Genomic DNA, 112613 nt, shown 5'->3' with positions numbered 1-112613 from the left:
CCCGAGGGGTCCCAGATTGCAAGAGGGCACAGGCCTGCCGAGGGACCCCACCGGTGCATGATCTGGGCTGGGGAAAGACTCGAGAGGTTGGCCAGCCGGGGAGGGACCTCGGGAGTACTCCAGGGTGTGTCTGCCCATCTCACTCAGTCCCGATTGGTTGGACCCTAGCAGCAAGGTAACCTACCGGTTGGAGCGTCTGCCCCCTGGTGGTCAATGCTCATCATAGCAGTTGAGCTGCCTTAGCATATCATTAGCATATTAGGCTTTTATTATGTAGGATTCTCTCAGAACAGTTCCTTCTCAATCACCATTCTGTCCCCCTTTTTGGCACATGAACCTTTGGATTTCAAACTAGATAGCACCACTTCTTGGCAGCTTTCTGTCTCCCCAAGAGATGGCATTCCTATGGCTTTCCTGTGTGCACCCACAGCACCTGTGCTTTCTCCACATACCAGAGAAGATACAGAGAACAAAACATAAATTAGCAGGCAACACATAAAAAAGTACAGATTGTGAGAGGGATTATAACAAAAATAAACAGAGCATTATCATAGAGAATAATGGAAGAACCTCCATTTCATAGGATGTTCAGTAGAAGAAGGAAAGAGTCATGTAAAGAGCTCATGGAAGAGCATTTCAGGATGTGGGAAGAGCAAGGGCAAAGGCCCCAAAGGGAAGAATTTGGCTTCTTTGAGGAAAAAAAACACACAAAACAACACAAAAAACAAATGAGTGGTGAACACACAATACAATATACAGATGTTGTATTATAGACTTGTACACCTGAAACTTATACAATTTTATTAACTAACTAGAGGTCTAGTGCACAAAATCCGTGCACTGGGGGTTGGTGGAGGTCCCTCAGTCCGGCCTGTGTCCTCTCACAATCTGGGACCCCTCGCTCCTTACCGCCCGCCTGCTTGTTACTCCCTACTGCTCTGCTCGCTGCTCCTTAGTGCTGCCACAGAGGTTCCCGCCACCTCCGTTGCACTCGCCAGCCATGAGCCCAGCTTCTGGCTGAGCAGCGCTCCCCCTATGGGAGTGCACTGACCAACAGGGGGCAACTCTTACGTTGAGCATCTGCCCCCTGATGGTCAGTTCATAGTGGCCAGTCATTCCACTGTTCGGTCGATTTGCATATTAGGGTTTTATTATATAGGATAGGATATTGAATGTGAACTGTAAATGAAAAATAAAATTTAAAAAAGAACCAAATAAAATTTTAGAGCTGAAAATTTTTTAATATATATATATATTTTTAATTCTCACTGAGGATGTTTTTAAAATTGATTTTTAGAGAGAAACATCCATGTGACAGAAATACCAGTAGACTGCCTCTGCACCTGCTGACCCAGCGGGATCTAACCTAAACCTAAGTATGTACCCTAACCTAGAATCCAACAGGAAATCCTTTGGTGTACAGGTTGAGACTCCAACCAATTGAGCCACCTGGCCAGGGCAGATCTGAAAAAAATTTTTTTAATGTACCTCCAGGCCCTGGTCAGTGTGGATCAGTAGTTAGAGTGTCCTCCCATGCACCAAAGGGTCATGGGTTCGATTCCAGGTGAGGGCACATACACAGCTTGTGGGTTCTATCCCTGTCGGATTGCTTGGGCAACTGATCAATGTTTCTCTTTCTCTTTCCCTCTCCCTTCCTCTCTTTCTAGAATCAATGAAAAGAACATATCCTTAGAGGAGGACTTAAAAAGAAAAAAAATGCTGGTTTGGTTCAGTGGATAGTGCTTCTGCAGGCGGACTGAAGGGTACCAGGTTGGATTCTGATCAAGGGCACGTACCTGGGTTGCTGGCTTAATCCAGGGCCCTGGTCGGGGATTCTGTAAGAGGAAACCAATTGATGTCTCTCACATTAGTTTCTGTCTTTCTCCCTCCCTCCCACTCTTTCTAAAAGAAAAAAAAATCAATGGAAAAATGTCCTCAGGTGAGGATTAACCAAAACAAACAAACAAACAAACAAACACCCATTCCCAGTGTGATTATTGAAGGAGCATATGAAGTATTTGTTGAATGAACGGGAAGGGATGGGACTTTGCTTTCTAACTGTTTTTAGCAACTCTGCAAGCCAGAGGGTTTATTTTTATTTTTTAAAATATATTTTATTGATTTTTTACAGAGAGGAAGGGAGAGGGTTAGAGAGTTAGAAACATCGATGAGAGAGAAACATCGATCAGCTGCCTCCTGCACACCTCCCACTGGGGATGTGCCCGCAACCAAGGTACATGCCCTTGACCGGAATTGAACCCAGGACCCCTCAGTCCACAGGCCGAAGCTCTATCCACTGAGCCAAACCGGTTAGGGCCAGAGGGTTTATTTTTTATTTTAATTTTTATTGATTGATTATTTCAGAGAGAGGAAGGGAGCGAGAGAAACACCAGTGTGCTGTTCCACTTATTATGCTCTCTTTGGTTGCTCTTGTCTGTGCCCTGACCAGGGATCCAACCCGCAACCTTGCTGTATCGGGAGGAGGTTCTAACCCACTGCCCTGTGCGCTGATTGCCTGTCAGGGCCCCTCAACAAAACCCCTCTGGGTGCCCTGGCCCCTGCTGTGGGCCGGAGCTCCTCTGCCACAGCAAAGGTTTGGGTTCCATTCTGTCAGGGCACCTACTTAGGTTTCGGGTTTGATCCCCGGTCCGGGCTGCTCAGGAAGTGACTGAAGGCTGTTGAAGTCCGTGTGCTTTAGTCATTTGGCGGGGAGCTGGGGTTCCATTGCTGACATGGCCGACTCGGATCCCCACTACCCCGTCCTCCATCCAGGACGACTTCAACTATGGCAGCTGCGTGGCCTCCGGGTAGGTGGCCCTCTCGCAGCTCACCAGGCCTGGCTGCTGCGCAGTCGCCCCGGAGCGCCGGACTCCCAGGGAGAGGGGGTCCCGGAGGGAAAGCACTTCGCTCCGCCTCCCCTCGGAGCTCCTGGCTGGAGCAGAGCGCCAGGGAGTCCTCCCAGCTGGGTGTGAGAAACGAAACTCGAGCCCTTCCTCCTTGAACCCGGTCGTCTTCGGGCATGTGAACGCATTTTATTTTATTTGACGCAGCCTCACGTGCCCGGCCTCAATTAAAACATAAATAAAAATCAGGTATAGCTGGAGAGGAGGAAGCTACTGGAAGAGGGGCAGGTAAGATTTAAGAAACAGGCAGAGGCGAGATAGTTTAGGCCTGGCAGGCCAGGTGAAGAGTTTGGATATTATTCTAAGTACCATCAGGAGCCATTGATGGTTTCATATATGCGAGTGACATGTTTTGATTTACCTTTTAGGAAGCGGAGAATCTATCTTGTAGCAAGAGGGCATTCAGCGAGAGACGATGGTGGCTTGAATCAGAACGGTAGCAGTGGAAAGAGAGGACTGAAGGAATGAGATTGATGGAAGAAGAGCCAGGAGAGCCCTGGCTGGTGTGGCTCAATTGAATGGAATGTCATCCCTGCACTGCAAGGTTGAAGGTTTGATTCCTGGTCGGGGCACACACCCAGGTTCCAGGTCCTATCCCAGATGGGAGGCAACTGATCAATGTTTCTCTCTCTCTCTCTCTCTCTCTCTCTCTCTCTCCTTCCCCCCCTCCCTCTTCCTCACTCCCTGCCTCTCTTTCTAAAATCAACAAAAACATATCCTCAGATGAGAATTTTTTTAAAAAAAAATAGAAGAGCCAGGAGAATCTGTAGGTTGATTGAATGTGGTGGAAAGGAAAGAAATAATGGAAGTTCCCAGATTTCTGTCCTGAGTAACTGAATGGGTGCTGGGAGCTTAAAAAAGGTGGTGGACATAAAAAGAAGTGGATGAATTTGAAGGATATTTAGGAGGAAGAATTTGGAAAGGATATTATTGGGTGTGGGGAAGGGGTGATGGAACTGAGGTTGGGAAGAAATGAACATGAGGACATTATGCTAAGTGAAATAAGCCAGACACACACACACACACACACACACACACACACACACACACAAATACTTATGATTCCACATATATGAAGAACCCAGAGTAGTCATGTTCATAGGGACAAAAAGTGAAATGGATATTGTGAGGGGCTGAGGAAGGTGGAATATGGGAGTTGTTTAATAGGTAAACAGTTTCAGTTTTGTAAAATAAAAGAAGATTGGTTGCATAACAGTGTGAATGTACTTAATAGTACTGAACTGTATGGTTAAAAATGGTTAAGACAGTAAATTTTTTGTTATGTGTGTTTTACCACAATTTTTTTTTAATTCTCACCAGAGGATATTTTCCCCATTGTTTTTCAGAGAGAGTGGAGGGGAGGGAGGGAAAGAGGAACAGAGAGAGAGAGAGAGAGAGAGAGAGAGAGAGAGAGAAACATCAATGTGAGAAAGACACATCAAATGGTTGCCTCCCACATGCATCCCAACCAGGGAACGGGGAGTGAACCGGAAACGCAGGCATGTGCACTTGAGTGGGAATCGAATCAAGGACTCTTCTGGCTTATGCACTAACCACTTAGAAACTCCGGCTAGAGCACACAATTTTTTTTTAAAGGAACAACTAGGCATGCTCAAAATAAACTTGGAATGATCACCTCTGAGATATCCTGGTGTATTTGCTATCTATGGTTGTGTAACAAATTAGCCCCAAATTTAGCAGCTTAAAATAGCAAACAATTATCTCCGTTTCTGTGGGTCAGGAATCCAGGAGCAGCTTTGCTGGGTGCCTCTGCCTAAGGTTTTCTCATGAAGCTGCAATTAAGTTGTCAGCGCTGGGTCCCACCTCAAGGCTCAACTAAGGCAGAAACTCACATGGTTTGGGGCGGGCTAAAGGTTCTGTTGGTGAGCGATATAGTTCCTCACCAAATGGGCTCCACATAGGTCAGCTCACAACATGACACCTGGATTCCATCGGCATGTATGAGAGGGTGAGGAAGATGGAAGCCAGAGTCTTTTTGTGACCTAATCTTAGAAGTGACATCTCATCATTTTTGTCATATTCTATTTGTTAGAAGGAAATCACTGTTCCAACCTACACTTGAGGGTGGGGGATCAAACCAAGTCATGAATATCAGGAGGGGACCTAGTAACATGAGACTTTAAAGATAAAGAAGAGCCCTGACCGGTTTGGCCCAGCGGATAGAGCGTCAGCCTGCGGACTTAAGGGTCCCAGGTTCGATTCCGGTGAAGTGCATGTACCTTGGTTGCGGGCACATCCCCAGTAGGGGGCGTGCAAGAGGCAGCTGATCGATGTTTCTCTCTCATCGATATTTCTAACTCTCTATCTCTCTCCCTTCCTCTCTGTAAAAAATCAATAAAATATATTTTTAAAAAAATAAAGATAAAGAAGAAATCTTCAGGACCTCCAGGCAAAAAGGTGAAATAATTTCAGTGGCAACAGTAGGACAGTAATCTCAAGAAATTTAAGGAAAGAAAATATGAACCAGGAAAATTACTCAGCCAAGTTATCCTTCGAGTATCAAGCCTATGGATAAATAACCCCAAGTGTGCAAGAACTCCAAGTATGGACTAGCATACACAGGTGCTTTTCCTATGGAATCTATTAAAGCAGGTGTATTGGTCAGGATATTCCAGAGAAACAGAACCAATAGGATAGATATAGAGAAGAGATTTATTGTAAGAAATTGGCTCACACAATTATGAAGGTTGAGAAGTCCCATTACCTGCTGTTTGCAAGCTGGAAACCCAGTGGTGTGGTTCATTCTGAGGTCAAAGGACTGAGAACCAAGAGTGCCTAGGGCAGGAGAAGAACAATGTCCCTGCTCAAGCAATCAGGCAGCAAGGGCTGAATTCTTCCTTTTTTTTTTTTTGTCTTTTTGTTCTGATCAGAGCCTCAATAGATTGGATTGGATAGTGCTCACCTACATTGGAGAGGACAAGTTCCTTTACTGAGTACGCTGATTCAAATACTAATTGCATCCAGAAACACCCTCACAGACACACCTAAAAATAATGGTTAGCTAAATATCTGGGTACCCCGTGATATAGTCAAGTTGACTTCCCCAACCCAGGAGATCACACACACTGGCCAGATTTATGATGCTAATGACTATAGGAAAATTCGGATTGTACGTCATCCGAAGTAGGGGAGTGAAAACTTTGCCTTTGATCTGACAGTGGAGTAACCCGGGAGTGAAGCTGAGAGTTGAGTGGTAGCATGTGCAGGCGGTGGGGTCTCTTGCCCATGTGCAAGTGTATACAAACTTGAACAAAGAAACAAAAACTGGGGAGTGCAGTTATTGTGGATCCCAGTTCACTCAGTAGGCGCCATCACTAGAGTGAATGGTGCAACCTCGTTCCTAGGCTCCTCTGATATCTAAGGGTGGGCAAAAGTTGGTTTACAGTTGTGAGGACGCGAAACACAGAGTTTATTCTTGTGTTATTACTTATTAATTATTGTATTATTTGTATTATAACCACAAATCTACTTTTGCCTGGCCCTGTATATCAAACCCTGCTCCCTGATAATATAGAATACACCTTCGTTTTAATTACATATGAACATTCCAGAAAAGTGATCATATATTAGGACACAAAGAAAATATTGATAGGTTTCATAAAAGTGAATTTTACCAACAGTTTCTACACACAATACAATAAAGCTAGAAATTAAAAAGAAAACTAAAAACAAAAAGGCACTCCCACCTAGAAATTTTAAAAAACAAAAATAGCTCTTGGGTTAAAAGGGACATATAAATAAAAATTAGAGAATTTTTGAAAAATGATAATGAAAAGGCTATAAATTAAGAAGATATTGCCTGGCTGGTGTGGTTCAGTGGCTGAGCATCAAACCCATGAACCAAGAGGTCCCCAATTTGATTCCTGGTGAGCACATGCCCAGGTTGCAGGCTCAATCCCCAGTGAGGGGCATGCAGGAGAGATGTCTCTCTCTCACAGATGTTTCTATCTCTCTATTCCTCTCCCTTCCTCTTTCTCTAATATAAATAAAAAACATATTAAAAAAGAGCATATTACTTCTATGTATAAGAAGCAATGATCAGAAAAAAAAATCATGGCCCTACACACTTTTATTAAGTAAAATTATAAAGAAGCATAAATGAATTAGATTCCCAATTCAATCTAGAAAAAATAATAATAAAATATACCCAAAGGAAAGCACACAAATATAACAAAGATAAATGTGGAGCTTAATAAAATTGAAAACAGAAAAATGGTAGATCAAATCCATTAATCAAAATTCTGGTTCTCTAGAAAAAAATGTACAAAATAGACAGACCACTAGCTAATTTAATCAAGGAGAGGAGCAGAGTCAGAGAGAAGGAGAGAGATATTTGAAGATGGAAGACTCTGGCTTTGAGGATGAAACAAGCCAAAAGCTCACAATTAAGGCACCTCCAAACTCTGGGAAAGGCAGGAAATGGATTCTCCTCGGGCTTCCAGGAATGCAGCTGAGTCATGGTAACCTATGTGTAACCCTTTGAGGAACCGCCAGACTATTTTCCAATGTGACTGCACCATATTACATTTCCACCAACAGTGTTTGAGGGTCTTAATTCCTCCACATCTTCACCAACATTTGCTATTGTATGTCTTTTGTACTATATCTATCCTAATGGGTGTGCTAATTTAAAACTCCTAGAAAGGCCATGTGCAGTGGTGCTGGGGACCTTCTGAGTCCACTGATGTAAGAACTCCAGAGTTTAACTCCATGTTCAACCTCTTGGCCTTGCCTTTACTTCACTGTCTTACTTTATTCTATACATTTAGACATTATGTACATTTCTACTTCATTATATATAGTTCCCAATCTCTTGCATTTAACCCTTAACCACTATTTCCAAAAGTGTTGTATTAAAGATTAATGCTTTAGACCAACTTTCATCTTTCTATAAATTAGCAGTAACCAATTTTCTGAGACTAATGTGAATCCAGGAAATTAAATAACCAAAATGAAAATGAATGTCTACGTTCCTACTGCCCACAAAGAAAACCGAATTAAAGTCACTGATGACTACAGTCGGCTCTGCTGTAATGAGACATATATGTTCCTAAAAACCACACAATAAAAACCAGAGCTTATGGGAATAACAGCACTAGAGGCACAACACCCCAACACTATCAGTGATACTTTAAAAAAATAGGAACATAAAAACAGTAGCAGTTATAAACATGTTAAATTGTCAGGAGATACATAGATACCACAATAAATGTGACAGGTTATCTTAAAGAAAAGACCTGAGGGTTCCTGTGGTAGTGGGAGTCAGAAGGACTGCGGCCCTTTGTTATTGTGCAGTGGAGGCGGGAGAGTGACTTGCTGTCAGATGGAAAGCTGTAACTCCAGATATGGACCAGAGTGACTTCTAGCTTGTGTTGGGCTGAGGTAGCTGGTAAATGTTTGAGGGGTGGGTGTCTTTCTATGCAGCACAGTGCAGGTGGGTACAGCCTTCTGTGTTCATCTCATATTCCTTGTGGACCAAAATGCACACCAGTAAATGGGAAAAGTGTTTATGCTCAAACCATTCCCTCATAGACGAATTGCATTGGAATATATGCACATTTTCAAACAAGTGCTACAGCTCAACTGTGTGCTAGCCTGTCACCAGTGGCAATGTGAAGCTATTTTTAAAAAGCCTTCATACATCAATAGTGTCCCAATGAAGTTTCAAAAAATGCTGACACAGAACTATGATTGGTAAAAATTAAAAATAAAATAATGTACTTCATAGGGTATTCATTGAAGAGATTTCTTTTCTATGCTTGTCCAACTTGTAGCAAGTCAATTTTGTCCTGGAAATTTCTATTATCCTATCTAATAATAGACAAACATGGTAATTAACCGTACCTCTGACACGCTTCCCATTGGCTAATCAGGACGATATGCAAATTAACTGCCAACCAAGATGGTGGCCGGCAGCCAGGCAGCTGAAGTGAACAGGAGGCTTGCTTGCTCCAGTGATGGAGGAAGCCAAGGTTCTCCGCCTGCCGCTGCCGGCCTCTGAGCTGCACTCTAAGAAACAATGTTGCAATTATAGAAGCTAAACAAACCCCAGAAACCTGCTTTCAGCCAGCCGGGCCTCAGAGCTGGAGCTGCAACAGTGTTTCAATTATAGAAGCCAAACAAACCCAGATACCTGCTTTCAGCAGCCGAGGTCTCAGAGCTGGAGCTGAGCCTCAGAGCTAAAGCCGGCTCTCAGTTCCAGTGACAGCCATAGAAGGTAAATAAATCCCAGAATAAAAAAAAAAAAAGAAAAAAAGGAGAGGTTGGGAGCTTCAGTCATCCGCCAGCCTGAAAACAGCCCTCAGCCCCTCACCCAGACTGGCCAGGCACCCCAGTGGGGACCCCCACCCTGGAGGGGGTGTGACCAGCTGCAAACAGCTATCAGCCCCTCATCCAGGCTGGCCAGGCACCCAAACGGGACCCCCACCCTGATCCGGGACACCCTGCAGGGCAAACCAGCCGGCCCCCACCCGTGCACCAGGCCTCTATCCTATATAGTAAAAGGGTAATATGCAAACTGACCCTAACAGCAGAAGGACTGGGAATGACTGGTCACTATGACACACACTGATCACCAGGCGGCAGACGCTTAATGCAGGAGCTGCCCTCTGGTGGTCAGGGCACTCTCACATGGGAGGAGCTCTGCTCAGCCACAAGCCAGGCTGATGGCTGCCAGAACAGCGGTGGTGGTGGGAGCCTCTCCTGCCTCCTCAGCAGTGCTAAGGATGTCCGACTGCAGTTTAGGCCTGCTCCCCGCTGGCAAGTGGACATCCCCCGAGGGCTGCCGGGCTGCCAGAGGGATGTCTGACTGCCATCTTAGGCCCAATCCCCCGGGGAGCGGGCCTAAGCCAGCAGGTGGTCATCCCCTGAGGGGTCCCAGACTGCGAGAGGGCACAGGCCGGGCTGAGGAACGCCCCCCTCCCCCCCCCCCCGAGTGCACAAATTTTTGTGCACTGGGCCTCTAGTCCTATCTAATAAAGAGGGAATATGCTAATTGACCCTCATGTCATCACAAAGATGGCAGCACCCACAGCCAATAAGGAGTGAATATGCTAATTGACTGCCCTGCCTTCAAAGATGGCAGCATCCACAGCCAATAAAGAGGGAATATGTTAATTGACTGCCATGCCCTCAAAGATAGCAATGCCCACAGCCACAAGATGGCCGGCAGGGGAGGGCAGTTGTGGGTGATCAGGCCACAGGGGAGGGTAGTTGGGGGGGACCAGGCCTGCAGGAGAGGGTAGTTAGGGGCAACTGGGATGGCAGAGGAGGGTAGTTAGGGGTGACCGTGCCAGCAGGGGAGGGCAGTTGGGGGCGACCAGGCTGGCAGGGGAGGGCAGTTGGGGGCAATCGGGCCGGCACGGGAGCAGTTAGGCATCAATTGGGCTGGCAGGGGAACAGTTAGGGGCAATCAGGCAGGCAGGCAGGCGAGTGGTTGGGAGCCAGCAGTCCCAGATTGTGAGAGGGATATCCCAGATTGGAGAGGGTGCAGGCTGGGTTGAGGGACACCCCCACCCTCCCCAGTGCACAAATTTCATGTACTGGGCCTCTAGTCTATATAATAAAAGCCCAGCGACCATTACGGCGGAACAACCAGAATGACTGGTCGACCAGTCGCTACGATGCACACTGACCACCATGGGCCAGATGCTCAATGCAGGAGGAGGGGGAGGGGGGCACAGTGAGGCCTGGAGGCACGTGCTATGGCCCAGGAATCCCAGGAACCACAAGCCCAGAGCTTGCTTTCCAATAAAAAAAAATAAAGAAAAAGGGGGCCCAACACCGCCACCCTGGGAAGAATGGCTCCAGGAAGGAAAGGCCTCCTCAGGCCCCGCCCAGCCCAGCTGTCGCGCCACGGGCTCATGGGGACTCACCCGTGACGTGCAGGAAGCACAGCTCCCCCGACTCCAAAGCCAGTTGCGACAGCTGCTCCCCATCCAGCTCCATGGAGGGTGCAGTGCTGCCAGGCCGCCTCAGCTCCGACTTCCACCTTCTGGCTTCCTGCCCGCCCCTTCGACTACTACATGTGCTTGGGGGTGTGTCTTTGGCCTCCCTAGCCAATAGCACCACAGCACAGCCAGAGAGTGGCAGGACACAGCTACCAGGGCTGGCTGGGCATTGCTTTGGCCGCTGACTGACGTCCATGTGCAGTTACACTGTGTGTTTACATTTATAGGAAAGCAGGGCAGCCCACTTTTGCTGCCTGCCTCACCTTCTAGGCTAAGAAAGGCCTGCTGATCTCCGTGTTTCTCCTCCTGTCCAGAATCAAAACCTCTTGGGGATGAATGATCCCAGCGATGGCCCCAACACATGCTTGGTGTCACTGTCACAGACATTCCCAGTCATTACAGCCCGTTCCTCAGCCCGCAGTGCCCTGCTCCACCCACTGTCACTCCTCACCTGTCACCCCCTGAGGACCACCTTATGCTATCCTATCTGAAATGTGAGCAAGATCTCAAATGCCCCCCTGTCAATAGCTCCCTTGCCCTACCTTTCTTCCTCTAAAAACCTTGCATTTTAAAAATATATATTTGATTGATTTCGGAGAGGGAACTACAGATAGAAACATCAATAATGATAGAGAATCATTGATCGGCTGCCTTCTGCACGTTCCAAACTGGGGATTGAAACCTCCCCTGGCCCTTCCCTCCCCCCCATCCCTCCCTCAGCTAGCAGGCCCCTGGTGGCGGCACTCACTGAGGGAAGGAGGAGTGGGGGAGGCGGGGAACCGTGGGGTGGTGGGGCGCCAAAGGCAGCGTCAGCATCTGGTGTCTGTTTCTTCCATGTCCGGCCCGGCAACAGTCACCTCCTCTCCCAACCCTGCTGGGGCCTTTGGGCCTGATCGGCCTAGCCCTGATCACCCATCAGGCCTAGGGACCCCACCCATGCATGTATTCGTGCACCGGGCCTCTAGTTTACTAATAAAATAGTATACCAGTAGAAGGCAAAAGTCTAGTTAGTGAGACAATTCAATTTCACCTTTATTTCTTCCAGGACCAGCTAAAGATAATCTTAGTACTCAGTATTTAAAATTTGTTTGCAAGGGAGAGAAACACAATCAAGAAAGAGGAACAAAGGATCCACCTTGTAAGTCATCAAAGTGCTTTATTCTGTAAAGCCCGGCTCATGACGAGTGTATTGTTAGCACTAGGAGATACAAGGCAAACTTTCTCACTCAGTCCAAATAGTTTATCAACAGAAATGAATGACAGAGACAGTTACAGACAAAAATAAAGCATTTGGTAAACTTCTAAAAGCATACACAGATTGGCCACAAAGGAAATAGTTACTCAAATATAATGTGTGTGTACCTTATCCTTACTTCAGGGTCTCACTTTTGTAGTTTTGGGTCAAAGAAACTACAGCATAACTTCAGAACACTGAAAGTGACTAGACTCCAGAATGAAAAGTGTGGGGGTGGGATAGGGGAGAGAGGGGAGGGTTTGGGGACCAGGTCACAGCCTCAATTAATTTAAATGCATGGAATACAGATTTAGACAACCACGTCACAGCAGTGTTAATATCATCTGCTGAGGATAATAATCTACATGAAGTCAGTAGGTAGCAGCAGGATGGTGCTGCCGTGGGTTCCAGAGACACTGATTTGCTACCACCTGTGTTTTCTGAAGTAAACCCAATACACTGGGCGCAGTTACCATCCTGATAAGCCCTGAAGTAAAGTTACTGGAAGAGGCAGTATGAAAGGGGGTGTTTGTTGAGTTATAAGTAATTCTTGAAGGGTGGATTTTTTCCTTTTCTGAAACTGCCTACAAAAATCATTTCATGTTTCAAACAAAGAATTTCAAAGGCACAGCTTTAGCACAGTGTATAAGTTGATAACCTATTCTAAGCAAGGCCAGTATTTTAGCTTGACGCCTTTCAGAAAATGCTGGAAAGTTGGTATATACATGATCAATGTTGGGAATGTATAACTTGATTAAACACAATCAGCACAGTTTAGGGCAATGAACTTACATGACCAGATTTGGATTAAGCATTAAAAAAAATCATTAGGTTGATAAATGTACATCTGGAAGAAACAAAACAACCCTTTTCCTTTCATTGTAAAAGACTGCCTACCATATACTTTGAATAAAACATTCACCCCAAAATATGACAGCAGGATACACTTCAAAATATGACAAACATTATTTCACCAACACTGTAAAATGACTTTACATGTAAACTTCAAAAATCACATGCTGTACATTAAATTTTTAGATTCAAAAATATCCCTGTTTTCCTAATAATGTAAACAGTAATATTGAGGGTTTCAGTTAAAGGGATAATTCATAACAAAATACCATTGTATAAACAATGGCCAAACATAAATATCTTATAATTCAGATTTGTAATCAGAAAAGGAGAATTGAGAGTTCTAATGTTTTGCTCACTGTCCCACCATGGTAGATGTAGATACCATTGCCCCAAACTATGCACTTTTCAGGTAAGCTTTATTTTTATTTTGTAGCATTAATTTCTATGTTGCAACATAAGTGTAACAGTGAGAAGCTCCAGGCAAAAAAAAAAAAGTAAGCTGTTTTCCTGGATGTATTTACTGAGTGAAAATGTACAGATAGAATCACTAGAGGCATCAGCTTCTTGCTGGAGGAGGGGTGCTTGTCCCGGGACGTCGGAAGTCCTGACACCGTGCGGAGCAGAGCCCTGATCCAGGACACGCAGGAGATGCCAGCACTCCTCTGTCCGGGGTCAGGGGCTTGGGGTCAACTGTTAAGGAGTGTCAGCGTGCGTGGTAGGAGTGTAACATTTGCGGTTAAGTTTTTTTTCTTTAATCACCATCATTATTATTATCATTATTATTATCTTCATTATTATTATGAATACTGTCTCACATATTTCAACTCCGAAAAGTAAACTGATCCACAGTTTATCGTGTGATGCCAACATGGTTGGTCTGACATGCATTTCCTTTTCCCCTCCCCCCGAATAAGCTCATTCATTCATTCATTCATTCATTCATCTACAGCTGGAATCAGAAGGTTGTTGCCCAAACACACTCTGACTGAAGCTGATCTGGTTTTCATTAATTCATTAATTAATTCTGAAGATGCACACGCACACACACATACACACACACGCGCGCACGCACACACACAAGTCAGAAATAGCTAGAATGATGCTGGGAAATATCAGGTAGCTGTTAAAGCAAGTAGCTCCCAAATCAGTCATCTTGGCCTGAAGATGTAAACGAGGAGGTGTGCTTCACTGAGTTTGGTTTTCATTTTTCCTACACCAGAGCCACCTCTGTCCTTCCCACGCGCGTGTCCGTCTGAGACCGTGCAGGAGGTTACGTCAAGATGTGGCCAATAAAGTCCAAAAAGCGCTTGGAATACTGTTCTGGGTTCACGGTTGAGATCTCCGCACCAGCCTGGGCAGTTTTAGAGGAGAGGAATATTGATATAATTACTACTCAGTAGCTACGGAAATTTCCGATTGCAGCTGAATATAAAGCTAATAATTTTCGAACCTGTGCAGGCTCTTAGGAGTCTGTGTGTGAAAATGAGGCAGAGTGGCAGGAACAACAGAAGCTATTATCACATACACCGTGATTGCTGACTTAAAAAAAAACACACAACTAGCCACATTTGGGATGTTTCTGCCCAACACTGGAATCTATTTGGCCCACATCAGAAGTCATGAGGACAGTATTTTTGGCTTTTGAGATAGCAAACTGTAGATACATTGAGAATGACAGAAACATCAACATTTGGCTAAAGAAAAACTCCAATGACCATGATGTAAGCATTGCGTTCATTTTTCTGGATCATGTAAGCAGCTGAGTGCTTGAAAACAAGAGTGGCAGCAGCCCTTGCTCTTTCCTCGAACCCTAACCGGGAAAGACAGCACGGCCGACTGGTGTCCCCTAGAGGGCGGGCTGGCTGCCCTCAGCACATGGCACAGAGTGCCATCGCTCCCCTTCAGAGACCTGCTTGGAGCAAGGATGCTGGGCCCTTGCAGCACCTGGGCGGGGGGTTTCCTATTTCAGAGGCAGCAGACCCAAGGTAGTCACTGGCCAGTTTCCTGAGCTGCAAAGGGGAAAACCGGAGTTTCACTGAGTCCCCAGGTGCTGTTTTTAGACATCCAAGCACAGTGGGGAGTGTTATTTCCATTTCTGGCCTGGGCCATGGAATCGCCACAGAGGAGCCCAGGCATCAAAGGCAGAGAATCGTTCCCAGCCGCAGCTCAACCCAACGTTCCTTTACTAAGAGTGATGTCTTGTTTCTGCAAACTGCACACGATTTTAGGCCATGTGGTCTATTATGGGGCTGAGCTGGTGACTTACAGGGAAGATGAATGGAGCCATGTTTGCTGTGGTACATTTCCAATTCCACCTGGAATAGCATAGTAGAGCAAATCTGGGGAGGGATGGGCGCACAAGCACAGAGAATCTCCCCAGTGTTCAGCCTGCTCATCTCCTATATCCCCCCTCCCCCAACAAAATCCAATCAGCAAGGCGTTAGGACCCCTTTATCCATTGGGGGAACTAAAGCTCCAAAGTGTGTCCTCAAGGTCACAACAGGGAAAGGTGAACTAGGGATTCAACCCAGGCCTATGACTTACTTAGTGCACCGTGGATCCGTAGCATAATGGATACCGACGACTTTTGAACTTCAGCCAGGCAGATGGGGTTCACTGGTGGGATAGGGGGATGGGGCTACCACAGAGCAGGGGGCTGGGCCAGGTCCTGGGAGCAGTCCCATCTCTGCCACTCTCTAGTGATGTGAGCCTGGCAAGTTACCATTTCAGTTCTCTCCCTCAGTTTCTCCAAATGCTAAGCAAGGTACACCAGTCCCCTCCTAGGCTTGTCATGGGGATTAACAAGTTAACACATGCCCGGAATAGTGATAATTCTGAGCAAGCACAACAAAGGTAAGGAATTCAGAAAATTAAACATTGACCTTGCGCTAGAAAGATTTCTGTAATAGAAAAAAATACAATTCACTGTGGGGGAAAAATATATACTTCCTATTCTGGAAACGTCTAAAGCAGAGAATAGTGCTTCAGTTCTGAATATTTCATATTAAAACACGTAACTATCTTCAGCACTTTTATCTTTGAAACATCTTTCAAACAAAAAAGAATTTGTATAGCATCCTAGAGATGCATGTGTCTATTGAGATCCCCCGTATGTAAGAGTTACACTAAGTTCAAGTGACCTGCCCCAAGCCTGACGGTGAGGAAACAGCTTTAGCATGGTGGTGCACTCAGACCCTCTTCAGTAAACAAGAACCACCGAAGGACTTTGAGCATCACAGTGAATAGGAGCAGCCTGGCCTGGCTGGCATGGCTCAGTGGTTGAGTGTCAACCTATGAATCAGGAGGTCAGGGTTCGATTCCTGATCAGGGCACCTGCCTGGGTTGCAGGCTCTATCCCCAGTAGGGGGGTGTGCAGGAGGCAGCTGATCAATGATTCTCTCTCATCATTGATGTTTCTATCCCTCTCTCCCTCTTCCTTCCTCTCTGAAATCAATAATAATATATTTTAAAACAAACCAACAAAACGAGCAGCCTGGAGGACTCAAGGGCCCAGGAGCAGGGAAAGAAACAAAACGAGATACTTACGCCATGTTTAACTGTTTTCGCAGCGTGGGCAGCTTTCTTTTTTGCGTCATAATGGGTCAGAATGTCAATAATTGCCATAAAGTACACCTCTTTCCTAGGTGAGTCTGTAAAGGATGAGAGCAGAGTTGGGTACAAATGGTAACATGGGGAAAGGCACAAGCTGCAGATGAAGGGTGACGGGTTCAGGGGCAGGGAGTGGGGAGTCCAGGCACAAAGGCAACAGAGGCTTTTAAAGAGTCCCTGTAACTCCTGCATGTCCCCATTAAACAGCTAACTCTCCACACCCTCTTCCCTCTCAGCTCACAAAGTAAAAACACAACAAAACATAACCCCAGGATATTAACAGTGGAGGGCCAAAGGCAAGAGTAAGTGTTCTTATTTTTTGTTAATCTGCATTTTCCTTAATGATTGTGCATTGCTCTGGTGTAAAGAAGCATTCTATTTTTAAAATACTCTATAAAACAAGTAGAAGCAATTATGCTATTTAACCCTTTTCTGCCATTATATGCTAATTCCTAATTAGATGCTAATTACTAATTCTCATTGGATTTAATATCAGAACTGGATAAAGTTATATATCATGTACAATACCTATTTTCTGCATATGTCCACAAATAAGATAGTTTCAATTATGAAGAATAAGAAAAGTACATTTGACTGTACTTAATTTTGGTGAGCAAAATAAAAATACAACTCAAACTCACTTGGCTGATGTACTATATGAGATTTTTTTAAAAACAATGATGAATCATAATTTTTATTACTCAAAAAAGGCCTGCTTTTATTATTTCTCTAAAATATTGTTGTTTTTCTCCATGTATATGTAGCTATGATAGAATGCAATATTCCTTCAAATATCCAATTACTCAGATATTGAGCATTAAGATTGATTCCACTCTAGAAAAGAGGGCCATGGACTCCTAAATGGGAGAGAGGGGAGCAGAGTACAGACACAGCACCAAATCGGAGATGTTCATCCCATATCCTGGGCTGGCTCTTCACACCTAAGAAGGGAAAAAATGGCCAGAGAGGAGACATCTGCCCTTCAGGATGTCCCTGTGAGGTTCAGAGTGGACCATGTATGTTCCAACTCAGGATAGATTCGTGACACCTTAGACTCACATAAAAGAGAAACAGTTCAGAATAAAAATATTTTAAATCATTTCTTATATATGCAATCTGTATTTATTTAAGTATGTGTGTTGTATATTTAACACTAGAGGCCCAGTGCATGAAAACCGTGCACTCGGGGGTGTCCCTTAGCCCAGCTTGTGCACTCTTGCAGTCCAGGAGCCCTTGGGGGATGTCCGACTGACGGCTTAGGCCTGGCAGTTGGACATCCTTAGTGCTGCCGAAGAGGCGGGAGAGGCCTCCTGCCACTGCTGCTGCGCTAACCAGCCATAAGCCCGGCTTCTGGCTAAGAGCACCCCCCCTGTGGGAGTGCACTGATCACCAGGGTGCAGCTCCTGCGTTGAGCGTCTGCCCCTTGGTGGTCAGTGCACATCATAGCGACTGGTCGTTCTGCTGTTTGGTCAATTTGCATATTAGCCTTTTATTATATAGGATAGTTTGTGATTTTACTCTATTTCCTCAATATCACGAAACTCAAGGACCTCATCACATTACACTTTTCAAAACTAGAGATTACAGTTACCTTTAACCTATTCTTGTGCTCCAATCAATGGGTTGGGCCTCTGGAGAACAAAGCTTGCAGGGCAGCATGATTTTAACTGGGTTGTAATTACCGGCAAATAATACACAAATCAAACCACTTCACATGTAAAGAAGAGTTGATAGTACTGAGCTTACTTTCATGGCATTTAATTCCATAAACATCAATGTTTGGATCAAACTCCCCTGGAGCCAAGGGCGGGGAGCTGTTGAGGGTGTTTCCAGGACTGTCCGGAGGGGTTCCAATGGGGTGGGTGCCATCGCTTTCCCCCTCCTCGTCCCCGTCGTTCTCTTCACACTCCACCTCCTCCTGTTCGGCTCTCTCCACATCGTGGATTCCCACCAGCAGGCTGTAGTCCATGAGCTTTAACTGGGCAAGAAACTGGAGGGTGAGAGGAGACAGGGTCAGTTAGGCCTTAAACAAAACCCTGGGCTTAAAGACAACAAGCTCAGAAAAATGCATATGGGGGAGCCGGGTGAAGGATGGTGAGGAGGGTCTCCCCAGGGGTGGCCAGGAGCCTCCTTATGTGTTCTGAGTCCCAGGCCGTTTCTCTGGGCAAAAATGTAGCCTCGCACTTCAGGCTGGCTCAGTGCTGGTACTATTCCCCCAGAAATGCCAAGTGGAATGCTGAGCGGAATGCACTTATCACATCTAGACTGGATTATGCCAAAGAGCAGAGAGCATGAATGGCAGAAAAAGACACCGACGAAGTGAAGAGAACGTTTCTCTCAGCAATTAGCACAGCTAATGGGGAAAATCCCGGACCTCCCAAGTGGCTCCCAGCAGTCTCTCAGAACAGTTTGGGAGAGCACTTGGAATTCAGCACACTCCCTGAGGAGGTTGTTATGCTGTCCATCACAAATAACTGAAAGCCCAAATGTCCCAATCAGCCGCAAAGCCGTGTCAACACCCTGTGACTGAGGCAGCCCCTCCTGCTCTGCTCGTCTCCTTCTGATGGAAGCAGGGAGGCCGGAGATGCCGAGGTGGTTCGCTCTCCGTGAGGCAGCATAAGCCCAGGTTCCCGGTCCCTCCCTCTCCCTTTCTCTCTCTGAAACCAATAAAAACATATTAAAAAAAAAAAAAGAAAATATCCTCTAATTCCCAGGAAGTATGAAGGGCAGAATGCTCACTCGTGGCCCCGGGAACCTGGCTAGTTTGGCCCCATCACCTCTCAGGTTGACCTGAACCCTGTCCTTGTCTGCCCCCAGTTGCCTCCCACTAAACCTTCGGGTCTCAGCTGCAGGGTCAGGGCACTGGCTCAGGAAGCCTTTCCTGATCCCGCCCAGGCCACATCCCAAAGCCTGGGCATGCACAGAGCATTGCACACGTTCCCCTGATGACGTGGCTCAGCTGCACATTCGTCTGGTCAGATGACTTGAGTAACTTCTGTCTTTCTCAAACACGCAGCCCACGAGGCAGGGGCTCCGGCTGCTCCTGCCCTCACTGCGTTCCTGCCTCCCAGGGAGGGATGGTAAGTGCTCAGGACCCGTTGAACAAGTGAGTGAGATGCCAGCTTCTTCTTTCCCTGTCCTTAACTCTCCCGAACCTCTCCTAACCCTTCTCCACAAAATAATCACCCAACCAAATAAAAGAGAACAAAGCAACAACAGAAACCTTTGCTCGAGACTCTAAGAGGTAGCACCTCTCAGAAGCAAAAGGAGACCATTTACAATTTATTTTTGCAGAACAGAATCTCTGTTTAACATGTGGGTCTACTGTTTGATCTTCAGACAGTTGACTTTCAAATACACTTTCAAGTGTGCTTTATGCACAAAAGTAAGGGGCTGCTGTAATTAACATGCTAAGGTTCGGACAGGGAGGGGTGCCACCTGGGGCTGGACTCCTGCACCAGGTGGGGGGTCTCCAAGCCTCGCCTTCCCCTTGCATCTGTGCTGCTCAGCAGGTCCTGCGCTCCTTTCCTGGGCCGCCCGTCTGTGGTCAGACCACTGTGGAGGCTCCTCGTCCAGGAAGGAAACAGCTGTATTTAACAGTGAAGTTAGCTCCCAGCACCAGCCACTAAACCACCAGTGAAGTGAAAAATGCATCTCTAGATGAGAAGCTGTTCTCACATTCCCAGGAGGATCAAGGAAACCAACTGCAGACCTAAATGGATATGAGGTACGTTTTCAAGTCTGTGAGCTGAGGCAGAAAGGGCAAAGACCAGGAACAGCACAGGGCTTAGGAGTATAGGTTTCTCTGATAAGGGACACTCACTGATTCTTCTTTAATTACAGTATCAGATATTCTTAAAAATAAAAACTAAGAGAGTATAGATTTTGGAGTCAGATAGGAGATTAGATCTTATTTCTCTCACTTACTATCTCAGTGCCTTGATAATGAGTGCACCTCTCTGAGCCTCAGTTATTCTAACTATAAAAAGGGACAATACCACTCAACTTACAGGGTGTGGAAAGGATCACCAAGAGATAAAGTAGCTGAGGCAATGAAACATGTAACCATGGAAGTTGTTATTATAATTGTCCATGTTGTTATCATTATGGTGAAAGGCCTTTTTTTTCATCAAGTATGCACAATTTAAACCACAAGTTAGGTGGGCCAGCAGGAGAAATGTGGAAACGCCTGTTGATTCACTAGCTCTTATCATCACAAATTTTATTTTAAATGTGTTCTGAAGTAGAGTGAAGTGAAATGTGGAAATAAATACGAGACTCTTATTAGGAAGGCATTCCTGTGGGGCATTACAGAACTCCTGTGGACTGGAAGGGAGCAGGTTGAGAGGATAGAAAAGGGGTCAAGGGCTCCACTGCTGGGGTTTGCCTTCAACTAACATAAGGAACTTAACACATATTTGCTCAGTTTCTGTTCCTCCCTTTATGCTTTGCCCCAAATTTATTGATTTTTTAAAAGTACATAAGATTTCAAAGCATGAAGATTTTTAAATCTTTATAATCGTTAGATCCCCTGCTTTTCCTCCTTTCTAATCCTATATAATAATAATAAAAGGCTAATATGCACATTGACTGAACGGCAGAATGACCGGTTGCTATGATGTGCACTGGCCACCAGGGGGCAGACACTCAATGCAGGAGCTGCCCCCTGGTGGTCAGTGCACTTCCATATGGGGAGTGCCACTCAGCCAGAAGCTGGCTCATGGCTGGCCAGCGCAGTGGTGGTGGTAGGAGCCTCTCCCACCTCCGTGGCAGCACTAAGAATGTCCAACAAATGGTTTAGACCCGATCCCTTGGGGGCCTAAGCCTTTAGTTGGACATCCCCCGAGGGCTCCCTGGCTGCCAGAAGGATGTCTGACTGCAAGCTTAGGCCTGATCCCCCGGGGAGTGGGCCTAAGTCGACAGGTGGACATCCCCCAAGGGGTCCTTGACTGTGAATGGGCGCAGGCCGGGCTGAGGGACCCTCCCCCCCCCCCAGTGCACAAATTTTTGTGCACCAGGCCTCTAGTTTCTTAATAATTACCTGAAGATCTTTGATCCTCCTCCTTTCCCCTCAGAATATCCCATCTAATCTGATTTCTTCATAATTATTTCCCCATATGCCTCATCTTTGAACTAGTATCTTCCTCAGATCTTTACTAGCCCAATCACAAACTCTCTTAAAAACCCACGTGGCAAAGAGCCATTACTAAACTTCCCTTCACAGCGGATTTAAATTCACTTAATTTGTTAAATTCATGAACACATTTGCTTTACTGAATTACCTGTGCACATCTATGAAATAGAATTCAAGTTCCAACCAGCTGTATTTAAGAGTTATATTTTATTACTTGTTAAAAGTTATAATAATCCTCCTTTGGAGCATTTATCAGAAAACAAAGTCTCAACTGTGCTCACAAACATTTTTAATTTGCATTTTATATCAGAGCAGTTTAGGAGTGTGGCCTCTGTCAGCCTCAAATCCCAGACTGGATTTAGTAGCTGCCTGTGCTTGAGCAAATATACAGTGTTTCTGGACTCAGATTTCTCATCCATAAACTGGGATAATAGCAGCACTCGCCCTCAAGTTGTTGTTATAAGAGTGAAAAGAGATAATGACCTCATTCGAAAGACTTAGGATCTCCACGCTCCATAAACAGTTGGCTGCCACCTCTCCCTCCCACCACTGCAAGATTGAGAGGTCCTGTGATAGGCCTTCCCAGACCCCATGGGGAGAGCACAGTTTTGCACTGTGTGACATTTGGATCCCAGTGTGAGCCAATGAGAGGAGAGACCAGCTCTGGCTCTTCACCGGCATGATCGGAGTTGGCCACAAGCCGGTCAGAAGGCAAAAGTGATTTTCACTCTCTGTAGAGCAAATTTTTTTCTTTTTTTGAGCAAAAGGCTCACATACATTTAATTATGTGCAAAGCTATCTGACCTAAAGTACTTTTCAGGGCATATGAATAAACAGGATTTCAAGTGGAAAAAAAAAAAAAGCAGTGAGAGTCTTAAATGACAATTCTTTACTTTTTTCAACAACACTAGATTATTGAGCTATAATATATTCATCTTTTACTTTAAGCAATTAGGTAAAACCAAAAACACCCCATTTGCTGGCCTCTAAAAAACTGAACTCAAACTAACAGGGCAGTCAGCTCAATTAGAAAGCATGGAACTGATGAAAAAAATAAGCCAGATTAAATTCTAGCCTCATTGTCAAGATCAGATGTCAAGCTACTTCACCATAATTACCTGCTTAAAAATTTAATGATGCTTCAGCATGAATTTGAAAACGAAAGACACTGTTATCAACCATTGAGAATTTTTTTAAATGAAAGAACGCTTTATGCCTTGCCTCCATTTCAACAAAACAGCTAAGTGTGAGAGCCATGTAAACTATCTAAATCCTCTAATCAGCGACATTATTAGAGACAACAAAAGGACTAAGAGGATCCTTATGTAATTCAACTCGAAATCTGAACTGCTTCAGTTACATTATTTCTGGAATCTATCATATAGTGATATACAGCCAACAGAACAAAAGAAGACAATTTTTTTTTGGCAGATCACAGATAACCCTAAGGGCAATTTACCATACATAATTGCTAGAACAATATTATTCTCAAGATCAAAGATTTGCTGATTAATGAATAAAAACCCAAGAGTGTATGTCTACCTAAGGTACTTAGTTATCAATTAGATCAAGTTGACCCCAAAGGAAGGGGGAAATGCTTAACTAATATGCATTTTAATAATAACCACTGACAACTGAAGAAAAAATAAATGCTTACTCTTTGACATTTTATTTATTTATTTTTAAATTTATTACAGATGCCCCTTTTCCTCAACCCTGCTCAATAAATGCTTATTAATGAAAGACTGGAGGAAAAAATGATATATGAGATGAAAACAAACACTTTCATCTACTTTTTAAAAGTAGACACTTGTATCTTTCACAAATCACCAATATTTAGGTTCTAAAAGAAGCATATACACCATGTAGGTTAAAATAATGTAAATTTTTAAATTAAAATATATATGACCTAAAAATAATTATACACTAACTTGGTCAGTCTGAGTGTCTTGCAATGGGAGAGATGTTAGAAGATGAAAAGGAAACTGTAATACTGCTCCTGCCTTCATGGGGAATGTGATCTTACGCATGACATTCATTCTGTGGCTCATTTCAATTGTTTTTGTTTAATGACATGAAAAAGGAAATCTTTCCACAAAACCTTTGAGTAGCAAATTTGTCCTGGTATGAGGGGAACTGTATTTCAAAGTAGAAAAAAAAAAGCATATACACATGCATCTGGACAAAAGGAACAGATCAGAAAAACTTAGTAACTGTCTTATAACCTAACCCATTTCAAGGAAATAACTTTTTTCCTGAATTTATTTCTAAAAAAATTAATAAGAAAGTCCAATTGGGGAACTGCAATGCCTTTACAATAAACAGAAGGAAAGGAAAGGATATAGTATTTTTAATTCTTAAGACAATAATGAAAAAGAAAACTCCATCATAGACTTAAAGCCCATTTCCCCATCACATTTTATTTTTCACAACCATCCCCCATGACCTGGTGTCCAAACTGCCTTTGAGCTGTTCCTGGAATGTGTACAGCTGGCTTCATGGGCCTAATGGCACTGGTTCCAGAAAGGCTGGTGAAAATATTAAGGCATCAAGGGACCGAGGCTATGTTTACTAATACTGAGATGTGGTTTTAATGAAGAAAACCCCAAATTCAAATGGTTATTAAACATTTGTTTTTGAAATGCTCTGCTGCTTGATAGAATGCAGTCATTCCCCTCCCCCCAACTCAGTGTCCATGGGCAGTCACAATCTGAATGGGCTCTAACTACACCAGGCTATTCCCGCTTGCACAGGCTACCCCTACCCACACAGGCTACCCCCACCCACTCAGGCCACCCCCACCCACACAGGCTACCCCCACCCACATAGGCTACCCCCACCCACATAGGCTACCCCTACCCACATGGGCTACCCCCACCAATACAGGCTACCCCTACCCACATGGGCTACCCCCACCAATACAGGCTATCCCCACCCACACAGGCTACCCCCACCCACACAGGCTACCCCCACCCACACAGGCCACCCCCACCAACAAAGAGCATGGGAACCAGAGGGTGGAGATATCAGCAGAAGACAGCAGGTACTTTCTTTTGTTTGTCACCTAAAAGAGGGAGTTGCTGAACCAGCACACTTCTTTTTAAACCATATCACATATGAAATAAACTTGTTTATATCTGATTTTGATAATGTACAATATATATTTTTGCCTTGGTTGTGGATTTAGATAGATGGTTTAAAAAGCTCCTAAAAACCCAACAATGTTGACATGTAGACAATGGGACTGTCCACTATATTGATTTTCCTTACCTCAACATCCTTTTTCAGTTTCTCCAGGAACACCTTTTTGTTGTCGTCATCAATATAAATCTTTTGGCCCTCATTAATGAAATCATTATCCTTTAAAGTTGGCAGTTCTTTGGCCTAAAACAAATGAACAAAAGAATGAGAAAGAAGCTTGAGTGAAATCTATTCTAGAGAACACCTACACCTTCTAATCCTGGAGGTTAAGTTTCTGCCCCTGGAAATAGAGTGTGCCCTGTTACTACAGGGGTCTTACCCAAGGCACAAATGTGAGGTGGCTTGTGTACCGCAAGGGGGCACTAGTGAGCTGTGGCTGCTGGAAACATTCCCACTAGGAATGGAGGGTGAGATATACACCATATTATAAAGCTTTTGTAACGGATCTCACAGTTTTCTTAGGAATGAACCTGACTGCTTTCTTAGATTCACTTTCTTACAGGAAGTCTTCTAAGTATAGAATTTGTATTCTTGGAGTTGTCAGGAACCCTCAATTTTCTTACTGGTACAACCCAACTGTACATCCCCCACACTTTCTGGGTAGCCTTAGCTGGGGTCAGGTTACAAATAACATGTTATCTTGTCTCAGAAAAACACCATCCATAATCGTATCTAATTTTTGAGTTGGGGAAAATATGCAGCCAGAGATTAGCCATCTGCCCTCCCAAGCCTGCCTACTCCCATGTAGAAGGAAATTCTGTTTTCATTTGTACAATGTCAAAGAAAAATGTATTATTTTAGCATAAAACATTCAGATATGAAGTTCTACTCTTTACAAATAAACAAGAGGGTGGTGAGCTGGCAACTAAACTGGACTTAGGTTATACAACACAAAATAATGGCGGCTATCAAAACATGGGTCACAAGCAGGAAGAAAATGCTAGCTTGTGCTATAGGATACTACAGGCATATAAATTTAAAATAGTGTGGGTAATTCTATTTAACTTTGTGCAACCTGCATTTTGTGAGAGTTTAAGACCATTCAAAACTCCTCCCCACTCCTTTTTAGCTAACCTAGCTTACTTCCAGTTGAAATGAATCCAACATAATATATTCTTTAATATACTAATGAATGCCTGAATGGTTCACTTTTCCATAAGTGTGAACTATATGAAAAAAAATCCAAGAAAATAACATATTCTCCTTTCTGGTCCCCATCCCTTCACCCCCCTTATTCAGAACAATAAAAGAAAACTCACTGGGCATTACTACCATCTTTCAAACGCCTGCTCTGCTCACGTCCCCCCTATTTTATAAGGTATACACGCGTGTATAAACTACTCACATCTATGTGTACACACACATATATGCACATATAGTGTGTAAATCCAAATTGGTAGTTTTGCTAACGTTGAGAAAATTTGAACAGTTTTGTGATTTTGAATTTGATATAGCTACTGCCAAAATAATTACTCTTACAAAACAGGCATAGCAAAGCTCAGAAATCCAAAGATCCAATTCAATAAGAGGTTACTGAATGACTGTCATGTATAAGAATGCAAAGATGAGCAGGTCAATATTTCTAGTCTAAAGGCACTAAAGCAAGTGGGCTGAAGACTGGGCAGCATAAGTACATAAAATGTACAGGGAAATGGGGAGAGTGGGGCGGAGACTTGCAAATACTTTTATGGCGAGACACAGAGTCTCAAGGAAATGAAAACACAGCACCATTCTCCACAAAAACACGAGAGGGGCTAAATCCCCTAAATTCGTCACTAATAATTAAGAAATAAAGTAATAAATGTAAAAGAAAACCCTAAACTCAAAGAGAGCACATGCATGTTAAATGTTTGATGCCATCATGTTGGATCCTTCGTTCTTCTTCCATTAGAACTATAAACACAATGAAGTTACACCACGAAGAAAAATGCAGGATTCGAAGTTTAACAAGCTCATTCAGGGGGCAGTGAGGCCTGCCACAAATACAAAACTGGAAGGGCCTTAGGAAAAGGGGTTGAAGACAGAGTGATGCACAAAAACTGAGATGGAGAATGATTGTGATTCTCCAAGTAGACAACCTGGGCATTACTATGTTTTGGGGTGTGTACGTGGTGGGGGGGGGTGTTAAACATCAGACACCTGCCTTAACTCCACAACTCATTTCATATGTGTAACAAAGAAGGGGAGAGGGCCTTTGTTGTATGAGAGAGAAACCGAAGGCAATACACGGCACCTCGGTAGGTGCTGCAATAGCAGGCGCATTCATGCAGGTAACGCATCCCAGCTTCACCCCAGCAGCATGGCCTCCTGTGACCAGCAAGGCCAAACTCTGGATGCCCAGGACCATCCTGCTAAGTGAACTTGTGGCACTACGGACGTACTTCATTGGATCAAGTTTAAAAAGGGCAACCAGACTGATGGAAGGACGTAAGGGCTGATATGATTGAAAGGCTCAAGAGGCAAAGGTAGGTCCTCAGAATCCAACACTGGCCTAAAAACACCCAGCCCATGTGTCTGTGGGATGACAGAGCACTTAGCAGCACCAGGGATTTGGAGACCTAAATCCTGAGGTTCCAATCCTGGTTCCACCCCTTACTTTCCAGGAACCAGGGCTGGGTTTTTGGATCTTCTTTAGACAGTTGCCCTATATGCAGAATGGGGACAGCAGCAGCAGCAGCAGCAGCAACCTTAGGCCCGTGCTAATGAGCACCTAACATGCATCAGTTTACTTAAGGTGCTTCATCTCATTTACTCTCTGCAACCACCTTAACTATCATTCTGAAGCTCATTGTACAAGACGAGGAAGCTGAGCTTAGATAGATGACGCAACTTAACAAGGTCTCACAGCCCAGAAGGTGAGCCTGGTCAGCCAGGTATGCTGAGAGGGAACCCAGGCTGTCTGACGCTTAGTCACTGGGCTAAAGTGGAGTTGTTCTGAAAACTCAACCAAAACCCGAGTGACAAATGTAAATAGTGAGTGGCACTTATTATCACCATCAGCGTCATCACCATCTCTATAAGCATTCAATAAATCGTATGGATTTAAAACTGGTATTGCCCTGGCCAATGTGACTCAGTTGGTTGGAGCGCTGTCCTGCACACTATTCCTGGTCAGGGCACATACCCCGGTTTCAGGTTCAATCTCCAGTTAGGGCAGGTGTGGGAGGCAACTGATCGATGTTTCTCTCTTACATTGATGTTTCTCTCTCCCTCTTCACCATCCTCTCTCTAAAATCAATAAAAAACCCCAAAACAAAACAAAACAAAACAAAAATAAAACTGGCATTTAAGATTGATAGTGCATACATTTTCTCTTAAAAAGAACTTTAAATCGGCCATTCTTTTCTACTAAGAACTAGATGACACAGATAAAAGAAAACCTTACTGCTTACCTTTTCAAAAATTTCAAGCTCTCTGATAGTGAGCAACATTTATATTAAAAACTCTAAACACACACCATTTAAAAAAAGAGATGATAATTATTATGCTGTGAATTAATAGACTTAAATCTTTGGTGTCACACTGCCCACAAAGGTGGCAAAGGCGATGCCTGCAAAGCAGCCCAGAAACCACTGTGGGCAGCCCTGGCGTCTGCCCTTTGCTTTGCAGCACCGCATTATTTGCACTTAGGAGTGTTTTGAAAGCCTCAAAGTCACTGGGTCTGGTTATTTAATGGGCGTCTTTCATACTCTTTCTAGTTCAAAGCAGAGCCAGCCGGAAGGTGGAAGAAAGCACTGGAGCTAAAGACATCAGGTCAGAAACACTTCTTAACTGTGGACTCCCCAAGGCTGGCGTCCAGCCAGCAGTCAGCAACCTTTCTAAAGTAATAGCAGGTTAAGTCTTTATTTACTAGTATTCACTCTGAATTAAGTTCTTCTGCCAGTTCCATGTAGACTGGGAGCCTCCAAGTGTGAGGGGGGACTTGCGGAGTACCATGCACGGCACATGCCAAGGAGGACGAGGCATGGCGGGACCTGCTGTGCCACCTCGGCAGCCCTGGGCTGCAGCTACGCCTGGGGCCCCGGGAGCTGCTCCCAGGCCTGGCTGGCAGAATGAGGCTGTGGAGTTCAGCACAGCCCAAGGTTCACGAGGCAAAGTGACTCTCCCTTTTGCATGAGGTCATTCTACCGGGGTCGGGTGGGCCTCAAATGGCATCCATCTCTATCAATGTGACGTGAAAATGCACGAACACAGCTACAAGCATAAGCAGAGAGACACCGTTCCTCCTGCCACTTAGCAATCCTGCTCCCACTGTTTGGGTAACGTTAGCAGATGAATATCCCTCAAACTTTCCTGCTGGGTGATGCCAGACCACGGTCCAGGTTTCTACTTAGGACATGGACTGAAGCCTGAGGATATGAGCACAGACTAGATCAGCCACCTGGGTTATATCTCAGCTCCTCCAGTTATTAGCTGTGTGAGTTTGAACAACTTACTTAACCTCTCAGGTGCCTCATCTTTAATTGGGGATTAGCAATCAGCACTGCTGTGAGGATTACACAAGTTCATATATGTAAAAAGCTTAGGGCAGTGCCTGCCACATGGAGGGTTATTCTTGCTATTTGCTGGTCATGTTCCCAAGTGCGGCTTGCAGTATCTAGAGTTAAGCTCATCAGTGCTAAATCCAGAGCAAGATTGAAAAAAAAACCACACAAAAACATGTTGGCATATGGAACTAGTGATATACTGAACCAGCTGCTTAATGTGCCCAAACCTCAGTTTCCTTATCTATATAATGGGAAGTTACTAATACCTACCTAATAGGGCTAGTGTATGAACTAAATGAAACAAAACATACAGTGCTTGGCAATAAGAACTCGCTCTATATTAGCTCGTGTCTTAGTTACACATAAGCCATAACCAATACAGTTACAATAGTGTGTTTCTTACTAGTGAAGAATAGACTTATCCTTTTTTATCCTTCCTGCTTTTTTAAAGAAATAAGCTCTTTAAACTTGGGATACCAGTAACCTACACCATATTTACCATTTCCTTTGTTTTCAGGTTTTATTGTTAGTCACAAACATCTCACATGAATTTTCTACATATTGTCTTTACATTTTGAAGATACTTTCTTCCCTTGCTGCACACAAACCTGCCACACACAAGTGCAAGGTTATTATTTCATTTCCCTGCATCAGACATGGGAACATAGAGGTACATTAGGTGCATTAAAGGCAACACTGGCCAGAGGCTCTGATCGCCTGCCGCGCTGCTCCATCCTTGCTCTCTGAACCTCAGTGTGAACTGTCCTGGCTAGAGAAACCTCTGTGATCCACTGCAAAAGCCTCCAAATCAGAAAACCTCACTGAAAATGCCCTCATTAGAAGTCTAATGAGAGTAAAATGTTGCTATATAATAATAAAAAGTGGATAAATTAACTTCTTAGAGTAATAAAACATCTAAATTTCCATTTAATAATATGGAATAAAATTTAGTACTTTTAAATATATGGCCAAAGACAGAAATTTGCTGACTTTTGTCTTACCTTAATTTTCCATGGGTTAGTTTTCCTCAGTGAGTACATCATAAGAGTGGGCAATTTAGTGAATGCTATTTTGCTGACCTAAAGCAAACATTCACTAACTGAAATCTTGTAGCCAGAAAACATTAACTAAAGTACTATAGTGTAATAAACTCACTGGGAACATAACTTGCTAGGAGGGGTAAAAAGAAAACTGTTTCAGTATAACACGTTTCTCCCTTTCTGTAACTACATTATTGGGTGAAAAGTTTTTGGTTTCTTTGAAAACACAGTATTATAGGCTGTTCCTCAGCAAGTCTATATTCTTTAATAGAAGGAAGCACATTATTTATGTAACAATATTGGTCATGGTCAAAGTGACTTATATGTCACTAAGACATGAATGAACATCGATGACGACAGAGTCAAGATTTACACAACTGCATCAGAGCTTGAAGATACCCAACGTCTGAAGATAATATTTTAAATGTATAAATGCTTCCGAATATAAATAGTTACTTATTCCCCCGTGCTCAATAAAAGATCTAAATGATCTTAAAGGACAGATTTGGCCAGGATTTAAGATAAAACAGAAATATGCAGAACTAACAGCTACAAAGTTTAGAGCTCTAATTTTTAGAAAAGAACATGTGCTTCTGTGGCCAGCTCAGCAGACAAAGACCCAGGAGTGAAGGCAGAGAGCAGCTGCAGATTCCAGGAGGCCACGGAGGCACGGAGCTCCACTCTTCCCAAAAGAAAGGTGGAGAGGAGATAAGAACAAGGCACTGGAATCTCCCTCCTAATATAAAAATATTTAGCACTTTTAACAACCACTTTAAATTCCAAATCACTGAAAATTTTGCAGATTCTCTGAAAACAAACCACACACACAAAATAAATGCTTATCAAAAGGATTTACATTTTCTATTTGTTTCAAATGGAAATTAATCTGTTTGTTTACTTATTTCATTAGGTCCTGTGTGTTGATGTCTGAATGCTGTCATATTCACAAAGTTTAGTACTATTGGATATTTTAAAAGTTAGTAAAGCCAGAAATTATACAGAAATTTTATTTTACTGAGATGTTAAAATCTAATTAACTTTTAGATGACTCAAACATTTTTTTAAAAAAATCACAGATATTTGAAACCTGTATTCACATTCAAAAACATAACTTTAAATACACAGAATTCAAACTAAAATGAGACTGAATTTTTATCATCATTCTACAATTACATTAAATTTAATTACATTAAATTATACACAAAATATTGCATTTTAAATGGCCATTAACAATAGGGGGGGAAAACACACAGATGTTTTTGAAGTGCACAGAGCCAAAATCTAGAGCCTACAGAACCAAGTTTTTTTTTAGCGTGGATGGAAACCTTAGCAGGAAGATAAACTGTACTCCTGTCACACTTGAGTGTTTAACACAAACAGGATTTTGGTACCAGAAGGTTTCAATGCAAAGGATAATACACAGCATAGTACCCTGTGATTAAAGGACTTGTATTTCAGAAAGAAACGAATTTTTGTTCGATGTGCTCATTTGGCAACCCATTTAAAAGAAGTCTAATTGTAAGCCTTGATGTCAAAGATTGCTGCCTGGTGTCCCTTTGATGGGTCGTGTTGTGACACTTGGAACTGAATACACAACATAAAAAATATGTACTAATTACTGTCTCATGTTAGGAACTGATTTACTTGTTGCTACAAGCTTACCTAAATGAAAATAAACTTGCAAAAAAGACTAAATCCCTTTTCACCACGCTTGCCAAAAAAACTTCATAAAAGTCTGTGGGGCTGAAAATACACTCCGGAAATATTCCTGGAGGGGTGAGAATTCTAGGTAATCCTGACACTGGAGCTAGGATAACGATGATTTGATTGAATATACGTGGTACCAATTCTGGGGTAATAAGAGATGTTAGAGATTTATAATAAAATCAGTTCTGCTTCTCAAAAATATCCAAGCCACAAATTTGATACATGAAAAGGCAAATTTGTGAAACATGGGTAAAAATACATACAGAAATAGTAGGGGTAACAGGTGTTTTCTCACAAAGGCACATATAACAACCTCTCTTAACAATGACAGCAGAATGGTCTATACAAGTTCATGGCTTGGGAAATGATCCAACAGTTCAATGATAACTTATAATTTCCACAAGGAGAACGTGTACATTTGTGACTAGCACTTGAATATGAGTTCTTATTTTGAATGTGTTTGTTTATATGTAAATATAGAAAGAGAACATACCTCAACATACTTGTGAAAATACCTCAACATACTTGTGAAACAGTGCTACACTTAAGAAGTACAAAACTGGGCGAGCCCTATCCTAATTTTGCAATTTGGAACTGTTAAGGCAGGCAGAACACAGCTGCTGGTTATTTATTGCCCCTAAAATTTTCAAACTAACATTAAAAAAGTGATAATTGATTCCTCTTCTAATATTGTCATACTTTTCAGAACATAATGGCTCTTTAAGTGGCCATGTCAAAGGTGGCAGTTTGGTTTTCCTCCACAGGCTGTGCTAAAACAGTTAAGCTGCATACAAATTTCACAAAATAGGTTGTTACAATCTGATCGGAAGATTCTATTGCATGGACATCGATAGTGATAATCTAAAAAATCTTAGAATCTGAAAACTTACGTTTGCTAAGTCCTATAGTTTCTAGTTTAACACTAATCCAGCGAACATCATAATTTTATTAGTTCAACAATTATACATCTGCAGCAGCGTGGCTTAAATTCAGGCAACGCACTAAATTTTGGAAGTTTTCTCTCTACTCCAAGTCTTTCTGGAACTACCGGGGTAAGAGTTGTCAGCTTAAAAAAAAAAATCTCACATCTAACAGCACTGCTCCATGTGTGCTTGGGATCTCTAAGTTGAGTTCATTCAAGTGAAAAAATTAATCTAAGGCAATTGAGATTTTATACAGACTGGCTTGAGGGGTTTATCGCTGTCATCGGGAAGATGCTCACCAGTCGTGTGCATGTGATCTTTCTTTTTCACACACGCTCTTTCCAGTTGGGAGAAATTCCAAATGCATTGAGTTTTAAAAACTCCCAGAATAACCCCTATGGTTTACATCATAGGGCTCAGAAGGCTTGCTCAGACATCTGCTGACACAGTATGATGGTTCAGAACATTTTTTCCATTAATAACAGAAATCGCCTTGGCCTATACCTAAAACAGACAGGGTTTTGGTGGCTGCCAACTCCAGGACTTCTCCAAGTCCAGTCTGCAGCTGAAGCGCACCTCGGGAGGAGGAGATCATTTCATTTGAAACCAGAGAGCCTTATAAACACGAAAGTATGAGGACCAATGATACGATCAAATCCTTTTTAATTTTACAAGTGAGGACAAAGTCAAATGATTTATCCCCAAACCCCAAACTTCCATTAATGGCAGAGCAGGGCCGGGGACTCAGTGTCCCTAACACTATGTTTGGGATCTTTCTCCCAAAGCCCCTTTTCATAAAGCATCTCTGGGCCACAGGGCAGATGGTACCGGCGCTGCCTTTAATGTGAGGCCTGAGGAACAGGCCCTGCTTCTGCTCTGAGGGGCGCTTTCCCCTGCACTGTGGGTGTTGGGGAGGTGTTCCTCACAGTGCCTGGCAAGCAGAAGCGATTCACTTCTACTTTGGAAGAAAAGAAATTTTACAGAAGGCTAAAGCATCCACTGGGTCAGGCCTAAAAACCTTGGCAATCCCCCTTTAAATGACCATCCGCAAACAGGGGGAAAGGAAGCACTTTTAACTGACAGCCGAAGAAACACTCCCAGAGGGACAGGCGGCTGTGCTTTTGTGCCCCAGGCTCTGAGCCGGCCCTGTCGTTAGGTTACTTTTAACTGCAGCCTGAAGAACCAGATAGAGGTAGTAATTAATTATAATGTGTTACAATTTAAAAATCACAAAAGAAATGCTGAGAACTGCTTTAGGAAAGCATTTTTCGATGTAAGGGTATTAACAATTAATTCTCCTGAACCTTCAGTCAGTAGTAGGTAAAATGTCAGCGAGGGTGACAGTCACTTAATTGCCAGTGCGATTCACAATGCCTAAGAATCGACAAGGCGGCTTGTTGTAGCCCATTATCAAAGTGTCAACAATGATTATTGCCAATATAGTTATACAAATGCCAATTGCAGGGCAGCTGTTTTCTTTCAAATGGGTTCCAGGGAGAAGGTTATATGTTAAAAGGAATCTTCTTATTGGGACCCTCTGACTCCACTACACAGCCTTGCCTTTACCTAATAAAATCAGACATGAGTTTTGAGAAGAACTGTGCAGAACGATGAACAAAATGCATATTTGTGTAAATCCCCAGGACTCGCGTTCTCGAGAACATGGGCTTTTTAAAGAGTCAGGTCAAATCCCTCAGAAATCAAGTGAGTCCAGTTATGTTTTCTTTTACTTCCCCGGATTCCCTGCTGAGTAGCTTGCTTGCTGGCAGCATGCGAAGGCTGTCATTTGGTAAAAAGCAGTTCGCTCAGCTATAATTACTAATTTGATGTCACACTGGAATTGCAGCGCAGCTGTGAAAAGATCGACCACCAGGGAGATTCGCATTTCTCTGTCTCATTTAGAGGAGGCTAAACTGCTGGAGCCATGAATGGAAGATGCCCTTCCATTAGAAAGGAAAGAATTAAAGAATAAAACAAGTCATAGCAGCTGTCAGAATTTGAAAACGGTTTTTTTAAAAAAAGAAAAGCACCGTTCTCTCTCTCTCTCTCTTTTTTTTTTAATTCAAGACATCTGTACTTGCATGTTCTGATACTTGTTGCCATGAAAGTGATCCCATTTTTTGTTGGAATATAACTTCTTTATTTCCTTCAGTTTCACCTTCATTATTATGCTAATGCAAATCACACTAATTACATGTCAAGCTGAAATCGAAGGGAAGGGGCTTGTCTGCACTATATCACTAAATATTTGAAATGACAGTTTTAAAACTTGTCACCAAGTTAAAAGTATGGGGAATTAAAGCAGTTACAATGAGTCAAATGAAGAAAAACAAAGAACCAGATTATGAGTTAAGCGATGCTGATGGAGATTCTCTATGAAAATTGTTCTCTACACCAGGATAATCATTTTGTAGAGAACGTGGTTACACAGTGAGAGCAATGGAAATAATATTCGTACAAATCATTTGGTTTCATGTAGAAAACAAATATTTTTAGCCATCTTCCAAATATTTCTAACTAAGGTAACAGTGATGACATTTATAGTTTTATTTGTGAAGACAAAAAATAGCATGCTTTCTGGACAAGTGAAAAATATTAACTGATCATGGAGAGAAAACCTGATCATTGGTGCAAAAAATAAGTGCAGAAATTTTGGGGGGACTTAAAAACCCAATGGGTTTATGAGTTCAGCTCCATTAATACATTTGTTTTTGTGTACTATAGTTGAGTCAATGTTACCTCATTGTGGCTGCCATCTCCAAGAGACCTCATCTCCTATTTCGGGCACACTCTCCTCCATCAATTACCAATTTTAATTACTCTTACATTCCATATCTTCAAGAGATTATCTCTTGCCCCTTCCCAGGGAGCACTTATAACCTAGGACAGGGTGTGGTTTGGGGCACCTCTTCTTCTGGAAGAAGAGCTTTCATGAATTCTAAGCCCAGAAAGTAAAGCACAATTCTTCCTCAGGCGACTGTATACACAGTGTAAGCTACAGTGACATGGGATGTAGCTACAAAAATGCCTGCTTTCCACAAATGGGGGAAATAGGAATGGGCTGTTTTGCCAACACAGTATAAAACCAAATAATTTATTTCACTACTTTTTTTATTTTTAAATCAAGACTCAGATGAACTGCTTTCGTACCATATTTAACTCCAAAATAATGTTTTTGCCAGTGTAGTGAATGTTTCCTTCTTCATCTTCATGATTTATAGGATTCATGTGTGTGTGTGTGTGTGTGTGTGTGTGTGTGTGTGTGTGTGTATATATTGATTTCAGAGAGGAAGGGAGAGGGAGACATAGAAACACCAATGATGAGAATCATTGATCGGCTGCCTCCTGCGCACCTCACACTGGGGATCGAGCCCGCAACCCGGGCATATGCCATGCTGGCCGGGCTCATATGCATTTTTGATAATATGTTCTTTAAAAAAAGGAGAGAGAACTCCCAGACATTTAGAGTAGCACATGTAGCAGTTAGAAAGGTGCGCTCTGGGCTGGAACCCCGGCTCTGTCACATCGTAACTGTGGGACCTTGGACAAGTCACTCAACCAGATAAATAACTTCATTTATGCAAAGGAAGTAATAATAGCACCCACCTCACAAGGTGGTTGTAAGGATCACATAACCAAATTCACGTAAAAATTAAAAGTGTTTGGCACTTGGAATGCACTTAACAGATGTCAGTTATTATTACTTACCTTTATACTTCCCAGTATATTAAGATTAACATTTTAAAAAATAAGCCCAAGATTAAGATAAAGTTTCTCCTCTGCCACTAATTGTGTGAAACAGCATGGGAGCTCAATTTTCCCTCTCCAATCTGTCCCAGGTGGGGGGTGGGGGGCTGGACTCTGATCTCTTAAGGCCCCTCCTGTCTCTGCCTTTCCAAACCCACCTCCAAAGAGATGTTTTGAGGAATAATTGGCACATATGGATAAAAGCACCCTACGTAATTCGCAGAAAAGGGTTTCTCTTAAAGAAGTCATATATCCTCACGTTTTTTCACAGAAACCTATGCCAACCTCACTAAACATTTTTGGTGAGGCGGGCAGCGGAACTGTGGTGAACGCCATGGGTTTCTGGAAAGTGTGGGGTCCCACAGGTTGGGCCACAGTATTTGGGCGTGGAGGGAAAGACAGGTAAATGAAAGTTCTGCTCCTGACGAAATATTACAGCTATGAGGACATCAAATACTGTGGCTTTCCTTCACGCAGGTCCTTGCTTTATAACTTAGGCTTCAGCAACAGCCATTCCATGAGCTGTAACTGTCTTTCTCAGCATTGGTTATTGTCAAAGCAGACCAAGTCCTTGGTGATGCGTCTGCAAGACATCCATATGATGCAAACAGAGGAAAAAGGCTGCCAAGCAGCAGTCTCAAGGGACTTGGGAACGAAGTGAAAACAGCAACCAACAAGGAATGCTGGATGCCATCACATCCACAGTTCTTACTCAGGGGCTGGCTTCGTGCTATGATGCTGAAAAGTCTGGGTGGCTCTTTAAATAGTCCAGCTATTTGCTCCTAGGAGAAAACCCCAATCATATGAAACCCCCGAGTTTCTCATGGACTAAAACTTAAATACCTACTTGAGTTCTTTGACACCTGGAAGAAATGTTTAGTCATAGCAACATGGAAGTTGACAGTCCACTGTTTCTGCTTCTTTGGCCAAAGCCGGTGCCTTCAGAGTGACTTACTTGGAGGTTAGAAGTGTAAAAATATATTCACTCGTGTACAATAAACATATAAGTGGTCAAAGAAGGACCTACCATTTCATTTTTCTCTTCTCTCTTCTTAACCCACTGTTATCTGGCTTCTGCTACACCCACCCATTGTCACTGACAAGGAAGGTTGCCAGTGAGTTCCCTGTTGACAAGTCCAATGGATAATAAATTACTCAGTCCTCATCCTATCTAACCTTGCAGAAGCATCCGATACTGGGAAAGTTCTCTCCCTCTGGTTTCTGGGACAATATTAGAGTGCAAATTTCATGAGAGTGGGGGCATTTTTCACTGAGGCACTTCTCATAATGCTTGGCAAAATGCTTGCTCATTACAGATGTTTAATAAATACTCGGAAAATGATCCAGTCTTTCCTGGGTCATCTCCTATGTCTTTGGCTGATCTTTTGCAAGTCTCTCTTCCTTGACTAGTATCCGTCAGCCATAAATGACGACGTCCCTCTGAGCTGGCTCCAGACATGCTTCTCCTCCTGCTCCTTACACTCATCCTGAGTGGCCTCATCGACTTCCCTGTCTTTGCTGATCATCCCTCCCATGAGGTTTCCCAGGCCATTTCTTCCAGTCAAAACTCTCTGCAACCTCTACTGCCTACTGGGCACCTCTGTTCTGATGCCACATGACCTCTCAAACTACTCCTTCCACTCTGCTCCCTCTCCGACAGTGAATTCAACACCCAACTATCCAAACCAGACACTTGGGAGTCACCCTCAATCCCGCCCTCCCTCCACACACGCTCCCTGGAACCATTCACCTCCCACATTCAATCTCTGGGTTCTGTGGGTTTTTTTTCTAAATCACTCTGAAATCTGTCATATTCCAGTGTCCTAGCCCAGGTCAACATCTCATCTGGGTTATTTCAACAGCCTCTCCACTGGTCCAGCTTCCTGGCTCCATCTCACCCTCCAGCTAAAGCACCAAGCACACCCCCTCTGTCCTCATGCACATGCTGCTCTGATGGCCTTTCCCCTGGCTAATTCCTACTTATCCTTCAAGTTTCCACACGCCACCTCCTCCAGAAAGCCTCCAAGCTGGAGTCAGGCGCTCTTGCTGCGTGATTCCTTCCTATGGAAATACTTATCACATGACGTTGTTACTTCCTATTAATGTCGGTATCTCCTGCTAGATGTATCTGCATGGTTCATTATTTTAGCCCCTGAAGCTAGGATAGTAACCATAGAGACATTCACAAACCCTTCTAAATGAACTAGATTTCCAGATCCATAAAACTCAAACCAGAACTGAATTATATCATCCTGAAAGAATTTAATTTCAAAAACAAAAACAAAAACCTGAGCCCCAGCTTTCAGATGGTTTATTAAAAAAAAAAGAGACACTTCTCAAGGTGAGGAATAATGACTGAGAGTATAGAGATGCCTATCATATAAGCAATGCCAATTTCAGTCAAAGCACTTCCCACTTCCCAAATTCTTAATCAAATTGACTGACGCTGAATCTGTCTATAATCTTGCATAATAAACTAAATGTAGTTTAAATTTCCTACTGTCCAGTGACTCAGGACAGCATAAAAAGACAAAGTCTCCTGCCTAATTCTTTAAGTAAAAAATACTCGAATCAAATCTTAACATTTTATAGTTGGAAAAGCGTGTAAAGCTCATGCAAGTCAACATTTTACAGGTGAGAAACTGGGGCGCACAGAGGCAGAGAAACTCGCTAGGTCACACCTGGCTAGTTAGTGGTCAAGTGTAGGGCTAGGGCCCTGCTGCTGCGCTGTACCTGCCAGTGTTGGTCATAAGTTACTGCGCAGGCGCCTGCGTTTTCAAGACCACATTGCAGTGAACTGTTTCTTCCAACTGCACTTAAACTAATAACCACCTCATTATTCAGCCAGGAGGTATGGACAGCTGCTCTGAGGAAGAGAGGTGAAGTGAGACACTCCAGTTCAAAAATGTGCTTCTCTGGTGCACACAGGAGAAATCGCAGCGGCGGGAGTCAGAAGGAAGGATGAAATAAGAGGTGCTGCTCGAGCATGCCCATAGGATCACGGTGAGGGGCACGCCAGGCACTTACCTTTTCTTTGTCACTAGCTTCTCTAGCCACTGTAGAGCCCTGAAACACAAAGAAATAATAAAAGCTTGCACGTGAGAGGCCCTGCATTTCATGCTTAAAATGTGCAAACGTCCCAGTGCAGAGCACGACTATAAATGGGCACCAGCTCTGCTTTGGAGCTCGTCCTGCGTGAGCTCTGTCCCCTCCTGGTCACTACTCTGCCTGGTCTGCAGGCGTTCCTGTCCACTCCCTCCGAGCCTCTCCCTGTCACGTCACCTGTGCTGCCTTCTCCCTGGTCCTTGCCTCCCTGCTGGACATCAGGCCATCACTGGGACGGTCACTTACTACACACTGGATCAGAACCACACTCTCTTTTTTGCATCAATGGCCAGAAATGGTTGGTGTTATGATATTCAAAGGTGAAGCGGGCCACCTGCTGGCTGCAGTGACCACCGGGGCATCAAATGCCTCTTATCCCACATCATGTCTTCCAGATGCGGCCCGTCCTCGCCCTCTGACTGCCTCGCTCCCGTTTTAGTTACTGATGATCACGTTCTCCTCAGTTACTGTGAGTGGGACCCCCGTGGTGCTTTCTGTCTCCCTTCTCCTTGGAGATCCCATCACAACACATTTACAGGCACCCCTTCTGGGCCAGGGGCCAGGGGTGAGCACAGAGCTATAAAGAGGGAGAAAACACAGTGCTTGATCTCAGCGATTTCCCCTCGACTGCACTGCTTTCCAAAACGATGCCTCAGGGCTCGGGGTGGTCCCCGACGACCGAGTCCATCTCAGATGCTCTCAGGGGGCTTTGGGGTGGAGTTCCAGCAGAGAAATTTTCCTTTGTTTGTGGAAGATTTTAAAGTGAAAGAAAGGTTGGGAAACAAATGGCCAGTGAATTCCTAACTATGTCAGTATAAGAACTGCTTATGCTTTGTGCTCCCCAGTGACCACTGCGGTGCCTCACACAGTAATGCTCGGCGTTCACCAGATAAATGGCTGGAGAAGGATCACAGACCAATTCCCTCTCCCTCCCCTCAGCACTGGACACCTGAACTACACGGGGTCAGGGAGCGATGCGTTGACCTGACTACCTCCTTCCTACACAGCCACGTATTGCCCTGGAATACTGGCATTAGCCAATTATTAACAGAACTTACATGTGACTGGGGGGAAGTTAAAGTAGCTTCTAGATGAGCTGTTCTTTAAAAAAATCAAAATTTTTACTCCATGACCATCTCCCATTTAAGCAGCTTAGTCACTGATGAGGATGTGTGTAATGCACAGATGGGGAGATGCAGACTGAGGAGACGCCCCTATTGGGGAAGGGAGCTGAGACCAGGCCGGAGTCTCCCCCTGTCCACTCTCCATCCCCCTGGTGCTCAGCACTCCCGGGCCTGGTAGGTCTGAGAGACCCTGCTGCCAGCCCAGCGAAAGTGCTCGAAGTTTCTTGGGGATATGTCAGGGGGGCACTGACCCACCAAATGAAGATGGACAGTGTGAATCGTTCATGAAGGAAAGCCTGTGGCCTGTTCCACACCGCAGCACAGGCTGTCCGCACGGCCGAGTCCAGCAGCCCTCACTTAACAATGGTCTGTATTCGTTCCTTTAGGGATCCTTGAACATGGGCCACAAATATCTTCCTTTGTTCACTGATTTCTAACAAAGAATGTCCCCAAATGAAAAAGGGGGGGGGACTGCTTATGCTACTGGGTAGAGGAAAAAGGATTTATTCCTTTTTGTATCTTTAACCAAGTTTTTGGTCAGTGTTTTTTCTTTTTCTTCCTACAGCATATCCCTGTCTAGGATTCTCCGTAAGGCTTCATCTCTGTGTAAATGCAGATCATTAGCCTGTAAAAAACTCATCCAAGTTTAAATTAACTCAGAATAAAAAAAAACTAAAACTAAAAATAGAAAAGTAAGGTCAGTAAGTTAAGGTCAAGAGTTAGATCCATGAAATGGTGCCAGATGTCCAGGTTCCATCACAACTGAAAGTACTGGCAAAACAACCATTTACTCTATAAGCTAAAAAGGGAGATGAAACTATAAAGCCCAAAGCAAGTTAAAACTACAATATCCAGTTTACAAGTATAATTTACGTCAAGATATATTTACTAGATACACTATCTTGACATAAAGGGGGATAAAAAAGTAAATAGGACAAAAAATTTAAGGCACTTACTGACTAGCAGAATGGATAGATAACCAAAATTCATTGGCCAATTCTATATGCTATACATTATGCTGCACTTGACATGTACATATTTCATTTAATCCTCACAACAACCCATCAAAGGTAGGTAAAATTATCCCCATTTTACAGATGAAGAAACAGGCTTACAAAGGTTCAACAACTTACACACAGCTGACAAGTGATAAAACCAGGACATGTGGCTTTAGAGGTCACTCTGGCATCTCACATGGGAGAGTCAGGCCAGTGAACAGAGCTTTGTGACAGAGCTGGTGTCCAAGAGCCCTGTGTGGCGGCTGGAATTTCCACCAGGGGCAATTGCAGTGAACAAAGTGGCTTGACTTGAAGACAGGACAGACCAAGGCTGTATTTGGAAAGCCTGGACAGTTCATTCGAACTCCAGAAGGTAGGAGATAAACCTAGACAATTTCTCAAAGTGTGTGGTTCAGCCCCCTGAGGTCCCAAGACCCTCTCGGGGGTCTGTAAAGTCAAAACTACCTTTATAATAATAATAATGAGATGTTATTTGCCTTGTTCACTGTCTTGATATTTGTGTGAATATTGCAAAACCAATGGTGGGTGAAACTGCTGGCAGCTTAGGACAAACCCAGCAGTGGATTTTTGTTTACAAAAATGGCCAAGTTGGATTTGCCATGCAGGCAGGTCACAGTGGCCAAATCCTAACTTGGACATTCTGCCTCTAAGTCAGGATCTGAGAAGTCAGATCATCTTACTCCCCTCACAATTTCCAGTGGTCGCCACTCACTCAATGTCTTTGAAGTAGCTTGTGTCAGGGTTGTTTCCTCTGCCAGGAATGTTCTCCCTCAGCTCATTCCCTCGCCTCCTTCAGGTCTGCTCCACAGCAGCTTCTCAGTGAAACCGTACCTGACACCCTATTTAGAACTGCCTCCCTTCCCTCTTTCCCTGGTCTTTACTTCTATCCATAGCCCTTACTACTTGCTAATATACTATGTGATTTACTCACTACTTTCACTTTTTGTCTGTCTTTACCAGGGGTCCTCAAACTTTTTAAACAGGGGGCCAGTTCACTGTCCCTCAGACCGTTGGAGGGCCGGACTATAGTTTAAAAAAAAATTATGAACAAATTCCTATGCACACTGCACATATCTTATTTTGAAGTAAAAAAACAAAATGGGAACAAATACAATATTTGTATTTGCATGTGGCCTGTGGGCCGTAGTTTGAGGACCCCTGGTCTTTACCCACCAGAAAGTCAACTCCTTGAGTGAAGGTTTTCATCACACTATTCCTAGCATCTAAAAACAGTGCCTGGTATGTGGCTGGTGTTCAGTAAATATTTGTTGAATAAATGGTATCTCTAATATGTACAATGTCTTAAACCCAGATAGTGATCCTTGGTTAACATGAAGGACTACACTGCTAGTTGCCTGGTGGCTTTGAGCTCTGAGCTCCTACACGGGTAGGAGCCATAAAAGACCTAAGAAATCATCTGGTCTGGCCCTGCCAAGGCATTAGGGGTGAGTTAATTAAGTGTTTGACCAACTACAGCAGGCTAATTTTTAAGTTGATAATTTTGTATGACCGGAGAATGATGTTATAGATATACAAATGGCCCTGGGCAGAAAAAAGGTTCCCCACCCCCGTGTTTAGCATGATCATTTACAACATTTACAATGTGGATGAGTAAGCTTAATTACTTAAGAAGAATTAATAAAATGAATCTCACCTTTAAGTCGTATTTCCTATATACAGATAAACGATGGCTGAACACATTTCTTGTAACAATCACATATATTTCAACTCCATCAACATTAAGCCGGTACATGCCCAAGAATTGGGGAAGAAGGGTAATCCCATGACATTCCACTATATACTGCATAGGAGAGAAAGAAAAAGGAAAAAAAATTATCCAATCAAAAGGTGGTCTTTCAGATGTAAAATGTAACTCTTCTGCCTCTGGTGTTTATACAAAGTGACAAGTGAGGCAATCTTTTGTAAATATAATAAAAAATTGAAAAATTACATTTCTCACTCTTGTTGCTTTTAGGATCAAAACTCTGAGCACTTTCCCGTCAATAACTTAAACACTATTAGCAAATTAATTAACTTGTAAATAAATGCTTTAAAAATAATAAGAAAAGGTGGAATTGGGGGCACTACAATATCGTGCCTTCTTAAAATAATAATTTGGTACAAGCATCTTCTTTTTTGGAGAGTTACAAAACATCCTCAGCATCTATTGATTTCTTTGTAACATTTTTCATTTGATCACAAGACAATCTAAGGACTCTTTGCTTCCTCCCTTCTGCATGCCTCATTTCCAGACTGCAAGAATGGAGAACTAACCACTTAATCCTGAAGGTCACTCTTTAAGAAAGGTAAACGTATTTCTTTCACTTTCAACCACTGCCTTGATGTGGCCACAAGGCAGTGCTTCCCCACTGTTAAGGGACACGATTAACACGAGTGTGAATGGTGCCCGCCATCTGCTATATTAATGTCTGTTCACAGACTCAACAGGTGCAGTGCTCCAGTGTGTCCTGCCAGACTGCTTTCTAGAAGTCAGATGAGTCTGAGGTCCCAAGGGAGATATGGCCACAAGTGGAACAAACTCAACTCTGGTCATCCATGTGTGGCTCAGAAACTGAGCCCACATCAGACAAGACAGATAGTTCATTTGCGAGAGCACAGGCTGAGTATATACAATTCTAAAAAGTGGTCCTCTCAGTGACCCCTCAAAAGGTGGCATTTTCCCCAACGCGTTCCTATCTGTGGCACAGCGAGGCCGATATGTCCACCCCTCTGGGCTCTCTAGATGACCTGCAGCCACATTCTTCTCTCACCTCAAACGGAGCAGCTCTGTCTGGTACCTGGGCTTCCAGAAGCTTGCAATTCAGAGATGTCACTGAACTTTCATCTGAATAGGCACTGAATATTTACTCCCAAATTTTTAAAAAGTGAACTTGATAATCATCACTTCTTATGCTTACTATATGGGGTTAAATCAGTCACAATTATTCTTGGGGTCAGTGTCCATATTCTCAGTGTTAAGCTCATGAATTAACTACGTTTGCATTTTAAAATATTGTTTTCATTACTTTTAGCTCTGGCATTCTTTGTAGCTGGAAACCTCACACCACCTCACTCTGTTATTTATCATGTAACTAGAGGCCCAGTGCATGGATTCGTGCACCAGTGGGGTCCCTCAGCCTGGCCTGTGCACTCTTGCAATCCTGGACTCCTCGGGGGATGTCGAACCTCTAGTATGTATATAAGATCTTTGGTTAATCTCTTCCTTCCCTCTGAGATTCATCAGTTTGTTCCATGCCTGTGTGTTGAGCATCTGCCCCCTGGTGGTCAGTGCACATCACAGCTACTGGTCGAACGGTTGGACGGTCACTTGGGCTTTTATATATATAGATGGCTTCTGTTTTGTTAAAAGTGTTCTCAATGTTGGCAATGTTTTGTCTGTAACCTGTGTTCCAACACTAACAATTTTTACTTCTGTCTTTTCAAAACTCTATGTATAAATGATTCCATGATGTCATCAATAAATGCAAATTCAATCTCTTCATGAATCTTCCTGAGTACTTTTTCCTGTATAACCATGGCTTATCAGAGAACTGTAATGCAATGATAAATGGATGTGGTGAAATCAGAATTAAAAAAACATAAAATACAACAGCCACAAGATCTGTTCAGTGCCTTTGTAGGCACTGAACAAGAATAACAAATATTATGAATCCCCAATTTGTTGCTCTTCTCATGCAAAATGAAATGCCATTAAAGGATTCACAGCTGACTGAAGATTTCAGCGGAGAGGATTCTAAGTGATGTACTGCATCAGATAAATATTTATATCTCCGCATGACAGTGTGAACCTGGGCTCTGGCTTTTGGAAATTGCTGTTATTATCACGTTTCACTCATTTTTTTTTAGGGGCTTGAAGTGACAATTTAATATAGCATTGAATTAATACTTCAATGTAAAGTCTTGTTTCACTTAAGTGTTTTTGAAAGGTTAATCTCTAATCCTTATTGTGTCTCTGCTATGTTTATAGATCACTACAACATGCTTTACATGAATAAAGAAAGAAAGGAAGAAAGAAAGAAAAAAATGAAGGAAGAGAGAAAAAGCAAGTCAACTAATCTGAAATTAAGGATTGCTTTGTTTTAGAATGACCAAATAAATAAATAACCCAAATTTTCTTTGAATTGATATTTTGGGATAATGGTCTATAAGTATCCTATCTAATAAAAATGGACTATGCAAATTGACCATCACTTCGTGACAAAGATGGCAGTGCCCACAGCCAATAAGGAGGGAATATGCAAATTGACATGACAAAGATGGAGGCGGCCGGGCCAGGCAGCTCTGGGCCGGAGCGAAGGCAGAAAGGCGGCTCTGGCCGGAGCCAAGGCGGTGCCAGCAGCCAGGGGAAGGAAGGCCTATTCTTGCATGAATCTTTGTGCATCGGGCCTCTAGTCAGTTAGTAAAATTTATTTTGGCCTCAAATAGTTTTAAAGTAAAAAAGAGGTAAAGATGACTACATGTAAGGTGACATAAATACTAAACTTTACTGCTTTTCTTAAATTTAATAAAATTAGGCTTAAAAGAAGCATTCTTCTGCAGTGTTTACAAACATTCTTAATATTGAGATAATGCAGAATATACCTAAAATGTAAACATTGATGTCCCTAATTCTATTTGTTGTCTATATATATAAAACCCTAATATGCAAATAGACCAATCAGCGGAACAACTGAACAACCAGTCACTATGACGTGCGCTGACCACCAGGGGGAGCACGCAGAACATGGCGGGCGTTAGCAGCAGGCAGTAGAGCGTGGAACATGGTGGGCATCGGCCGTGGTGGGATGGTGGAGCAGGTGAGTGGGGGCACCAGACCAAGGTGGGGCGCCGGTCGCTGTTATTGGGGCGAGCCTCTGGTGGTTACTGAAAATTCTTTGCTCCTGCGCACTGTGGTCCCACTGGGCACTCTCACCTGCTGCTGGTGCCAGCCCGCTTGCACCCGCTACCAGCACCCGGCGCCAGCCCTGATCGCTTAGCGCCATCAGCGGGAGTGAGTGGTGGTTGCCGGCTCCAATTGCCCCTGAGAGCTTCTCTATCTCCCCCTGTTCCTGAGGGGTGATCGGGGCAGCAGCCGTAGCTTGCACCTGCTGCTGGCACCAGCCCCAATTGCTCCGCACCACCAGCGGGTGCAAGTGGGGCTGGCTCTGTCAGCGTGTGGGAGTGGCGGCGGTGGGAGCAGGTCTGCTGGAAGACAGGAGACCAGGGCCGTGGTGGGAGGGGCTGGCTGGGGGTGCAGAGGATGGGCCAAGACCTGCCCCTGTGCCCACGGCAGCCTTGCGGCTCACAGTTCCTTTCAAGGTGCACGAATTCGTGCACTGGGCCCTTAGTACTATAATGAAAACCCATAAATAACATCATCATTAAAGATGAAATGACTTTGTAAAAGGATACTCCATCATAAGTATGCATGGCATTTCCTCATTATCTACATTGAAATGCAGAATGGCTGCTCCCACATCAACCCGGTGAAGAGCTCCGAGCGGCCTGCTGCCCAGCTTTGGAGCAGTGAGCTCCTTCCTGTCACTTTGCCCAGCATGGGAGCTTCTGGGTGGAGTACTCCAGGGTGCCCCCCCGGTTGGCTACAGCCTGGCCGGGCTTGCCCGGCAGTGTGGTTTCTCCCTCTGTCCAACCCTCTTCTTCCCCACACAGGCTATGATCCCTAATCAATGTCTTGACCCCAAACTCCGTGTGGGCTTCTGCTTAGGCAAGTCACTCTGACTGAGAGTCAGCAGACACAAGAGGCAACAAATTCAGGGCCAGGAATTTCATAGGTTAGGACTTTTAGGAATAGAATTTGAACAGTTAGGCATAAAATGTTTAAAGAAATAAAGGATATGATTTCAGAGAGGTGCATATAACAAGAAACTATTAGGAATGAACTGGCAGATTTTCAAAAATGGAATATTTAGAGGCAAAATTATGATTATCGAAATAAAAAAAAAATCACTGGACAGGTGAGACAACAAATGAGAACAGTTGAAGAGAGAATTGGGACTGGGAGACAGCATAGCTGAGGAATTTACCCAGAGTCAGGCAGAGGTGTTTGGAGATGGAAAACGGGGAAGAAAAATTAAAAGATGCAGAGGCCAGAATGAGAATGTCAAATACATTGCTGTTGAAGAGACAGAGGAGCGAATAAAGGAGCCTGGTGATGGATGAAGAGTAAAGAACGACGGAATTTCCAGAAGCAGGAGACAATCTGCTGCAAGAAGAGCATTCTGTGAGTGTGCGGGCTGCTCCGCTCCCTGGAACCCGGGAGCCAACGGCAGGACCTGGGAGCAGAGGGCTGCTACTGCCTCCGTTAGCCAGCAGCGACTCCCGGTCTGCAAAGTGGAATTTCCAGGGGCACTCCCTATGCCACAGGGACCTGAGATGGCAAACACCTTCCCGGCATTTCCAAGAGGGAAGCAGGAAAGGCACCTGCAGCATCGGATGGCCCAGCGGCTCTGCGGGGAGCCTGCCTTTGGTCACATAGTTCTTGGTGCTTATAGGACTTAAAGCGTTAATGGACTTTTGGCATTTCAGTTGACCTCTCCTTCAGGTGGGGAACTAGAAAGCAATAGAGCAACTCCAGGATGTTTCTCCTGTGCTAGAAAGCAGGTACGGCTTTGCCGCGTTCTGGCGGCTTCATCAGCGTCACCGGGGAGTGTCAGACACAGAATCTGATTTTCACAGAATGCGTGGTGTTCTGTCTTGGATCAGTTTAAGAAGCTCTGATATAGAGTGTAACTTTTTCTCTTTCAGTGTCACACCTCCAGATTTCTTATTTTAATTTTTGGCTTTGATGGTGCCTTTTCCCTTAGTTTTCCTCTATCTGTGGCTACTTCTGCTAATGATAACGCCAACATGATGGTCCTTCATAGCAGGATAAAAAGATGTACTCCCAGGAGGATTAGAAAATCAAGGACTCACCCTAAAATCCTTACTGAAGTTTGAGGCACTAGTTTGCTTATTTAATAAGGAGTTCAGATTTTTTAGGCAAAACTTCTAGATTCAGCTCGTTACTAATCGTTTCCCAAATACAAAGAATAAGAAAAGATTTTTAGGTTATTTATCAATTTGATCATTTTACGATAAGAAGCAAATAAATTTAACTGCATTTCAAAAACTTAAAAGTTATTAATGATATTTTCATCATCTACACTGTAATTTGTTCCTGCCCATAAAAATTTCTAAAATATTATTGACATTGATTCTTAATTTTAATTAAAGTAAAAGCTACATCACACCAAAACTCCCAATGAATTCAGGTCAGTGAAAAAAAAAATCAGTCAGTTTAGAAGAAATCAGACATCCAAGTAGGTTCTTGAATAATTTTTCCTTTTTAAATGCTCTTCTGACATTGCTTAACTAATCAGTTGAAAGAAAAAATCACCATTTATAAGACCAGAGTTTGTTCTAGCCTGACAGAAATTTGAAAAAATGGGTATTTACACACGAACTTTAAGTTATTTTCCCAACTATAAAAAAGAGGAAACCTAATAAAAGAAAAGAGACATAAAAATCTGCTCTGCTTAATGTATATTTTTGATTGGTCTCAGAAATGATGCCGTCCTTTCTTAGAATAGAAATTAGGATAGGATTTGGGAGCAGATAAAGACTGAGGCAGGATGCTGGAGCTCAGGGGGGGAAAAACCTAACCCCTTGTGGTTCAAATCTTCTAATTGTGCCGCAGTGCCACACTCTACCAGAAACCAGGCCCCCTAGTGGACTTAAAGAATTAATGAAAGAGTTAAAGCATTGGACACCAGGCTGTGGGAAACTGAGTAGGTATTTAAATCTCTTATTCAGTCATTATATAGCACTGCACATGTCAGGCACTGTTCCGAGCAGGTTACAGTTGTCAATGCACCTAAGCAGCACGACACAAAATGAAGGAGGCATTATCACCCACATTTACAGACAGAGAGGCAGGTGTAGAGAGGTCACGCAGCCAGTTAGGGGCAAAGCCAGGTGTGAAGGCGTTGCCAGCTCCAGAGTCTGCGCTCTGAGCCACCCACTCCTCATTGATGGGGAGGTTGGCTTGTCAGAAAATTAATCCCAGGAAGAATTTATTTAAATATCTAGTAATGTTCCACTCCTCCAGAAGCTGGCTTTATGGTAGTTTTAATCATCCAGAATACAGCTGAAACTCTGGGTATATTTCATTAAAACAAAAAACAAGAAAAGAAAAGAGAAGAAAAAAGAGAAGTGAAGGGCCATCAAGTATCCAGAGTTTGCCCCACAGGAGACACCCTCGCTGGGAGCCGGTCCCCTCTACTGACGTGCACTTTGAACACGCCTAATTACCTGTCCAGATCGCTTCAGAAGCACAGCAAATTAGAAGGTAAAAGCAAACAAAAAACCAAGAAGAAATAGAAGAATTGACAGTTACCACTGAAGCAAGAGACAGAAAATTTCTGTGACTAAATATAAATCCTAAAAGTAGTCGAGGCCGACTTAAAGTAGCAAGAAAAGGTCTCATCCCCATCTCAAATGTCTCCGAGCATCACTGAATAGAACAGAGAACAGAGCGTGGAAGGACCTCTCCTGGATGACAGATGGCGAGGCCTGTGTCTGATCGCACAGAACAGCTACTCCAGAGCTGAGCTCACCCCATGGAATATTCATCAGCACCTTGTTCGAGAGTGGCCCAGGAGCGGGGCAGCTTGAAGAACAGTCAGATCCCGCCCGGGACAGGCTGGCAGGGCGCTGAGGGCCAGTGAGCGCTGCACCCTCCCTCTGCACAACTGCGCTGACTAAATGTAAATTATATGCTGGTGTGGGTTCCGCAGCCTACACTGATGACTTTTTTCAAAGCTCTTTGACATTCCTGTGTGCTGCATGGCTGGCTGCAAGGATGATGTCTATCATGTCACCTGTCCTCTCTGTGGGGAATGTCTTAGAAATAACCCTGTCTGCCAGGAACAGTTATAGGTGTCCTCAATACCTGATTCTTCTGTATCTTCAGGCGCAGCAGCCGTGTAACTGATTTACGCAATTTCACTTTCCACTTTGGCTTCAAGGAAACTGGGGTCAAACGAGTGGCCCTCAATGTAGGAAGCTGGTCACTGTGGCATGAGTTTTAGGCTCATGCCAGGCTCCATTCTGTGTCTTCAACCTCTCCTTCCCCTCTCTATCTTAATTTTTTTTCTCTTTATTATTTCTTATATTTCAAAGTTTTTGAAGGCCACCTTATATCCTATCTGGAATTGAGTCAAGAGTAAATACACAACAAATGAATGAATGAATGAAATGTAGATGGGCAAACTGAGGTTCAGAGATGGCCTAAGTAACCAGTTCATAACAAGTTAGGATCTGTGTCTCCTGACTTTCAACTTACTATACTTTAAATAAATTATATTCATGATGGTGATTTTTCAATCACTAAGACCCTTTAAGCTATATTTAAAATAATATTTATAAAAAGAAAGAAAAATGTAAATGTTAGATAAACCAGACTATTCTGGTTAAGGAACACATCAAGAAAATAACTATTTTGTCATAGTGAAATGAAAGAAACTCTTCAGTACTTGAAAGCCCCTGGAGCGTGTTAATAGACTTATTTTGATCCCCAATATGTTTCAAGTAACACTTACGATGTGTCACACCTGCGTGTGAGCTCACAGTAACTACCCCAGAGAAAATGTTTCAAATTGTGATGTCTGTAAAGTCAAAAAATTCTGATTCAAAGCTGTCTTCAAGAAGTTGCTGTTTAAACTATGTGTCATGTTATTAGAATGGTATCAGGCATTTATCAGAATATGTTTTCATCAGCCATTGAGGTATCTCTTTGCTTTGAAAGTTCTGAGACAATTTTAAAAAGTGTAAAAATAATGCACTATGTTTCAGAGGAGGAGAAATGAAACACTGGACAGTTTAAAAGGTCACTGATTAAAAGCTGCATCCTGTGACTCAACTTACTCAGCAGCCCTTTAGTTCCCTAGCGTTTTCTCCCTCACAAGTACTATCCTGGCACTTTAAAACTTCCTTCATAATAGGCAACAGCATGAGCGCCGTAGAACAAATTTCAAAAGGAACAGATGTTATAAATGATTTGTTAGAGTTAAATGAATTTAGAGGCTGACTAATGTTTTCAGAAGACAAATTAGGGGTGGCTCTAAGTTTCCGGAAACAAAATATAGCTCAAGGATATTTATAGACTTTACTGCAAGCAAAATGCAATTGATCACATTTGCAAAGATTGGAAGAATAAGCAACTGCCAAGAAATACTCATGATGTTAGAGCAGTGATTTTCAACTGCTGTGCCACAGAATTTTTAAAACATGCAGTACCTGACTATTTAGTCAGGAGCACTGACCTCTTCTCAGATTGTTAGATTAAAAACAAAAAAAGTAACAACAGCCAACGCAACAGTAGCCATCCAGTGTGAATGGATCAAAATTATACTTATTTTTTGTCAGATTGGCAAAAAATACGTTTTTGGGTGTGCCGCAGAGTTTTAGTAATTAGTTTATGTGTGCCATGAGGTGAAAAAGATTGAAAAATCACTGGTTTACACCAGTGGTCGGCAAACTCCTTAGTCAACAGAGCCAAATATCAACAGTACAACGATTGAAATTTCTTTTGAGAGCCAAATTTTTTAAACTTAAACTATATAGGTAGATACATTGTTATTAACTTAATTAGGGTACTCCTAAGGCTTAGGAAGAGCCACACTCAAGGGGCCAAAGAGCCGCATGTGGCTCGCGAGCCGCAGTTTGCCGACCACGGGACACAATCAGGGCCCATAGCATTTTATTTTGAATGCCCTCTGTGGTAATCAGTCTTTATTCTGTGAGGGGGATTTGAAGCTGTTTAGGTAGAAAGAAACCGAAGCAGGACTCTAAAAGCATGTGCGAGCGTTCAAACACCAGTTCTGGAGATGATTGCTGCCATGTGGCAAGCGACGGTCATAGTCTTGCCATAAGACTGCAATTTCTCGAGATGACATCGTTGTTACTGGTTATTGTCGTAAGACTCGGTAACAACTACCATCACCATGTACGGAGCACCTTGTGTATGGCACATGCTGTCAGCCCCCCCCCCCGCGCCCCTCCCCCGCCCCCGTTTAAACTTTAGGACTCATTTTCGTTGTTATTATCTCCACTGCATACATGGAAACACGGAGGCTGCAAAGACCAGAAGTCATATGGTTAGTACCTGGCAGAGCTGGGATTTGAACCTGGGTTTGTCTGACACTGGACTTCATGCTCTTACTACATAGTCAGTAAGGCATCTCACAGCTCTACTAGGACCTGGGAACATGTGCTCCACCAGGTAACTTGCAGTGCAATTTATTCATTCTTGAGTGGGAGGGAATAGAAGGGAGGAAGGGAGGGTGGGAGGCAGGGTGGGAAGGAGGAAGGGACTGCTGCTCCCAAGAGTAGTTTCATTCTTTCCCCAGGTGATTATGAAGGACTAATGATGAGGGGTGAAAATGAAAGAACTGTCTAGAGTGTGAGTGGGGGTGGGTCTTTTGGGGGCCAGGCAGAAAAAGACTAGTGAAAGCAGGATAGGATTTGGAGGTGTAAATGGATAAATACGCACAGGTCAACACCTAACTTCTAACGTGTGCAAAAAACTTTTGAACTGCTGCCAAATCTTAAGCTGAGCTATTTTAAAATCAAGATGGCAAACATCGAAACTATTATACAGGAGAGTATTTAGATTAAAAGCATTATATTAATAACTAATCATCTTCAGAGGATAAGCATTCCTAAATGTTAACTGTCAGTAATCTGGCCACAGTACTTTTTAAAAAGCCCCGCTAGCCTGACCTGCGGCTTAGTGGTTGACCGGCAACCTATGAACCAGGAAGTCATGGTTTGATTCCTTGTCAGGGCACATTCCAGGGTTTCAGGCTCGGTCCCCAGTAGGGGGCATGCAGGAAGCAGCCAATCAATGATTCTCTCTCATCATTGGTTGTTTCTCCTCTCCCTCTCCCTTCCTCACTGAAATCAACAAAAATATTTTTTTAAAAATAAAATAAATAAAAAGCCCAGCTAGAGGCAATTTTGATGTCAAATGTGTTCTCATCACTTCCTGACGACGTATTTAATATTTAAATCTTTGGCCTTGATGATCAGAAGTCATGAATGTTAACCTTTTCAGAGTCTCAAATATAAAGAAAAATTACCTGGTGGTATTTTTTCAGGATGTTGTGCATTTCAGCCACATCTTCACTCGTAATGGTCTTGATGATGTATCTTTTGTCGTAGGATGTGTGGAATCGGGCTCCACTGCGTGCCTGGGAATCGTTGGGAAGGGGTGCGCTCCTGGTCAAGGAGTTCTTCCCGTTGGGATAAGTGGGAAGGAGAAAAGAGAACCAGTTAAAAACATGGCTTTCCGATTTCCAAACAATCTGTTGTCATCACAAATTTTCAAAAACATTTGTGTTTGGAAGAAATTGGTAAGTAGGATGACAACATTTTATATGCATCATAAATTAAAATGCTAGTCTTTCAAATGGAATGAAAACAGGGTGGGTCTGTATTATAATTCTAATGTCCTTAAAATAGGCTAATGTCTAGAATTACAATCAAAGTTATTTTTTTCACCTTGCAATTTTGTGAGTTGGGCAAAAGCCCAAATTTTCTTCTGAATAAAATTAGGTCCCAGTCATGAAAGAAAATTTTACATCACTGAGCGTTTCCTTAATGACAGGGATTCTGCCAAACATTAAGCACAGAGTACTTCTCCCAATTCTGATCTCATCCCCATGAAACGGTTTCTATTAATATCACCATCATTTTATAGACGAGGAGATGGAGATCAGAAAGGTTTAACAACTTGGCAAAGGTCACAGAGGTAATAAGGAAAGAGCTAGGATTCCATCTAGTGCACTGGCTCAGAACCCACGTTCTCAACTAGTAAACAACTCAATTAGTATACGCTGCTGCCTGCCACGTGCCCTGGGAGGAGGCCGGGCAGCAATATTCTACATTAGCTCCTCAGAAGATTCTGATTTGGCCCATTTTCCACCCCTGGCCATGTTTGGGAATGACTATCTTCTGAAGAGTAGACAAGGAGAGGCTGTGAGCAGGGGTTCTTCCAGTACCATTTCATCCTAGTATAGGCTCAGGCTATGGACACTCTAGCTCAGCGGTTCTCAACCTGTGGGTCGCGACACCTTTGGCGGTCGAATGACCCTTTCACAGGGGTCGCCTAAGACCATCCTGCATATCAGATATTTACATTACGATTCATAACAGTAGCAACATTACAGTTATGAAGTAGCAACAAAAATAATTTTATGGTTGGGTCACAACATGAGGAACTGTATTTAAAGGGCCAGAAGGTTGAGAACCACTGCTCTAGCTAGTAAGTCTACCCTTTCCTCCCAAGTAACTCTCCTGGTTGAATCTCCTGTTTTCTTTTTTTTTATTTTTTATTTTTTTTTTTTATTTTTCGCTAAAAGTATTACAAAGGGTATTACATAAGTGTCCTTTTTTCCCCCCGCCCTTGACAAGCCCCTGCCCTCCCTTACCCCCCAGTGTCTTATGTCCATTAGTTATGGTTATATGGATGCATACAAGTCCTTCGGTTGATCTCTTACTCCCCTCCCTCCTGTCCCCCATCCCTCCCTGGCCTTCCCACTGCAGTCCGACAATCAGTTTGACAGAAGGTTGAGAACCACTGCTCTAGCTAGTAAGTCTACCCTTTCCTCCCAAGTAACTCTCCTGGTTGAATCTCCTGTTTTCTTATAGACTCCAGGCCCTCCCCAACCTTCTTGCACTGGCTACCCAGACTACTGGGATGAGCAAAGCCCTGGTATCTGAGGAGTCTGGTCTTCTCTGCTGACTGTGCACTTCAGAACTGACGCTCCTCCCCCGCCTGGCCCCGCTGGGTTGCATTTGAGGGATTCAAAGGCGAAGACTCCTCTCTTCAGCTTCCTCTCTAAATGTGGGCATGCAAAAGCCCCAGTAAACCAAATGCTATCTACTTAAGGGGACACAGACATCTTTAGAGAGGCTGCAATATCACTGCATCTGGGGTTTTCAATGAAAGAGTTCCCTTTTTGTATATAGTATTTTTTGTCTCTTTCACCTGACCTTCCTTTCTAGATGAAACCCAACAGGATCCAGCCATATGAGGTGTGATTATATTGCAGTGGCACAGCTGTGCATGTGGGTCCTTTGTGAGCCGAGGGACACTGGCCATGAGCTCGCTCTCATTTCCAAGGATGGGCCTTAGTACTGCCTGATACTACTCCCTGAGATAGTACATCTTGGACCAATGCAAGCAGGCACACCTATAAAGTGCAGAGCCAATACTGCGAATTTCACTGAATTTGCTTTCCTTAGCTTATTAGAAGAATAAAGAATCAGTGTAACTCCCAATGACTTTAAATAGCAGGATGTGGCAGGGTTAAATTATTCTTAAGATAACGAAATTCATTAGACAGACAGGATGGTGAAAACAATTTTCAGGATGAAAATGGCTGTATTAACAGGAGTTTATCAATTACGCTGCTTTTTCTAAAAAAAAAAATCTCCTTTATACTAATTTCTCTGATTAAGATTCAAAGTGAATGCTCCTTTAACACTAGAAACAAGCAATCATTGCTCTTGGCTAATAGCCTTACTTTTTCCTCCCAAACATTAATTTGCAAATCCAGATGAAACAAGAACACTAGGAATCGTAAGATTACAAATTACTTTCAGGCATAAAATCAAAGCAGGAACAATCAACTTTATGAGAGTCAAGCAAACAGGTTATACATTTTATACAATTGATAATACCTGTAAACTAACTTATGGGAGGGTGGGAAACAGTACAGGATAACTGCATTCAGCAAAGGACAGAATTACAGCAGCATCCGTTGCATAGGTGGCTTTCTTAGGCATATTAGATATGAAAGTATAATGTTCTGTCACGGACCAATGGGATAGAATAAAATTGAAAGCTGTACCATCAGTGCGTCTCAAACTTTAATGAGTAACCAAATCACCCGGGGTCATGTTAAATTGCAGATTCTGATCCAACAGGTATGGGGCGGGGCATCTGAAGAAGCAGATGACGCTGACAGACTGTGTCTTTGGACCACATGTGAGAACCAAGAGTTCCTGAATTGTGGCTGCGATGTTTCATCTGGTGCAGCGTGTGCAGTCTCTGCATTAAGTGTGCTATAAGTACAGACTAACCTGAATAAACGCCTTTCCTATTATATCCTGCCCAACTCTGGTTTCATTAAAATGAGAAACTTTAAAGTAAAGAATAATTCATTGTATTAATTCACTAAAGAAATGTCTAATTATACTGACTATGCGGAAGGTAACGCATGGATTTAAAAAGGGCCAGAATGCATACTAACATAATGTCACAATTCCTCAGCTTACCTGCTACCTCCTTCCAAATCCTTTGCCTTTCCTTTCAGTTTCTAAGACATTGATAATTATTTATTACAGATTTTCCATATGGATATTGGCCATATCTTAATCTTGGGATATTAACAACTTATAAATGCTAATCTTGATTTTGCTTCAATTTTTCAATAATCACATTAGTCCCATCCCACAATATCTACTTCCAGTGTGTGGAGGAATGGTTTTAAGGCTTTTAGTTGTCAAATAATCTGTAGTGTCAGGAACAGATAATTTGTTAAATTTAGAATGCATGTTTTACAGTCACTATGAATAAAAAAATATGAGTCAAACTTACTGAAAGCCTCAGACAAGCAGAAAATCAGAAGCGTAAGCACAGTTGCACACAAAATGCATGATCCCTGGAATGATTCTAAGGCTTGGAAGAATGCAACTCATTATTTCCCATTTATTTTCACATTCCTGTGAGACAGAAAAAGCCAGGTGCATTTTCCTACTTGCAGGTAACGAAACTGGAGTATAGCGGAGTCAAATCATATCATATGCCTACGGCTCCTGCCTAAAGCTTCCTCTGAGGTAAGCAAAGAAGGCAATTTATAAAGACAAGACTAAACTTTTGCCATTACGTAACATCATAATCATAGACTTTTTGTAGCCTTTGAAGTAAGGCAGAAGTGTTGGCTTGTTTGTGTTAAAGGCAGTGCTCTGTAATGGTGGGGTGCGGCCTGGCACCTAGGACATGCTTCGCCACTCGTCTCCCCTGGGATGTGTCATGGTCTCCTTGAGCCTCAGTTTCTGGGCTTGAAACGTGATGGAATAAGCCCAGGGGAGAGGGTGGGCTAAATCAGATCTCTACTTCAGGCTTTTTATCCCTCTAAAAATGTAACCCCTCGGAGACACAGCACACTGCTCTGGGGCTGCTGGGGAGTGCAGACCTCAGAAGGCGATTCGATGTTTCCCAAGGAAAGTCCACTCAGAAGAGAGCCCAACCATCCTCTCCGCGGGGCATAATGATGGTTCAGGACATCTGGGCCAAGATTAAAGAGAGGATGACAACAGTGCTCAGAGCAGCATGAAAATAACACTTCATAGATTCCAGATGTACTCAGGGCAAGAATGAGAAAACGAGCTACGGAAAGGGGGTCAGGGTATGTATGAAAATAGTCAGGGAGCGGCCTCAAAACAGTCCGCTATCTAGTGAAACTGAATATTGAAACTCATTAGTGTGCTTTGTTCTGTCACAAAGGAAAAATGAACCACAGCATCATACAGGTTGGACAAGTTTGGGAGGCCAGGAGGAGAAAGCCCTGAGAAGAAACAGAGCTTGAGAGTGATCTATGGGAGCCGCCAAGGGGTCCCTCTATGTGTAAATAAATCTCATAATCAAAGAGCATGATAGTTGAAAACAACCATGGAGATGATTCCAAACCACTCAATTTACAGCTCAGAAACCAGAAACCGGAGTGGAAATGACTTGCCGTCTGAGTTTGTTAGCGTGGAGTGGGACAGAGCAGCCGGCCTCCCCCACCCACCACCGCTGCCTCCCTGCCCGGCCCGAGTGTGCTGGGCATTATGATGGGATTGTTGGTATAGATTTCTGTGTGGAGTCAAATACCCTCTAATCACAATTCAGTGCCTGAGCCAGCTGGCAAAACCGCCAAACTTGTCTTTAGGTTTTCAATTTTGCCAAGTAAAACCATCAAGAATAGCCTCAGTGCTAATGTAGTCAGAGTCCTTAATTTATGCTTTTATTACCACGTGTACAAATCTACCTTGACTGGGTCTAGGACTGTTCATTACCTGCCTTTACCTGAGGCGAGCAGGGTCAGGAGCCACCTTCTCTTGAGACAAGAGCTGAGGCAGATGTGTGTTTGAGGGGCAAGGCTTCAGAACAGGAAAACAAGGCGCTGCTGAGCTCAGGGCTAGAGTCAGACGATTGACAGGGCACAAGGCAGGGCTGAAAGATGCCTCGTCCGCAGGATTTCCTGCGTCCTGTGCCCGTGGTGACAATCCTATGAATCCTTCATCTCTCTCACCACGAGGCCCAGTTCACCATGTCTGGTTTAATTAGTTCACATGCCTGCGAATAGTTGGAGGTTTTCATTTTCTTTTGGTCACTGGCTTTTATCTTTAGAAGACTCTCCCATCTTCTGTCTTTCCCTTGTTTAGACTGTGTGGGTTTTCTTGGCAAAGAATGCCAAGGTTGAAAGGAGTAATCTTTTATATTGGGAATGCTGAAGTGTTTGGGGGTGTGGGGGACGGGGGGAAGCAACATAAATAAAAAAAAAGACAGAATTTGCAAGTTAGAACAAGATCTGCATGGAAGAAAGAAGTTCTGGCCCAAGGTACCATTTAAAAAAATTATTTATCTTAACCACCCTAAGTCTGAGATGAAGACCTGATCCAACCAAGGGCCTAAAAAGCAACATTTAAAGGACTGGTTTAGTCATCTTCAAGATAATTCCATTTCCAAACTCTAATGTTCACTTTTGGGTTTTGTGTGTGTGTTTTTTTATGTTCATTTTCAAGAGCCCTTACCCCTACTTACCTGTCTGTCTTTATGAGAAAGCTACCAGGTAAAATTACCCAGTGAAATCTACCTGGGGTTTGGAGAGGTCTACTCTCTTTAGAAAACAAACTCCTTGTCAGAGGCAAAGCTTAGAGAGTTCTATGTTCTGTACCATGGTGACATTTAAACACGTAAAATCTGGGTCCTCAGTTTGAGAAGTGTGAATGTGCTGTGTGGATATTTGGGGCCAAAGTCACAACACAACAAAGGCAATCCAGGGCTTATTCAATGTGTGAATTCCTGGCCTTCTGCAATGTCCTGATATACCTCCCCAAGTCTAGAATCCCTCAGAAGAGAACACATTCACAAACCCACCAAGTGTGCACTCATCAGCATGTCCTGGACATCGTGCTGAACTTCAGAACCACCTCGCCACATGAAGTGTAGCTTATTCATACTTCTATTTAGTTCATTCATATGTTCTCAGGCTCATATTGCCCTAAGCAGAGGCCTGGTGACCTTTCAAGTTTCAGAGTCCTGATGATGAAAACTGAGACCCAGAGCATGGATCAGGCATAGGAGCCTTAGACGTCAGGACTGTGACTTTGGGCAAGTCATTTAAGCTCTTTGTGCCTCAAGTTTCCACATCTGTAGAAAGGTAGTATAATGAGAATAATAATAATAATAATAATAATCAAAAGTTTGGGGGTTAAATGAGATCATATACAAAGTTTTTATAATAGTGCCTGGAATACAGTAGTATTCAATAAATTGTAGCTACTATTATAAAAAGCAAATTTTAACTTGGAAGGTAATGAGAGATGCAGATCAATATTAATGAGTTATTCTGCAAGTGGTAAGATAAAAATAAAGAAAAACTTGTAGAATGAGTTCTTCCAATTAGCTCTGAGTTCCTTTCCCCGACCCCAGCCAAACCTCAGTCTGAACCCAGTGAAAATTGAGACTGACATACTTTTACAGGCTATTTTCTACAGCCCTCAATAATAACCATTTACATTTTTAAAAGAGTATTTAAATGTGTGGGCGGGGGGCGGGGGGGCCAGTGAGCAGGAGCAGGCATGGGCTAAATGAGACAGAGGGCTTGAGGAGAGAGTCCGGGCTTTGGAAAAGCACCTGGAAAATGATCGTCTAAGTCATTTGTTTAACCTGTTGGGCTACCACAAAATCCATAATCCCTTCAATGCAGAGCCTTAAAAGGCTTTAATCAACCTTTAAATTATAGATGTAATGGAAATCTGAGAGTGTTTTGTTGCCTCCACTGCCCATAATAGTCACTTGTGGCCTGCCTTGACCACCTTTCTTGTCTTTTCAGGATTTCGGACCTCAGCATACATGGTAGAAACAGGTTGAGTTAGAGGCCAAGTCAAGGGAAATGAGGCCTCTCAAGGATCCCTGCCCCCACCCCTTACTCTGTTATCTGATCATCTGCAAACAAAGACAGTGGGACATAATGGTCTCTAAGCTTTCTTGCTCTGACGAACATTCAGGAATAGTTATTGCTGTCAGTTTGTAGAGACTTAGGAAATGGACAATGATTTGTTATTAGTTTGAAGAAAAAAATGTAATGATAAATGTAAACACTGCAATAAAACATGCTCTATTCACTGGCTACCCTTTTCTTCTACACATTTGATAGTCTCATATTATAAAGTATGCAATTCTTTAAATTCACATGTTCTAAATGGAAAAACTTTTATCAGAACTTTGTACCCTCAAGAAAAAGGTATCCAAGTCAATGGTGGAGGAAAAAGAAAGTTTCATATTGAACATAAATTAATCTTAAACTCTAAGCATTCTTCTTCATAAAGGCTTTACTGAGATATAATTCTTATACCATACAACCCACCCATTTAAAGTGTATAAATCAACGACTTTTAGTATATTTACAAAGTTATACCACAGTGAATTTTAGAACATTTTATCACCTCAAAAAAGAAATCTGACAAAACAAATGAACAAAACAACACAGAAATGGCCGCATAGAAACAGAGAGCAAACTGATGGTTGCCAAAGCGGAAAGGGTTGGGGGATGGATGAAAAAGGTAGTAAGAAGTACAAACTTGCAGTTATAAACTATATAAGCTATAGGGATGTAGTGTACAGTACAGGGAATATGTCAATATTGTAATAACTTTGTACAGTGATAGATGGTTACTAGACTTATCAGGGTAATCACACTGTAAGGTATACAAATGTCAAATCACTATGTTGTACACCTGAAAATAATATAATATTGCATGTCGCCCTAACCGGTTTGGCTCAGTGGATAGAGCGTCAGCCTGCGGACTCAAGGGTCCCAGGTTCGATTCCAGTCAAGGGCATGTACCTTGGTTGCGGGCACATCCCCAGTGGGGAGTGTGCAGGAGGCAGCTGATCAATGTTTCTCTCTCATCGATGTTTCTGACTTTCTATCCCTCTCCTTTCCTCTCTGTAAAAAATCAATAAAATATATTTAATAAAAAAAAATATATATTGCATGTCAACTATCCTATCTAATAAAGAGGGAATATGCTAATTGACCCTCACACTGTCACAAAGATGGCGGTGCCCACAGCCAATAAGAAGGGAATATGCTAACTGACTGCCCCACCCTCAAAGATGGTGGGGCCCTCAGCCAATAAGGAGGGAATATGCTAATTGAATACCATGCCCTCAAAGATGGCAGTGCCTACAGCCAATAAGGAGGAAATATGCTAATTGACTGCCCCGCCCTCAAAGATGGCGGAGCCCACAGCCACAAGATGGTGGCGCCCAGTCCCCTCAGCCCCGCCTGGCGGCGGGCCCAGCCGCTCCGTGCACCTGTCTCCAGAGTCCTCCAGTCCCCTCAGCCTCCCAGCCGCCCAGGGCCACCAAGGCTCAGATAACCAGGGCCGGCCGAGGCTTGTGCTGCTGGCAGTGGCAGCAGCAGAGGTGTGATGGGGGCGTCGCCTTCCCCTGATCGCCGGGTTGCCTCCTGCCCCTGAGGGCTCCCAGACTGTGAGAGGGGGCAGGCCGGGCTGAGGGAGCCCCCCTCCAGTGCATGAATTTTCATGCACCGGGCCTCTAGTCCTATATAATAAAAGGCTAATATGCAAATAGACTGAATGGCAGAACAACTGAAACAACCAAACAACTGGTCACTATGATGTGTGCTGACCACCAGGGGGCGTGTGCAGAACATGGCAGGTGTTGGCCGCAGCGGGATGGTGGAGCAGGTGAGCAGGGGTGCCAGACCAAGGCGGGGTGCTGGTCACTGTCATTGGGGCGAACCTCTGTTGGTTACTGAAAATTCTTTGCTCCCGCATGCCATGGTCCCGCCCGGCGCTCACACCTGCTGCTGGGGCCGGAGCCACCGCTTGCACCCATTGCCAGCGCCAGCCCCACTCGGACCCACAGCCAGCACCGGAGCTGCCACTCACACCCACTGCCAGTGCCTGGCACCGGTCCCGATCACTTGGCGCCATCAACGGGTGTGAGTGGCGGCTGCCGGCCCTGAGGGCTTCCCCACCTCCCCCTGCTCCTGAGGGGTGATTGGGGCAGCAGCTGCTGCTCACACCCACTGATGGTGCCAGCCCCAATCGCTCCGCGCTGTCAGCAGGTTTGAGAGGGGCTGGTGCTGTCAGCGTGAAGGAGTGGTGGCTGCAGGAGCAGGGCTGCCAGCAGACAGGGGATCGGGGGCCGTGGCAGAAGGAGCTGGGCAGGGGCACAGAGGATGGGCCAAGACCCACCCCTGTGCCTACTGCAGCCTCGCAGCCCACAGTTCCTTTCAAGGTGCACGAATTCGTGCACTGGACCCCTAGTACTTCAATTAAAAAAAAAAGAATAAAAAGAAAACTGTACCCATTAGCAGTCACTCCCATTCTTCCCCACAGCCCTATAACTAGTGAGTCACTACCTTCTGTCTTACATATATTGGCCTATTCTGGACATTTCATATAAATGCAATCATACAATACACAGGTATTTGAGATTGGACCAAACATTCTTCTTGCAAGTCCCTTGACCCACTGTGACATCTGTGATATCGCAGGTGTCTCTGGTGAGTGTGGTGACATTGTGGGTGTTCTCTACTCAGTCCAGTTCAGTAGACACATTATAGCCCCGATATAGCTTCTTAGGGATGCGCCTAGGCTTGCTGGGGTATTGGGGATAAAATAAACTGTTTGACAAGCTATTAGATGAAGGGCAGGTAAGAACATGACAATTTAGTCCATTTTTGCCTATCCTGCCACTTGGTAAGTAAACTTATTTTTCACCACTTCCATCTTCTACAGCCAAACCCATTACTGATCTTACAATATACAGTGGGGCCTTGACTTACAAGTGTCCCGACTAACGAGTTTTTCGAGATACGAGCCGTCTCTCGGCCGATTTTTTGCTTTGAGTTGCGAGCTAAAATTCGGGTTACGAGCCAGCTTCAGATACCCCACTGCTAGTTGGCGCAGTGAACGTCACAGTGAATGCCACAACATCAGCCTAGCAAATTGATTTGTCAAATTGACTTGACATACGAGTAATTTGAGTTACGAGCTCCGTCACGGAACGAATTAAACTCGTAAGTCAAGGCCCCACTGTACCCTCTTTCAAATCTCAACAGCTCTGTTTGAATGCTGGTGCCATGTCAGCCCTCAATGGGAAATAAAGCAAATAATGAGAGATGAAGCTCACTCTTCAATGGCCTTCCTACGTTTATAATTGGAAATTTATTGTCCTTTCCCTTGAGAAAGGGATTAATGGTGCTATCCTTCCTCCCCACTCCTCTAAAAGTCTGTACTGAAGATGTTTGTTTTTGCAGTGGGGCGTCCAGGATTAGTGAGGCCCCCAGAAGGGTGGGGGACATTTAAAGGTCAATTTAATTAGCTCATTCTTATCACCAATCTTCCCTACCGTAGCTCATAAAAATGTCACGATTTAGTAACCACAATGGTCCCCTGTACATTTTTTAAATACTCAAGCATTTTGAATGTTTCTCTCGAACTACTCATATACTCTTATATACATTTTTCTCTTTTTTCCCCCATTTTGATATGAATGTGGATATCTGCCAAAAATCATGTACAAAAAACTTTTTATTTTTAGTCAACAGAAAGGCCACTTAAAATCAATGCTGCCATGCTCGACTGAATAAAGGCCACCGCCTTATAAAGGAACATGTCAATATTGTGTGCAAAAACCTAAGCGGCAGGCATCTACTCGAGGTGACTTAATAATAGATTCTGAGATTCACAGCTGAGGGCCTCCCTCATTTCACAGATGAGAAAATGGAGACCTACCAGGGCTAAGTGACTGAATTAAGTCACAGCATCAGTCACTGAAGATCCCGGAAACAAACCAGCCTCCCAACTCCCAGGGAAATGTTCTTCTTCCTGACGGCGGCCACCTATCTCATGGACTTGAAATATGGAAGCCAATCGCTGCCCTGCTGACTACTCAGGACTATGATTACATGCCTCACATCACACGGCCCAGGAGCCGAGCTGCCCAGACAAGGCTGCTTTCTGGGTTTGCGTTGGACATACTTTATCTGAGTGAGCACAGATGGTCCTCTGACCCCGTCAGAGAGGTAAAGACCAACATGCTAACTTGAACATTATCATCAAGAATTTATTAAATGCCCACTGTGTTCAAAGACCTGTGTTAAGCTCTTGGGGAAATTCAGAGAAAGCCTGGGCTGTGACCCCAGGCGTAGAACGGCTTCCGTTGTGCAGGGGAGCAAGACACAGCAATTCAACACTTATCAATAATGAAACAACCTAGGAAAGAAGAACACAAAAGTGAGAGGCAGTGACCAGCAGAGCAAGAAGCAGAGCTGCAAGAACTTCACAGAGCACCGTGAGACCACCTTTAAAAATCTCAAGGTTACAATGCCAGAGACCTGGGTCAGGCTCATGAAGAACAAATGTGGCATCTAACCTGGACAGGTGCTCCCTGTGCTAGCTCTTTGTTGAAAATCACATGTCACAATCCAAAGTGGGTTCAGGGGCAGGAAATGCAGGCAAACAGAGAGTCTGAGTTCCATGTGGGGTGGGAGGGGGGACAGTCTGTGGTGGGAACAGTCATTGGTTCAACTCATAAGAAGGAGAAGCCCTGACTGGGTGGCTCAGTTGGTTGGCGTGTTGTCCCATATACCAAAAGGTTTGGGGTTCTATTCCCCGTCAGGGCACATACCTAGGTTGTGGGTTCGATCCCTGGTAGGGGCCTGGACAGGAGGCAACCTATCGATATTTCTCTCACATGGATGTTTTGTGCGCTCTCTCGCTCTCCCTCTTTCTCCCCCTCCCTCTCTCCATAAAAATATCAATGAAAACATATTCTCAAGTGAGGATTAAAAAATAAAAAAACAGAAAAAGAACAAAAAAAACCTGATAGTGCTGATGGGTTGTGAAAGCATTTTCCCCAAAGGCCTATTAAGAGACTTGTCTAGCCCTAACCGATTTGGCTCAATGGATAGAGCGTTGGCTACCTTGGTTGCGGGCACATCCCTAGTGGGGGATGTGCAGGAGGCAGCTGATCGATGTTACTCTCTCATCGATGTTTCTAACTCTCTATCCCTCTCCCTTCCTCTCTGTAAAAAATCAATAAAATACATTAAAAAAAAGAGACTTGTCTAGCCTTGGCCAGTGACTCAGTGGTTAGAGTGTCCACCTACAACCTAAAGGGTTGCAGGTGTGATTCCCGGTCAAGGGCACTTACCTGGGTTGCCCATCCCCATTCTTCCCTCCTCCAGTGACCTGCTCTCTCAACGTCTCAGGCTCTGACACCTCTGGCTCCTGCCCTTTGTTCTGGTGGCCCATCAGCCACCACTCCTGTCACTTGACTCTCTCCCTGTCTGTGGAGATGCTCTCTGCTCGACCCTGTCAGTGCCAAGTGTCCTGCTTCATGCCTCTCCTTCACTTGTTGGGGTATCGCATAGCCTCCTAATTTCTGTATCTCCCTTCTATATATAACCACCTCAATTATGTATTTTTATTATTAATTTCAGAGAATGATGAAGGGCAGGAGAGAGAGAGAGAGAGAGAGAGAGAGAGAGAGAGAGAGAGAGAGAGAAACATTGATGTGAAAGAGATACGTCAGTTGTCTCCGGCAATCTAGGTATGTGTCCTGACTAGGAATCAAACCCTTAACTTTCTGCTGCATGGGATGATGCTCCAATGGAGCCACATCGGCCGGGGCCACCACAATGACCTTTATAGAAAATCCAGATGACATCACATCCCTGCCCTGTGTAAACCCACAGGACTGCTCACACGCTTCAGAATCTGGTTGAGGTCTGCAGTTCCCACATTCTCTACTGTCCCCTCTTTATCTCCACAATCCACCCCCATCCAGCTGCTTCATTTTCCCCAGCTTCGTGGCCTCCATGTTTTGGCCAGAAAGCTCGCTTCCCTTAGTGTGCCCACTCCCGCCCTCACTCCCGTTCTCCCAGGAGCGTTTCTTACGGGTCCGCCCAGAGCACTTACTCCAGTGCCCAGACCCACTTCTTTTGAGCCTGCAGCCCAGTAAACCAGCTGGACTCAATTCCTGTCCTCAGACAGTTTAAATTATATTTGGGAAAGCTGTATTTGAAAACATGGTGATAAACTTTATGTTATAGAGATACTGATAGATTTTTTTTCAAAGTTTAGTATATTCTGAAGGCCTTGACACTTTAGAATTTTATTTTTAAACCTGAAACAAGAGCATCAATAGTCTAAAACATTACCTCTTAAAATTATTTTAAAATTAGAATTATCTGTTACAAATAAAAAAAAGAAATGCATCAATTGAGAATAACGAGGGGCTCTTTTTAAAAAATCTTCACCCAAGGATACATTTATTGATTTTTAATTTTATCTTTTTTAGGAGAAAGAGAGAGAGAGAAAGAGAGAGAGAGAGAGAGAGAGAGAGAGAGAGAGAGAGAGAGACATTGATTGGTTACTTCCCGCATACACTTCCATGGGGGATCGAACCCACAGCCAACTGAGCCACACAAGCCAGGGCAGTAATGAGGGATTCTAATTCAGGAGATGTTGTAGGGGAAAAGTAAACCTGATATTATCCTCTACAAAGAACAAGAAGGCTCGGTTTCCAATGCATTTAGGTTTAATTCATCATCTCCATCCTGTATAACTTTTTGGGTTCTGGTGGGCAATTCTCTCCCATAGTTCAGAAACTTTAACTGAAGCCTCCATTTAATTTCCTGGAATGTTATAGGGGGGTCTGATTCTCTGAGAGGCAAGGAAGCAGATTTTCTTGAAAAACATTAAAAGTCAGGATGTCTGGGTTTCTGTAAACCTTATTAGCATCTAATACGGAATCTGGCATATAAGAGTTAACCAAAAAAGAAAAAGGAATTCCTTCACCCTTTCTTCTCTTCTGCATTTCCTACAACGTCTAGCAGAGCCTGACATGTAGTCGTGCAAATAAACACACACTGAGTTGATAATTGTGCATGAAATCACCTAAGGGGACTAGAGCTTAAGGTGGCACTGTAGCTGCAGTAACAGTGGAGGCCTCCGTGGGAGCAGTCATTTGGAAAGATCTTATCTTAAAAGTATGGTAAGGGGGAGTCACATTGGCCCAACAATGATCAGAAGAACACAATTCAACTTTGAGCATATTACAAACCAATGAAATAATTTTGTGAAGCATTAATAAATTGAACAAAGTTCTGAATCTGGAAGCACTGAGCACATGCACACACACACACAGGTTTATATATATATGTATATGTTAAGTGATACTGTTATTAATGATGAATATTCTAGAACTGTTGCTTGAATTAGTCTTTAACAGCAAGAAAACAAAGTTTTCTTTTTAAAAGACAGGAAAGAAATCAAAACCAGAGGAAGGATACAAATGTTTATGGGGACAGCAAGAATGATTTTTAATTACTTTAAGTTCACTGATAAGAAGTCAATGAGGTAGGCTAATTACTACGTTCTGCTTTTATACGAGTGCTCAATAATGACTTTTTCAGGTGCAGGAAAAAGGCATTCACACACACAAGGCAGGTCAAGAACATTTATTCATTGGCTTTAATAGGAAGGTTTGAATATTAAATGAACCAGACAATGGAGCTCCTTGTGGCCACATTTATATAAAGCTGCTACATTCAAGCACTTCAGAAAAATAAACACAGCAAGGCAAAGGCAGCCCGAAGCCTGGCCCCCATCAGCGGTGCCTCCAATAAGTGAGGAGACCCCAGGTCACTGATGCTACTTTTCAAACCAGATTGGGAATTTGGTCCTACATGTGTCAGCTGGTCCCTGTTACTAGTTCTGGCCATGATGAATGAAATGCCTGGCCAACAGTGAGTCCAAGTGCCAAGCAGCTGGGATGATGGGCCCCTCTGGTTACAGCCTGTCGCCTTCATCCCTACACCGTGCAGGGCCCTCGGGCACCCAGCCACAGCCAGTGTTGGCACAACCTCTTCCCTTTTTCCAGACCAAGTAGCCAACAAAGTGTGTTGAGTCCCACTACTGACAAATTTTTAAGAGGTGCAGATACTGGGAAAGAAACACAGGATTGGGGAGGGAATCAGTGTATCTCTGGTTTACCAAAGATACTTTGAACACCCACCGTTGTTGTTTTTTTCCTTAATAAAAATACAGTTGCCAAAGAGAAAGCCGCAATTTAAATGCCAAAAGCACCAGGCATGGCCGAGGAAAGGAGTGGTGTTCAAATGATTAATTATCCTCACACTGGCTCTCCTCTATCCTGCTCTCATGCTAAGAGCTTCACAGACTTGCCAATTAGTTAGTGTGAATCGCCCTCTACTTGCCTAATTTGCCTTCAAAGTTTGTACTCAGCAATTTGCATTTACTTAACTACCAGCTTACATGGTTTTTGGTTTTTGGGGGGAAAGGGAAGGAAAATCGCTCATTCCTTAGTATTTCAGTAACTAAATTGGTCACTTTAGGAAATTTTAAAAATTACTTTTATCTGCTGCTGTCAGAACTCAGGATGTAATGGGCCCATTTTGGATCTCATTTAACAGGACTGATTCGGAGAAGAAATACAAAGACTTCATTTTGGTAACGAATTAAGGAATCTAACAAGATCCTGTTGCTTAGGCCCTCAAAAGTTAGTTTCTGCGAAATGCGAGTATAAATGTTTTTGTTTTTTTATAAAAGAGGAGGGGACAAAGGGAGAAACACACCTGCGTTTCCCACGGGAGAGTAGCCACCGGAGACTTCAGTTACCGGCCGTTCGCTCTTTTTTAAAGGGCTCAGTTTATTTTCATGTGGCCTCTTCAGATGTAGCAACAGTTCTTAACTAATGTGGAATGGTTCCTTTTTATTTCGTGCAAACCCTTTTTACTATTCCAAATTTGTTCTTTGAAAGTGACTTATTTTTTCAGCAGTACATTTCAAGTCTAAGTTTGATCTAGTTCTTCCTCTTAACACATGAAGATCAAACCTGAGCGATGTTGGCTCCACCGCAGTTTTTCAAAGCCAACCAAGTGCCCACATCCTCCCTGTCACACTTCCCTCCGCCCTCCGGGGCGCACCCAGCCTCTGCTCAGAAGCTGGGCCTCGGTGGACACCCAGCCCTGGTCCACCTGCAGCCCAAAGCAGGGCAGCTGGAGGCTCCTCATGCCTGAGTGAGCAGTGAGAGAAGAAAAGGCCGGGCAGGGCAGGGAGGCCCACAAAGCTTTAGGAAAGTGTAATAACTCAGTTCGAATTGCCTTAGAGGCCGGATTCTTCAAGGGAAAATACAGGGTAAGCTGTGCTAACGTGTGAGGTCGTCCAGGGTGGCAATATGGCACTTAATGCAGGATAAATTAGGCTTTCCCACTTAGGGCAAATGAGAGAAAGTGATTGCTGGACTTAAAGGATTTCAATAAGCCAGTACTCTCACAGCACAATGAACAGACTGTCGCAAAAGGCCAGGAAGTAACGCTTGCATCTCCTAACATACGGTAGACTTCTGCTCCTATAGGAAATCCTTGGCTTTTCCAAATCTAGCTGGCTAAGCGTTAGGACACAGACCACGGGTCAGCAGACATGACGACACCATGAGAACCAGGCAAACACGGGGAGAAAAGCAGCAGTGCCCTTTTGTCTGTGGGGGTACGAAGAGTGAAGGGCATGCTCCCCAGGGCCATGCCCGGGACAGGTGGGCTCCTGATGGTGAGGACAGTGTGCGGGCACCATGCCATGCTGCACTGTGGTGCTCAAAGAGTGGCCTCTGACAAAAATGCTGTGGGCCAGAGGCAGCACTGGCCAATCTGAAAAGCAGCAAATCAGCACAAACAAGAATAAATTTCTCAGATTCCCAAGTGGCCTCTACCAATGTAGGAAATGCGAATTCCACACACACATGCACACTTGCCCAGGCTGGTGACACATATGCGGGCAGGAATGAAAAGGGGTTTCTGCTGGCAGAGCCTCTGTCTCTGGAAACGAGGGCACGTGTAAGACCCTTGCGTGCCTGCTCTCTCCCCAAAGAATAATCTCTTTTCCTGCCGACGACTGAAAATATAGCATAGAGGGGTTCCTAACGGAAAGAGCCCCTTATTTCAGAAAAAAATCATTGAACATTAATATATAAACTAACAAGTACTATTATACAATGACTTGTAATGATAAAAACTCAGTCCTGTCGCACAGACCGTGGAACAATGAAGCCTGTTTGAAGCAACGTTACAAAAGCAACTCACCTGGAAATCCTGATCGTCGATTCCAAACCTCTCCCGCAGGTTCCGGAAGACCATCGGGCAGTATTCCTTAAACTTGAAATGGCTCGGCATGTTTTCTCTGGAACAGCATATTGTGAAAGCAGGCTCAGATATACAGAGTTCACCAGACTCGCATCTCCCACCAGCTAGTTCCATGAGTAGCCAAGGAAGTGCCTGGAGTTCCCTTCCCACAGAGGCACTTCCCAAAACCACCACAGGGGGCCCTTGAACAACACGGGGGTTAGGGGTGCCGACCCCCCATGCAGCTGAAAAGTCACGTGTCACTTTTGACTCCCCCAAAACTTAACAAATAGCCTTCCTGCTGACTAGGAGCCTTACCGATAACACAGTCAGTCAATTCACACATATTTTATGTGCTATGTCTATTATATAGTGTATTTTTACAAAAAAGTAAGCCAGAGAAAAGAAGATGTTATTAAAATTATAAGGAAGAGAAAATACATTTACAGTACGATACACATTTATTTTTTAAATCTACATGTAAGTGGACCTGTTGTTCAAGGGTCAACAGTACAAGCCACAGTAAGACCCGGGGGACAGAGGGTCAGACTGGTAACATTTGTGTCCTCTCACCCCCTAGGAGCACTTGGCCTATATGATCTTTTAATCCCGACCACATGCTACAGCTGCTTCCTCAAGGAAGATGAGGTTGCCAAGGGGAGGGTCCACCCTGCAGAACATGGTGAAGAGAAAGCCAAGATTGTGGACAGAGAGAAGGGCATCGAGAGCCACACTCATCCTCAGTCAGTAGTGGATGCAAGCTCACAAAACAAGACTGCTCTCGCTCCCTGAATGACCTATCCTATATAATAAAAGGGTAATATGCAAATTGACCCTAATGGTATAACAAGCGGGAACAACCGGTCGCTATGATGCGCACTGACCACCAGGGGGCAGACACTCAATGCAGGAGTTGCCCCCTGGTGGTCAGTGCACTTCCACAGTGAGAGCACCGCTCAGTCAGAAGCTGGCTCATGGCTGGCCAGTGCAGCGGCGGTGGTGGGAGCCTCTCCCGTCTCCGCAGCAGCACTAAGGATGTCCGACTAACGGCTTAGGCCCGATCCCCTGGGCAGCGGGCCTAAGCTGGCAGGTGGTCATCCTTCAAGGGGTCCTGGACTGTGAGAGGGTGCAGGCCGGGCTGAGGGACACGCCCATGCCCCCTCCCTCCGCACAAATTTTCATGCACTGGGCCTCTAGTTTTATATAAATACCACAACCTAAATTCACATAGAAAATTCTCTCAAAGGTTAGCCTCTAAACAGTATTATGAGGAGAATTAACCCCTGAGCTTGCCAGTAGCACAAGGGCCCCAGGAAGAAATGTCAGAACTAATCTTTTGAGCAGGATCTGAGGTTTATACTACTCATTCAGAATTGCCTCTTTGTGTTCACACACACACACTCTTTTGCTGTGGTACCCTGCACGCCAACTTACAGTACGTAATTTATATATATGTCAGTTTTCAACCACCCACCTGACTGTGAGCCCCTTGAGGGCAGGGCTGTTTCTTATACATCCTTGTATCCCCAGCCCTCTGTGGACTGCCTAACATATAAGGGGCTCCAGAGTGACATCTAGAATGACATCCCGCCTGGCCGGTGTGACTCAGTGGTTGAGCGTTGACCTATGAACCAGGAGGTCATGGTTTGATTCCTGGTCAGGGCACATGCCCAAGTTGTGGGCTCAATCCCCAGTGTGGGGCATGCATGAGGCAGCAGATCAATGATTCTCTCCCATCATTGATGTTTCTATCTCTCTCTCCCTCTCCCTTCCTCTCTGAAATCAATAAAAATATATTTAAAACAATAAAAATAACATAAAATAAAATGACATTCCAATGAAGGAGAAATAGTCTCAATACCCAACATGGTGTCCAATTATATTCTATAAAAATACATCTTAATTCTTTATTGTTCTATGAAGTTGTCATTTCTGTTCATAAAGTAATCATTATGAGAGTTTTGTGTAAGATAGCTGAGGTCCATAGCTGCTAAAAAATCCAAGCAATTTACAGCTTGAAACATCTGAAGTGTAATGAGAATATCACTTTTAACATATAAGCTATTCATAGAGAACAATATGCCATATGGCAAAAGGATATTACCCAAGAGGCCTGCTGTTGCTTTTGTGAAAATGACAGATGGTTCTGTTTATCACAGGATTAACTTCATCAGAAAAACTTTACACCCACCCATTGAAAAATGTGATTATAGAAATTCACAGAAATCATACTCCTGGCAGCGACATCAGTTCTAGAAACGTTTGTACTTGTACTTACTTGTTAAAAAGGTGATTGTCCACCTTTATCTTTGAATAGGCTTTGAAGTCATCTGGCATCAACATAACAGGGATTTGAACATGGCTCAGTTCATTGATCTAGAAAAACATAAAATAAATGCCACAGGTTACTACTATCTAGGTGGGAAGTGCGTGGAACTTTCAGCTCACCCACTGGATGGGAGGTGGGTCCTGCAGCAGATTAAGCGCGGTAACAACTCCTGAACATCAAGAGCTGAGGAGCTCCCGGGTTGGGGAAGGCATTCACATGCCAGAAGGCTGGTGCAGCCCAGTGCCGGGGGACAGAAGCGCCTGCACTCTGGACCCTTCTGGGCTTGCCCCTGCACCGCTTCACCTGGGTTCTTTATAATGTGCTTTATGATAAACTGGTAAATGTAAGTAAACGTTCTCCATGAGCTTCTCTAGCAAACTGAACCTGAGGAGACAGTCTTGGGAACATCCAATTTATAGCCAGTCGGTAAGGAGCACAAGTGACAACCTGCACTTGCAATTGGCCTCTGAAAAGGGAGCAGTCTATGGGGCGAGCCCTGAACCCGGGGGATCGGACGCTGTCTCCAGGTAGATAGCGTCAGGATTAAGTTCATTGCTTCCTGGTGTTAGAAATTACTCATAGAAGATAGACAGAGCTCTGGCCATTGTGGTTCAGTTGGTTGGAGCGTGTCCTGTACACCGCAAGGTCACAGGTTCATCCGGTCAGGGCACATACCCAGGTTGCAGGTTCAATGTCTGGTAGTGAGCATGCAGGAGACAACCGGTCAATGTATCTCTCTCACATCGATGTTTCTCTCTCTCTCTCTCCTCTTTGTCTTCCCTCCCTTTCTAAAATAAAAAAAAAGGATACATAGTGTATGTATATCCATCAAAACTATCTTTCGAAAATATAAAAGCAAAATAAAGCCTTTTCTTTACAAACAAAAACTGACAAGTTACCTACAACAGAATGTAAAGAAACTAGTAAGATTTAGAAACATATTATTTAGAGTCTAAGGATAGATACTTCAGAAAAAAAGTGTGTGGAAGATCTGAGATACAAAAAGAATAGTAAGCAAATAAATAAGGTAAATACGTGGATAAATATAAGTAAACATTGCCTATATGAAGCAGTAATGCATAATTCACTGGGTTACAAAGGACGGGTATAAGCACTGGAAAGCAACGCGTGGAAGCAGGAAGTGGGTGGTTGGAGTTGCAGTGATCCTGTGTTGTTCAGGAGGAGAGTTAAGATGTTAACTTTAGACTAAGAATGAAGCTGGTAGGAATGCAGACTGGTGCAGCCACTGTGGAGAACAGTATGGAGTTTCCTCAAAAAACTAATAATGGAACTCCCATTGACCCAGTGATCCCACTTCTAGGAATATATCCCAAGAAACTAGAAACACCAATCAGAAAGGATGCACCCCTATGTTCATAGCAGCACAATTTACAATAGCTAAGATTTGGAAACTGCCTAAGTGCCCATGAATGGATTAAAAAACTATGGTACATCTACACAATGGAATACTACGCTGTGGTAAAAAAAGAAGGAATTCTTACCATTTGCAACAGCATGGATGGAACTGGAGAGCATTATGCTAAGTGAAATAAGCCAGTCAGAGAAAGATAAATATCATATGACCTCACTCATTTATGGAATATAATGATCAACATAAACTGTTGATGATCAAAAACAGATCCAGAGACAGAAAAGCATCGATCAGACCGTCAAACCTCAGAGGGAAGGTAGGGGAGGATGGGGGTAAGGGGGAGAGATCAACCAAAGGACTTGTATGCATGCATATAAGCCTAACCAATGGACACAGACACCAGGGGGGTGAGGGCATGAGTTGGAGGTGGGGGGGCAATAGGGGGATAGAACACATATGTAGTACCTTAATCAATAAAGAAAAAAAAATTTTAAAAAATAATGAAGGTAAAATTCTAAACATTAAAAGAATAGAAACAGAGTATATAACCTCTACGCTGGTGGAAAAAAACAAACAGTAAGAATACAAATAGAACTCATTTTAAAAAAAGAACACAAGAAGAAAAAATAAGCGCTGTAAAAGTAGGACAAATAGAAAGTAAATGAAAGAAACAAACCTGGATCTGTACAGAATCACAATAGGCAAAAGTAGGCTAGAAGTTGAAATAAAGATGGTTAAAATGAAGTAAAAACAACTACAAACTACATGCAAGGGACATAACTAAAACATAAGAACTCAAAAAGATTAAAAGTTAAGGAAGAAAAAATACATATTAAATAGTACTAAAATTATTGAAAGCTAGTTTACCTTTACTGATATTAGATAAACTAATAACTTTAAGATAAAAGCATTGCTAAGAATAAAGAAGGTCTGTATATAATGATAAAATGTTCAATTAGCCAAAAAGATAAGATTCATATTTTGTAAGTACCTAATTAGCCTGAAAGTATAGAGCAAAAACTGTTCAGACCTCTGGGAGAATGGACAATCCATCGTTAAAGAGAAAGATTTAAATCTGCTTTGATAGTTCAAACAGTCAAAAAAATTTAAATTCAACATTATTCATTCAGTATTTGCTACACACCTATTACTGCCAAGTGTTCATCTAGTTGCTTTGGATAGGTTGTTGAACAAACACATTAACGTGCCTGTCCTCCCAGAACTTATATTGTAGCGGGGAGAGTCAGACAATAAAACAATAAACTTAGTAAATTACAATGTGGGCAGTAAATAATCTACTATGTTAGAAAGCTATGAAAAAAAGAGCAAGATAAAAGAGCTAGGATATGGTCATCAGTACATGGGTGGGGATCACTGATACATTAAAAATAGGGTAGGTTAGGGTGGGCCATGGTTTGAAAGAGACAAGGGAGTCAGCATTCCAGTGCAAAGGCCCTGGGGCAGGGATGTGCCTGGTATGCTTGGGAAGAGGGGACCAGCCTGGCTGTAGCAGATTACATGTGGAATAGGAGGAACTGAGATCAGAGAAGTAAAGGGAAGCTGGGCCTATAGGACTCTGGAGATCACTGAAAGGACTCTGGCTTTTACTCTACGCAGATGTAGGGTTCTGGGTGGTAGAGTGATATCACTTAACCAACTTAGGGTTTCAGAAGATTACTGGGTGGGGGAAGGGTTTGGGGTGGGGGAAGCACAAGTGCAGAAGTAGCAAGACCAGTTATGAGTAACCGTAACAATAGCCTATTTGACTAGGGTGACCACATATTTTGAAAGCAGAGCCAGCCTGATTTCCTGTGGTCCTGAATGTGTGTGTGAGAAAGACAGGAGCCAAGTCCTGCTCAGAGGCTTTGGCCTGAGCAATCAGGAGGGAGCTGCCATCAACCCAGACGGGGGACTTCTCAGGCTTCATTTTTATGCTTTTGATTTTTAAATCATGTTAAAGAATTACCTGTTCTGAAAATTAAGTACTTTAATAATTTTTTTAAACTATGACGAAAAGAAAAAAGATATGTGCAAGCCACCACATTTTCTAAAAGAAATATGTTAATATTTTAATAAATATTACAGTAATCGTTTAATCAATAGAATACACATACTAATTAGTATATAATTATGTTCTAATGGGCTCTGCACAAATACTCAAACCTTATGATCAAACCACCCTCATTTCCTGATCCACTCTGACTTTCCCATTTTTACTCATCTGCTGAGAATCCAGCTTCCCAAAGATACCACATCATTGGAAGGAAAGCAGCACAATTTAAACTGAAATTGTGAACTCCCTCCAGCTAGTGGTTTGCATCTGTCCTACAGATATTGTGTATGCCCATGTTGTCCTTGAAATTTTAAAATATCCCGTGGCACGCCTCAGAATTTGCTGCAATGCCCTAGGGCACTTCCCACAGTTTGGGAAGCACAGATATAAATAGCAGCAGATGCTTAAAACAGCAAATGATATAATCTAATTATGGAATAAAATGATCAGAATAATACCTTAAAATTCATTGTATTAGATTATAACCTATAGCCACTTTATAATGACCCAAACAACCTTAATTACAACCACCAGTTAATCCTTATCTCATAAAAACTGATTCATATCACCTTTTCATGCAAGTGGTTTTCTTGGGATAACTCTATACCAGCTGCACTTGTATAAGGCCAACTCACAATTCTCCTATCAAATTAATGTGATAACTTAACCAGACATCACATTTAGCTTGTTCTGTATTAATTAAAATTTCCTTCATATTGTGGTGAGTAAAAATGTCTGAAACTGCCACTTAACAAAACTCTAGACTAATTTAAAATCACATAATCTCTCCTATTCAGTTGATTCAAGTATCTTACAATATTAAATAACTAGAGGCCCAGTGCACAAAATCTGTGCACTCAGGGGGGGACCCTCAGCCCAGCCTGTGACCTCTCGCAGTCCGGAAGCCCTTAGGGGATGTCTGACTGATGCTGTAAGCCAGCAGTTGGACATCCTTAGCGTTGCCACAGAGGTGGGAGAGGCTCCCATGACTGCTGCTGCACTCGCCAGCTGTGAGCCCGGCTTCTGGCTGAGCAGCACTCCCTCTGTGGGAGCACACTGATCACCAGGGGGCAGCTCCTACGTTAAGCATCTGCCCCTGGTGGTCAGTGTGTGTCACAGCGACTAGTTGTTCTGCCGTTCAGTCGATTTGCATATTAGTCTTTTATTATATTAGTCTTTTATTATGTAGGATTCTCAGAGTATATTTGTAAAAAAATTAAATTTACATCTTTGTACTAGCACTGGAATATCAAACTTTTAAACAAAGAGAAAGAGAATCAGAACTAAAGGCCAAGTCTTGTGACAATAAGAACAATCGGAATGAAGCTGATGCCAATCAATTTTTCAATATTTTGTGGAAATAAAAGTGTAAACAAAAACAATGGAAGTTTACAGGATGGCCAGGAAAATTAAGGAATAATCCATTTCATATTGCTTTCACTAAATTATACAGAAAAAAAGTTGGAGAGAACATAAATGCTTTCTTTTACCACATCTATGCTTCAAGTGATTACTGAGAAAGCAAAACCCAATTTGGAAGTAGGAAAAGAAATACTTTTTGCTTTATAGTTCCTGCTCTGAAAAATGTTTTGTGGAAAAAATTATGAAAAGCTTTCAGCCAAGATGGAATGTGTAATTTGAGCATTTCCCATATCGATTCCTTTCATGAGTATAATGTGTGAGCGTCCACTCTGGGTTGGGCAGGGCCCAAACACCAGTGCTCATCCCCATGGTGCTTTCGGTCGAGAGGGGCACATGCATTAACTGAAGAATTGCACAAATGTAACACTTCAACAATGACAAGCGTCCGGAGACAGGACTTCAGGCTATGAGCAAGGATGACAGGCATGGACCAGGGTGGTGATGACTGAAGGAGGGGCTGGCTGGACTGGAGCAGAGGGCAGGTGGAGAAGGGTGCCAGGAAGTAGGGTTGCAGTGACAAAAGGGGGCACAGTTAACTGGAGAAATGACAGGTTAATGTGGTAGGAGTGCAGACATCGAGAGGGCACGTGATGGGATGGGGCTGGACAGCACGCCTAGGAGGACTGTAAGAGGACGGTAGTCTGGCAAAGGGCGGAGGCAGCCGAGATGGGGGAAGTAGATCCCAGTGATACTGAGGGGGTAAAACACAGGCTGAGTGACAGCAAAGACCGTGATGCCATTTAGAGACAGAGTATTTTAAAAGGAGTTCAGTTTTGAACTTGTTAAATTTGGTGTGCTCCTGAGACATGGTAAGTGTTGATGTCAAGGAGGCAGGTGGACACATGGATCTGATGTTCTCAGGGGAAGCCTGGCCCGGAGATAAAAATATATGCCTCTGTGTCTAAGACATTGTTCTTCCTCAGGAGTGAATTAGATAATCCCGAGAGTGGACACAATGAGAGGACAGGAAGCCGTCTTGAACATCAATGGTTAACAGCTCGAAAAGGAGGAGAAAGAGAAGAACTGAGGTGGCAGAGTCACCTCATGGACATGAAGGAGAGAGTAAGTCAAGAACAAAATGGAATGAATAGCGTTGAATGCTTCTTAGAAGTCAAATGGGATGAGGACTGGAAATGTCTGCTGGACTGAACAACATGGAGTCTTTGGTGACCTTGGTGTGAGGGGTGTGATGGAGCAGAGCAATGGAACCAGCCTGGAGTCAGTTGGTGAGAGGATGCGGACACTGAATCTGGCTAGTTTTTAAGAAGTCTGGACGTGAAGGAGAGGGGAGAGATGAAGAAGATGAGGGATGGAGGAAGGGCCCTTCCTGAGAAGGTGGGAGAGAAGGGGATCCAAGCATACATGGAAGAAATGGCTCTGGGAGGCAAGTCCTCTATCAACAAGAGAGAACAGGACGGGAGTTGTATACAAGGGGCAGAATCTGGCTGAGGGAAGACAGTAGTTCCCAGCCACTGGCTCCAATTCTCTGGGAAGTAGGAGCCGTGGCCACATGCTGGGAGTGGGAGGCAGGCTAGGGGGTTCAGAGGCTTAGCGAGAACACAGAGAAAGTGACCACAGAATGTGGGAAAACAAGTTGGAAGAAATAGGGCTGGGCTTTGGGGCAGAATGAATGGTCTATTTGTAGGAAGCCAATCGAACTCATGGAATGACATTCCAACAGGGTCGGCCTCAGGGTGCAGGTGCAGGTGCAGAGGTGAGGGTGGTTGGTCAGGTATGAGGTCTTTGCTGGTTGAATGTGCCAGAACAAGGACATAAAATGTGCCATAAAGAGCAATGGAATGAATTCCAGGATAACCAGTTAGAAATGGAAAGTCAATATAAAGCACTATCCCTGACTATAGAGATTTTTCCCTTGATGGGGCAGCACATACACAAACAGTGAGATACAAAGCAGCAGATAAGAAGTGCTGGCGCCCAGACAGTAAGTGCCACAGGAGCTCAGCAAGGAGCCACTGCAGCAGGGCTGGGCAAGGGCTTCGGGAGGGTGCAGCTGCTGTGACTTTGACAGATGAAGAGATGTGACCCGTGTTTCATAAAAACGTTTGGAAAATGCACACAGTCAGTTATTTCTGCAAGTCCACAGTCACAAATCAGAGTGTCCCAGAAAGTAGAGAATGTTTGGCCCTCGTTACTAGAGGAGAAAAGAGATAAGAATCAAAGATTATTACATTTCCACTTTGGTTTATGGAGAATCATAAAATGATGCAATTAAGAGAATCTTAGAGATTCTACTGTCTACTCTCTCATTTTGCAGATTACAATGCATCCTGGTATATCATCCTGTTATCATCAAGCAGTAGCTTGGCACTAAATTATACCAGTATCAGCTACTTCATGGGCATTTTACCTTTCTTCTGGATTGTCTTTCATTCACGATTGCTTCACATTTCCTTTGGGTTTCTCCTTTCCCCCCAAACCTCTGGTCAGGTGAGTAGCTAGACTTAATGACGTATGAAAGGATATTTCACCAACTAGAGGATTTACCACTTAAAAAGAACTTTTATTTAGTAAACAATATTTTCAATAGTGTACCCCTGAGTCCCTATATTTTTTTCTATAAGTATGTTTTATTTTTTGTATTCAAAACTAACCAGTCATTCAACAGTTTTAGCAAAATGCTTTAATTAGAGCACTGCCCAATAATTGAAAGGCCATTTAACTTCCTGGGTAACTCTCTCCTGTAGCCTACTACTTAGACATCGCACACACTGAAATCCTTGTTTGTAGTTCACATTGATTAGTGATACAGGCAATGACAATGACCTATAATCTTGAATACAGTTGAGTTAATCCTATTTGTTAATTTCTATATTCCACATAGAGCTATGGGTTGTGGACTTTCAAATTTCAGGACAAATTTCTTGGGTTTCAAAGTCTTCAGTTTAAGAAAATTTTAATTTATTAGTCTGTCTACCTAGCACAATCATTCTATGTGGCCCACCTCAAAATTGGCGGCTAAACTAATAATGCTTTGTCATCATATTAACAAAGCATTTACACTTTTATTTCCTTATAGATGCTTACATAGACAATACCTATATAATTATATTTATATATGCTATATAATATTCATAAGAAAAAAATAATTTGTGTTAACCATTACTATTTTGAGGGGGAAAATAAAACATACTCACCCCATAGAAATAAAGCATGTATTATGAAATGCAACTAGTTTTTAATTTACGAAGGTGAAAATGCTTTTGGAGATTATTAAACTTTTATTAGGTTAGTTAATAAACTAAAAGCACTAGGTTCTATTATTAAGGCCATATTTAAGCTTCGTTCAGGTGACAAATATTTAATAAACTCTCACAACAGAAGTGCGATACCACTTTATACTTATGAAGTACTAGTTGTCAAACCACTTTGGCAAATATTTTTTCATTTTCTATTTGTACTAACAGTTGTATTCACAGTCCTAGAGAGCTCATGACCATAAAAGTACATTTTAAATATCCCCATGCAGAGAGGCTGTGGGCTGGGTCTCTAGTGCCCTGGGAAGGGTCTCTTATTTCTGTCATATGGCACTAGTCACCCCAAAACAGACAAGTGTGAACCAGCTGTGCCTTTCTGCTTCGTCACTGGGTGTTAATGTGGAAGCACAGGGGCCCAACATAAGACATAAAAAAAGAAGCTTTGTTGTCAACATCAATAGACCCAATGACCAAGGGGGGCTGGGAGGGTGACTAGAAGGTTTATTGTAAATTGCCCAAATGTTCCTGGTTGTATTATAATTCAAGAGTTGGGGGGAAAGGGTTAGGGGGAGAGTGTAGGTGGAGGGGAAAGTATTAGTTGACCCTGTGGGTGGTGAAGGGAGAAGGATGGGGACAGCCATTGAGATCTGGGTGGAGCTTGGCCTACACTCACATTAATACTTGCCACTAGTCTTACTGCAATACTTGGTGAGCACCTGCTAAGCACACACTGAACACTTTGGACACAGTATCTGATCTGATCTTTATAAGCAAACGGGAGTAGGGACTATCATCCCCATTTTCCAGATAAGGAAATCGAGGCTTGGTGAGATTAGGTGAACTAATCCAGGCTAAGTCTTCCTCAGTCAGGCAACTCACTTGAGTTTCCTTAAATATAAAATTCAGGGGGCGGGACTGGCTGACCAAAGATCATTTGGAGCTGCTGAAAGCCTGTGAGATAAGAAGCACAGCAACTTCATAAGACATACACCTGAAATATAAGGATCCGTTGCATTTAAAAACCTCTACAGGATTCCTACTTTAAAAGAGGAATAATTAACTATATGCTTAGGATAAATGATTAAAAACATGTTTACATGTTTAACTGAATATGCACCATGACCTACTGCCATTATCTCAGCTGTGAAGGCCTTATCACTGGAAAGTTGTCATTTCTCTGACATTCCTTGTCATTTCAAAAAAGGGAAAATAAATATTCCTCAAAGGTCCATTAAATCTAATGAATCGCAAACAGAATGCTTGAAGGATACAAAATCAATTTCCAGACAATTACTTATTAAAGCAAATTGTCTGAGTTTTCCTTTATGAAAATTATGATTCACACACAGCACAGTAAAATTTATGTGGATTTCTCCTTTTAAAATGCTAAATGGCCCAACACAGAAAAAGTGTCTTGGTTTCTCTCTTCCACAAAACATTCAAATTCTTATCCCACTCAAGTTATCTCCAACACTGTAAAATGTAGGTTGTGTGTGTGTGTGTGTGTGTGTTCTCTCCAGATCTGCTGACTGGAATGAGTGTTATTCCTGCAGATGTAACACTGAATTCACACTGGCAAGAAAACAAAGTTTGCAATTAAGCTGCAAAAAAGGGCATAATAAATAGCTACTGGACAAGGAATAAATGAGTGAGAGCCAGCTGGTAATGGTTCTGAAATTAAGACATACAGAGGTATACCCACAAAGCCATTTCACACTGAGACATTTAAAAAATAAATTCACTAATGTATATAATTTTAAGTCAAGAATATGTTCATAAATTGTGAGACATTATTAATGGTGCTTGATTAATTCAGATATATTCACCCTAAATACCACAGTTCCAGACTAACACATAATTAGTAACTGGTTTTCATTCAGCCAAGCATACACAAAAAGGAGCAAAAAAAAAAAAAAAAAAAAAAAAAAAGAAATGCTTAAAAAAAAAACACCAGGGAAAAAGAAAACTCTCAAATGTAGTAGTCAGAGACAGTTAATCTAATTAGAATAGACAACTCCCTACAAATCATGGCATACTGAGAAGAAATAGGAGGCATCCAGCAGGGTGTGCTGCTGGGTAGAAAGGCTGAATGAGAGCGGGCGGAGGAACTGGTTTCCTGGCAGCTTGTCCATCTGAGGTGGGGGCAGAACAGGAGATGGCAAGAGTGGGAATTATCTTAAAAGGCCCACTTACCCCTCCTCAATATCTCAAGAAGCAGATTGAAGAGGGCTTATTTTATCTCCCAAACAACATTCCTACCACTTAAATATGAGTGTACATTTTAAAACAATTCAATAAAAAAAAAAAGTGGGAGGATTATGGAGTTATAAATCCAGGCAAGATTAGCACAAAGGATTCAAGACCTTTGGGGGGGGGGGGGGGCGGAGATTGTAATGCATAACTCCACATGTCTACTATTTGGGGCACTACTTTAACTTTAATTAATTTCTTAGGGAAATCAAATAATAAATGCCATATCAGATTCCCCAGACTTTACAAGTTTTTCAATCGCTTCTGGCTTCCATGAAAGGATCGTGACTTTAAGTGATAAAAAAAAAAGTGATATAAATTCACCATTAATGTTAAAGATATTCCCCGCCCCCCCTCCATATCCCTTCATCATATCAGTATCTGAAAAGAACACTTATTGGAATCATCCTAAAAAGCAAAATTCCTTTGTGGATTCCATGGTTGATAAGCATAGAAGGATTCCTCCCACCAAACCGTTTACTTTGAACATTTCTGCTCTAGTTTGTTGGATTTAGGAAGTGAATGAGTAGAAAACTAAAAGTACTACTAGACCTGAGAGTTGAGGGCATTCCAGAACTACTGAGACGTATCAGCTGGAAGCCCTGGCACGGTCCGTCCCCGTGGCACAAACAGCAGGGGCCATTTGAATGTGAATTAAACTTTCCCTGATTCTCCCCAGAGGTATACAATGACCTCATGTGCATTTCTAAGAAAATATTTTCCATGGTGTGACTGAGACAAGTCAAGATTGTACATGTCCTTCCCCAGGGTTTTCTCCAGACTCACGTACACTATTTCGGGAGGGGGTGGGGAGCGGGAGCAGGGAAACAGACATAATAATTCTAAGAAACTTTAACAAATTAGTTAGACTGCTGGTGTACACAGAATTGTCCAAATTGGGTGCAAATACCTATAACCACCCCTTCCAAATGCCTGGGAGCAGACTTCTACAAAATTCTTGCAATACCATTGTTTGTAAAATGGGGATAGCACCGCTGATTTATATACCAACGTTCATACTTTATGTGGCTATAGTAACCACAGTGTCCTTAGAACAAAGAATATCATAAAGGCAACATTTTCTCTTTTTTCTACTAATTTCCTTAGCAAATTTAAAGCAGTGGGGAAGATTATCTAAAATTTTTAATCTGATTTCTACCATGTATTTGATAACTATTTGCAATTTCTTATTCTATATTTTTTAAAAATTACCTTGATCATAAGCTCTCATTTAGAAATGTATAGTAGTGTGCCAAATATAGGTTGAAATAATTTTAAAAATTCAAGTCTCACTCACTATGACTCAAGCTTGCAGCCTGCACTTGGAATGGTGTGGCTCTCATGACAACTTACTAGTAGACTGCTAATTGAGTAGCAATTTAAAAGTTCTGAGGTTTCAGAGGGGCAGGCAGAGCAAATTAGAGTCAATTACAGAGGTAGGAGAAACAGGCAGCTGAAAATGTTTGTGAAATGTATTTTTATTTGTCTGCAGGAAGGAGGCTCAATTTTCTACAGCTGCTCCAACACAATTCATTTTCTAAGACCATTTTTAAAAGAGTTAATGTCTTTGCATTTGCAGATAAGACAAAATCAAAGATGCAAGTTTATTTTAATTAAAGCCTTCTTTTGAAATGTGAGCTACCTTCAAATGTCTAGAAAAACAATGCTTTATTTCAGTGAGCCAAGTAAAACTGTTCTGATAGCAAAGCAGAGCTGTGAATCAATCCGGCACAGAGGCCTGTCATGCCAGCATCTACTAAACTAAAAAGCCCGAATTATTACACTTAAGGGGATTTTTCTGTTGAACAAGGATCATTAAGTCAATCTTTTGATTAATGGCTACTTGACTAAAATTAAAATGTCATCAGAAATATTTAAACTCTTGCTAAGAATCTCTAATTTATGACACACACACACCCTACCATAGACCATCTGTCAACGTGGTATCTGCACGCTCAATCAGACTTCTGGTGGGTGTTCCCCACTGGCTGGCCCTCTGCCAACCTCATCCGAAAGAATGAAGTCATGTTAACATTTTACCTTTCATGAACCAAAGCATCTGATATTAAACTTGAAATGCGGCCAACAATTTACAGGCTCCAACAGAGGTAATACGGGCTTTTAAAAATTCAAGAAAAATTTTGCCAATGAAAACAAGATCTTACAATGTGAGTATGGTCCACGCATAAGGCCGCCAGGCTTGGAGTCAGGAGACCAACGTGGTCCTGCCACTTCATCACCTGCATCACCCTGAACACATTGCTCAGCTCTCTTGATCCTGCTTCTTCGAACGAGTTCGAGAAGACAAGAGATTGCAAGTGATGTACTGTTTGGCCCAGACAGTGATTTAGAAAATGCTTGAATTAATTACCAAATTTTTTCAGCCTTGAGAAAATTTACATACAGATTGGGATTTCTGGCTTCTTTGAAAAGCAGGACGATCTGGCATCTAGCCTGGAACCACTCATCTGGTGCTGAGCAGCAGCGGGGAATGCACCCTCTAGTTGGGCACAGGTCCCACCACTCCGAGAACCTTTGGCCTGGATGACTTGCCTCATCCCAGGGTTTCAGCCACCACCAGGCTCCAGGGCCTGGCACATGGGAGGCGGTCTAACACATACCAATGAATTGCAAAACAACTTTCCACAGAGTCCTCTACATTTTAGAAGAAACAAATGACCTCATGAAGTGCTTTGTTTAAATGGGTGTAGGGCTTGCACAAAAATAGGGTAAGAAGTTACAGCTCCCCAATATTATAATCAAGGACATTGCATGATCTTGGTCCTTTGTTGACATCAACATATAGACATGGCAGGGATGCTGAACTGAGATGGTATGCCTGCAGCTGCCTGTAACCAGGTCTTCAGCCTGTCTCCAGAAGGGCATTGAGGCTGGCACACAGGAAAGTCAAGAGAAGAGAGACAAGAGCCATGGTGGAGATGACATCATTTGAGCCTCTGAACCCACTGGATCCTGAGGCCAGCCTGTCTCCTGCCATCCTTCCCAGATACACAAACCAATAAACCCTTTAAGCCAGCGGTTCTCAACCTGTGGGTCCCGACCCCTTTGGAGGTCGAACGACGCTTTCGCAGGGGTCGCCTAAGACCATCGGAAAGCACATATATAATTACATATTGTTTTGTGATTAATCACTATGCTTTAATTATGTTCAATTTGTAACAATGAAATTGGGGGTCACCACAACATGAGGAACTGTATTAAAGGGTCGCGGCATTAGGAAGGTTGAGAACCATTGCTTTAAGCTAATGGAAGTTAGGTTTCTGACACTTGCTATGGAAGATATCCAAATATAACACTCAACTACTTAGTGGAGGTTGAATGAATACGAACTTTATTCACCTGCAGGAAGGGGGCACAGGAATGCTAACAATGACACACACTCCAAGAAACGGATCTTGAGAGTTTCAAATGAACATAGTTTACTTTTTATATTCAGATATCTACCATGCCAAAGTAATTTAAGACTTTCTGATGTCTTTCTGTACATTCATCCAGTGACAAGGACACCCTAAAAGTACAGTGCCCCAAGTGGACTGTGAAAGAGAAGCTCCCAGAAGGCACTGGAAGGTGTCAGGCTGATAGCAATTCTCACACACCCTCTGGCTCTGGAGAAGATGAGGTGGAGCTGGCATGTAAAGAAGCTGTCTCACTGACACACCCAGACGGGGACCACATCTGCTGAAAAGGCGAGGAGGGACAGGCCACGCGTTTAGAGGCCCAATCATTCACACATGGTCCACAAAACCTACAACACGATGGAGAAGGGAATGGGCACGTATAGTTCAGCATTTAAAAAATAAAACAGGTTTCTTCAGCAAACGTCCAAGTTGAGACCTATGTTAGGATTCCAGAAGGGACGCACTGAATTCCTGCTGTGGTTAGGGTTGGACTTTTGTTTTTCTTTCCAGGAACAGGACAGAGGGGCAGCTTGTTTTACTGCAGAAGAGAGAACAATAAGAGGAAGGTTACTGCTATGCAGCCTATGCAGTTTTCCTGGTACCTGTTTAGGTGGTGAGTGGGCCATGCATTTTTATCTCCTTCCCTTCCAGAAACTCTGCTAAAATGACAGTAAAGGGAGATAGAGATGGAAGAAGGCAACATGGCAAAGAAAACTGGTGAGCAGACAACAGAGAGGAGACATTTCAAAGAATTTTTAAAAGAGAAAAAATAGAGATTGTTAATGGATGTGAGGCGAGAAAGCTGCCACCCAAATGCCCGTGGCCACTTTGCTCTCACGGATGCAGAATAAGCACCTGGAGTTCAGGCAGCCAAAAGCACGCAGCCTATCGCCAACCACTGCACCGCAGCAGGCAGGGAACTGATTCTTCACAGGGCTGAGCCTGAAGGCTTCCAAGCTGGGAATGCAGGCACAGAGCAGGGCCGGGCTGGGCCACGGGAGGTGCGGCAGTCTCTGCTCTCACCCCGGGACCTCGGCACCTGCCCTCTGCTCTGCTGCAGGCTCTCCTGTGGCCACTTCCTGAGGGGACACAGGCAGATTCCTCTCGGGAGAAAAGGCCCTAGAAACACTCCACAGTGGGCAACACTAGAGAAGCTGTCCGCTCCCCAGTCACCCTCACGTAGAAGCCCACTGGGTCAACGAGCATCACCTCTCCGTGTCCCCGGAACTTGAGAACTGTGTTAAATGGAATGGATAGCAATGAGCGGCTAGACACGTGAGGGAAGCCCCTAATACCAAGGAGAAGAACTGAAACAAATCTACCAGGGGTTTTTTTCTGTGATATTTCATATCACACAATACTAAGCTACCAAATTCAATACTTCACCAAGTACTAAAAATCCTTGAGACATAGTAAGGTCAATACTGACTACTACTTTAACCAGAAGCTGTGTATTATTTAACTAAGAGGAGGAATAAAAGGAGAAACGAAAAGGAGTAGGAGAGCTATAGCATCACCTGTCACTGCAGAAAATGCACAGGTAATACCAACAATGGACATTCACAACAGTATAAGCGTATTACCTAGAAATCTAGGGTAAATACCAGGCAAAATGACTGTATATTTGTGTTAATATGGAAAGTTCTCCAAGAAATAGTATAAAGTGTTAAATATGCTCCCATTTATGTTTTAGAGAAAAATTGTACCTTCATATATTTGTGTATGAAACTTGCAGAGAGTACATAAAAGCTGGAGGACTAGGTTTGCCAGTGTGGGGTGGGTGTGAAGTTTCTCACATGTTATTTCCGTAATAATAATAGAGAGAAAAATTAAAGCATTCATGAAGCAATGAACTCGGGAGACATCCCATAACTCTAAAGCAATGGTCCCCAACATGGGTACATGCTCTCCAGCAAGGAGATAGGAGAATTTCTATTTCTATTTAGTTTATATCTAAGAACGTTAACCATTGCACAATTTATTATACAGCTTCACATACAGCCGCATCAGTCCATATGTCAAAGCCATGAGCTATGTATTGTAAGGGAGGTAACCTGAAGAAACTGCAGGAATCCCCCAACCTGGAGGGGTTGGCGGTTAACCAACCATGGACAAACACCATGCCTTTGTCCACGTCCAGTGTATCGCAATGGATTGCAGCTTACATGTGCCAACTGAGTGGATTTACAGAACATACCATCTGGTTTTAACATCTGGTCTTAATTAACCCTCACAAAACAGACACGTGTTTCAAAGGATGCCTGAAAGAAACCACTGAATGAAGCTAATGCTAAAAACACAAGCACGTTAACAAGAATACGGCCGAGCTAACAGAGAGCTGGGCTCCTGGTGTGTTCTCTCTACTGACCATATTATGAGGTTAAAGCATTGATGATTTAATAAAAAAATGACAAGAACAGTTCAAAAACAACTGAAGTTATTGAGATTATTTGAAATGTGGGCTCCTGTCCATATTGGTTAACTGATATAAATGCATTTCCCTATGTGTGTGCTGTGCCTTGAGATATTGGTAGATGATAGTATGGAGCTATCAAAGTGGGCCGGTCACTTAAAAACTAAGCACTCCCCTGGCTGGTGTGGCTCAGTGGTTGAGTATCGACCCAGGAAACAAGAGGTCATGGGTTCAATTCCAGGTCAGGGCACATGGCCAGGTTGCATGCTCGATCCCCAGTAGGGGGCGTGCAGGAGGCAGCCAATCAATGATGTTTCTCTCAACAATGCTTCTCTCCTCCTTCCTCTCTCTCTCTCTCTCCAAAAAATAAAAACAAATTTATAAAACAAAACAGAACTTTTAAGCACTCAACTGGAACACAAACACCTATAACTTTTTCAATGATGTTTTAACATCACGTAATACTAAACTACAAAACTTAACACACCATCAAATTTTACTAATTGAATGAATAGTGTACAGAAACATCTTTCTAGGTTCCTTTAAAAGCAAAAGACTAAAAATCACATATCACTCATTATTCCTACCAAGGCAAAAATGCCAAAAGTATATGAAAACCATTATGGCACCAAATTCAATAAATTCCTTTGTCAGCAAATACTACTGGCAGATACATAAAATCAATATTTGAGGACTCAAGGTTTAGAAGACATTGCACAGCCTCTGAAATTTGCTTTATAGTTGCATCTAAGTGACAACATTTTTCTCCTGGGTGGGAGTTGTGCAGAAAAGGGGAAGGGAATTAAGTACAAACTTCCATTTACAAAATAAGTCATGTACAGCATAGACTATAAGTCAATAATATCATAACTATGTACAGTGGTTATTAGACTTATGTGGTGATCTATTTATAAGGTAGGCAAATGTTGAATCACTATGTTGAAACTAATATTGTATGTTGTCTGTCTGATGCCATTATAATAACCTGGTTATTATTTAACAGGAAAGGAGGAAAGGGAAGTCCAGACAGATACTTGCCCAGTAATGTCTGAGTCACCTGGGAAGGTGCTTGCTCGTCAATCACACATGAAAGTGAGTCAGTGGCCAGAATAGGTGTGGCCCCTGCCAGCATGTGAAATCTGATATATAAACTTCTAAGCAAAGGAGCCACACTCTCTTGGCTCCAGGGCCCAGGCTCCCATGACCTCTGTGACAGGGGCACGCTCCCCTGCACCCACGTGGCTCACGGCCTTGTGGGGCTCCACACATGGACTAATGGACTTTAATCAGCTTGGATGCTGAACTACACCCGGCTGCAACATGGAAGGGAAGCTCTGGACACTGGCCGTGCTTTGGGCTGAACCCACAGCTGCCCCTTTTCAGGTCTGGCTTAAGGGGCAGGGGACTTTGGAACCCGAGGAATGTAACTTCACGCCAATACAGCCCATCCTCCGCGGGGGGTTCTGAAAATTCTTATTTCAGTGGCATCCCAACAACCTCATTCCCACTCGTGTCTGGGAATCTGGCCCACTAATTCCTCCTGCAACATGTCAACTATAATGAAAAATAATTTAAAAAAACACACCAAACAAAAGAACTACCGTATCTACTCTGTATGGTTGAGAGGAAAGCAGAGTGAGCAATATAATGAACAACATAAAGTGATGAACAAAAACAGATCCAGAGACAGAGAAGCATCGATCAGACCGTCAAACCTCAGAGGGAAGGGAGGGGAGGGAGGGGGTAAGGGGGAGAGATCAACCAAAGGACTTGTATGCATGCATATAAGCCTAACCAATGGACACAGACACCAGGGGGCTGACGGCATGAGTGCGGGAGTGGGCAATGGGGGATAAGGACACGTATGTAATACCTTAATCAATAAAGAAAAAAATTTATATTAAAAAAAAAGTAGTGAAATTTGAAAGATGAGTCATGCGTGTTTCCTTTGCAAGAGGACAGTGCTCCAAAGCTGTGACCCTCTGCCGGGCTCAGAGGTGCCTGCCAGTAGTGTGCTCTTCCGCAGCAAGGACATACACACACCAAGTTTCCTTTCAAAGTAAAGGGAAGACTCAGCATCAACTAAGAAAGTAACTGCTTTTCAAGAGAAACTAAAGCTTTGAAAAGAGAGAATTCTAAAAACAGATGTTTGGACATGCTTCCACTATTTTGTGATCTTGTGGCCAAAAACAATGTAACCGCGTCACCTATGAAAAGGCAAAAACTTGGAAACAGAATATTCTAGCTTATTAGAAATCTTGCAGAGTTTTAAGCCTATCTGTTAATGGGCTCTGAACCCATTTGTTCATGCCCTATAAACAATGATACCTTCCAATAACTTCAGTTGTTTTCAGGAAAAATGGAATTTAACAGTTGGAAGTCAACTAGAAGCTTTGTCAAGTGAACTAAAACTCTCAGGATGGGCTGAGACAAGGAAGGAGCAAGATAGTTGGCCAGTGATACAGTTCTTCCATTTGTATTTATAAATCTTTGTGTGTGTTTTTTTCAGCAACAAAAGCTATTAAAAGCTAGAATCAAAATATACAGAACCTTCGATGCAGGCTTTAAAAAAATCAACATTAAAATAAAAATTTCATTAAAAATCTCCACAAATTAATTATATTGTTTTCACTAAAAAATGATTATTATAATGAGGGCAAAAGATTTTTATAGTGTTAAAATTATTTTAAAATATTTAGTCTTATAATTTTTAGTTGTTGGGATGCTGTAAGATGTACATAACATTAATTTTGTACATGAATATAATATATAAATAAGTACGTGTTTGCATGCTTAGATTTCACACACATGGTATGTGATAAAAATATTTGGAGTCTATTGTTCTATGGGGGGTGGGAGGGTTCAGAGTACAGGACATTCAGCTGTGTCTTTGGGGGAATAAACAGCCCCGGGTATTTTTGGCAGAACCCTCTGCACGCTCTGAGAGTAAAGCGCCGCTGAGATAGAAACTCAGTCCTCTTTACATCCATGCTGGCCAGGGGCAGGCTCGCTAGGCAGCATTCACACAGCCATCGGCACATGTCATTGTAAAACAGTCCCCAAAACTTCCATATGTACTAGCTGCTTTTCCCCTCATGATGATGATTTCGGATTATTCTCATTGAATAGACGAGAAATAAAGTGAAATAACTCAGAAGAGGGGGGAACTGGCCTCCTTTGGATCATGGGAAGGAAAAGGTACAATTAGATTCCTCTCTGGTAAGCCCTATGCTGGTGTCAACCTCAGTACACATTTCTGACAATGGACCCTCAAGTCCTGGACATGGTGCCCCATGGAAAGAGATGACATTACAGCCAATGCTGTGGTCCTGTACCTTCCGAGGAAGCCGGGGTCCAGCGGAGTCCCCTCTGTGGGTTTGTGGGATGAGGCCCCTGGTAATCACAGGTAAAGCATGCCAGGAATTTGCAAAAACTTTGAAAGTTTGCATATAAGTTTATATCAAATGATTGCAAGGGATTAACAGCACTTTTGGTATCTAAATATTTAAACTGCCTTCTTGTAAGTTAGTTTCTACTCACCCTCATTTCTAAAAATACATTCTGTTCAAAACTTCAGAATAACTTGCTTCCGAGCTCAGAGCTTCTCTATCCGATATGCTGAATTAGTCATGTTTTCCTGGGGACTTACATTCTTTAGCCTAAAAGACTATTTCAAACATGTGTAAGTGCATTTTTCTAATAAGTGAAACCCAACAGGCAACTTAAGTTTTGTCTAAAAAAGAAATAATTGTTGAGCAAACAATAGTCTAAAGCTATTTTATTCAGAACAAGAGGAGATTGTTTCTCAGACATACCAGGCTACATTTCTTACATAATTTTCTTGTGTCCAGAAAATGTTTCCGAAAGTTGAGGATAAGCTCAATTTAGATTTCAGTTTAGGTCTTCCATCACATTGAAATGCAGAAAATCACTTTTTCGTATAGATCTGAATTTACTTTATATTTTAATGTAAAGCACAGTGATGTGGTTTCAAAAAATAATCATTAGCCAGCTAATATTTTTTTCATGGTTGAAAACAGGATGTTTTTATCCCTTTCCTTTGATGCATATATACCCACAAATGTGTTCAAGTATTTTACAAATAATAAAAATAACGAGCACTTTTTGAAAACTTGGTCATTAAAAAAGTAAACTGTCATCATTGCATGATTCATGACTTTTCAAAACTGAATTATATATCTTCTATCCACAAATACTCCTAATTCAAAAAAATGGCAAAAGAACAAAAATTCTACCATTTTCATTATTTTAGGAAAAAGCACTTGCAAACCACATGAGTTTTGCATAAATAATTCTCTCCTTTTCCCACCTCCTCCCACCACATTCTAGGTATTTATTCTACCAACTATAAAAATAGATACACCCAGCCGGGGTGGCTCAGTGGTTGAGCGTTGACCCCTGCACCCAGAGGTCAGCAGTTGGATTCCTGGTCAGGGAGCATGCCTGGGTTGCGTGCAGGAGGCAGCCAATTGATGATGTTTCTCTCTCATTGATGTTTCTCTCTCTCTCTCTCTCTCTCTCTCTCTCTCTCTCTCCCTTCCTCTCTCTCTAAAGTAAATAAAAGCATATTAAAAAATAGATAAGCAAAACCCCCCAGAGAATTAGATAACAAAGAACCTTATTTCCTAATTAGATCAACTGACATTAATTTCTCATTTTCCATATGCTATGATCATGAATTAAGGATCCACACACCAGATTTCATCTACGCAGTTCTCATTGGATTTTAAATCTGGAAACTTCTAGAAGGTCGGACAGGGAACTGTACTCTTAGCTTTTATAAAAGACTCAATTTTTTTCTTTCATTCTTATATTTCAATTATCTTTCTTCTGAATCATTTGTGGCTAACAGTTTTCCTTAAAATAAAGAGCAGACTGCAGGTGAGTATATGACTTACTCCCACCACAGCACTACAAATATCATATGCCCAGGAACATAGGACTACTCTAAAATTGTCTCTCCAAAGTCAGATCTGAGGTATTATGGTACAGATCTTAAATAGTGCATAATTTCTTTAAAATTTTTCACAAATGTCTTTTTTTATCAGGAGTCAATTTTGCATTCAGATGTATTTTCCTCTTTGATCTTATAGTTCAGAGTCTTAAGTTTGCTTGCCTTTGGAAAATATGGTTTAAAGAAACTAACAAAGCTTATCAGTCATACTCAGTTAGATATGTGATTTAGATAACTCCAAATTCATGTTTTGTCAACTCTGAATAAGTTAATTCCTGCTAACTTATTTATTTTTTTGCCTCTAAATCTATTTACAGTAAAATCAAGGGATTGCTGTATGGAATTCCATGGGAATCATGCTTTTTTTATTTTAATCCTAACAGAGGAAAATCAAAATTTTCTTGTTTCAATGTATTGAAGAGAAACAACCAAAAAGGAGGCACTTTTGCTAAGTCCCACATTACCAAACCAAGACTTAAGAGCTAACCTAACTGCAGTTCCATGCTTTCCTGGGAATGTAGTCTTAAGTGGTCAGTCTGGAATTTTCTGGACAGCACCAATGAGGTCATCTGCCACATAGGCCTTCTATCTCCAAAAAGAAGATGGGGTCATCTGCTCTCTCCTGGCCCCGCCTCCTCTGCCTTCCGTTTTACAGCTCCTTGGAGCTCCTTTCTCCTTGCTAGATGGGGTGCTGCCCTCTTCATGAAACTACAAAGCCAATTAGATCTTTAAAATTTGCTCAGTTGAACTTTTGTTATTTAACAGTTGTTGATTGTGAATTTTTCTTATGCTGTTTTTCTCCTGTGTCACATGTTATCACATACGTCTCAGGAAATGCCAGAGGACTAGAATTTATCTGTGTCCCTCAGCAGTGGGAAAGGACCCTTTGCCCATGCCAAGTCACTGCTGCTTGATGGAAATGTCCCCTGACGACAAGCAGGATCCACTCAGACCTTTGAGAGTGAAGACAGAGCTTTGCCCTGGCTGGTTCCTCAGTGGTTAGAGCATCAGCCCTGGGACTTGAAGGGCCACAGGTTTGATCCTGATCAAGGACATGTACCTAGGTTGCGGGTTCGATCCCTGGCCTTGGAAGGAGGCAACCAGTTGTTTCTCTCTCTCTATCTCTCTATCCCCTTCTTCCGTCCCTTCCTCTCTCTCTAAAAATCAGTGGAAAAAATATCCCTGGGTGAGGATTAAAAAAAAGAAGAAGAAGAAAGAAAGAATGAGAGCTTTACCAATGCTCACTGGTTCCAACTCAAAATAGAAACAAAACTCTTTGTATAGAACATAAACAGGAAAGCAGTCAAAAGCTACTGCGCCTTTTTCTGCACATCAGCATGTGACATCTAAGAAATATTTGAAATAAACCTGCATTTATTAAACCAAAATCTAATATGTAAAGAAAGATAAGTCACTTAAAACCTTGCTGTGGTATATGGCATATTATGATTTCACTGCTGCTATTTAACCACACAAGGGCTTTGTCTATGTGCAAAGTCTTTCATTATTGAATTTAAGAATCCCCATGATACTCAGTGATAGCAATGATTTGAGGACCCTACTGATTCCTTGTGTAAAGACAGGAGAATAAGAAATATAAGCATTTGCCTAATGGCAGGATAACACAAAATTTCTCATATGAGAGAAAAGTTGGCCAGTAGTCCTCTTTTTTTTTTCCCTACTAGATTATAAGCACTTTATGGAAGTGGGAACTAGCTTTTACTCATCTTTATACATTCCTGCCCACCCTAGGGACCAACTGCAAGATACAGTTGTTAAACAAATTTTATTTTTATTTTTTAATACCCATCTGAAGAGATGTAGAGAGAAGAAGGGGAAGGGGGAGAGAGAGACATCAATGTGAGAGGGAAACATCAATCAGTTGCCTCCCATACATGCCCCAACCAAAGATCAAACCCCAAACCCAAGTATTTGCCAGGACCGGGAATTGAACTGGCAACTTTTCAGTGCACAGGATGACACTCAACCAACTGAGCCACTCCAGCTGGGCTGCTGAACAAATTTTAAATTAAATCCTTCATGTGTACACTTCAAAAGTGACTTTACTATTACATCTAACAAAGATAAATCCTGATACTTTTATCTATCTCTCCAAAAACCAAAAGCTACAATGCCAAGTATTAAATTCCTGTTTAGCAAGTCACCAAAGTTTGGACTGACAGAATGCAATGTGACTTACTAAAAGATAATTTTACTGGCATAAAATCAATGAAATAAAATATTTTCCAAACACTATTCACTTCTACCAGCTGATCCATTCTTGAGGAAAACAGTGTTTGTATATTTGCATAGTATTTGTAAATTTACAAAGAATGTTCATGTCCATTATTGAAAACATATTTATAACATATATGAACCTTTTTCATCATCCAAAGGCCCAGAAATCGTAGGGGAAAAATGGTACCCTAAATGCTTTAAAGTGATACAAAAACAAAACGACAACAATAAACAAGTTTCTCCCTCACTCCCATTAAATTAATTGATAGCTAATCAAAAAGAACAGAACATTTATGGGAGACTTAGGTCAATATATTTAAGAATGTATTCATTAAACACCTTTAAACTCACCATCTCTAAACAACACTATTAAAAGCCTGAAAAGAGAAGGGGGAAAAGAAACCACCTATTATAAGCATGTTTTACTTCATATTTTACTTACATGTAGTTTAAATGTTACCTGTTTGCATTCTTCAAAAATATGGATGCATAAAGAGCTCCCTAGACCTAGACTTACTCTAAATTCTAGACTTACTCTAAAATCGGAAATATCTCCACTAGCACATTAAGCTAGAGGGGATGACAATGTTCATTTCAAGGAAAGCAATATATCAACTGAGTGAATAAAACAGGCTGTCCTTTAAAAAAATTCTATATTAGATTTCAAAAATCAAGAGTGACTTTTAGATAACATATAAAAAACACTAAAGATAAAGTTAAAATACAAATAATAACGAATCCAAATGTAAAATGTCAGGTGGTTTACCATTTTCACTGAGGGGGTAGGCCTAACCTCAGAGAAGCCTTAGGAAATGTCATTTTCCTAATTTGTTCATTTGTTAACCCAATCTCACTAGTTTTCTCCTATCTTTCTTAACGCTCTAGAGCAGTGATTCTCAACCTGTGGGTCGCGACCCCTTTGGGGGTCGAACGACCCTTTCACAGGGGTCGCCTATGACCATCGGAAAACACATATATAATTACATATTGTTTTTGTGATTAATCACTATGCTTTAATTATGTTCAATTTGTAACAATGAAATTGGGGGTCACCACAACATGAGGAACTGTATTAAAGGGTTGCGGCATTAGGAAGGTTGAGAACCACTGCTCTAGAGGAAATACACTTCTTATGGAAAGTATTACTTCACAACAAAGATAACAGAGCTTGTCATTACAATAGCAATAAATGTGCTAAATTCTACTGAGGGGAAAAACCTAAGATTTCTTTCAAAATGGGATTAAGAAAAAAGATATTTTACCTTCACTAAGTGATGGGAAAACAGGAAGAGGTATTAGATGTTGCTATACAGTCTGAATATTTATGTCCCCCAAAATTCATATGTTGAAATCTTAAACCCCAAAGATGGCGATGTTAAGCAGTGAGGTCTTTAGGAGGTGCTTAGGGCAAAAGGGTGGAGCTCATGAACGGGGATCAGTAGTGTCCCCAGAGATCCTTAGACTCTTCTACCACATGAGGACATGGAGAGAAGGCGCCACCTATGAAGCAGGAAGAGGACCCTCAGCAAAACATGACTGTGCTGGTACCTTGATCTTGGACCTCCAGCCTCCAGAACAGCCGTTTATAAGCCACCCAGTCTGTGGTATTCTGATGTAGCAACCCACATAGACTAAGACAGACCCTTCCGGTGACTAGACTGTTATGTGATGCCCCGTACTTGGTAAGCAGGGTCCACCTGACTAAGAAAGCTTGCCCACTAGATAGGTTTCCAACCACAGGCCACAGCATGAATAGAGCATATAGGACAGACTGCCTTTTTGTTTAACGTGAAGCTGTTAACGATACCATGCCTTTTCCTTGACCCAACTTGCTAATTTTAACAAGGACTTACAGTGCCCCAATTATCGGATAACAGTTTAGTTATGTGTTTATTCTTTCCTCTAAACCTCTGATGCAGAACACTAACACTGAGAGCACTGGCGGTGTTTATTATATATTATGATGCCATAAAGCTTGTTTCCATGGCCTACTTGGTGGCTATTCTGAATATATGTTGCTACTTAGGTATTAAAGTGCAGAATTACCAAATGACTGTTAAGAATATAACTGGATAAAAATGATCTTCATCACATATGAAATGGAAATTTGGCAATGGAAACTGCTTTACCTGTAAGTGTGTGTCCACCAAGTCAGCAGCTTCTAGAACAGTTGTATTTGTTCTGTTTTTAGATATGACCAAGTGTAAGATGATCAGCAAAACGTTAGAGTGAGCCACAGGATAGCAAAAAACCCAAAAACAGCAACAACAAAAAAACCCTCAGGTTATAGAAGCTTGGTTTAAAGAACCACAACACCCACCTAAAGCTCAGACAGGATGTGCAAATTTCAGGTCTGACTCATCTATCAATTACTGCAATGTATCTGGGTTCAAAATCCTCTCATCTTCCTTTGTCACCCATCCCAACTAAGCTAGGAGACTCAGGCAGTTTGACACATCAATTCTCTTCATATTATTATTATTATTATTATTACAAGAGGAAATAATAAGATAGAGACAGGGGTTGATAGGAACCAAGATGACAACCTCTCATGGGTCAGAAGTCAAGTCACATACGCTGCCCAGAAAGCAGCACAGTCAGACCATAGCATACCACTGCATTAATGACATGTACCTGGTATTGATAGTCAATAAATAGTTTCTTTGCTTAGTAATAATCCCTCCTCCAAATATTCTTATATAACCTTTTAGTAAACTATAATAATAGACTGTAACCCACAGAATAAGAACCTATGAGTTCATGCTAAGATAGATAGATAGATAAAGAGAAAGATGAGAAGCTATTCCTTATTTTGAAAAAAAAATTATTGGTTTGAGAGAGAGAGAGAGAGAGAGAGAGAGAGAGAGAAACATTGATGTGAGAGCAGAACATTGACTGACTGCATCCTACCCAACCTCTACTGGGGATCAAGCTCAATCCGGGCATGTGCCCTGACAGGGAACTGAACCAGCAACCTTTCAATGCACAGGACGATGCCCAACTAACTGAGCCACACTGGCCAGAGCAAGAAGCTATTCTTTACAGTAGAATTCCAACTAATACGTGTAGAAGAAATGATACAAATTTTAAAATCACTAACTGGCAAATACTACAGCAATAACTGCTTCCGGTAAGAATCGTCAATGAATGTTAAAATTAATGAGAAAATGTACAGTGAGAAATAGGGTGCTTACATAGTCTTCAGGTAACTCTCCACAAAATACTCATTGAGAACAATGAGAAAAATAGTCATTTTACAATGGAGAAAGCTGATACCACTATAACCAAGAGAGCAAAGTTAACAGCATCAGTAAGGAGATTAAGTCAACATCATGCATCTTCTGATATGATCCACTGAAATGAATGAAAAAATCAATAATCTAGTATTCTGGTGAAAACTGCAGAATCTGAACCAGACCATTAGGAAATAAACCCTAATGGAAATCCGTTCTACCACATAACTGCTCCATATCCTTCATCAAATGTCTAGAGATCCAAAGAGACACGTTGGAACTCCTCCGGGTTAGAGGAGATAAGGAGTCAGGACAACCAAATGCAGCTCGTGATCCTGGACCAGAGAGGACACAACAATGAGACAACCGGGGAAATGTGACTAAGATCTGTCGTTTACATAACAATATTGTATTAATTTTCTGATCTTCATTAGTGGTACTACTCTTGATTATGTAAAATGTTAACATCTGGAGGAAGGGCATATGGGAATTCTTTGTACTATTTTTTGCCTCATTTTTATATGTCTGAAATTATCTCAAAATGAAAAGTTTTAAAAAAAGCATTAATACCGACTGTGCTTTTAGGCTAGTACCTCCACCTTTGTGTCTCTAATAGTCTGCACCTGCTTACTGAAATCAACAACTGGTCTTACCTCAATTTTCAGTTCTTATGCCACATATGCATCTTACATGGTATTAACTGGAACATTTCTCTCATATCCCATTGGGATAAGCGTATTATCTGTTCTACTCGCCGAACAAGAAGCACGTTGCTCACGGGTAAAATATGCACTTACATGCCAAGCAACCAGCTCAGTGTTGAATGAATAAGGGAATAAAGAAGTCCTTCAGGCTTATTTTTTTTAAATAAAAATTATGGTGAAAAGGTAAGGGGAATAGGACATTGAATATTCTTAATTGTGTTACAGTATCAAGTAACACAAGGATAAGAAGGGAAAAAAGAAGCTTGACTTTGGAAAGTAGTTTTCATTTTTGTTTTATGTTCTTTGGTTTTCTTTTTGTGCAGCACCCTCCCATCCTCAGCATTCATCATTTCTAAAAATTAACAGGAACACCACATCCTTCCTCAAGGCGAACATTTACTTAGGGCTCACCACGTGTCTGGTATCTGCGAACTGCTTTATCGTCTTTCTATGTCATCATCTTAACAACAGTGTGAAAGAGATAGGACTATTATACTCCCGCCCCTTTACAGATAAGCACACGGGAGCTAAGAGCAATTAAGTGACTGGCTTAAGGTCACGACAACCTCTTCACTATTAGGTCTGATCTGATCACCTGGTCTGTGCAACTCCAGAACCTGGGCTCTCGGCCACAGCACTCAAATGCCTTATCTTATATACACATAAATAAATAAAAAGGGCATAAAGTTTAAAAAGAAAAAAAACAAAACACCTGTTTAATTACTTAAAGTAACCAGAGGAAAACTGCTTCAGGGTAGATGGCAACTGAATAAAACAAACACAAAGGCTCTGAATAAAATATACTCTATCTGTTCTATTTAAGAGTCTGAAACTTTTTGCTCTTTTCATTTTACCCAGACACCCACAGTAAAAATTCCTCCTGAAAAGATTCCAGCTTTGCCTCATTTACTAATAAAAGGAGGTTAAAATGAATGTTATCTCCCTGCCTGGTGTGGCTCAGTGCATTCTCCCTCATTCTTTCTCGGTCATATTCTCTCTCATTCTCTCTCTCTCTCTCTCTCTCTCTCTCTCTCTCTCTCCCTCTCTCAGAAGGTGTCCTGCATGGTAGGTGCTGATTCCTTCCTAACTGTCATTCCTTGATGCCACACCCAAAAAGCTGTTCATAATTTTATGCGCGAAAAACACTTCATAACACTCATCACTAAAGAAGGGAGATGACAAATATGAAACATGTCAGTGTAGTTTTGTTTTCTCAAATCCTTGCCCCAGTATGGGGGCCACTGGGTAAGGAAGTGAGAGTTCACATGTAGACAAAGGGAGTGAGTCTTTTCAAGGCACCTCAGATGCAGTGTCAGGAATGTAGTTTCAAGCCCAGGTGCCCTGAGGTCCCTGTGAGGACAACCTGAGTCTACAACCTCGCCTGCCACTTGATGAGCATGCCTTACTGTCATGTCATCAATATCCCCACCTGCTGCTCCAAAACTAGGCCCTTGGTAAATGTTTACTGACTTTCATTTAAAACAGAATGTGGTTAAATCAAAATATGATTATTTGGATTAGAGTCATTGATGAGCCTGTGACTACGGTGAGAAAAGCAGCTGACAGTCCGTGGAGCCCATGCGACCCGAGTCCCTGTACAATGTCTGCCCACAGTCACAGCACAGACCGAAGGACTCAGCCAGTGAAGACGGGGAGAAGCAAACACCAACACGGGGTTTTGTTCCGGAAGTGGTGTGCCTGTTTCCCTTCACTGCCATCAGCAAATCTAAGACAAGCACAACTCACACCTTTGTTCTGAGAAACTGTAATGTCTTCCTCCAGTGCATCACCTTCCTTTCCCCTAGTGCTTCTTGTTCCCTGTTCACACTGGTTCTCCTGGTGCCTGCAGATCCAGGGAACATTCAGACCCTCGCTGACAATGCTGTTTAATAACTTGACAAGTCTGTACACTTTTTTGTTCAGCTCTTTGCAGCAGTTCCATATCCTGCACGCATTACTGTTAACCTGTTTGACATTTACTTCCTTATTTATTGTAGTTCAATAGCATCTTTAAAAAGTCCGAATTCGGAAAACTAATTAAGAGGTGGTTATTTCCGTTATAAAAGGAGATTGCTTTAAAGAGAGATTCACTGAAATCTTCGTCTCCAAGGCCTAATTCTCTACCTCTGTTTCTCAATTTAGCAGAGTAGAAAGTTTTTAGGAAGCATAGATTTTTAAAATCTATAGATTAGGAAGGCATGCACACAACTATTACATAGTAAAAATCACCTCTAATTTCCCCAAATACTCCTGACCTGTCCCAAGCTGAAGAATATCTCCCTGAACCATCAAGTTCCATTGCTCTCTTACAAAAGCAACCTCTAAACTGGTGGTGTATCCCCCAAAATTTCCAATTTGTGAAAAACTTGGGCCATCCATAGGCGATAATTACTGCTCTTTGCTTAAGATTATAAAGATGTAATCTATATATTCACATTTTTTAGAGAACTATGTATGGAAGGGAGGCTAGGATGAGGGGTGTTCAAAACCAAGCGACAGAAACAGACACGTGTGAGATGAGTGAAAAGTATGAGCAGCTTTGGGGGGAGAGAGGGATGAATACATGGAGCTCAGATAAATTTTAAGGCAGTGAAAACACCATGTGTGGTTCTATAATGGTGCACATGTTATTATACATTTGACTAAGCCCATAAAATGTACAACACAGAGTGAACCCCAATGCAAGCTATGAACTCGGGCTGGCAATGAGGTGTCCATGTCGATTCAAGGACTGTAACAAATGCACCTCCTGGTGCAGTAGGCTGATGCTGGGGGAGGCTGGGATATGTGGGAACTCTGCACTTTTCCCTTAATTTTGTTGTGAACCTAAAACTTCTCTAAAATATAGTCTATCCAATTTTTAAAAAAAGTGTCAGCGGCATAAAATGCTGTAACAGGAAGAGACTGTCACTCATTGAGTTTGCCGGAGGAAATACTGGCGTCAGCTCTTGAAGGAGGGAAAGGACTCAGGTTTGGAGAAGGGAGCGTGTCACCAACACGGAAAAGACAGTGAAGGACTTCAAGGGACCAAACTGACAGAACTTCCCAGGTCAGGCGGAGAAGGCTGGTTTCTGCTCTGTGGGCAGGAAGGAGTCAAGGAAGGTTCTGAGCCTGGGAGTTACAAAACGAGGACAGTCTAAGGATTTAGCTCCCCACTTTGTGGAATGTAATTTGGAGTAAGAATGAAGCCTGGAGGCCAGGAATCACAGGGCAGGCCCTGGGCAATGAGCCAAGGCACAGATGTAGTGGCTGGGACACAGGAGAGGAAGGGCAGAGGAAGGGGGAAAGGAGGGGCTAAGAATGCACAAAAGGTTTTGAGCCTTTGAAACTAGAACAGTGAAGCCAATACCGAAAGCAGGAAATACAGAAAGAGAAGTAAATTTAGGGTATGTAGAAGATGAATTATTTTGGGTGTGCAGATTATTCATATGAAGATATCTAACACGTGTGGTTCTGAGGCCAAAAATATTCAGAAGTCATCTGCAAAAGAGATACTAATTAAAGCTTTAAGAAGAGATGCAGAATTGATAATGTCGCTAAGGCATTCATTCAGATAAAAACAGAAAATGGCCAGAATCTTCACAAAGAAGACGTGGCAAAGGAGCCTGAAAAAGAGTATTTAGAAGAACCAGACGGGAACAGGCAACACTCCCTCTGGATCACACTCAGGAAGTATAGACAATTACTTCTATCATCACAAATAATTTCTTGTGCCCCAAGCCCTTCCATGGCAGGACATACACTGTTAAGCAAAAACTGAAATGTTGCTTATGTTTACAATCTAGGATCGGGAATACGGACTTCCGGAATACAAGTTCGGGGTATAAACAGGTGGTAGACTGCACATGAATGGTCCCCAGTGAATCACATCTCCCCATATCCATTGACTCTGGACTTTGCCATGAGGCTTGTCCTGGCCATGGAACATCACAAGCCAGATAAGTGCCTGTGCCTTGGGCTTGCCCTTCTGGGAGGCTGCTGCTGTGACAGCCTCAGCTGGACACTAGACACTTGAGGGGGGCCATCAGGGTGTCAGCAGGTGACTGCAGCCATGTGAGAGAGACCAGAAGAACTGCTCAAGAGCCTACTTCCAAATTGCAGAATCATGAGCAAATAAAGAGTTGTTTTTAAGCCACTTAAGTCGTGGGGTGTTTATTGTACAATAATAACTCTACTGCAGAATATTTTAAAGGTGGAGGCAAAGCACATATATGTGGGGAGATGTGGAAGAAGTTTTAGATTTAGAATGGAAGAATATCTATCTATCTATCTATCTATCTATCTATCTATCTATCTATCTATCTATCTACCTGCCTACCTATCCATCCATCCATCCATCCATCCATCCATCCATCCATCCATCCATCCACAGTAGATTAAAAATGGCCTCACGATTGGAAACCTGGATTGGTTCCACTGGTGCTAACTAACCATCTTTTACAGACATCTCTTTTTAAACTGCCATATTCTCACCTGTTGATTCCATTCATAATCATCTACAAATACAGATTTCAGAATCTAAGAGCAGAAAGGACCTAGAAATGACCAAAAGATGAGCAAATTAAAACCAAAGAAGTGACTCATTCCTAAAGCACCATGAATTACTTAATTTTTGTTAGGTCTGATCAAATAATTGAATCGAATACCCCCTCCCTTGGGAACTGACCTTTAGACCACTTCACAACTGATATTACCTTTCACTTAGACCACATTCCATTTGCTAAGACCACATTCCGCTTGCTAAACCCATTTCCCCTCTGGACTTGCCCAGGATCTAACGCTCCCAGAGAGTTCCCTGCTGAAAAAATCCGCCTGGAGTCCTTTAAAATTTCTGACTCCGCGTCACTGGGTGCTGGTGCCATTTGGGGGCTCAGCCCAGCTGGTCTCCAGATGACCTAATAAATTTATAATCCCTTCCCACTTTGGCCTCAGGCATTCCTCCTTCGATGATTCTAACACTTTTAGCAGCAAAACCAGAATCCAGAGCTGCTACGACTCAGCATGATGTGCTCTTGGCTGAACAAACCTGCCCAGTCATAACCACACATTCTGCCTAATTTAGCCTGTGTAGATTCTGTTCACAGACTCGCTGTCCACAGGAGAGCAGGCCTTTTCATGCCCTAGTACTCATGGGGTACATGGTCTCTTCTTTGTGCAGTCAGGCTCAATGGTTGGATGAAAAGTCCAGCTGGTATTCAAAGAAGCAACACAGAGCAAGGTGAGCAGCATGACCTGCACTGGCTCCAAGGTCCAGTAGCCATGCTGCTGAAACAAGACCAGAATTGAGGCCATCACCACCAAAGGGGCTGTCGGAACAAAGAGCATGCTACCACAGAACCCCACAAAAACATATTCATTCAACATTGAGCCTTGATGCACATCAAGCCTCAGGATGTACAGCGTTGGTTCACCACGGAAGACAGGGTCTCACAAGTGCACTTTCTAACAGATGTTTCATCTCTGGAAGCTTTGCCCTTTGGAGACCCAGCATTCTGCAATTTGGTGGGCTATTCTCTCATCACTCTCCTCATGAACAGTCCCTGGGACCAAGGCCCTACACTGAAATGTGCAGTAATGATCTCCAATGGGGCTCCAGGAAACCTGCACTTTGAATAATACCCTGCATTTTGAAGCAGGTTTCATTCATCTTCTTTCCATATTCTTCCATTGTAAGAATAAATGAACATAATTAAAATTAGGTTTTAGGTGATTTTAAAAAGCACCCCTGTATGATATAAAATTAGGGGTTGGGACATTAAAAGCCATCATACTGCCCAGCTGGCATGGCTCAGTGGTTGAGCGTTGACCTATAAACCAGGAGGTGGAAGTTCGATTCCCAGTCGGGGCATATATTCCCCAGTAGGGGGCGTACAGGAGGCAGCTGGTCAATGATTCTCTCTCATCATTGATGTTTCTATCTCTCTCTCCCTCTCCCTTCCTCTCAGAAATCAATAAAATCCTATATAAAAAAAAGGATAATATGCAAATTGACCCTAACAGCAAAACGACCAGGAACGACCGGTTGCTATGATGTGCACTGACCACCAGGGGGCAGACACTCAATGCAAGAAATGCCTCCTGGTGGTCAGTGTGCTTCCACAGGGGGAGCACCACTTAGCCAGAAGCCAGCTCATGGCTGGCCAGCACAGCGGCAGTGGCGGGAGCCTTTCCACGGCAGCGCTAAGGACGTCTAACGGCTTAGGCGGGCCTAACCAGTTGATTGGGCATCCCCCGAGGGCTCCCGGGCTGCCAGAGGGATGTCTGACTGCCAGCTTAGGCCCGCTCCCTGGGGAGTGGGCCTAAGCCATCAGTCAGACATCACCCAAGGGTTCCCGAACTGTGAGAGGGCGCAGGCTGGGCTGAGGGACCCCCCCAGACTGCATGAATTTTCATGCACCACGCCTCTACTACACATATAAAAAACAAACAAGCACAATACCAACCAATGAGAACTGCATGATTCAAACCAATTAGAGCTGTAAGAATCTGGAAACCTTATTTGCATAATATTGGACCAACTGGGAACTTTCTCTATAAAAAGCAGCCTCCCTTTGTCTAGGTGCAGTGCACTTTCAGTTTCTGCTGGTGCTGTATTTCAGAGGTTTCCAAACTGTTTCACCTGAATAAAGTCTCTCCTTTCAGCACCTCTTTGGGAATTTTGGTTTACTTACACTTCCTTCCCTTGTTTTTTGCTTCTCTTGATCTCACAAAACATTTTTCAAAATAAACATTTTATCTAGAAATTGTCTCTTACCATTTGCCTAGTGAACAGGGATCAATTATTTAAAGGAAAGGGGGAAAAACCCCACTTTATAATGTTATTCTATGTTCAATCACAAAAAAATTCTGATTATTATTATTATTGCTTTTGTTTTAAAAAATTCTGCCAGACACGGAAGTTCAGTGAAGGAAGTCTAAAAATCGCGGTGCCCTGAAATGGTTATTATAGTTTTTCTAAAAGATTAGAAGTAGTACACCTGTCTTTCTCCTAACTATCCACATTCTTTAATCTTCACAGAACTCCAGCACTTGTTTAAAAGTAAGTAAAAACATGTTTGTTAATACTACCCTGAGGGTGTGCTGTGACTAAGCTGGAAGGTATATTCCTGAGGCAAGAGCCTGAAGCATTATTTTCAACTGTGGCAGCAAAATCAAATTACTTTGATAATACTGATAGGAAAAACAATTACTCATGGTCAAATACACAGTCAGGAGAAGGGGGGAAATCCTCAATGCAGGGCATCCACCAAATCAAAGACATCAAAGAAAAAAATGTAAAGCATGTACATTTGTCAATAAAAGGCCAATACAGATAATCCATTGAAGACAAGAATGAATACCTGATACACATTTAGATAACTGTCAATCTTTCTCATGAAAGTAAGCAAACCAAAAAGTGCTCACAGAAACCAGAGCTCAGCTTGCCGAAAACCTTCTCTAGGTTCCCTGCTGATCTTTATACAGAGGAGATATCAAAGGAAGTTTTAAAAAATAACATTTTAATTAGTTGAGATACACAAAATAAATTTATTTCTCTTGATTTCTCCATTCCAGAGTCAGGATTAAGAGCTTTAAAAAAAATAATGTACGTACATCCTGAACTTTTATGAGGTCCAAATTGACTTGGAAATGATTAGAGGGAAAAAGTGGATGATACACCCAAGAATATAAACTGGTGAAAACACTGAGCATACACACCCCAGAAGAATAATCCCCTCTAAAATTTTTTTAAAATTAAAGCACAATTTTTCATAACACAAAATGCCTCTAATTTTCCAAATTAAAACCCCACAATGGACTAGTTGCTAAAGCTAATAAAAAGAAGTAGCCATAGCTTGAAATTGAACATCTTTTTTAGAGACCTCTTCCCTTCAATCGGCATAAAAGCATTTTTTATGAACACCAACAAAACTAAAAAGTTGTATTTCATTTACAGAAGAAGGAACATGTATGTCTTCATCTACACAAATTTACAATCCCTTCCTCAGAACACGTAAAGGAAATTATTATATTGAATTTCATCCAACTCCCAGGCGTATTTCAATTTTCAAACTTAATTAAAATTGGCAGTTTTACTAAGAGGAATCAAATTTCAATCAAATGGGTGTGTCATTTTTTAAAAAAGAAAATGCAAAGGGAAAATCAGGATGTCTCAAGCAAAGGATTAACAGAGCCTTGATTAGAATGAAAGCCAGCGTTAAACAGGTGTTTTGAATTACCACTTTTATTAAAACACAATCCTTTACATGAAGCTCACTGGATTTTTATTAGCTCTAGAATATTGAAAGAAAATGTTTGTTTAGCTTAGCATAATAAAGACTCATAAATCACGGGAGAATGGTTACAGAATTACATCTGGGAAAGTCAGTCCTCCAGTATCTCCCTTCATAGCATCAGGTATTTTAGAACCAAAAGAAACCTTAGCAACAATCAATGTTTTTCTACAGAAAAGGACTCCCAGTTATGGGGCGGGGCGGCGTAAGAAATGAGACATCTTAGCTGCATCAGCCTGTTTACTAATACAAGGTAAATACATTTTCCATGGGAATGATGTATTACATGAAAGAGTTTAAGGAGCAGCAGAATCAGCTAGCCTGCCCAGATCCACTGCCCAACAAAGGCTCCAGGGAGTGGATTATGCTGACACTGTGTAAAAGGTGGGGCTCCCAGTGACCTGGCCACTGCCCTCCAGGATTTGCCTGCCCTCTTCATGAAGTTCTATTGAAAAAGACAAAAAAAGGAGCTGGTATATCCTAATAGTCAAGCTCCTTGCTAGATCCAATTATTTAGCTGCTCATCCTTTGGAAAAAATGGAATCTAGACTCAAGTGATTGACACAGAGTTGCTTAAACATGGCTCAGTTTTGTATTTCCTAATGCAAATTGAATACAACGTGCAAGTGAACGAGAGAAGCAGTTGCAGTTTGATGGAAGAGAATAATATTTAATATCCTATATAATAAAACCCTACTATGCAAATCGACTGAACAGCAGAACAACTGGTCACTATGATGCGCACTGACCACCAGGGGGCAGACACTCAACCCAGGAGTTGCCCCCTGGTGGTCAGTGCACTCCCATAGGGGGAGCTCCACTCAGCCAGAAGCCGGGCTCACAGCGGGTGAGCGCAGCTGCGGTGGCGGGAGCCTCTCCCACCTCTGCTGCAGGCGGGTGGTAAGGAACAAGGGGTCCCAGACTGCAAGAGCCCCAGACTGCAAGTGGGATGTCTGAGGGGTCCCGGACTGCGAGAGGGCACAGGCTGGGCTGAGGTACCCCACCCCCAGTGCACAAATTTCATGCACCGAGCCTCTAGTTCTATATAAACATATAGCAAGGAAATTATCTAGGGGATATTGAGATCTAGGGGAAATTATAAAGCAAAAAAATGCAAAGTTCTAAAAACCAAGAAAAAGATTGGACATACACTGAGTGGCCAGATTATTATGACCACCCCATCAGTACTTCGTTGGGCCACCTTTTGCCTTCAATACTGTGGCGATTCTTCTTGGCATTGACTCCACGAGATGTTGTAAGGTGATGCGAGGAACCTGACACCATGTCTGATGAATAGCACTGTCCAGTTCTGTGAGATTTGATGGTTGTGGAACCAGCTGCCTGATGGCTCTTTTAACTTCGTCCCACAGATGCTCAATTGGATTGAGATATGGTGATTGTGGGGGCCACCTAAGCAAGGTACAGTCTCCCTCATGTTCTTGAAACCACTCCTGCACAATACGAGCACCATGGCATGGCACATTGTCTTGTTGGAAGAAGCCATCTCTATTGGGATACGCCATCAACATGATAGGATGAACTTGATCAGCAACGATACTTAGGTTTGCTGATCCACACGAATTAAAGGGCCCAAATCATGCCAGGAAAACATGCTCCAAACCATAACACTGCCCCCACCAGTTTTAAGTACACACATTTTTCTACAAGCAGCCTTGAGACAGGAAGCAGATGAGTTCAGAGGGCAAAAAATCAAGACCACCTTACTTCTGCTGAGAATAACTGTTTAAAGTGCCATCTGTTTACCAGAGAGTAACAGCTACGGTATATGCACTGAGTTTCTAACTTATGAGGGATACCTTTTCTCCCCTTTTGAACCCAAGCAGGGGTGGGGAGCCCAGGTGGTCCCTCCGGAATCTCCAGTGAGGAGCGCGCTCTGCTTTATACGCCCCTGCAGAGTAGGAGAGCTAGCGCTGAGCCAAAGTGTCAAGCACACTAATAAAGACAAAGATTATCTAGTTAGATCACTCTTGAGAGAAGCCGGCTGATATATTCTTTTTACTTACTGTGTTCTTTGTACATAGATTGAGCAGAGCTCCCACTATTCTTACAGAAAAGAATCAGCAGAAGAAAAAAACAAAAGCAGGATGAAAGCTGACTAAGCTCTAAACTCAGCCGACACACGGATGTTTTTCTTCTTAAAATAAATAAACAATATTGTTTACGTACACTACAAAGTTTTTTCAAACAAGGATTGGAACCACTTTCTAAAAGAGGCTTTACTGCTCTGCAGCAAAAGCCTACTAGGAAATACCAGGCCTCCTCACTCCTGGCATCATTGCTCTTCTCGCCATTTCCTGAGCTCTGAGGAGCCAAATAAGAGGAGGTTTGCCCACATGCAAATGCTGTATCCTAGAATATACTGAGAAAAGTAAAAAGAAAAAAAATAGGTACCATATAACGAGTGACATTATGTATAGAAAATATTCACAGGGAAGGGGTATAACATTCTAAGCCTTTCCAGATACCTTGGCATCTAAATGCTGTGTGTGTGTGTGGGTGTGTGTGTGGGTGTGTGTTGGTGTTTTCCTACTTTGTCTTACCGTAGATGTGTCATTATTTTGTGGGAGGACTTGGGGACAGAGGTAGAGACAGGGACACAGATAAGAAAATGAAAGGAACATTCGGAGGCAGGAGTGACAGACAAACATGCACTCCTGGGATTTGCTGGCTAAACTCCTCCCATCTTAAAGCCCATCTGAGACCCATCTGGTCCATAGAACCTGGGAGACAATAACAGAAAATGACAATAATTCAGTGTGCCTTCAACTGCATGGAAAAAACAAAGGGACTGGTGAGATGGATGCCAGGGAACACTTCTTCCCACAACTGGCCACCTCACCTTTGTCCCAAGTAACAAGGGAGTTGTCCCTGAAAGGCCACAGAGGACAGGATCATGGAGACTTCAGGTGGCAAGTTAAGCCACAGTCAATGACCCAAGGAAAATATGCTACTGACAATATGTATATGCAAGGTGACTGTTTAGGATTTTAGCCAATAAAATCTCCAGGAACCTGCAGGAGGATTCAGTCTTGGCCCTGGAAGCAGAGCGCTGAGAACAACAAAACAAAAACAATGTGTGAAAAGATACAAGAATTATGTCCCAAGAAAAGCATTTAGAA

At 42.7% G+C, this 112613-nt stretch overlaps 1 protein-coding gene across 1 annotated transcript; it reads right to left on the bottom strand.

Annotated features, from left to right (window-relative positions):
- Positions 1 to 12005: 12005 nt before the first annotated feature.
- PIP4K2A (phosphatidylinositol-5-phosphate 4-kinase type 2 alpha) lies at positions 12006 to 73953 on the bottom strand. The gene is made up of 9 exons (XM_023758580.1): positions 73856 to 73953; positions 71539 to 71635; positions 54199 to 54351; positions 43713 to 43859; positions 39838 to 39876; positions 24976 to 25089; positions 18318 to 18561; positions 16509 to 16612; positions 12006 to 14313 (listed from the first exon to the last, which is right to left on the bottom strand). Exons 1-9 carry the CDS (start codon positions 73918 to 73920, stop codon positions 14233 to 14235), a joined length of 1044 nt encoding a protein of 347 aa, XP_023614348.1. The 5' UTR covers positions 73921 to 73953; the 3' UTR covers positions 12006 to 14232.
- Between the last annotated feature and the right edge of the window lie 38660 nt (positions 73954 to 112613).

The sequence above is a fragment of the Myotis lucifugus genome, unplaced genomic scaffold (genome assembly GCF_000147115.1).
Source record: "Myotis lucifugus unplaced genomic scaffold, Myoluc2.0 scaffold_132, whole genome shotgun sequence".
Lineage (NCBI taxonomy): Eukaryota > Metazoa > Chordata > Mammalia > Chiroptera > Vespertilionidae > Myotis > Myotis lucifugus.
The sequence above is the reverse complement of the archived record's forward strand: the minus strand, read 5'-3'. Positions and strand labels throughout refer to the sequence as shown.

Coding starts and splice junctions, on each gene's coding strand:
- PIP4K2A (XM_023758580.1), bottom strand. CDS start 73,920: ATGTTGATGCCAGATGACTTCAAAGCCTATTCAAAGATAAAGGTGGAC. Junction 54,352..71,538: donor TCGACGATCAGGATTTCCAG/GTGAGTTGCTTT, acceptor CCCAACGGGAAG/AACTCCTTGACCAGGAGCGC. Junction 39,877..43,712: donor ATAGGAAATACGACTTAAAG/GTGAGATTCATT, acceptor TTTGTGTTTCAG/GGCTCTACAGTGGCTAGAGA.